The sequence below is a fragment of the Physella acuta genome, unplaced genomic scaffold (assembly GCF_028476545.2).
Source record: "Physella acuta isolate Inbredline_101_S28 unplaced genomic scaffold, ASM2847654v3 ptg000290l, whole genome shotgun sequence".
NCBI lineage: Eukaryota > Metazoa > Mollusca > Gastropoda > Physidae > Physella > Physella acuta.
In genome coordinates, this window is record NW_026731809.1 from 155,923 (window position 1) to 300,101 (window position 144,179).

At 38.2% G+C, this 144,179-nt stretch overlaps 4 protein-coding genes and 1 long non-coding RNA gene across 5 annotated transcripts; 2 read left to right on the forward strand and 3 right to left on the reverse strand.

The window, feature by feature from the left end:
- Window positions 1-11,377: 11,377 nt before the first annotated feature.
- On the reverse strand, window positions 11,378-12,854 carry LOC131939704 (uncharacterized). Its single transcript, XR_009386460.1, has 3 exons — window positions 12,777-12,854; window positions 11,730-11,788; window positions 11,378-11,432 (listed from the first exon to the last, which is right to left on the reverse strand). It is a non-coding gene; the product is annotated as an uncharacterized LOC131939704 (long non-coding RNA).
- A 335-nt stretch (window positions 12,855-13,189) lies between these two features.
- LOC131939695 (neprilysin-4-like) lies at window positions 13,190-27,198 on the reverse strand. Its single transcript, XM_059298156.1, has 13 exons — window positions 27,063-27,198; window positions 26,492-26,524; window positions 23,902-24,063; window positions 23,406-23,489; window positions 23,090-23,295; window positions 22,297-22,476; window positions 21,115-21,201; window positions 17,115-17,260; window positions 16,487-16,580; window positions 15,319-15,447; window positions 14,811-14,909; window positions 14,465-14,542; window positions 13,190-13,249 (listed from the first exon to the last, which is right to left on the reverse strand). Exons 1-13 carry the CDS (start codon window positions 27,196-27,198, stop codon window positions 13,190-13,192), a joined length of 1,494 nt encoding a protein of 497 aa, XP_059154139.1.
- A 4,704-nt stretch (window positions 27,199-31,902) lies between these two features.
- Window positions 31,903-42,724, forward strand: LOC131939696 (membrane metallo-endopeptidase-like 1). Its single transcript, XM_059298157.1, has 10 exons — window positions 31,903-32,447; window positions 34,195-34,448; window positions 36,510-36,542; window positions 37,783-37,944; window positions 38,162-38,245; window positions 38,991-39,196; window positions 39,756-39,938; window positions 40,584-40,670; window positions 42,301-42,446; window positions 42,721-42,724. Exons 1-10 carry the CDS (start codon window positions 31,903-31,905, stop codon window positions 42,722-42,724), a joined length of 1,704 nt encoding a protein of 567 aa, XP_059154140.1.
- A 1,951-nt stretch (window positions 42,725-44,675) lies between these two features.
- Window positions 44,676-52,558, forward strand: LOC131939697 (neprilysin-1-like). The gene is made up of 12 exons (XM_059298158.1): window positions 44,676-44,681; window positions 45,749-45,847; window positions 46,325-46,402; window positions 47,387-47,490; window positions 48,275-48,333; window positions 48,458-48,509; window positions 48,967-49,034; window positions 49,191-49,327; window positions 50,159-50,224; window positions 50,419-50,517; window positions 51,714-51,790; window positions 52,459-52,558. Exons 1-12 carry the CDS (start codon window positions 44,676-44,678, stop codon window positions 52,556-52,558), a joined length of 945 nt encoding a protein of 314 aa, XP_059154141.1.
- Window positions 52,559-65,761: 13,203 nt separating this feature from the next.
- LOC131939698 (neprilysin-like) lies at window positions 65,762-115,795 on the reverse strand. Its single transcript, XM_059298159.1, has 24 exons — window positions 115,725-115,795; window positions 115,153-115,406; window positions 114,390-114,603; window positions 93,385-93,530; window positions 89,301-89,333; window positions 84,514-84,675; window positions 83,775-83,855; window positions 83,064-83,269; window positions 79,889-80,074; window positions 78,232-78,318; window positions 77,653-77,798; window positions 76,113-76,206; window positions 75,148-75,276; window positions 73,967-74,065; window positions 72,469-72,546; window positions 72,185-72,288; window positions 71,692-71,750; window positions 71,214-71,265; window positions 70,329-70,396; window positions 69,870-70,000; window positions 68,007-68,072; window positions 67,415-67,513; window positions 66,870-66,946; window positions 65,762-66,242 (listed from the first exon to the last, which is right to left on the reverse strand). The coding sequence occupies exons 1-24, from the start codon at window positions 115,793-115,795 to the stop codon at window positions 66,143-66,145; spliced, it is 2,742 nt and encodes a 913-aa protein (XP_059154142.1). The 3' UTR covers window positions 65,762-66,142.
- Window positions 115,796-144,179: the final 28,384 nt, after the last annotated feature.

The window sequence follows — 144,179 nt, forward strand, 5'->3', positions numbered from 1 at the left end:
GTCGATCATACTGTTGATACGGGAGGCTGGTGAGATAGAGGAAACTTTGTAGTCGATCATACTGTTGATACGGGAGGCTGGTGAGATAGAGGAAACTTTGTAGTCGATCATACTGTTGATACGGGAGGCTGGAGAGATAGAGGAAACTTTGTAGTCGATCATACTGTTGATACGGGAGGCTGGTGAGATAGAGGAAACTTTGTAGTCGATCATACTGTTGATACGGGAGGCTGGTGAGATAGAGGAAACTTTGTAGTCGATCATACTGTTGATACGGGAGGCTGGAGAGATAGAGGAAACTTTGTAGTCGATCATACTGTTGATACGGGAGGCTGGAGAGATAGAGGAAACTTTGTAGTCGATCATACTGTTGATACGGGAGGCTGGAGAGATAGAGGAAACTTTGTAGTCGATCATACTGTTGATACGGGAGGCTGGAGAGATAGAGGAAACTTTGTAGTCGATCATACTGTTGATACGGGAGGCTGGAGAGATAGACACAGGGCGAAACTTTGTAGTCGATCATACTGTTGATACGGGAGGCTGGAGAGATAGAGGAAACTTTGTAGTCGATCATACTGTTGATACGGGAGGCTGGAGAGATAGACACAGGGGGAAACTTTGTAGTCGATCATACTGTTGATACGGGAGGCTGGTGAGATAGAGGAAACTTTGTAGTCGATCATACTGTTGATACGGGAGGCTGGTGAGATAGAGGAAACTTTGTAGTCGATCATACTGTTGATACGGGAGGCTGGAGAGATAGAGGAAACTTTGTAGTCGATCATACTGTTGATACGGGAGGCTGGAGAGATAGACACAGGGGGAAACTTTGTAGTCGATCATACTGTTGATACGGGAGGCTGGAGAGATAGAGGAAACTTTGTAGTCGATCATACTGTTGATACGGGAGGCTGGAGAGATAGACACAGGGGGAAACTTTGTAGTCGATCATACTGTTGATACGGGAGGCTGGAGAGATAGAGGAAACTTTGTAGTCGATCATACTGTTGATACGGGAGGCTGGAGAGATAGAGGAAACTTTGTAGTCGATCATACTGTTGATACGGGAGGCTGGAGAGATAGAGGAAACTTTGTAGTCGATCATACTGTTGATACGGGAGGCTGGAGAGATAGAGGAAACTTTGTAGTCGATCATACTGTTGATACGGGAGGCTGGAGAGATAGAGGAAACTTTGTAGTCGATCATACTGTTGATACGGGAGGCTGGAGAGATAGAGGAAACTTTGTAGTCGATCATACTGTTGATACGGGAGGCTGGAGAGATAGAGGAAACTTTGTAGTCGATCATACTGTTGATACGGGAGGCTGGAGAGATAGAGGAAACTTTGTAGTCGATCATACTGTTGATACGGGAGGCTGGAGAGATAGAGGAAACTTTGTAGTCGATCATACTGTTGATACGGGAGGCTGGAGAGATAGAGGAAACTTTGTAGTCGATCATACTGTTGATACGGGAGGCTGGAGAGATAGGGGAAACTTTGTAGTCGATCATACTGTTGATACGGGAGGCTGGAGAGATAGACACAGGGGGAAACTTTGTAGTCGATCATACTGTTGATACGAGAGGCTGGAGAGATAGAGGAAACTTTGTAGTCGATCATACTGTTGATACGGGAGGCTGGAGAGATAGAGGAAACTTTGTAGTCGATCATACTGTTGATACGGGAGGCTGGTGAGATAGAGGAAACTTTGTAGTCGATCATACTGTTGATACGGGAGGCTGGAGAGATAGAGGAAACTTTGTAGTCGATCATACTGTTGATACGGGAGGCTGGAGAGATAGACACAGGGGGAAACTTTGTAGTCGATCATACTGTTGATACGGGAGGCTGGAGAGATAGAGGAAACTTTGTAGTCGATCATACTGTTGATACGAGAGGCTGGAGAGATAGACACAATTCATTCAATCAGAAGTGTTACTTTCAGAATGGTTTCTTTCTTTCTCTCTCTCTCTCTCTATCTCTCTCTATCTCTCTCTCTCTCTATCTCTCTCTCTCTCTATCTCTCTCTCTAAAATTCACTCACGCATACACACACAACACACACACAACACTCACACAAAACAAAACAACACATACAACAACTCACAGAAACACAACACACACAAAACAAAACAACACACACAACTCACAAACACACAAGACACAAAACACACACAACACATAACACTCACACAACACACACATATACATATATTTATATATAAATGTATTGTATATATTTCAACTCACCTGCTTCTACGCAATCAGGCGTCAAACAGAACTCTGAAAAAATAAGTTACACAATCTTATTAATTTTGTTTTTTTTCCGCACCATAATAAATGTTATCGGCATGAAACAGTGCTGTCCCTTGAAATAAAAAGTAACCGGACTTGATCTGGTGTGAGTTACAAGCTGAATGTTTTGGCTCTTGGGTCTTGGCAGTCAAGCTTTAGTCATGCCTGCTATTCTGTCAATGGACCTTCTGTCAAACACCTTTTAAGCAATAATATCAAGTTCCCTTTTCGAGCCTGACGGTCCATAGGACAAGTGAAGCAGAGTTCAGCTGTTTTTGTGACGTCGGCATATGAAGGGATAATGTAGTCAACACTATGCCCAACCGCCTTTACTTTCCCCAACGTGATTTAGGTACCCATCAGAGCTGGGTCTGCTCAACCAATCGGCCTCCTTGAAAAAAAGATGACTACGTCAATCTACTTTCAGATAAAAACAATAGTCGTAGAAACGGCCTTCCAAGAAAAAGACAATCCTTCCAATCGGCTTTCCTTTGAACAATAAACCGGGAGTGATCTCCCCTAAACTTTCTCGAATATTCTTACATAAAATAACAGGGGATGGGAACTCGGGCTATAGACATGATTTTTAATCCATTTTAAATACTTAAAGTTTTAAAAATAGAATAAAATCTCGTAGTGAACGCCAAATAAAAAAGCGCATAATAGTGCGCAATATTATTAGTACTTTTAAAATTTACATTAGTTTTTTGAGAAATCGGAAGTAGCGTAAATTACTACTTCCAGTCAACGGAAATGACTCAAAATTTAACAGAAGGTAGAGAATTAGATCTTTTACTTACATGTGAAATTTCATTTATCTATCTGAAAAAGTACTCAAGTTATAGGCTTTTGAAAAATTCAAAGTAGGAAAAGTACCGCTTCCGGTTATTAGAAATCGCTCAAAAGTTGATACGGATCTACGATTTTGATAAAATACTTATATATGAAATTTCATCAACCTAGCTGTAACGGTACTCAAGTTATCGTGTTTACACACGGACAGACAGACAGACAGACACACACACAGACACACAGACATACGGACAAGATTGCAAAATTATGTTTTTCCGTATCAGTGAGGTGTAAAACGTCGAGATTTGTAAAAATCTCGATTTTTTTTTTTGCACGATTACAAGATTTTCTCTTATACTTCGTATATACGAGAAAGTAAAAAACAACATCTGAGACAAGCGTCCATCAGCAAAAATAGACAGTTCTTCAAAAGTCGTTAAGGACAATGACTGACACCCATATGCCAAAATGACCTTTTTGGCTTCTGGAGAATTGACAGCAGAAGGAAGGTTTAAGGCTTGATGGACTAATACTTTCCAGCCTAACGCTGTAGTACCATCAAGAGGATTCTACTACTTCTTTTTACGGTTGCCACATCTCGGGCTAAAATCATGTTCTTTGTTTTAAATTGGTTTTCCGGTTACAACCAAGTTTTTATTTCACACAATGACGATTTGGGTCTGCAAGTCTTATCTTTTGTGCACAGAAATTATAAATTTACCATTTGGTCACAGGGCAGGAAGAGATTTACTTTTTTAAAAAAAATCGACATTCATTTTACACGGAAGGTCATTAATTTTACCTAGACTGTCAATAATTTTCCTGTAATGCCATTAGTTTTACCTGGCATCTCATTAATTTTATATGGAATGTCTTATCATCTGAAATGTCATTAATTTTACCTGAAATTTATTTAGTTATACCGGAATGTTATTAAGTTTACCTGGAATATCATTAATTTTACATAGAAAGTCATTTATTTTACCTAGTATGACAATAATTTTACATGGAATGTCATTTATGTTACCCAGAATGACAGTAATCCTAATTTATAAAAGGCCATGTGCGCTCTTCTCTCTCTCTCTCTCTCTCTGTCTGTCCGCAAAATATTTTCGCCGGACATCACGTCAGAATCGGCAGCGATATATGGATACCTTTATACGGACTTTTGTTGAAAATAATATGTTAGATGTTTTAAATGTATAACCCCAAAATTATTTAAAGAAGAAAAATAAAAAATAAAGGCGTATTCGAACGTAGAGAAACAGTATTATTTATGCAACCGGAAAATTGTATAAACTTGAGACAAGAACGCAATTAACAATGACGTCGCTTATTGTTTACACTAAAAAAAAGAGCACGAAACTGATGACGTCATCTGCCGAGTTTAGAATATAAAGAAATGAACTATTTCATTCAAATATGATTTAGAGCTATGTACGCTATGAAATGTATACAATACGATTTTCTCGGCCTAAACTTAAAAAAGTTATTTTATCTATTTGGATTCTAGATCTAGATCTAGAGATTCTAGATCTAGAGATTCTAGATCTAGATATTCTAGATCTAGATCTAGATGATCTATAAAGCTAAGTTGTCGGGTGCCCGATAGGGCACTTCCAGGCGCCGCAGGCGCTTCAAATTTGGCAGGATCTTGCCTTGGGGCGACAGAACACGGGGGCCGGTTGGCCAAAAAGTCTACGATGAGGGGGTCAAAACTGACCTCGACTGACCGGCGCCTTATATGGGCGAATTAATTAAGCATTCAAATTCTCAATGTTTTCGAAAGCCTAAGCGAAGCTGGGCAGCATGCCTAGTTATACATGGAATGCCATTGATTTTACCTGGAATGGGATTAATTTTTATCTATAATGCCATTAATTTTACCTGGAATGTCATCTTCCAAACTACTGTCCTTAATTGACTGTGTATAGGCGTCGTCCTTAACATTGCCCAACCAGGCAGGTTTCCCCGTGGTGGTGAGGACAATCAGCGCGACAACAACAGCAACCAGAGCAGCAACCACCACCAGCAACAGCAGCAGTAGAACCTTCTCCAGCCGCGTCTCGATGCAGCATCGTGTGCGGGTGAAACTTCAGATGTTTAAAAAAAATCTATACGTTTTTTACAGACTTGATATGCATCTCATGTATGAACAGTGTGTGATAAAATATAACAAAATGGGATATTCCTCAATATTTTTTCTAAATTATTTGAGAAACTTTACCAATACGCTGTTCCTGAATGGCTTTAAGCGAATACAATAATGAAATTCATTATTCGACAATATTTACCACAAATGTGTCTACGTAGTGACCGTGTATTATACAGCTTGTTAAAAATTAAGTAAAACATTGTGTAATTTATTCGCTTCTATAATTATTGGTTAAAAATTAATTAATTTTAAAACAGCAGAAATTGTTTTATTTAATTAGCATCTTCCTTTCGACATATTGCATAATGGTTAGTAACAACGTGTTTATTATTTGCAGATAATGTAATAGTTACTATTAAGAGCTAGAACGTTTATTGTAATATATTACGTTATCTCCTCAATCAATTTGAGATCACTTGACTTTAGTTTCTGACTCGAAGGCCTGGCATCTGAGGTCTCCATCGTGTAAGTCCAAGATCTGTTGCTACATATGACGACCGCTAGATTTTTTGATGAAAATATGTTTTTTTTTTGCTGCCAGAAATATAAACAAATGTCAGTGTGTAAACACAACATTTTATAAATAAATAAATAGACTAGATTTTCTAATTTCAACAGAGCATTCGACTTTAAGTTAATTGGGATTACTGAAGCAAATTAGTTTTGAAATTAGCTTACCAGTGTTAAAAAACCGACAACTTTACTGTGTTAGTATCTGCCGTGAAATCGGTTTAGCGGTGTCAAAAAACCGACAGCTTTAATCTGTCATTTAATCCGTTTAGCAGTGTTAAAAAAAACAAGAAGTGCTCAGTGTTATAGGTTCCACCCGACTTGCTTCCCTTGATGTAACTTGGCAACCGGTGCCCATTGAAATGTTGGTTGTTAGAAATGTTAAGCAAATATTTGTAATCTCTACGGATACTACAATGTCTTCTTTGTTCCCAGAGATTCGACTACAATTAGAGACACGCATACATACACACACAGGCTTATATACACACACACGGACCAATAATTAAACACACACACACACGCTTATATACACACACACGCTTATATACACACATACGCACCAATACTTAAACACACACACACATACGACGCGCCTAGACAGACGACTAATTCATGTGAGAAATGTATGGGGATGATGTGACAAGTATTCGCACAAAGAGCCATTGACACATCCCAGCTGGGTGAAAGACGGGCTCTACAACTTACCTGTAACTACCTGCTGACTGGGACCACATCTTTATTCACCTGTCTGTATAGAACTCAATAATAAAAACACTCGGCAAATACGTAATGCCAATAGACTACTGCTTGCTCGTAATTGTGTTCGTGTTTTTTTTTTTTGTACAATGTGCGGTCTTTCTCTAGCATTCACCTTGACCTTCAGCGATTCTATGACAAATAACCTTGACATTTCTTATGTCCGGTAACCAATGGAAGGTATGACAAACGTTTATCGTTTTACGTCATTCGACAGTCCATAAGTGAATGCCATTTTTAGATTTAATGTTTTTAAAATTCGTTAGATCAGTTAAAATAATACATTATTCAACACATCTCTAATGTGATAGCTAAATTTAACAAAGGTAAAGTCAGAGTGCCCCTTGTGTTTTGTGCACAAACGGTAATAGGTGAAAGCCATAGTAATGGGTTGTAGATGAATGTTTATGTTATATGTACAATTTAATTTCGTTTTTCATAATAAAATTACTTTCCTTTAATAAAAAAAAAATTAAGAAAATAAAAATCGAAGTTTATTTTAAAGATTTGGGTTTATGTCTTGTTCTGGGTTCAAGATTTAAAAATTGGGCCGAAGCTTTAATAAATGGAGATGAAGTTTCTAGCTGACTTGTAAGGATTAAGTTTAGGGTTATAGTAAGGATTATAAATGTATGTTAAGGCTCATGTTAAATCTCATATCAAGTTTTGATGGTTCGTGTTTAGATTTGTGTTTAGGAGTTTACCTCAAAATAATACCCGTGTGATAATTTGTTAAGCAATATGAAAATTTGATTACGTCACTCAAGATGCTTTTACGTCATACAAACTCTTACTAGGTCACAGGTCACTTCCTATCCACTGATAGCCTATTCTATAAACTTTCATCCCCACCCCATCCCAGATGAGGGATTAAGTTATATAGCGTGTTGCATTAATTCGGTCCATGTATCGGGAAAAATATCAACCAAAACCTTTTTAACAATAATCGTAGGTTAATTTACATTGGGTCATTATACTGGCAAATACCATCCGAATCATGCCTCGTAATGGGAGGCCACTCTAACACATTCTCCCTTTATATTCTCAGTGCCTACACATTATTTTAGACGACAGCGTCACAATTATACCGACAAATTGCAATAAAAAATGATTAAATAGTCCATGGTATTTAGAAATACGAATACACTACTTCTCTTTAATATTAAAAAAAAATGTTAACCATATTTATTTTTTCTGCATGGAAAGTTCTTCCAAGAGGACAAATATTTTTTCCCCACTCCCAATATCAAAGGGAACTTTACTACGTCACAACGTATCAAACCTCCAACGACCTAAAAATAGACTTCAACAGTATTTGCTTTCTGGTTTTAATTCTAATATATTTTTATTAACAAAGAAAAATACTATAATAAATAGTCTTTCGAGAGTTATTAAAGCAGATACAAATATTGTTAGTTTGCTATTAATTTCTAATGTAAAACAATAAACATATCGCCAAACACATCACTATTTATTTCCTGATTCACTCGTTTACTGTCTAAACAGACGTACATTTAGACATAATTTTTAATATCAATAGAATAATAGCCCAATAAGAATATAACAAGTCATGCATTACACATAAATACAAAAGCTTATGTGAGAATAAAGAAATAAGGCGATATTACTGAAGCCAACTTGCACAATCAAACTACCAATTATTCTTTTACTGGTGTGACCCCCCCCCCCCCTACACTCATACGCGCTTTCACTCATACGCGACTAATGAGTAGCAGCATTGATAACAGTGTTTCTTCCAGACTTCTCAGACGAACCAGTTAATGAAAATAATCAACATCACACAGTAGTTTCCTCTGTTAATTTTGCAGTATGTGTCACCCCCCCCCCCCCACCCCTCAGGGGTGATAAAGCTTTAATCTATTCACACTTAATAGTAAAGATGTAAAGTCGGCTACAGCTTGATGTAACGTTGTTTTCTCTATACTTTAAGTTTAGGTCATGGTGTTACCCCATGGAGGGCCTGGTCACTTGGTACACCGTCTAATCTTATTGAGTGGACTGGACAACTCACACAATTTTATTTGGTTTTTTTGAGAAAAATGTAAAAGAAAAATCGATAATAGTTTTCAAATGGGGTAATGGCCACTGTGGGTGTAGTGACCTTTACCACATCACCACACACTACATCTGACCACAACCACATCACCACACACTACATCTGACCACAACCACATCACCACACACTACATCTGACCACAACCACATCACCACACACTACATCTGACCACTCCTTCTTCTCCACACGCTACGAGTATATCCACTACCACGTGTTCACACGCTACACGTGACCACAACCACATGACCACATCTGACTACTACCACATCACCACACACTACACTTGTCCACAGGATTCATGTAAGACCCAACTGGACAGTTGAACTCTTTAGAGAACTCGGGAAAATTTTGTGCTGGTCCGTTGGCCCTGGATAAAAAAATAATCACATACTTGTAATATAAAACTAGTCGAGTTTCAAATGGTATAAACTCCCATACACACACAGACCAGTGTTTCTTTCAGACTTTTTCTCCGGGGAAGGGGGCACTAAAAAATTTCCGGGGGAGGAGAGGACTAAACTTTTCTAGGGGGGGGGGCGGACACTGTTAAAAGTATATATTTTTATTATATATATTATATATTTATTATATATCATTTACATAAGTTTCATTTCGTTCGGGGGGGGGGGGGCAGTAGACAATCATCAGGGGGGTGGGGGCTCTGCCTCCCCGAAGAGATGCCTGGAAGAAACACTGGCACCAACAGGCACACAGAAACACAGAGATGACACATACACATGCACGATTACCAACTGACCTGAATATCGAGAGGCTGTGAACGTCGTAGTTCATTAGAAGAATTGTTTGGGCGTCTGTGTTGGTCTGGCACCAGGTCTGTCGGGGGGGGGGGGGGGGAGTGGGGAAGTCAAGAATGATATTATAATACATTTCTCACTGTTTTAATCTGGCTGCTAATCAATGTGACTACATTAAAATTAGTATCGCTGTAGATGTAGACGACTGGTCAATCCAAAGTTTAATATGATCCACCTAAAACATAAACACGGCCTGAACTTGTATTAATAAAAAACAGTTTTCTCCCATACCTGAGCCTGACTGATGAAGTACAGTTGGTTGTTGGTAAAGTTTAACCCCGGCAATCTTGGCTCTTCTCTCCCTTGTTTGCTCACCCAGTTCCTATAGGCCTGCAGGGGACATAATGTAACAGTAACACGTATTGCATAAACACACACACACACATACATATATATATATATATATATATATATATATATATATATATATATATATATATATATATATATATATATATATATATATATATATATATATATATATGGAAAGCTAAAAACTAAAATGCAGGAAAAGCGCCTACAATATTTAGTATAGAAAATTGGTTTATTTTAAATACAAATATGATTAAATAATTAAGAAAAAATGTACGCCTTCATTTATCTACTAGAGTCTAGTGAGCAGACGAGTTTCGTCCAGAAGACACAGACGTATTACCCTGTATGAATGTTTGATGCCGCCATTGTCTGCGATGTTCTCTCCCTGTGTCGTCACGCCATTGACCTGAGGGGGTGGGGGCGGGGAAATGAAGATTGTATTAAAAAAAATAATCGGGGGGGGGGGGGGGGGGGGAATGAAAATTGTGTTAAAAGAATAATCAAAATTTCTCTTTCCTCGCAGTATTATACAAAACACTTTTACTTAATCCCCGCCCACCCCCCCCCCCCCTTTTTTTTTATCAGTTAGATTGTTCGGACTCTACTGCATCATCTGTGATGCTTTTTAAAAAACGTTTCTATCGATTTGAAAATAAAAGTTTATTTAGAAGATATTGGCATTTTGTATAGATGGCAATAGTAAAAAACATTGATAAGTAGAACGCTGTAAGTAAGAAACGGCCTTTCAATATTTTTTTCACAGATTAATAACTGTAGACAAAACAAAATCTGCTCTAGCATTAGTCTAAATGTCTTTAAACAACAGACACTCGTCTATCTTTTAAAAAAAATTATTATATAATAAAATACAGTATTAGAAAAGAAATATGCAGTAGGCGACTATACGCATTGTACCAAATACGTTTTTTAAAAAATCTCTATATTAAAAATGGAACTGTATTTAATTTTGTTTCAATGTACTCACGTGATAAGTCTTGGCCAGTGCTTGTATAGTGTAGTTCCCATACTGATTGATAAGACATTCCTTTTTTCTGTTGAAAGCCTCGAGAGTTTCAGTCGACCACCAATTCTCTACGTCACCGTATTTGTTCATCTCCCTGCCTGTAAGACGGGGTAGTGATACACAGGATGACCATTTTAAATAACAAAATTACCAGTCATTCAGAATGTAAATAGATAACTTAAAAAAATTATAAATAAAAACTATAAATAATTAAAATAGATAATAAATACCAATTTGAAGTAAGCTTTAACGTTACTAGTTCTAAATCTTAAAGGCTATTTATTTGGAAGAATGAGAACCAAATATTTTAAATGTGAGTAGGATATACATCTTTGTGAGACAGTTAAATCTACCTTGATCATCAAATCCATGGGTTATTTCATGAGCAATGAACATGCCGATTACTCCATAATTCAAATACCTGGTTGTTTGATCATATAGAATAGTTATATTATAATCTCTCTCTCTGTATATATATATATATATATATATATATATATATATATGATGTAGAAGCAGAGCAAAATTTAGACATATAGAGTAATTTATGTACACATGTTTAATATCCATAACCTACGCACTAAATTGTTGCCAGTTTTAGGAGGATTTGTGATTGTAAACATTTGAACTTACATTGGATACGACTTTTTAAATAGAGGCGGCAACAAAATCCCAGTCATTATAGCTAGAACAAAATGAAATTAATTCAAATAGTTAATTTATTAAACCATTTTTGGTTTATAGGAATCTTTATATATATATATATATATATATATATATATATATATATATATATATATATATATATATATATATATATATATATATATATATATATATATATATGTTTATTTATATACATATAAGTACTCTAAAGCTATTCAAACAGACAAATTTCAGCTATGTATTATTACTGTATAATTACTATAAAACGTGTTTGAATGTTCAGATATGTGGCAATACTTGACCGAACCTCACTTACCAATGGTGTTTGAATCAGACAAATAACTTCCTTTAAGATCAATGGCACTGAAGGAGGAGCTTCAAATGCAAAGAAAACGTTACAAAGATCTTTTAAAATGATTTAAGTTTATTGCTTTTTATCTTACTGTTTATTTTTTAAATGTGAAAGCACATCAATAAATATTTTCACAATTTAGATGAGATTTTTTTATTCTCTCTCTAAAAGTTCTTCTTATTTTCAAAGAATTTTTTAAAAATATGAAGCAACATATATTTTTACTTTCTCGTATATACGAAGTATAGTGAAAGTATTGTTATCGTGCAAAAAAATCTCTTGAAATTTTAACAATTTTCACCGTATTACACCTCAGTCCTTCATCACATCCGAAGTATAGAGGACTTATTTTAATCGGGCAAAAATTATCAATCCAGATTTATCAAAATTAAGAGGTTTTATGCATAATCCATTCTGAAAAACTGAGCTTTGCAATCCTGTCCGTATGTCTGTGTGTCTGTCTGTGTGTGTGTAAACACGATTACTTGAGTACCGTTACAGCTAGGTTGATGAAATTTCATATATAAGTATTTTATCAAAATCGTAGATCCGTATCAACTTTTGAGTGATTTCCGATAACCGGAAGTGGTACTTTTTCTACTTTGAATTTTTCAAAAGCCTATAACTTGAGTACTATTTCAGATAGATAAATGAAATTTCACAAGTGAGTAAAAGATCTAATTTTCTACCTTCTGTTAAATTTTGAGTAATTTCCGTTGACCGGAAGTAGTAATTTACGCTACTTCCGATTTCTCAAAAAACTAATGTAAATTTTTAAAGTACTAATAATATTGCGCACTATTATGCACTTTTTTATTTGGTGTGCAATTCTTTTGTCTACGAGATTTTATTCTATTTTTAAAACTTTAAGTATTTAAAATGGATTAAAAATCATGTCTATAGCCCGAGTTCCCATCCCCTGTTGTTTTATATAAGAATATTCGAGAAAGTTTAGAGGAGATCACCCCCGGTTTATTTTTCAGTGAATTAAAGCGTAGATATCGAACTTACAGAACAGAGTTACCCCGCCATCTGAGCGTCCTCCAGTTGATGTAGGAATACTCAACCCTAGCGTCAGCGAGGTTCTCGAGGAAAGTCGAGTTCTTGTAGGTAAACTAGGACATTTTACAAAGTAGGTCAAGTTCTTGTAGGTAAACTAGGACATTGTACAGAGTAGGTCATGTTCTTGTAGGTAAACTAGGACATTGTACAGAGTAGGTCATGTTCTTGTAGGTAAACTAGGACATTTTACAAAGTAGGTCAAGTTCTTGTAGGTAAACTAGGACATTGTACAGAGTAGGTCATGTTCTTGTAGGTAAACTAGGACATTGTACAGAGTAGGTCATGTTCTTGTAGGTAAACTAGGACATTGTACAGAGTAGGTCATGTTCTTGTAGGTAAACTAGGACATTTTACAGAGTAGGTCATGTTCTTGTAGGTAAACTAGGACATTTTACAGAGTAGGTCGAGTTCTTGCAGGTAAACTAGGACATAAAATCAAATAAACTAGGTCGTTTTTTTATGTATACCCGAACGACAAATCTAAGTAGTTCGCGTTATTTAAATGGTCCTAGGACCTTTGACCACAGGTGCTTTGACCATAGGAGCTTTGACCATAGGGGGTTTGACCATAGGGGGTTTGACCATAGGGGGTTTGACCATAGGGGGTTGGACCATAGGGGGTTTGACCACAGCGGAGCTTTGACCATAGGGGGTTTGACCACAGGTGTTTTCTCAGCAGAGGGTCTTTGATCACAGGTGGTCTATCAACGGGTGTTTGATCAAAAGCGCTGTGTCCGGCTTTGATCATAGGTGTTTTGTCCACATAGGGTCTTTGATCTCTTTGACTCTCAGGAAACATGTATAAAATCGTGTTAATTGTATCACACCTATGATCATTGCCGGACACAGTGCTTGTGATCAAACACCCGTTGATAGACCACCTGTGATCAAAGACCCTCTGCTGAGAAAACACCTGTGGTCAAACCCCCTATGATCCAACCCCCTATGGTCAAAGCTCCGCTGTGGTCAAACCCCCTATGGTCAAACTCCCTATGGTCAAAGCACCTGTGGTCAAAGGTCCGCGCACCATTTAAATGTAGCCTAGGATAATTCTTTTACAAAATAGGTAATGTTTTGCTTTTAAACTAGGAAAACAACTTTCACAAAGTAGGTCAAGTTAGTGCAACAACACAACCAGTAGAAAAGATAACACGACTAATATTATTCTGAAACGGAATATTTTATTGAATCCTTACGGGACGCCCATAATTGAAGTCACACTGATGTGACGGAAGGGGAGTCCTTAATTTTGTGAAGGGGTATGATGAGAGGGAGGGGGAGGGCGGGGGGGGGAGTTAAGATAGTGTGACGTCACATATTTGCTTTATAAAAAAGTAATGTTAGAAAACAAATTTTAGCCGTTATTTCACGTTTTCGGTTACTGTTTTAATAAACTGTAATAAAGAATTGATTAAACTAATCTATGTAGACCGAGCTCAGACTAGGTTTTAATAAAAATTCAACTGCTGCGGTGTGATCTCATTTTAAGGGGGGGGGGGGGGTCTTGTTTTTTGTGACGGAGGGTAGAGGGGAGGTAAATTCGTTAAAAACAGAATGACTTCATTAATGGATGACCCCTTAATTCACGAACATAAACAAATATACTTGACCGGTAGTACAAACACTGTAAAACTTACGTTCATGTACTTCATTTCAATAAACGTGTCGTTCATTAACTCATCTGGGTAGCCAATGACAAACTTAATGAAGTCGTTCTAAAATACGTAAACAATTATTTTAGATAGTTTAAGACATTTTATGTTGTTTAACTAAAACTATACTCTAGCAATACAATATTTTTATCTCCAAAATACATCAACTGTTCCATTCTAAGGAAACACTTTAATATTACTCCACTATTTAACTACATGTGTTTTATTTCGATAAAATTGCTTCGAAAACAATAACAAAATAAAATATGCTACATGAGACAACAAATGGCATGATAATTTATCAGAAATTATTTAAAACGAATACACAAACTTTTTCTTTTGCACGTTGCCTAGTTTGTTCATCCATCCAATCAGCTTCATCGAGAACGTCTTGAAATGTGCTTTGAATATTTTTCCCCATGGTCAGAAGCTGTGAAATAAACACATACATTAGATGCAGAGGCGTAGCAATGGGGGGGGGGGGCAGGGGGGGACATATGTCCCCGGGCGCCGACCTTAGGGGGCGCCAAAATGGGTTGTAAAAACAAATTAAAATATCAATTTAGCTGCCATTTTTGCAGTTTGAGGGGGGATGGGTGCAAATCTAAAGTTTGAGGGGGGGGTGCCAAATTGAAAGTTTGTCCCCGGGCGCCGAGAAGGGTCGCTACGCCTCTGATTAGATGTAACCTTAAAAAGCAAACAATCAGAGCTAAGTGATGCTGATTACCTGTTATTCAACAGAGGGGCGGAACTTGTACTTTGTGATAATTTACTATTGTTAAAAATTGTGCGTAAATGTTTTTGTGTTTGTTTGTAGAGAAGTAACTTTTATTACCCACCATTTCCTTCATTTCATCATCAAAGTAATCCCTGACAAACATTTTGGCCAATGGCATGCCAATGAAGCTGTTGACCGTTGATACACAACCTTTGAAGACAGGTGGTCGAGTGGCTAGTCCTGTCATCACCTGCAATACATTGACAGTCCCTGCATCACCAATCAAAGATAATTAACGAGTTAGTAATACCTAAACAAGACGAGTCAACCAGTCACAAGATGTAAGGCAATTTCTACAAACACAGAAAAGCTTTTATTTAATTAACACTAGTTGTTTGTTTGTTTGCTATTCTGTTTGTGTGTTTGCGACAACTCTGGAAATTCAATTTTGACCCACTTCTGATTTTGCTACAACTTTCCAGAAACGTCCGTGTCAGAATATCTAATTTTTAATCTAATCATATATTAAATTATTCATTACAAATCAATTAAAAGACTTTTGAATTCTATAACACAAGCGTCGATAGCAAGACAAACAGCTCACTAAGGTCAACTAGTGCTTTATCATACACTGACAGGTTTTCAATGCCTACTTTACTTTTCACTTACGAAATACTCAGTAAAGATATATTCTTGTCAATTTATCACTTTTAACATCACAGATCCTCGAGCGAACCTATAGCATTCTGTAAAATTATTTCATGCCCGCTAATACATCAGCAACATTTTAATCCCAAATCTATATATATAATTCTCTTCTGGGAGACGTTAGAAAACAAAGTGTAAGCGCGCCGAACAGTCCCCTCTTTTCCTCTCTAGGCATATCGCAACCACCCCCACCCCCACATGGTCTGGTGAGCTGTGGTTCACGCTAAATGATTACATCGTAGAGCCGGGTTTAGTGACGGCTATTAGGGGCAGATAATTTAGTTTAAAACTATTTTATACTTAGGGGAGGAAACTAAGTGGAGGCTGCTTTCACGTGGGTGGGGGTGGGGGTGGGGGGTTGGGGGGTTGGGGGAAAGGAGGGTTTTAGTGTTTTAAAGCAAATATTTTCAGTGGCAGCATTGGTACTGTCGAATTCACAAATTATGAATTACTGAAAAGTAGAAAATAAAACAACTAAATAGCGGCGTATGATACGCCACGGGTCGGCTCGTTTAATATAAATGAATACGGTCGATAAATAATACCAAAGTTGCGAGGGCGGCATGATAAAATGAGCTTACTTTTTGGTAATCGTAGTATAGTGACAGGTACTTCTCTCCCATCAGCTTGTTTACAGAGAGCATGAATTTAAACAAAATGTAGTTTGCTATGGTCCTGAAAATATAGAGACACGTTTAAATGTTATGCAGACATGTTAGTTTTGGACAATATGCGTTGACTTTTCTCTTTTGCAGTCACCATTTTGGTGTCTGGTTTAGCTCAGATAGATTATTCACATTTTTGTATCTAGCTCAGATTATTCACTTTTTTGACGTCTGATTTTGTCGTTTACTCACCGTTTTGACGTCTGATTAAGTCGTGTACTCACCGTTTTGACGTCTGATTTTGTCGTTTACTCACCGTTTTGACGTCTGATTGAGTCGTGTACTCACAGTTTTGACGTCTGACTGAGTCGTGTACTCACCGTTTTGACGTCTGATTTTGTCGTTTACTCACCGTTTTGACGTCTGATTGAGTCGTGTACTCACCGTTTTGACGTCTGACTGAGTCGTGTACTCACCGTTTTGACGTCTGATTTTGTTGTTTACTCACCGTTTTGACGTCTTACTGAGTCGTGTACTCACCGTTTTGACGTCTTACTGAGTCGTGTACTCACCGTTTTGACGTCTGATTTTGTCGTGTACTCACCGTTTTGACGTCTGGTTTAGCACACCCACCAGCCTGTCAAAATATGCTGGCACATAGTTGTTGACCCTCTCACTCTCGTCAATGTCCGTGATACCAATGTGAGGGTCACTCAGCAAAGTTTGGAAGAAATGTGTCCAGTTCATTATCTAAATTATATAATGTGTCCAGTTCATTATCTAAATTATATAATGTGTCCAGTTCATTATCTAAAATATATAATGTGTCCAGTTCATTATCTAAAATATATAATGTGTCCAGTTCATTATCTAAAATATATAATGTGTCCAGTTCATTATCTAAAATATATGTGTCCAGTTCATTATCTAAAATATATGTGTCCAGTTCATTATCTAAAATATATAATGTGTCCAGTTCATTATCTAAAATATAAAATGTGTCCAGTTCATTATCTAAAATATATGTGTCCAGTTCATTATCTAAAATATATAATGTGTCCAGTTCATTATCTAAAATATATAATGTGTCCAGTTCATTATCTAAAATATATGTGTCCAGTTCATTATCTAAAATATATAATGTGTCCAGTTCATTATCTAAAATATATAATGTGTCCAGTTCATTATCTAAAATATATAATGTGTCCAGTTCATTATCTAAATTATATAATGTGTCCAGTTCATTATCTAAAATATATGTGTCCAGTTCATTATCTAAAATATATAATGTGTCCAGTTCATTATCTAAAATATAAAATGTGTCCAGTTCATTATCTAAAATATATGTGTCCAGTTCATTATCTAAAATATATAATGTGTCCAGTTCATTATCTAAAATATAAAATGTGTCCTGTTCATTATCTAAAATATATGTGTCCAGTTCATTATCTAAAATATATAATGTGTCCAGTTCATTATCTAAAATATATAATGTGTCCAGTTCATTATCTAAAATATATGTGTCCAGTTCATTATCTAAAATATATAATGTGTCCAGTTCATTATCTAAAATATATGTGTCCAGTTCATTATCTAAAATATATAATGTGTCCAGTTCATTATCTAAATTATATAATGTGTCCAGTTCATTATCTAAAATATATGTGTCCAGTTCATTATCTAAAATATATGTGTCCAGTTCATTATCTAAAATATAAAATGTGTCCAGTTCATTATCTAAAATATATACTGTGTCCAGTTCATTATCTAAAATATAATGTGTCCAGTTCATTATCTAAAATATATAATGTGTCCAGTTCATTATCTAAAATATAAAATGTGTCCAGTTCATTATCTAAAATATAAAATGTGTCAAGTTCATTATCTAAAATATATAATGTGTCCAGTTCATTATCTAAAATATAAAATGTGTCAAGTTCATTATCTAAAATATATAATGTGTCCAGTTCATTATGTAACATATAAAATATGTCCAGTTCATTAACTAAAATATAAAATGTGTCCAGTTCATTATCTAAAATATATAATGTGTCCAGTTCATTATCTAAATTATATAATGTGTCCAGTACATTATCTTAAATATATAATGTGTCCAGTTCATTATCTAAAATATATAATGTGTCCAGTTCATTATCTAAAATATATAATGTGTCCAGTTCATTATCTAAAATATATGTGTCCAGTTCATTATCTAAAATATATGTGTCCAGTTCATTATCTAAAATATATAATGTGTCCAGTTCATTATCTAAAATATAAAATGTGTCCAGTTCATTATCTAAAATATATGTGTCCAGTTCATTATCTAAAATATATAATGTGTCCAGTTCATTATCTAAAATATATAATGTGTCCAGTTCATTATCTAAAATATATGTGTCCAGTTCATTATCTAAAATATATAATGTGTCCAGTTCATTATCTAAAATATATAATGTGTCCAGTTCATTATCTAAAATATATAATGTGTCCAGTTCATTATCTAAATTATATAATGTGTCCAGTTCATTATCTAAAATATATGTGTCCAGTTCATTATCTAAAATATATAATGTGTCCAGTTCATTATCTAAAATATAAAATGTGTCCAGTTCATTATCTAAAATATATGTGTCCAGTTCATTATCTAAAATATATAATGTGTCCAGTTCATTATCTAAAATATAAAATGTGTCCAGTTCATTATCTAAAATATATGTGTCCAGTTCATTATCTAAAATATATAATGTGTCCAGTTCATTATCTAAAATATATAATGTGTCCAGTTCATTATCTAAAATATATGTGTCCAGTTCATTATCTAAAATATATAATGTGTCCAGTTCATTATCTAAAATATATGTGTCCAGTTCATTATCTAAAATATATAATGTGTCCAGTTCATTATCTAAATTATATAATGTGTCCAGTTCATTATCTAAAATATATGTGTCCAGTTCATTATCTAAAATATATAATGTGTCCAGTTCATTATCTAAAATATAAAATGTGTCCAGTTCATTATCTAAAATATATACTGTGTCCAGTTCATTATCTAAAATATAATGTGTCCAGTTCATTATCTAAAATATATAATGTGTCCAGTTCATTATCTAAAATATAAAATGTGTCCAGTTCATTATCTAAAATATAAAATGTGTCAAGTTCATTATCTAAAATATATAATGTGTCCAGTTCATTATCTAAAATATAAAATGTGTTCAGTTCATTATCTAAAATATATAATGTGTCCAGTTCATTATCTAAAATATATAATGTGTCCAGTTCATTATCTAAAATATAAAATGTGTCAAGTTCATTATCTAAAATATATAATGTGTCCAGTTCATTATGTAACATATAAAATATGTCCAGTTCATTAACTAAAATATAAAATGTGTCCAGTTCATTACCTAAAATATATAATGTGTCCAGTTCATTATCTAAAATATATAATGTGACCAGTTCATTATCTAAAATATATAATGTGTCCAGTTCATTATCTAAAATATAAAAATGTGTCCAGTTCATTATGTAACATATAAAATATGTCCAGTTCATTAACTAAAATATAAAATGTGTCCAGTTCATTATCTAAAATATATAATGTGTCCAGTTCATTATCTAAAATATATAATGTGACCAGTTCATTATCTAAGATATATAATGTGTCCAGTTCATTATCTAAGATATATAATGTGACCAGTTCATTATCTAAAATATAAAATGTGTCCAGTTCATTATCTAAAATATATAATGTGTCCAGTTCATTATCTAAAATATATAATGTGACCAGTTCATTATCTAAAATATATAATGTGTCCAGTTCATTATCTAAAATATAAAAATGTGTCCAGTTCATTATGTAACATATAAAATATGTCCAGTTCATTAACTAAAATATAAAATGTGTCCAGTTCATTATCTAAAATATATAATGTGTCCAGTTCATTATCTAAAATATATAATGTGACCAGTTCATTATCTAAAATATAAAATGTGTCCAGTTCATTATCTAAAATATAAAATGTGTCCAGTTCATTATCTAAGATATATAATGTGTCCAGTTCATTATCTAAAAAATATAATGTGTCCAGTTCATTATCTAATATATAAAATTGTCCAGTTCATTATCTAAAATATATAATGTGTCCAGTTCATTATCTAAAATATAAAATGTGTCCAGTTCATTATCTAAAATATAAAATGTGTCCAGTTCATTATCTAAAATATATAATGTGTCCAGTTCATTTTCTAAAATATATAATGTGTCCAGTTCATTATCTAAAATATATAATGTGTCCAGTTCATTATCTAAAATATAAAATGTGTCCAGTTCATTATCTAAAATATAAAATGTGTCCAGTTCATTATCTAAATACAGAAATGTGTCCAGTTTATAATCTAAAACACGATAAAGTGTTCAGTTTATTATCATATTTTTAAGTTCATTATCATGATCATATTTCCACTATCCTAAAATATAATGTTGGTGTCTAAGGACGTTCTGTATCAGCTGACTGAATCTCCTCCTCAGCCCCACAACACTACACATTATGGAAACAAATCATTATATTTGTGTACATTATATAACAGAAACTGACCTGTCCATATGTGGCTTGTATCTGGCCCAGAGTTGTAGGGTGGTAATACTGGTCAAAGTATCGAAGTTTGTCAGATGGAACCGATATCTGATCAAAAGGGAAACAAGTTAATAAAAAGTCTTGTGACAATTTAAGCGCAATTTCCTTATAATATTTATTTTAACGAGTAGTGCTACACGATGATCAGTTTTAAAAAAAAATCATCCTAGGCCTACACGATGCTCAGTTTAAAAAGTAGTAATTAATGTTTTGTGACCGAACGAAAGGATATTTTTGAAAACTTTCTTCGGCAATATTGTTCAAAATTATGGCAGGAATCGATTGGTAAATGTTTCAAGTCGCTAAGTGGTCTGATTGCCGAGATATGGACCAAAAACTGCATTTTTTCGAGGTTTTTTGGCTTTTCCGGGAAATCCAGGAAGGAACTCCGGGAATTTTTTTTTGCCCACAATCATCCTTGGAACTTGCTTAGCATATTTGCTTTTGGAACTAGTCCTCGATATTGCTTCGTTGAGGAGGAGATACGACTTAAAGCTGTGGACACACATCCATACATCCAGAAATGACGAGTTAATAATCGCAATTGTCCGTATGGAAATTGCGCTAAAAATATTCTAGGAGAAAAGTAAATACATTTTTTTATATTAGAAAATAACGTTTTCTATTAACGTGATATTACTTTTTAGAAAATATTTTATTGGTATTAAACGTGTTCGGTGGTTTTAACAGCTGTACTGTTTCACCAATTCCGTCTTACCTTGGCCAACTGAATCTTTACACACTTTGGCCAGATTCATCTTTACTCAAGGTTGCTAGATAAATCTTTACTCAAGTTGGCCAGATAAATCTTTACTCAAGTTGGCCAGATAAATCTTTACTCAAGTTGGCCAGATAAATCTTTACTCAAGTTGGTCAGATAAATCTTTACTCAAGTTGGCCAACTAAATCTTTACTCAAGTTGGCCAGATTCATCTTTACTCAAGTTGGTCAGATAAATCTTTACTCAAGTTGGCCAGATTCATCTTTACTCAAGTTGGCCAGATTCATCTTTACTCAAGTTGGTCAGATAAATCTTTACTCAAGTTGGCCAGATTCATCTTTACTCAAGTTGGCCAGATTCATCTTTACTCAAGTTGGCCAGATTCATCTTTACTCAAGTTGGCCAGATAAATCTCTGCTCACTTTGGCCAACTGAATCTCAAAGTCCACAACATCCGCCACATCCCTCCTGGCACTGGAGACGTCAGCAAACCCCAGCAGGGAGCCCATCCCGTACAGATAGTTCTCATAGGCCACGATGAATGGGCTGTTCCTCTCTCTCAGATAGTAGGACTTTGTCATTCCCAAACCGGCCTGGTCTATCTGCAGATTACACCACAAACTGGAATTAAGATAAATACAATAGGATCAAATGCTACAAATACTACAGTACACAACAAAATCTAGGGGAAAACAGTAGGGGCAATTCTTCCAGAAAAATTTCTCCAACAAACTCCAAGGAAGATAAATACAATTCGAGAAGTAACGTTACAAAAAAAAATAAGTTGTGCAAGAGGTGTCTTATCCTTAATGGCTAAGATATTTCACAAAGATCTCTGAGATAAATAGAGCTCAGCGTACTGAAATATAACCAGCTTCTTGTAAAAACATTCCCTTTTGGGTTTAAAAAAGAAACTGACCTATGGCAGCTGGTTATTAAGATTGTGTTATTATAAAAAAAATATTTAAATTTACCACAAATTTAAAATTTAGCTTTACATTACAGTTCTAGACACAAGACACATTTCCTCGCAGAGCCAACAAAAAAAAAACACTTCTCCAAATAGATCTACAGACAAAAGGCACAACTCCGTATAAAAGCACAGCTATTTTAGATACCAAGCCTCTTAATCCCCCTCAACACATTCCCTTCAAATACAACAAACAAACGGGCTACATCATAAACAAAAACCGTACAAAACAACAAACACAATACCATCAACATGTTGATAGCTGTGTTGTTATAATCTTCATCCACGTAGACGCTGAAAATGACGCTCAAATATCGTCTTTGCATCGCCAGTATCATGCGCTCAAAGTCGAAACTCTCTTCCACCCACGAAGCGTTAATGATGGGAAAACTGCCAAACTCTGTTTCTATGATTGCCCTCAGAGGCTGGTCAGATCTAGCAGTGTTTAAATCTGGTGAAGTTAATAGCTTAATTAAGAGTGTCCATCGGTTTACAAGAAAGATAACACTACATTGTGTTGTATTTTAAAATATGCAGGTGCCAAGGGGAAGGAACTCTCACCTGTATTCACGCAGGAAGCAAACAAATCTTTGGCTTTTTTCATGCTAGGCAATTCTGTAGGTCTATAAGGTTCTTCCAATAAATCTGTAGGAAGACGTCTTTTTATATAAATATTTACATTTAACAGCATTAAAGCTGTCAAACTAGCAGGGAACGATGCAAGTTGACAAATTTATACCTGCTTTGACGAATATCAACCGAATTAATATTTTCTTACTTGTACTTTACCTACGTGTAACATATACCACCTACATTTAACACAGGTATGGAAGAACTCATTAATCTAGCAACTATCATTAAGATTAAACGTTTAACACAGGTATGGAAGAACTCATTAATCTATCAACTATCATTAAGGTTAAACGTTTAATAAAGGTATGGAAGAACTCTTTACTCTATCAACTATCATTAAGGTTAAACGTTTAATACAGGTATGGAAGAACTCATTAATCTATCAACTACCATTAAGGCGAAACAGTATACAATCTGAGCATACTTTTCAGAATAACCTGTGTACGTTCAAGCAGGCTGTAAAATGTTCCAATTGAAGCCTGATCGCTGGGTATGATGGAATCTTTCAGCCACTTTCCACAGGCGAACTGGTAGAGATTGTCACAGGGGGAAACTTTGTAGTCGATCATACTGTTGATACGGGAGGCTGGAGAGATAGAGGAAACTTTGTAGTCGATCATACTGTTGATACGGGAGGCTGGAGAGATAGACACAGGGGGGAACTTTGTAGTCGATCATACTGTTGATACGGGAGGCTGGAGAGATAGACACAGGGGGAAACTTTGTAGTCGATCATACTGTTGATACGGGAGGCTGGTGAGATAGAGAAAACTTTGTAGTCGATCATACTGTTGATATGGGAGGCTGGAGAGATAGAGGAAACTTTGTAGTCGATCATACTGTTGATACGGGAGGCTGGAGAGATAGAGGAAACTTTGTAGTCGATCATACTGTTGATACGGGAGGCTGGAGAGATAGAGGAAACTTTGTAGTCGATCATACTGTTGATACGGGAGGCTGGAGAGATAGAGGAAACTTTGTAGTCGATCATACTGTTGATATGGGAGGCTGGAGAGATAGAGGAAACTTTGTAGTCGATCATACTGTTGATACGGGAGGCTGGAGAGATAGAGGAAACTTTGTAGTCGATCATACTGTTGATACGGGAGGCTGGAGAGATAGAGGAAACTTTGTAGTCGATCATACTGTTGATACGGGAGGCTGGAGAGATAGAGGAAACTTTGTAGTCGATCATACTGTTGATACGGGAGACTGGAGAGATAGAGGAAACTTTGTAGTCGATCATACTGTTGATACGGGAGGCTGGAGAGATAGAGGAAACTTTGTAGTCGATCATACTGTTGATACGGGAGGCTGGAGAGATAGAGGAAACTTTGTAGTCGATCATACTGTTGATACGGGAGGCTGGAGAGATAGAGGAAACTTTGTAGTCGATCATACTGTTGATACGGGAGGCTGGAGAGATAGAGGAAACTTTGTAGTCGATCATACTGTTGATACGGGAGGCTGGAGAGATAGAGGAAACTTTGTAGTCGATCATACTGTTGATACGGGAGGCTGGAGAGATAGAGGAAACTTTGTAGTCGATCATACTGTTGATACGGGAGGCTGGAGAGATAGAGGAAACTTTGTAGTCGATCATACTGTTGATACGGGAGGCTGGAGAGATAGAGGAAACTTTGTAGTCGATCATACTGTTGATACGGGAGGCTGGAGAGATAGAGGAAACTTTGTAGTCGATCATACTGTTGATACGGGAGGCTGGAGAGATAGAGGAAACTTTGTAGTCGATCATACTGTTGATACGGGAGGCTGGAGAGATAGAGGAAACTTTGTAGTCGATCATACTGTTGATACGGGAGGCTGGAGAGATAGACACAGGGGGAAACTTTGTAGTCGATCATACTGTTGATACGGGAGGCTGGAGAGATAGAGGAAACTTTGTAGTCGATCATACTGTTGATACGGGAGGCTGGAGAGATAGACACAGGGGGAAACTTTGTAGTCGATCATACTGTTGATACGGGAGGCTGGAGAGATAGACACAGGGGGAAACTTTGTAGTCGATCATACTGTTGATACGGGAGGCTGGAGAGATAGAGGAAACTTTGTAGTCGATCATACTGTTGATACGGGAGGCTGGAGAGATAGACACAGGGGGGAACTTTGTAGTCGATCATACTGTTGATACGGGAGGCTGGAGAGATAGACACAGGGGGAAACTTTGTAGTCGATCATACTGTTGATACGGGAGGCTGGAGAGATAGAGGAAACTTTGTAGTCGATCATACTGTTGATACGGGAGGCTGGAGAGATAGAGGAAACTTTGTAGTCGATCATACTGTTGATACGGGAGGCTGGAGAGATAGACACAGGGGGAAACTTTGTAGTCGATCATACTGTTGATACGGGAGGCTGGAGAGATAGAGGAAACTTTGTAGTCGATCATACTGTTGATACGGGAGGCTGGAGAGATAGAGGAAACTTTGTAGTCGATCATACTGTTGATACGGGAGGCTGGAGAGATAGAGGAAACTTTGTAGTCGATCATACTGTTGATACGGGAGGCTGGAACCGTTGAGATATTGATTATATCTTGGGAAATCATACATTTGTTAAATAAATACAAGATTATTAAAATATGAGGAGCGGAGGGTCTGGTCGAGTGGCAGGTCTTACGACTGTTAACCTCAAAGTCTCGAGTACGGCGGGCTCAAGTCTGTAACACGTCCCCGAGTCCACCCTAGCCTGATGAGTAGGTATCTAACTACCGTCAGGTCATCGTGCCGACCATACCATCCCCCCCCCCCCCCCCATATGCAGAGGTCATTAACACAGACGAGCCCTACTTCATCTGCCCATGTGTCTTGGGAACGAACATAAACAGTTTATGATACTAACGATACTGATGATAATGGTGAAAATATATGTAAATTTTAAACTTTTATGATATATTTAAATTATTTAATTACATTTTTTTTCAAATTTGCACAATTACATAATATACAATAAAAACATAATTTGACATAGGTTTTAACAGTTACATAACTCACCAGCCTCCACGCAGTCCGCTGACAAACAAAATTCTGGAAAGAAATAAAAACAAGTTTTAGATCTCCTATTTTTATTTTGTCTTCATTTGTATGGTCAGATCACCGCTATATTATTATTGAATAATGTGCTCCTATATTTCTACCAAAGGTTTTTATACATGATTCAACAAGCCATATCTGTTTTGGTTATGTAGTCTTAAACTCTGATTGGTTTATATTACAATACATGGCATTCAAAATCAAAATCGTGTGTAGATTGAGAGTTGGAAAAACATTATTATTTTATAAAATCAAAAAATGTTTGCTATGTAATAGTAAGGGGTAGAACATGTAGAATCGTCGTTTTAACCTTTTTTTTCAGCACAGTTGGGTTTTTTACATTTATTATGAAACACTAGAATAGTTGTTTTTTGTTAACTCAGGAGAGCAATTCAGATTAAACATTTATTGCCATCATCATCGTCAATTTTCTTTTGGATTCCTTGCGGTACATAGGGTTTTTGTCAAAGCTTTCCACATTCCACGGTCTCCTGCCACTTTTTTTCAGCTGTTCTCAATTCCTTCCTTTCACCCTCCTCCGGCAAGCCAAGACGCCAGATTGATTGTCCCATTGACTGCACAATTGACCTCATCTGCCCCATTGACCTCATCTGCCCCATTGACCTCATCTGCCCCATTGACCTCATCTTCCCCATTGACTGCCCCATTAACTACCCACTGACCTCATCTGCCCCATTGACTGCCCCATTAACTGCCCATTCAACTCATCTGTCCCATTGACTGCCCATTCAACTAATCTGCCCCATTGACTGCCCCATTAACTACCCATTCAACTCATCTGTCCCATTGACTGCCCATTCAACTAATCTGCCCCATTGACTGCCCCATTAACTGCCCATTCAACTCATCTGTCCCATTGACTGCCCATTCAACTCATCTGCCCCATTGACTGCCCCATTAAATGCCCATTCAACTCATCTGCCCCATTGACTGCCCCATTAACTGCCCATTCAACTCATCTGCCCCATTGACTTCCCTATTGACTGCCCATTCAACTCATCTGCCCCATTGACTGCCCCATTGACTGCCCATTCAACTCATCTGCCCATTGACTGCCCCATTAACTGCCCATTCAACTCATCTGCCCCATTGACTGCCCATTCAACTCATCTGCCCCATTGACTGCCCTATTGACTGCCCATTCAACTCATCTGCCCATTGACTGCCCCATTAACTGCCCATTCAACTCATCTGCCCCATTAACTGCCCATTCAACTCATCTGTCCCATTGACTGCCCATTCAACTCATCTGCCCCATTGACTGCCTTATTGACTGCCCATTCAACTCATCTGCCCCATTGACTGCCCCATTGACTGCCCATTCAACTCATCTGCCCATTGACTGCCCCATTAACTGCCCATTCAACTCATCTGCCCCATTGACTGCCCATACAACTCATCTGCCCCATTGACTGCCCCATTAACTGCCCATTCAACTCATCTGCCCCATTGACTGCCCCATTGACCTTATATGCCCCATTGAGATCATCTGCCCCATTGACTGCTCCATTGACCGCATCTGCCCCATTCAACTCATCTGCCCCATTGACTGCCCATTCAACTCATCTGCCCCATTGACTGCCCCATTAAATGCCCATTCAACTCATCTGCCCCATTGACTGCCCCATTAACTGCCCATTCAACTCATCTTCCCCATTGACTGCCCCATTAACTGCCCATTCAACTCATCTGCCCCATTGACTGCCCTATTGACTGCCCATTCAACTCATCTGCCCCATTGACTGCCCCATTGACTGCCCATTCAACTCATCTGCCCATTGACTGCCCCATTAACTGCCCATTCAACTCATCTGCCCCATTGACTGCCCATACAACTCATCTGCCCCATTGACTGCCCCATTAACTGCCCATTCAACTCATCTGCCCCATTGACTGCCCCATTGACCTTATATGCCCCATTGAGATCATCTGCCCCATTGACTGCTCCATTGACCGCATCTGCCCCATTCAACTCATCTGCCCCATTGACTGCCCCATTGACCTTATCTGCCCCATTGAGATCATCTGCCCCATTGACTGCTCCATTGACCGCATCTGCCCCATTCAACTCATCTGCCCCATTGACTGCCCCATTGACTGCCCCATTAACTGCCCATTCAACTCATCTGCCCCATTGCATCAACCACCCTAATGTATACCTGACGTGAGAAAGTTTTCATACCCTGTATTCCCTGTGTAGTCTCTTCTGTTTTGTCTGTCTGTAAAAATGCTGCGTCCTTGACATTTCCCAACCAGGCAGGTTTCCCCGTGGTGGTGAGGACAATCAGCGCGACAACAACAGCAACCAGAGCAGCAAACACCACCAGCAACAGCAGCAGTAGAACCTTCTCTCGCCGCGTCTCTATGCAGCATCGTGTGCGGTCGGAGCTTTTAATTTGAAACATTTTTTACAGCGTTACAAGAGAATTGTATGTCTGTTCCGTCATCTACTGGGTAATCAATGCGTATAAATAGATTTAATATGTTAAAGACTAACGAATGGATAACTTTTAATTAAACTATTAAAGACATATATCGAGTTTCACATCTAACATATGTAGATAAAGAAAATTAACAATCTCAAATTTAAGCTCTTTGTTTTGTTAGACATTTCTAATTACGACAAGAATGCCTGCCGTAAGTAAACAAAACATGGGAATTTTCCTACTTGAACTCATGTGTTTACACCGCGGGATAAAGCCTTTTAAAATAATTCAAATAAATAATGTTTAAGATAATAAGAAATAATTTACGTGGTTTCTTCAATGACATTTAAATTCTTTTCAGATGCTTCTATTGTGACACAAGATGGCGGCTGATCTGATTTCGCCATCTTGAGAGCAGTGTCTGAAGTGGTGGCTAATGTAGTTTTCTGTGATAAGAATAAGTTGGTTCAGTTTTCAATTACCTGATATATATATATATATATATATATATATATATATATATATATATATATATATATATATATATATATATATATATATATATATATATATATATATATATATATATATATACATAATTTTTTTAATGAAAAAAAGTCAAACATTAACTTACGTACTACAAGCCAAGTCACCAACTTGTCAAGAAATCTTGTCAAAAAATATTCTGCAATAAGCTGTGTTAGAAAATGTATTCAGCTACAAACCAACACTATAGTTAGTATTCAACCTGGTTGTAAACTTACGTTCCGCGTGATGATTTTAGAAGGAAAAAAAAAACCTATTCAGTTCTACGGCTGTTGGAAGCATGAGAATAGTCCCATACTTAACATGATGTAATATTCAAAGGCGGATTTACACCGACACAACACTTCTACAAATTTTAATTTTTTAACCAATTCCTTAACAGATTCCATTGACGCCTGTCTAGGCTTTTATACGCTTAGCAGTAGATTTACAAGTGAACTCTGGGACGAGACAAGTAACCACTGGCTAGGTCTAGCTCACCAATAAAGGCAGAAATTTGATCACTTAAACAATGTTTGTTTCCCAAAAATTAATCTTTAAAAAAAAATAAGGGCGTTATACATTAAAATAAAAACATAAGTTCTAATCGAATTCAAGACAGTTAATATAATGCATCTGATAAAGTATCAGTAAGCAAAAGTTAAATCGGCCTACGCCTATGTTTATCAAGTAACGGATATAAAAAAAATTAAAGTTTTTATCAATCATCAATAAAATACAAGAACTTCTCTGTTTTCTTTTATAAAAGAAACAGCGCTGTTAAGATAAGTGTACGAGTTGGCTCCCCTCAACGTAACCACAATTTGTTAAGCGCGCCAAAGGTTAGGGAGATAACACAAAGATTTCTTGAGTTTAGCATTGGCCTTATGATGGGAAGTTGTGTAACCTGGGAATAGATGAATGTCATTGAATGGGGACAGTGAATGGGGACAGTCACGGTTCACTTGTGTTTATCTTATGGTTAAAACTTATGTGAACACACACATACAGACATATACATACATACGCACTCAATCCCCTATTCACACATAAGCATACACATATACAAACGAGCAGTTTTTTTTTTCAAATTTCTCTCGTGGAAGTTGGGTCAATCTCTTAGGAGTGGGGGTTCCCGCTCCTACCCTCCAGACTTAATAGAAAACATTATTAAATTTATATTGAAAAACATATACTCGACATAGTCGCCCCGCTCCCCCTGAAATTTCGAATCATTCCCCCCCCCCCCCCCTCCCATTGGAGGAAATGTCTAAAAAAACATTCCAAGCAAGTAAATTCATACACACGCACATACATTCATAAATACATACATCTCTCTCTCTATATATATATATATATATATATATATATATATATATATATATATATATATTTATATATATATATATATATATATATATATATATATATATATATATATATATATATATATATATATATATATATATACATCCGAACGTGACGTCGACCATTAGGCTAAAAACACAAATGTGACATTGACGTCTGTGATTGTTGTTTGCTTGAAGCTGCCCCACGTCAAGAGACGTCCCAGCATATTTTCTCGTGTAAATCATCACATCATCACATCAATTATACAAAAACAAATCAGGGGACATGTAAACACGTCAAGAATATAAATATAACACCATAACACAACAAAAGCATCTGACATAAAAAACACCCTCAAATGACACACATCATTCGACACCAAGATGAGAACAACATGACACCAAGCATATGACACCATAGCACAACACCCTCAATATAACATCAAAACAATAACACCTTAACATGACACCCTCCATTCGACACTAAGAGGAGAACAACATGACACCAAGCAAATGACACCAAGATGATAACACCATAAAACAACACCCTCAATATGACACCAAATCAATAACACTTTAACATGACACCCTCTATATGACACCAAGACGATAACACCACAACACAACAACCAGCAGGCGACACCAATTACCCGCTGATTTTTTTCCGCCCTACAACCCCACCAGAGCCAAGACGAATTGTTCAAACGTTTTAACGCTGTTATTAAAACTTCAATCGCTCTCTTGTATACGGTTATAAACATTTCAATAGCTGTCTTGTATTCTGTTGTAAAAATCTCAATACATGCCTTGTATTCACACCCTCTCTCAGACCAGAACCTGAGCCAGTACAGCAACAAAGTATTCTAGTTCGACAAACCACGTGATAACCGTGTTCAAAAACATTTTACTGCAACCTTTAATAACAAGCAGTAGGTTTAATGATAAGTGAAATATACTCTCTAAACGCTAGCGTGTTTAATCTACAGTGCCACTAACGCCTACAGCTATTTATACATCATCTCATCTAAACTAATTCTCTGGACAACCAACCATGGAGATAGAGAGTGACCCTGAAGATACGGACGTACAAGAGACCACAAATTTTCCTTCTGACCTGGGTCTGACGATGGACCAGGAATACTTGACGATTCTACCAGACCCACCTTCTGAGAGGAACCACCACGACAATCCCCAGATGATTAACGATGACGTTTTTGTCGATGCTTATAAGTTGAACAACGCGGCCAAATCGGACGTAGACTCGTTGGACGATGACCGAAAAGTATACTCCGAAATATTGGCCAGTGACCACACCTTGGCCAATGACCACACCTTGGCCAATGACCACACCTTGGACCCTCAGAAGTTGGCCAGTGCCAGAAGTCTAGAACCGACGTACCGGTACAAAAAGTTCATGTACGAGACGGCCAACTTCCCCCACCCGCCATCTGTTGGAGAAAACACGAGCACAAAAGATGAGTACATGAAATACATGCTCGACAAAACAAACTTCCCCGTCTACCACACGGAGGGCAGGAGGAGTAGGAGAAACTTTTCCGGTGACGTCATAGAATCCGACATGTTTAACCAAATAAGGTAAATAATTAATTAGGAAAAAAGGTGTTAAAAGTTAATTATTTCTAATGAATAGCTTTATAAACATCGCATTCGAATATCTTCACATACGAATGCGCGCTGTGTTGTTTCTTAAAACATATTTGTTTACAAATTTGAATTGAAATTCAATGATGTTAAGGTTGGTAATCTGTTTCAATGTGGTATTTTTGGAAATGCTCAGCAATGCTAAGTGATTAAGATCATTTACAAGATTTGTTTTGATAATGAACAAGAAAAAACAAATCTCATAGAATATTTAAGAAACTTCTTAAACGAAAACAAATATGAGTAAATGTCTGAGTTTAAAATCAAGCAATCGATCAATAGTCCCTTAACTCCAGGGGTAGTTGGGGCACCTGCTACATGCCCTTGTCATCTTAAAAACGAAATTACAAAACTATTTTTAAATATTGTTGTAACCATGTCACCACATTACCATTTAATCATGGTATCATGCACCATGTAACCATGAAACTATGTACCCATGTAACCAAGTAACTATATAGTTATGTAACCATGTAACCATAAACCTATGGAACAATGTAACCATATACCCATGTAACCTTATACCTATGTAACAATATAACCATGTAACTATATAACCATGTAACTATATAACCATGTAACCATGTAACCATGTAACCAAGTAACCATGTAACCAAGTAACCATGTAACCATATACCCATGTAACCATATAACCATGTTACCATGTAACCATGTAACCATGTAACCATATACCCATGTACCCATATAACCAAATAACCATATAACCATTTAACCATATACCCATGTACCCATATAACCATATAACCATTTAACCATTTAACCATATACCTATGTACCCAAATAACCATATAACCATGTAACCATATAACCATGTAACCATATAACCATGTAACCATGTAACCATGTACCCATGTAACCATATAACTAAGTAACCATATAACCATTTAACCATATACCCATGTAACCATATAACCATATAACCATGTAACCATGTAACCATGTACCCATGTAACCATATAACTAAGTAACCATATAACCATATAACCATGTAACCATGTAACCATGTAACAATGTAACCATATAACCATGTAACCATATAACCATGTACCCATATAACCATAAAACCATGTACCCATATAACCATATAACCATATAACCATGTAACAATGTAACCATATAACCATGTAACCATATAACCATGTACCCAAATAACCATATAACCATGTAACCATATAACCATGTAACCATATAACCATGTAACCATGTAACCATGTACCCATGTAACCATATAACTAAGTAACCATATAACCATTTAACCATATACCCATGTAACCATATAACCATATAACCATGTAACCATGTAACCATGTACCCATGTAACCATATAACTAAGTAACCATATAACCATATAACCATGTAACCATGTAACCATGTAACAATGTAACCATATAACCATGTAACCATATAACCATGTACCCATATAACCATAAAACCATGTACCCATATAACCATATAACCATATAACCATGTAACCATATAACCATGTAACCATGTAACCATGTAACCATGTAACCATATAACCATGTACCCATATAACCATATAACCATGTAACCATATAACCATGTACCCATATAACCATAAAACCATGTACCCATATAACCATATAACCATATAACCATGTAACCATATAACCATGTAACCATGCCCCTATTCTTACAGCTTCACTAGAGAACGATGCTGTCTACAAACCCTGTGTGAAAAAATTCTCCTCTTCCTGTTGCTGTTGTCCCTAGCAGCGTTGGTTGCTGTTGTCGTGACGCTGATTGTTATGAAGACGTCTCAGTACAAGTACGGAAGTTTCATGGCTCAAGCCGGATGTGCCAATGGCGTTATGGATATGACAACCCCAAGTACTAGCACCCAAAATCCAACGGCACCCCAGCAAAATGCTGAAGCACCTATCACTAAACAAGGTTTTCAATTTTAAGCCACTTATTTCACATCTCAGAAAAAAAATTGTATAAAAGCCTAGCAAATATAATGGAAGATAAATAATACATCTAATACTACTAAAACTAAACTTTGTTTACATGTTTGAATATTCATTTGTTTGTCTGATTTCGTACTGTAGGGAAACTGCTCAATATGGGGGGCTGTAAAATAGTATGTAGGTAGAGAATAATTGTTGATTGCAGACAGACTGTTAATCACACATTTTTTTAAAGACATTAATTAATTTATTGATTTATTCTTAGGTAGATTAACCACATTTGTTTTAAAGTTTTAGAACAATGGCTTAACTTTGACTGAATAGTGATGTTTGATAACTCATTTTTTTGTTTGTTTGTTTTTCTGATTTGTTATTGGGGAGAATCTTCATTATGTGTAGAGGTGTGAAATGGTATTTTGAGTGGTAAATATTGTTCCTTCTTAAACACACTGTTAATTACAAACTAATTTAAAGCCGTTAATTAATTTATTGATATATTCATGGGTAGATTAACCACATTGTATATAAAAGTTTAGAACAATGACTGTAGTAATGGTAAAAATATATTTTCTTGTTACAACAATGTTTTCAATTATTTTTCCTAAGGCCTACATATGAATGATAAGGTTGACTATCAGGACCTCGCGGGGCACAGGGCAGGTGAAGTAGAGTTCACCTGTTTGTTTGTTCTAAGCATATGAAGGGATAGTGTGGTCAGAGACATGCTCGGCTGGAATCGTTTATTTAAACGATAAAAACATGTTGTCTGAGACTTGGCGGGACAGTGGGCAGGTGAAGTAGAGTTGAGTAGGTCACCTGTGACGTCAGTATATGAAGGGATAGTCCGAAATCGTTGTTTTCGGTGTTTTTAAAAGATAAAAAACATATTTTTGAATGTGGGGTCTGTTTCTTTGTGACGATAAGTGACACTGCAGTAGCGTAGCGAGGAGGGTGGGCGGGGGGGGGGGGGGACATGTCCCCTGGCGCCGACCTTAGGGGGCGCCAAAATGGGTTGGAAAAATAAATTGAAAGGTTGAGGGGGGTGCAAATCGAAATCATGAGATGGGGGTGGTGGTGGTGCACATCGAAAGTTTGAGGGAGGTGCATATCAAAATCTTGCCGGGGAGGGGGCGGGGGGGGGGGGAGTTCAAATCGAAAAGTTTGTCCCCGGGCGCAGAAAAGGGTCGCTACGCCTCTGAGTGACAGACGTGATGTTTTTTGAGGGATAACCCCCGAAACCCACAGTTATCCAACGGGTGACGGGTAGTCTAGTTTATTATATTTTTCTTTTGACGTTTTTATAATACTAAAAACTTCGGAATAAAACTTTAGTTAAAAAAACTCAAGTTTTTTTTTATAAAATTGTTTTGCAGTATCAAATATGTCTTTTTTTTCAAATCCTTTTGAGTTATGTTATGCTTGTGTAATATAAAATCAAGGGACACAACCTATCCAAAGCAGTGGGTCACAGTTCCTATGGCCCTATTAATTAGAGCATGATACAGCAGGAAATAGGGCTTGTAAGTCTCTTTCGATTAAAATTCGAAATCTTGTTAGCCAGGGAAAAATCTACATTTTCGAACTTAAATAATAGCTATTTGTTTTTAGGCCTCGCTTCAAGATTCAATAATACCAAAGTACCTAAAATGCAACAATTATACATTTTTAAGTAACAGTACGCCTACCGCTAGCACAGGCTGTCCCGTGACCTACTTACAAGCCCTATTGAGAGAAACGTAATGTATTTAAAGCACATAGTGTCACACAAGGCTATCTGTAGTCTTGTGATTATCTATCGCAATGTGGTTACCTGTCTGTGATTACCTGTCATGAAGTAACTACCTGTCAGTGATTCCCTGTTACTCCTCGGTGACCTAAAACCAGCTGTTTATAAACATATGAGTACTGACCCATTTAGCCCTTATTTGAACCCTTTAAACTAAAACATTTTGTCACAGAACCTAAGCGTCACCTAACGTTTGGTATCTGATAACTGTATCAAACAAATAAAAACACCAACTGATGATTTGCCTGTATTTCACAGATATTTGTTTGTCGACGGACTGCGTGGAGGCAGGTAAGAGATAGGTTTAGAAAATCTTTTGATCATTTTTAAGTTTTTAGATTCAACAGCTTAAATATTAGGCTAACTTGGGCAGGTTTTTTGTTAAAGCAACGAATGTATACTATTCTAACGAGGATTCAATGTAAAATATTATCAAATTTATAATCTTACCAAAAGTTAGCTGTTTTTTTTATCAAACTAACTTAATAAGGGGGATAATTTAAGGGAGACAATGCAATCTTTTATATACTGTCATAAGAATACAAAGCAGTCACGCTCTGCTGTTCACCATGAAGCGAAACTGTGTCTGTAATATGTAATCATAAACACATTATCGGTTTGTGTCTATTTAACCATACAAATATTTCATCGTATTTCATCGTTCTACTCCTAATGTAGTGAAATATCGTATTGTATCGTTGGATTAATTAGAACACAATAATAACTGTTGCTGTATGAAGCATCGATTCTTTCTATACATAAAATGCCAAGATTGAACAAAAAATGGCTTAAAACTACTGACTGTTTGAGAAGATATAAGTTCAAGAAACAAGCAGAAACAGAGTTTATGGGTTTAAAAAGTGGCTAAAAATGAAGCTGCCGCAGTTGCTCTAGAACAGTCACAGATTATGAAGATGTAATAGATAACATTGCTTAAGATATGGAACACGTGACATTTATGTTGCCGTAGATTAATTGTAAAAATTGTAGATTGTAAAAATTAACAGATAAAAAGAACTGTCAAAGGATAAACTAATTTGATGTTCTGCTTCTTCATTCTAAATGTCGGTGTTGTAATTAAGTATACGTGTCAACTGGTTATGCGCCATTGAGGCCATTGACTCCGATTTCAGCCTGCTGTTCTTTTTGGATTTGCAGCAGTTGTTTGATTTTGGAGTTGTCTCTCCCAGAATAGTGGCTGTTCCCAGTAAACGAGCCTCATCTGCCCGAGGATTTGAACTCGAGACTTTCGGTTTAGCAACCATGAGCTTTACCGACTCGACCACACCGACCGCTAAGTTGACGTTGATTATAATATACAAAAAATGGAAAAAAATTAAGAAGCACGGATAAAACGAATATTTAGGGAATATAAAAGAAGCGTGGATGATAGTTTAGTTTTTTGTTATTTTTTTTCAACCAATAGGAACGTTTGTTTTTAATTTAAAATTTGCTTTGCCGTGATCATAATCACGTGACACAATAACCACGTGACATACAATAACCACGTGATTCCTCCCTCATCGATCAGCTGCCCGAATCAATCAGGCCATCGATTACACCGTGGCACCGTGTGACGACTTCTACCAGTTCGCCTGTGGTCGCTGGCTCAAGACCAACGTCCTTCCTGACGACAAGTTCAGCTCAACAACCCTCGACCGCCTCGTGTCGGAGGTGGAGATTATCATCAAAAGTAAGCTCACATCTGGACTGTTTTAACAAAATTTCTTACATTTTATAAATGATTTTTTTTACATCATGTCGATAGAAAATCACAGACAAACAAAAAAGAAAAGAAATATAAAATAAACAAAAATTTCTAAAATATGATTTCATTGGTTAAAATTTCCCAACTAGTCTTCTTTACTTGTATCTATAAAGCACTGAACTTATTATTTCTCATGTATCAGATTTGCTTGAAGAGCCTTACAGACCAACGGACACCAGTAGCATGAAAAAGGCCAAAGATTTCTATGCTTCATGTATGAAGACAGGTACTGTAACATTAGGATTTACATGCTTCATGTATGAAGACAGATACTTGTTCTGTAACATTGAACAACGGCTGACGTTAAACTCTTTGTACTCCAAACATAAACAGTAACGTCTTATGGTCCAACAATGTCTCCCATTATCCCGTCTATGGGGCTGATGAAGTAGAGTTTTTCTGTTTCAATGACCTCCGCATATAAGGGATAGTGTGGTCAGCACTATTCCAGCCGCCTTTGTTACCCTAACGTGAGTCAGGTACTCATTAAAGCCGGGTAGACTCAGGAACGTCGTACGTACTCGAACACTGGATCCGAAACCGAGACTTTCGGGCTAGCAGCCGTAAGCTTTACCATCCGAACAATTCAATTAACCAAAAATATTTGTTTACAACAACTCTTTCAAAAACACAACGATATCTCACTTTTGACATCGGCCTTGTCATACACGTTTGTCTTGGCTCGGTGCTCTCTTGTCCTACAGACACACCACTTGTTACCACATACCATCTACCATATTATCAACACACGCTTTTTACCATATACATCCCCATATCCCATTACCCAGATGTACCCCTATATCCCATTAACCATATTTATCCCCATATCCCATTACCCAGATGTACCCCTATATCCCATTAACCATATATATCCCCATATCCCATTACCCAGATGTACCCCCATATCCCATTACCCAGATGTACCCCTATATCCCATTAACCATATTTATCCCCATATCCCATATTCCCAGATGTAATCACCGCCCGGGGTGTCAAACCTCTGCTAGCCCTAATGTCCAGCCTAATGGGAGGGTCACCTTTGACCAACGCCACCTGGAGTGAGACGACCTTTGACTTTGATGAGGCCCTGTATAATGTGAACCTGTACAGCAGCTTCCTGGTTGTGGCAGCCTACGCCAGCAATGGTCCGCTCAACATATCCCGTCAGATGATCATTGTAAGATTTTTAAATCTCGTCAGATGATCATTGTAAGATTTTTAAATCTCGTCAGATGATCATTGTAAGATTTTTAAATCTCGTCAGATGATCATTGTAAGATTTTAAAATCCCGTCAGATGATCATTGTAAGATTTTAAAATCCCGTCAGATGATCATTGTAAGATTTTTATATCCCGTCAGATGATCATTGTAAGATTTTAAAATCCCGTCAGATGATCATTGTAAGATTTTAAAATCCCGTCAGATGATCATTGTAAGATTTTAAAATCTTGCCAGATTATAATTGTAATATTTTAAAATCTCGTCAGATTATAATTGTAATATTTTAAAATCTTTTCAGATTATAATTGTAATATTTTAAAATCTTTTCAGATTATAATTGTAATATTAACTTGTGTTACGTTCGTGGCTAACCACTAGATAATAAATATAAGAATAGTGTTTAAAAATTGGTCCTTAAAAATTGAATGTTATAACTAATTAAAACACCATATCACTGATATTACATACTATTGCACGTCGCAATGTACTCACCCAATGTTCTCACTGTTCTAAGATCGACCAGCCTAGCCTGTCCCTGCCCTCTAGAGAGTACTACCTGCTGGGACGGACCAGCGCCCCCCTTGTTGCTCTAGAGAACATGTTCTACGGCTTCAGCAGACTGATGGGGTTGGCAGACGACAGCACGGCCCGAGCAGACATCGCTGATGTCGTCACATTTGAGGTCCAGCTGGCAAACGTAGGGAGGTTTTTTTGTGTGGCAGTCATAGAACTAGAGAGTTGTTGGAGCCATTTTATATGTGGCAGTCATAGAACTAGAGAGTTGTTAGAACCATTTTAAATATGGCAGTCATAGAACTAGAGAGTTGTTGGAACCATTTTAAATGTGGCAGTCATAGAACTAGTCATAGAACTAGAGAGTTCTTGGAACCATTTTAAATGTGACAGTCATAGAACTAGAGAGTTGTTGGAACCATTTTAAATGTGTGCTTAGGATTAGAAAAGCTTAAAACATTATATATATATATATATATATATATATATATATATATATATATATATATATATATATATATATATATATATATATATATATATATATATATATATATATATATATATATACTCATCGAATGATTTGTTGGAGTATGATTCACAAATTTGATTCAGACGTATCGGTCTTCCCTTATCTGTCCCCATCTCTCCCCATCTGTCCCCATCTCCCCCATCTTTCTCCATCTCTCTCCATCTGTCTCCAATTCTCTCCCCCATCTGTCTCCCTTTGTGCCCCATCTCTCCCCATCTCCCCCCTATCTCCCCATCTCTCCCCATCTCCCCCCTATCTCCCCATCTCCCCATCTCTCCCCATCCCCCTCTCCAACAGATCTCAATGACAGCCCTAGAGAGACGTGACGCCTACAACCTGATCAACCCGACAACCCTGGGAAAACTTCAGGAGAAATATGGCCAGGTACGTGCAGGTGTCCATGTACACATTTCATATCCTCCTGTACAAAGTAATCGTATCATAAGTGTTCATGTACACATTTTATCTCTTCCTGTAGAGAGTAACCGTATCATAAGTGTTCATGTACACATTTCATCTCCTCCTGTACAACGTAATCGTATCATAAGTGTTCATGTTCACATTTCATCTCCATCTGTACAAAGTAACTGTATCATAAGTGTTCATGTACACATTTCATCTCCTCCTGTACAAAGTAATCGTATCCTAAGTGTTCATGTTCACATTTCATCTCCATCTGTACAAAGTAACTGTATCATAAGTGTTCATGTACACATTTCATCTCCTCATGTACAAAGTAACCGTATCATAAGTGTTCATGTACACATTTCATCTCCTCCTGTACAAAGTAACCGTATCATAAGTGTTCATGTACACATTTCATCTCCTCATGTACAAAGTAACCGTATCATAAGTGTTCATGTACACATTTCATCTCCTGTACAAAGTAACCGTATCATAAGTGTTCATGTACACATTTCATCTCCTCATGTACAAAGTAACTGTATCATAAGTGTCATGTACACATTTCATCTCCTGTACAAAGTAACCCTGTCATAAGCGTCAATGTACATATTTCATCTCCTCATGTACAAAGTAACCGTATCATAAGTGTCAATGTACATATTTCGTATACACATCAATCATCGAACTGCATCAATTAAACAGCTAGGATGTTTGCATTTTACTTTTATCCTAAGCATTACACTATCCTAATTAATTGACATGTTTGTATTGTATTCTTGCGTAAGTTATGTTATTGATTCTAAAATTTACGATACACACATTTTTAAAAAAATGAAGTTGATGTAAATTATGACTGTACCAATGTTACCAAAGAAGCATCCTACCTGATGCAAACAAAAATAGTACTGCACGTGGACAATTGCAACATTCAGCGTTAAACGTTGTTCAATCTCATTGGTGTATGACTGCATGGCATGACATTTCACTTTGCTGACCAAATGAATTTGTATAGATCTTCATGTCAGCAAGGCATACCTTTGTCTAGGACTCTAGATCTTCAATGTTGCTGAATAACTAAAATATTGGTCGAGATCCTCAACTGGACGAGACCTAATTTTGTTGACCAATTAAAATATTTGTCCATATCCTCAACTGGACGTGACCTAATTTTGTTGACCAATTAAAATATTTGCCCAGATCCTCAACTGGACGAGACCTAATTTTGTTGACCAATCAAAATATTTGTCTAGATCCTCAACTGGACGAGACCTAATTTTGTTGACCAATTAAAATATTTGTCCATATCCTCAACTGGACGTGACCTAATTTTGTTGACAAATATTTGTCTAGATCCTCAACTGGACGAGACCTAATTTTGTTGACAAATATATGTCTAGATCCTCAACTGGACGTGACCTAATTTTGTTGACCAATTAAAATATTTGCCCAGATCCTCAACTGGACGAGACCTAATTTTGTTGACCAATCAAAATATTTGTCTAGATCCTCAACTGGACGAGACCTAATTTTGTTGACCAACTAAAATATTTGTCTAGATCCTCAACTGGACGAGACCTAATTTTGTTGACCAATCAAAATATTTGTTCAGATCCTAAACTGGACAAGATACTTCCAGAAGACGCTGAGTGACCCATGTATTGGCATCACGGATGTAGGAGCAGACGAAGAGGTCAACATCCGGGCCATCAAATATCTGGACAAGCTGGTTGTGTTGATGAACCAGACGTCAAGAAGGTTTGTTACCTGTCAGTTACGTCATCGACATCTGCATATTACCTCACATGGGTACCACTCGAGAGAAAAGTGGCCTTGCTTTTTTTTTCGTTTGTTTGAGTGGGGGGGGGGGGACTTTAATTTTGCACTAACTTCTTCAGTTTAAAAAGTGATGAAAATAATTTTAAGAGATAAAATACTACACTCTTTTGAAATGATTGCATAACAAAAGAAATAGTCCTCCCTTGATTAAATTTAATTTTATTTTAATTTTGACCCATCCCCACAATTTTAGTTAAAATCTGTGAATGTTATAGAATAAATACAACACGTCTCAAATGTTTATATCACCAGGACGTTGTCTAACTACTTGATGCTGAGAATGACCAAGTTGGTAGCACCTGCTTTAGGAGACCAGTTCCTGACAGTACTTCTGGACTTCCAAAAGGTCCGTTTCCTTCTCACGTGTGATTGGTGTTAAAACATGACATGCCTTGTTCAAGGTTGATATAATTGTCCTATTATTTTGATACATTTGATACTTTTTCCCCATTAATCTGTCCCATAGCCTGGTACCCAGGAGAACTTGGTGGACTCATGGACGTCAAACAGTCACTAGTCCGAGATCCGAACTCGAGACCTCTGGCAGTCAAATGCTCTACTATTTGATCACACTGTTCCATAAGTAGCTTACTATAGGATCCCATTTTTCATGGCTTTAATTATATATTTAAGTTCTCCTGTTGGAGTTGTAGATTCGCAAGCACAAAGAAATGTGCCTTGACAAAACAGAGCGTTAACCAGATATTTGTACAGCGTGCTGTGTTTTTATGTTTCCTATACTTTCTTCAATTGTGAGCGATCCTATGGTCTGAGCAAAAGTGGCGAGAAATTTATTTCGGTACCCTCTGTTCGAGGTTATGGCATCCATTGTTTTTTGTTAGCGCAATTTCCATTCTGGAGAATTGCGTTTATTAACTCGTCATTTCTGGGAATGGATGGATGAATGGATGGATGAATGTATGAATGTATGGATGAATGTGTGTCCGGGCTTTAAGTCGTATCTCCTCCTCAACGAAGCAATATCGATGACTAGTTCCAAAAGCAATTATGTTAAGCAAGTTACGAGAATGACCATAGGCCATAAAAATTACGGGTTTCTTTAATGGATTTCCCGGAAAAGCCAAAAAACCTTTTTAAAAAATGCAGTTTTTGGCCCATATCTCGGCAACCAGACCACTAAGCGACTTGAAACATGTACCAATCGATTCCTGCCATAATTTAGAACAATATTGCCGAAGAAAGTTTTCAAAAATATCCTTTCGTTTGGTCACAACATTTTTTTTGAATTAATTAAAATTTGGACCGAATTAGTAGGCATTTTTTCCAACCACACCACACGCGTCATCACGTTCAATAGCTGCGCCATCGCGTTCCATGGCTGCGCCATCACGTTCAGTAGGCGCGCAATGGTTTTTAGTCATGTAACTCTATTGTAAATAAAACATGTAAAATACTGAAAAAAATTAATAAAAAACGTTTTAATAACTAACCAATGGTTTTACTAACCCTGCTCTTGATTGACAGAGCTATTTTTAGATAACATAAGGAAATTGCGCTAAAATTGTCACTAGACTTTTTAATTACCTTGTTGATGTTTTATTGGGGAACGGCATGGCTTAGCGATAGAGCTTTAGACTGCTAAACCGAAAATCTCGAGTTCGAATCCAGGTTCAAATCAGTAGAACGTCTCTGAGTCAAAAATGTTCATTGATTTATTTCTTAAAATGTATGTCAATATATATATATATATATATATATATATATATATATATATATATATATATATATATATATATATATATATATATATTTATTTATATATTTATATATTTATATATATAAATGATATAAATGAAACTCGATATAAGTCAATTAAATACAAACTGAAACCCACGACCTCCCCTGGGTAAAAAGGTCGGTGACTGACCTAATGATGTGTTTCAGACACTGTTTGGTGTGGGAACCAAGATGGCCAACTACAGGATGTGTATCGCCAACGTTAACGGATATCTGGGCAAGGCTGTGGGGAACTTGTTCTTGAGAGATCATTTTGACAAGGATACACGGGAGAATGTAAGTAGGTCAATCCCAGGTATGGAGCAATGAAAGTAGGTCAATCATGAGACTAGAGCAATGTAAGTATGTCAATTATATGCGTTAAAGTAGGTCAACCACAGATATGGAGTAATGGAAGTAAGTCAATCACATACATGGATCGAGAGAAGTAGGTCAATAACGGGCACGGAATAAAGGAAGTAGGTCAATCATGATCCTAGAGCAATGTAAGTCGGTCAATCGCAGGCATGGATCAATAGAAGTAGGTCAATCACAGGCAAATAGCAACAGAAATAGATTAACCAGGCGCCTAGAACAATGTAAGTAGGTCATTCCCAAACACGAATAATAATACATAAATAAAAACGGATGTTATGTAAGCTTGTTTAAATTTTGATTTCAGAAATATTGATCGAAAGCCAACATTGGAATATTACTTTTTGAAAATACATGTGTAAATGATCTTTTTCGGAAGGTTCTTTATTTAATTGCAAAGATAACATTCTCCTAAGTTAAAACGGCTACAGGACATTACCCCCCTGGATATTTTCCCCCCCCGGACATTTCCCCCCCCCCGTATTTCCCCCCCCCCGGAGCAATTACCCCCCTGTCAATTACCCCCCCTGTCAATTACCCCCCCCCCCCCTCTCAAGTTAAAATCCTAACTCTAACTAGAATTGTATCCCTATATACTATTTTAATCCAAACCTTAAGAAAAAGACCAAAACCTAAGCATCCACCTTAGCCTAAAACTTCACACAAAACCAAAACCAAAGCTAGACACAACCCTAACCCTAAAACTAGCTCTAACCCTAACCCTAGCTCTAACCCTAGCCCTAACCCTAACCCTAACCCTAACCCTAACCCTAACCCTAACCCTAACCCTAACCCTAACCCTAACCCTAACCCTAACCCTAGCCCTAGCCCTAGCCCTAACCCTAACCCTAACCCTAACCCTAACTCAACCCTAACCCTAGCCCTAACCCTAACCCTAACTCTAACCCTAACCCTAGCCCTAACTCTAACCCTGTCCGGGGGGGGGGGGGGTAATGTCCTACTGGGCGGGGGGGGTAATTGACAGGGGGGTAATTGACAGGGGGGTAATTACTCTGGGGGGGGGTAATGTCGGGGGGGAAATATCCGGGGGGTAATTGACAGGGGGGAAATGCCCTGTTCCCGTTAAAACAATGTTTGTATTTTTTAAGGCCGAGGAATTAATTAAAAGTCTTCAAGCCTCGTTTAACCAATTGGTGGACGAAGTCACGTGGATGGATGACGTCACAAAGCAAGCTGCCAAGGAAAAGGTTAATTAGCTTATTTGTGTAGTGTTTTAGTATACTCAAGACAGTGTTTTATCAAAGTAATTCAACACGTGTAAAACAGCAATTTCATTATATATAGTTTTTTAAATAAATGATAACAATTTTTATGACATATGTACAAATGATATTTATGAAAAATGGTCGTCATTGTTGCTTGACAAGTACTTTGTTATAGTTTTGGTAGACACACCAATAAACACAGACACATACACAATATATATATATATATATATATATATATATATATATATATATATATATATGTATATATATATATATATATATATGTATATATATATATATATATATATATATATATATATATATATATATATATATATATATATATATATATATATATATATATATATATATATATATATATATATATATATATACATATATACTTGTAATAGAAGTTATCAGATTGACATGAATTTGTTTGTTTCTCTACCCCAGAATAATTTGATCAAGACAATCATTGGTCAACCTGACATTTTAAACAACCTCACCTTCATCGATGAGCTCTACGTCAATGTAGGTCACACACCTATGTTTTGTGTTAAGTTTTATCCTAATGTGTTGTAATTCATTCTATTCTAATCTAATTATTTTTTTTAAATGATTGCAAAATCAAAATTTAAAAATAACCCATTGTACAGATACGAGAATTATAAAACAATACAGGTTGTTCTTACAGTTATAGAAATTGATATTTCAAGTTCCTTAAAACATATTATCTGAATTAGTCTGTGGGTTTGTGGTCAGATAATGAGGCATAGTTCTGACCCTCATAAATATTTCCATTTAAGTTCATTTTCCATTATTTCCGATCTAATACGATTGTAATAGGGCTGGTAAGTAGGTCACCAACCAGTTCTATGGCTCATGCAGGTTTTATTGAGCCGTAGAACTGGTTGGTGACCTACTTACCAGCCCTATTACAATAAAAATTGAGATGAGTCAAATCAATCCTAACATGAAAGATTAGATTGTGATAGCTTGATCAGCCAAGTGAGCTGGAGTTTATGACAAATATATTCACTCAAGTTTAAACAAGACACTCTGTTAAGTGGGGGATACATTATTTGATGATTGGACCTCTGTAGCAGAGTTATTTTTAAAGCCACAAGTCAACATGTTGCCTAGCAAATTTATTTTTAGCCATGAGTGTTGTCGTCAAGTCAAGAACTGTTGGCTTGGAAAGAACACATTTTGAAATTTCAGAATAGATTTACTTCTATTTATTTATTAAATCGAAATCATAAAAAAAAATTAAAACAATACAAGTAAAAAATTATATTTTTAATCACAAAATGTCAAATGTAAGAAATATCAGAAATACTTCTACAGAATGTTGGCGCACTTGCATTGTGATAATTTATAAGATTTCCTTTGCTTATATCTACATAAAATTTAACTTTCTTATTTTTAGAATATTTTAAAACGAGTTATTTTAAAGATTTTAAAACTAATTTTGTTTTAAAACTTAAGGTCTCTTTTTTCGTTCTTCTATTTCAGTACACATACAGTCCCGATCTGTACTTTGAGAACATCGCAAACAGCTTGAAAATCTACACATTACGGGCATGGCAGTTGCTACGGCAACCGGTTCAAGAGTCTATGTAAACTTTTTTTTTTTTTTCAACAATTTAACTAGCATTAATTTTTTCATTTCAACATTAACTAGTTCTAGTTTAAAAGATAATGTTACTCAAATAAAACACAGATTGCCAAATATAAAATTATCATTATACCCAACAACAGAAAGTTATTATGATTTATACACATTATATTCAATAACTTAATGTTATTGATCTCATTACATCCAACAACATAATGTTATTGTTCGCATTTTTTTTAACAACTTAATTTTATTTTCCGCATTATATACAACAAAATAATATTGTTGTTCGCATTATATCTAAAAAAAGAATGTTATTGTTCGCATTATATTCAACAAAAGAATAACAGCAGAATGTTACTGCTCGCATTAAACCCAACAACATAATGTTATTATTCTCATTATATCCAACAACATAATGTTATTGTTCTCATTATACTCAACAAAATAATGTTGCTGTTCTCATTTACCGAACAACATAATGTTACTCTATGCATTATACCCAAAAACATATTGTTACTGTTCGCATTATACCCAACAACAAAATGGTACTGTTTGCATTTTTCCCAACAACTTAATGTTACCGTTCGCATTATACCCAACAACCTAATGTTACTGTTCGCATTATACACAACTACATAAAATTACTGTTCGCATTGTACCCAACAACCTTATGTTACTGTTCTCATTATACCCACCAGCATAATGTTACTGTTCGCATTATACCCAACAGCATAATGTTACAGTTCACACTATACCCAACAACATAATGTTACTGTTCTCAGGCCACCAGTCACAGCCAGCGATGTAAACGCGTATTACGACACCTTTGCTAATTCCATCAGTAAGGCTGAAATTGGTTTCTTACATTCATGTTTTCTATACATACCACATATTACCTATTTAAGTCTCTCATTAGGATCTGTTAAAACTACACTAGTGTCTCAATATTGATTTCTCTTCACTAGCTCTTTTGGGAGGGATACTAAGACCGCCAGTATTTAAAAAGACGTACCCCAAGTAAGTGTCTCTACAATGCAATGTTGTTATCAGATAAAAGAACAATAACAACATCAGAGTTTAATTTACTATATTATAAAAATACCCGTATCTAATATTGTTATGTTTTTTTAAATACCCGATAAATGTGTTTTTTTAAGAAGTATACTGATTAAATGTTGCTGTATTTTAAAAAGAATACTCTAATTAAATATTATTTATAAAAAAAAAGTCTGCGCAACTGTCGTATTTATTGTCTCGATTCTTATTGTCATCAGAATTTTAGGTGCAACAGTTGCTAAAACAGGTGTTGTTATTTTCGACGTTTTAGCGTCTAGTCCTCTAAATATAGCAAATATAGCAATAATTCGCTCTGTAGACGTTTACAAATAGAATGTGATATATATATATATATATATATATATATATATATATATATATATATATATATATATATATATATATATATACGTTACAGATACCTAAATTATGGATCAATAGGATCAATTATTGGACATGAATTAACTCATGGTTTTGATGACCAAGGTAAGGTGTACATGACATGGTAAATTCTGTATAATTAAATGGTGCTGTTAATTAGGTATCCGGCATCAGCATAGAACCAAACAAATTTGCGTACCTTTAACCTAACATGTAAATGTACCTGGACCCTCCCCCCCCCCCTCATCCCCCACCCCGCAGGTCGACAACGCAACAAATTTGGTCAGCTCGCCCAGTGGTGGAGCCAGACCTCCATAGAGAACTTCAACCAACAAAAAAAGTGCATCATCGAGCAGTACTCCAACTACACAGTCATGGGACCCAGTGGCCCAGTCCATGTGAGTTGAACATTGACTTCTCTGCTCATATCTTCTTTAACGTTCTTTTCAAATCTGCAAAGTTTTATCCGTGGTTTTCACGGTAGGATAGAAAATGAAAATAAACAGAAAGGCATTGTTGTAGCCAAACTGGCTAAGTGTATTTTACATAGCATTAAGGGTGATGGGAAATGGGGCTATGTGAGGTTTTTTTCTCTTGGTAGAGATTAAAAAAAAAACTGTTAAAACTGGGCTACTTTTGAAAAAATATGTAGCGGTTTCAATCTACATATTTGTAAAATTGATAACTTTAATGAAGTTGACTGTAGATTATTTATTTAACATTATTATAGGAAAATTGTAAAAATTTTCCAACAAAAATGGTCTACAAAATAAAACAAGTAATTAGTAACACAATTAGCGTATTACATCCACCAATAAATGTACCTGATTAACCCATCAACACCACCAATAAATGTACCTAATTAACCCACCACCAATAAATGTACCTAATTAACCCACCACCAATAAATGTACCTAATTAACTCACCAATAAATGAACCTACTTAACCCACCGCCAATAAATATACCTAATTAACCCACCACCAATAAATGTACCTGATTAACCCATCATCACTAATAAATGTACCTATTTAACTCATCAACACCACCAATAAATGTACCTGATTAACCCATGATCACCAATAAATGTACCTATTTAACTCATCAACACCACCAATAAATGTACCTATTTAACCCATCATCACCACCAATAAATGTACCTAATTAACCCACCACCAATAAATATACCTAATTAACTCACCACTACTAAACGACTAAACTTGTCCACAGCTGGTGGGAGGCATGTCACAAGGGGAGAACATCGCTGATAACGGGGGCCTCAAGGAATCGTTTAGGGTAGGTGGAATTGTTTGCTTCTGTATATTGGTATATGGCTTTGTAGGTCATCTATTTACTTCCTTACTTCAGAACAATTCTATTGAGCATTAAATCAAATAACCACACATTCTCAATCATACAGATATATATATATATATATATATATATATATATATATATATATATATATATATATATATATATATAAACAGGCCTACAGGAACTGGATAAAGGAACAAGGCAAAGAAGAGCCAACATTACCAGGACTTAACTTCACGGGAAACCAGTTATTCTTTGTTTCGTTTGCTCAGGTAAAATGTGTCTGTATCCTAATATATAAAAGTCCGTGTGCGCACTTCTCTCTCTCTGTCAGCAACATTTTTAAAGCGATGTGATCAGCATGTTCAGCGATATATGGGGAACTTAAAGATAAGGACTTTAGTTGAAAATAATATGATGGATGTTTTGCATGTAAAAACTAAATTTTAATTAAAGAAAAATAAAATTAAAATAAAGGCATATCCGAATGTAGAAAGATCCAACCGGAAAAGTGTTTTTGGTTGTGACAAGAACACAAAACTAATGGCGTAATCTTCTAATTTTAGAATATAAAGAAATGAACAATTTATTCAAATTTGATTTAGATCTACTTATCAAGTCGAACGCTATAAAATGTTTACGATTTTCTCGGCCTAAACTAATAGAAATTACTTTATAACAAGTTAATAAAAAGTCTAGTGACAATTTAAGCGCAATTTCCTTAATTAATTTTTTGTGACCGAACGAAAAGATATTTTTGAAAACTTTCTTCGGCAATACTGTTCTAAATTATGGCAGGAATCGATTGGTAAATGTTTCAAGTCGCTAAGTGGTCTGGTTGCCGAGATATGGGCCAAACACTGCATTTTTTCGAGGTTTTTTGGCTTTTCCGGGAAATCCAGGAAGGAATTCCGGGAATTTTTTTGGACCACAATCATCCTCGGAACTTGCTTAACATATTTGCTTTGGAACTAGTCCTCGATATTGCTTCGTTGAGGAGGAGATACGACTTAAGGCTGCGGACACACATCCATCCGGACACACATCCATCCGGACACACATCCATCCAGAAATGACGAGTTAATAATCGCAATTCCTGTACGGAAATTGCGCTAAAAAACAACATAACTACCATTGAACAGCCGGGTTTTTAACGAAATCATTTAAGTTTCTTATTCAGCGTATGCATTTAATTTGGTGTTGTGTTGACTAATAATGTAGGCCTATATAATTTGGTTTTTCTAATAGGCATTGCTAGCCTATGTTATTTTAAATGTGTGGGATTTTTAGCTATTTGCTTAATTGTTTGCTTTGTCACTAATATCGCTCAATGTGTAGTAAAGATGACTTTCACTAACGAGATGACTGTCACTAATGAGATGACTTTCACTAATGAGATGACTTTCACTAAAAAGATGACTTTCACTAATGAGATGATTTTCACTAATGAGATGACTTTCACCAACAGATCTGGTGCTCTAACAACAACCCCGCCTATTTAAACTACATGGCGACAGCAGAGGTCCACAGTCCTGGCCAGTACAGGTAGGTGCACTTTACACATTGGCAGGTACACACTTTACAGATTGGCAGGTACACACTTTACAGATTGGCAGGTAAACACTTTACACATTGGCAGGTACACACTTTACAGATTGGCAGGTACACACTTTACACATGAGCAGGTACACACTTTACACATTGGCAGGTACATACTTTACACATTGGCAGGTACACACTTTACACATTGGCAGGTACACACTTTACACAATGGCAGGTACACACTTTACACATTGGCAGGTACACACTTTACACATTGGCAGGTACACACTTTACACATTGGCAGGTACACACTTTACACATTGGCAGGTACACACTTTACACATTGGCAGGTACACTTTACACATTGGCAGGTACACTTTACACATTGGCAGGTACACACTTTACACATTGGCAGGTACACACTTTACACATTGGCAGGTACACTTTACACATTGGCAGGTACACACTTTACACATTGGCAGAGGTGTGTATCAGTACAGGTACACAAACTCATTACATGATCAGATACACACACTTTTTACATTAGCAGGTACACATACGTTCCTATGAAAAGAGTTGTAGCTATTAATTGAGCTAGACAAGTGGGCACGAACCTATAAACCCGTCAGAAAAATATCGTTAAAAATTTCTCTATTTCTTTAATCACACAGGGTTATTGGGTCTAATCAAAATTCTCTGGATTTTTCTCGTGAATTTAACTGCCCTGTCGGATCATACATGAACAGACGAGAGAAGTGTGTCATCTGGTAGCTGACATCTGGCGTTGTCATCTACAGGTCATCTAGTGTTGTTGCACCACATCGAAACTAAGCGCATCTTTTAATTTGTGTCCTAATAGTACTCTAAAGATTGTATGAAGATATATATATATATATATATATATATATATATATATATATATATATATATATATATATATATATATATATATATATATATATATATATATATAAAACCATAAAACATAGATGATGGTGTGTGTGTGTGCTGATGATATAGCAATTCTATGTATACCAAAGATACTATGTGTCTGTGCTTAACTTTGTGAGCGATATATTTTTGAAAAAAAAATGCCTTCAAACAAATTGCCAAAATGTCTAGAAACCAAATCAAATACCAAAGATATATTTTAGGGCATTGAGTTTTACCCTATTGTAAATATATATTCATTCCTTATAGAGTCGGAAATTGGCTATGATTTTTGTTTTATGAATAATGTTGAATTTAAATTCATCTATTTTACAAATTATTTATGTATTTATAATGCTATAAATATCAACTATAATCTAAACGAAAATGTCCTTGTTTAAAAATTAAAAAAAAAACATTACTTTTTGCTGTAATATTTTACCAATTTGAGAAATTGTTTTTTCTTTACGTGCATTTATAAACATGAATTTTATCAATAAAAACAGCTTTTCTAGATGATGTAATGCTTATAGAAAGATTTATTTTTATATAAAGCAACGTGTGGCTCTTTAATTTTGACATGACACTGCATATTGGACGGGACAAATGACGTGCTTGGTGTCAAGTTAATTAAACCACTTGATTTCTTTAAAGTTTGTGTGAATTGAAATGTTTTTTAACAAATAAAATATCACCTTGAAGCACACAGAACATTTTATTTTGGCAACTTCAATAAGCGAATTCTTTTTAGATTTAATTTTTCACTTGTTTATTTATATTGTATCAGAAGACACCCATGAACAGAATCAACATTGTTAAAACGTAACTATAAACCAAAAAAAAATATTTATACATATTTAACAAAAAAAATCATCATTTTTAACTTTACAATACCAATTTACATTGACAAAAATTCATGGTGCTATTAATTAATTAAAAACGTTTGGGCAATAATCAGAAGAAAAGTAACTGGCCACTCGGCCTAAGCTACAAGCGGTTAGTAAAGACAAGCATTCATGATATTGTCATTGAACAACATTATAAATAAAATCTGAAGCAGAATATTATTATGGGATATGAATTTCGTGTAGAATCTCAAGCAGAATATATGATTTCGAATTCCAAGTAAAATTTAAAGTAGATTATATGATTTGAATTCCAAATATAACCTAAAGCAGTACAATATGATATGAGATGCATTTCAAGTAGAATCTGAAGCAGAATATGGCATATGAATTACAGGTAAAATCTAAAGCAGAAAATGGAATATGAATTACAGGTAAAAGCTAACGCTGAAAATGGCATATGAATTACAGGTAAAATCTAAAGCAGAAAATGGCATATAAATTACAGGTAAAATCTAAAGCAGAAAATGGCATATGAATTACAGGTAGAACCCGAAGCAGTACTTATGATATGAGATTATATGAGATGAATTCCAAGTAAAATCTAAAGCAGCTTATGGCTTATGAATTACAGGTAGAATCTAAATCTTTATAAGCCTTTTATATATGATATGGTAGGAATACCAAGTAGAATATAAAGCAAGATATGGGGTATGAAGTAAAAGAAGAATCTACAACAGGATATGGGATTTAAAACTGAATAAAAACTAAAATGTATTAATCTACTCTAAATGGGAAAAAAGCGACAATTTACCAAACCAAAATTTAAGTTTTTGATATTCAGAAACTTAAAGCATTTAACAATCAACACAGCAATTAATTACAGAAACCTGTTATGTAAATATCAACCAACAATATAGTATAATTAAGGCACTTTAACTTAATTAAACATCACCGTCTTACTAATTACTTAGGTAAAATATCACACCATTAAAGTATCTTTTTTTTTATTTAAATAGACATTGACAGAAAACGAATGCACTAATACAATAACTGCTTGACAGCTACTAGTCAGCTTTCAAGATACGTTTTACTTCGACAACTAGAGATTTAATGACCAACTCCTAGCAGTAGTTACAGTGTCCAAGTGTTTAGATGCTAGTAGACGATTCCTTTCTTGTGTCACGAGGCATGAAGTCTACAATGTTTCTTTCGGGCATCTCTTGATGAACAAAATAGAATTTATGTAGAAAAAATTCTGAAAGAAACACTGGTTGCCTGTATTACAATTCATCCGAATAGACAACATGTGTAGTTCATCGTCTTTTCAAGTTTAATTACCTCGGCATGATGAGGATAGTGTGGTCAGCACTATGCCCAGCCGCCTTCATTTCCATAACTCAGGTACCCACAAGAGCTGGCTGGACTGAGGGTCGTCTTACAGATCTAGTCCGGGATCCGAACTCCAGACTTTCGGATTAGCAATCGTAAGCTCTACGACCCGACCACTCCGTCCAATAAAGCTGATGTAACTAGTAACATAAAAGAACACAGTATTATCGTCCTCACAAATTCAAGACGACTGCAGCTATACCGTACGTTTCGACTAAAGGCCTTCGCCAGCACCCTTCAGTCGATACGTCAAATTATACTTGTAAGTACCTACAATTTATGAGACTGATTTAATTACCACTAAGTGGTTACAGGAGAGGTCACTGGCGAGGTCAGTGGAGAGGTCACTGGAGAGGTCAGTGGAGTGACCCTTCCCTGACAGCCGCCCCTGACAGATGTGGTCTCCACAATGAGCACGACAACAACAGCCACCAACGCAGCACACACCATCACCAACAGGACGAGAAGAATCTTCTCCTTGGTAGTCAAGGCACAGCACCGTCTTCTGTTGATGGTCAAATGACAACACGTTTACAGTTGTTATGTCAAATGTCAAATGTCAACACGTTTACAGTTGTTATATCAAATGTCAAATGTCAACACGTTTACAGCTGTTATGTCAAATGTCAACACGTTTACAGCTGTTGTGTCAAATGTCAACACGTTTACAGTTGTTATGTCAAATGTCAAATGTCAAATGTCAAACTCGTCTACAGCTGTTATGTCAAATGTCAACACGTTTACAGTTGTTATGTCAAATGTCAAATGTCAACACGTTTACAGTTGTTATATCAAATGTCAAATGTCAACACGTTTACAGTTGTTATGTCAAATGTCAAATGTCAACACGTTTACAGTTGTTATATCAAATGTCAAATGTCAACACGTTTACAGTTGTTATGTCAAATGACAAATGTCAACACGTTTACAGTTGTTATGTCAAATGACAAATGTCAACACGTTTACAGTTGATATGTCAAATGACAAATGTCAACACGTTTACAGTTGATATGTCAAATGACAAATTTCAACACGTTTACAGTTGTTATGTCAAATGTCAAATGTCAAACTCGTTTACAGCTGTTATGTCAAATGTCAAATGTCAACACGTTTACAGCTGTTATGTCAAATGTCAACACATTTACAGCTGTTGTGTCAAATGTCAACACGTTTACAGTTGTTATGTCAAATGTCAAATGTCAAACTCGTTTACAGCTGTTATGTCAAATGTCAACACGTTTACAGCTGTTATGTCAAATGTCAAATGTCAACACGTTTACAGTTGTTATGTCAAATGACAAATGTCAACACGTTTACATTTGATATGTCAAATGACAAATGTCAACACGTTTACAGTTGATATGTCAAATGACAAATTTCAACACGTTTACAGTTGTTATGTCAAATGTCAAATGTCAAACTCGTTTACAGCTGTTATGTCAAATGTCAAATGTCAACACGTTTACAGCTGTTATGTCAAATGTCAACACGTTTACAGCTGTTGTGTCAAATGTCAACACGTTTACAGTTGTTATGTCAAATGTCAAATGTCAAATGTCAAACTCGTTTACAGCTGTTATGTCAAATGTCAAATGTCAACACGTTTACAGCTGTTTTGTCAAATGTCAAGTGTCATCACGTTTACAGCTGTTATGTCAAATGTCAACACGTTTACAGCTGTTATGTCAAATGTCAAATGTCAAACTCGTTTACAGCTGTTATGTCAAATGTCAACACGTTTACAGTTGATATGTCAAATGACAATGTCAACACGTTTACAGTTGATATGTCAAATGACAAATGTCAACACGTTTACAGTTGATATGTCAAATGACAAATGTCAACACGTTTACAGTTGATATGTCAAATGACAAATGTCAACACGTTTACAGTTGATATGTCAAATGACAAATTTCAACACGTTTACAGTTGTTATGTCAAATGTCAAATGTCAAACTCGTTTACAGCTGTTATGTCAAATGTCAAATGTCAACACGTTTACAGCTGTTATGTCAAATGTCAAATGTCAACACGTTTACAGCTGTTATGTCAAATGTCAACACGTTTACAGCTGTTATGTCAAATGTTTCTCATAAAATCAATACCATCATGCACCTTACCATCATTCATTTGAGAACCACTCTCCTATGTTTCTCATAAAACCTATACCATCATGCACCTTACCATCATTCATTGGAGAACCACTCTTCTATGTTTTTCATAAAACCTATACCATCATACACCTTACCTTCGATATAACCACTCTCCTATGTTTCTCATAAAACCTAAGCACCTTACCTTTGATCGTTTGAGAACCACTCTGCCATAGTTCGCATCTCTATATCCTTATAGTAGTCGCTGGGTTTCTTCACCAAGTCGCTGTTGAAGTACGCAGGGAGGTGGGTCTTCTCGTACAACGTTTGCCTCGGGGGTCGGGGGGAGTCGGGGCGTCTTCTCTCATCCTCTTTCTTCTCGTACATTTCAGTGATCTGGCCATCGTCAGGTTGGTTTTTTATTTGGCCATCGTCATGGTGGTTTTTTATTCGGCCACCAACAGGAGTATGTTCATCCTTAGATAAGTGTCCTGCAGCTTCCAAATGTTGGCCATCTTTAGAACTGGTTCCTTCAAGTATATCATGCTTATGGTCATCACCAGCTTGGTCGTATGTTTGCTCATCGTCAGGTTGGTTATATATGTACTTATCGTCAGGTTGGTTATATGTGTGTTTATCGTCAGGTTGGCTATATGTGTGTTTATGGCCAGGCTGTCCTGTTATATGGATGTCTACAGACTGTTTATATGTGTGACCAGCTTTAGAATTGCTTCCTTCAAATGTATCATCCATGTAGCAGCCTCCAGTCTTACTGTCATCAGACATTTCACACTCCTGTTGATAGTTTTGGTTGATGTTATCTAGGGCTAATTTAAACTTGTGTTGTTAAGGGCCAATCTAAACTACTATTGTAAAGGGCCATTTATATTTGACACAAATTTGAAAAGATGATGAGATGATTGTAAACGCACTTTGCATTATTTTAATTGTTCTTTAAGATGAATAAAAACCAAATCACAAAAGCATAACAAAGTGCTATAAAATAACATTAATCTTGAATCTTACAAATAATGTTGACACCACTAAGTGTTGACAGTATCAGAATTTTAACTGCTAGAAAACTTAGATTTGTTTGTAACGAAACAAATGTATGACTTACATCTAATGAACGTTAGTTTTCAACGAAAACAAATCAAATGTCACTAAGTAAAATACTTGAAGTATGTGAATTACCCTCACTAATAATGTGACGTGTGGAACTCGCTCTAACTAAAAATGTGTAGTACACTCTTAAATAACTTTTTGATCTACCTTCAACAGTTACACCACATTTTGTCATCAAGTTGACATGACCAGTACAACCAAACTGTCCAGTTGATTTCCTCTTGATCTCCTCAACAACTAATCCACTGGTTTGTCCACACAACCAACGTCATTGAACAGCTAGAACTCCATTTACTCAAGCCTCAGTGTGAAACCCAGATCCTTAAAATCACCCAACCAGTTGGTTTTAATCTCAAAGACAATAATTTCAACTGGGTTAGTGTTAGTTGAGGTTAGGAGATAAACACATCTTCTGTCTGCTGTAACACTAATCTAATCAAAGTGCTGTAAAGTTAGTTCCTTAAAGACGCGTCGCGTTAAATTTTTAACCACCACAAACCCAGCAGACACCTGAAACACTCAGTTCAGACCGTTGCAACATCTCCCAACACAGACACCAACAAGAGGGCCCATTCACACTTCAAACAAACCCGGTAATTATCGCCACTAGCTGTATAGACTCGCCTCCCTCCTTCACCCCACCCCCCTCTTTTCACACCTGGTCTCAGCCCATTAAACAACTACAGACCTTGTTTGGATCAAGCGTCACGGACTCGGAGTCAACATCTTAACACCCCCCCCCCTTTTTTTTTATAGGAAAGAACGATTGTATACATACGGTTACGGAACTCACTTTACATCTATGGTTAGAAGCAACAAAATAAACGATTACATTCACAGCTGGTCCTTGTGGCGTTAACTTGGGGTTTGGTGTAAACTATAGGCCAAAAAAATCACATACAGACCACGTAGTACCAGGGGCGTAGCGAGGGGGGGGGGGCGGGGGGTGCGGACCGCACCGGGTGACACCATTTAGGGGGGTGACACCAAGGCAAAAAATAGCAAAATATATAGAGAAAAACTCGAGGGGGGGTGCAAATCGAAAGTTTGAGGGGGGGGGGTGCAAATCGAAAACTCGAGGGGGGGGGGTGCAAATCAAAAGTTTGAGGGGGGGGGGTGCAAATCGAAAATTTGAAAGTTCGTCCCTGGGAAGGGTCTCTATGCCTAGGGGGGGTGACACCATTAAGTGCCGCACCGGGTGACACCCGACCTCGCTACGCCACTGCGTAGTACCGTGCGGGCTCAAACAACCACATACAGACGACGTGGTAATGTGTGATCCAAACAACCCCATACAGACGACGTGGTAATGCGTGATCCAAACAACCCCATACAGACGACGTGGTAATGTGTGATCCAAACAACCCCATACAGACGACGTGGTAATGTGTGATCCAAACAACCCCATACAGACGACGTGGTAATGTGTGATCCAAACAACCCCATACAGACGACGTGGTAATGTGTGATCCAAACAACCCCATACAGACGACGTGGTAATGTGTGATCCAAACAACCCCATACAGACGACGTGGTAATGTGTGATCCAAACAACCCCATACAGACGACGTGGTAATGTGTGATCCAAACAACCCCATACAGACGACGTGGTAATGTGTGATCTAAACAACCCCATACAGACGACGTGGTAATGTGTGATCCAAACAACCCCATACAGACGACGTGGTAATGTGTGATCCAAACAACCCCATACAGACGACGTAGTAGTGTATGATCCAAGACCACGGGACGATGACCTTCTTATGGCGGGTAGACAGGTCCCCTGTGAGATTACCTGACATACCTCACGTCAAACAACGACTGTTTTGTTTGTGATATTTGTACGGTGCCAACTGGTTTAATGTCACGGTGACCTAGGCCAGTCAGGTCAAGGCCACAGACCCCGTAGCTTGACAGATGAGGGTTACAATAGTGTTACATAAAATTTAAAAAAAACAACAACAAAGGAGCTACAGTGTCGACCAGATTTAACTAGGTCTAGAGTTTTGCTTGTCATCTTGTGATCAAATCTTATAACCAAATGTTTACATATTTCTAAAGAGTTTCTTCCAGGCATCTCTTGTGGGAGGGGGTGGGGGGCGAAGAAAGTCTACCGCCCCCCCCCCCCTCGAACCAGATGGAATTTATAGTAAACATATACTTTTACTAGTGTCCGCCCTCCCAGAAAAATGTAGACGCCCACCCCCCCCCTCCCCACCCCGAAAATATCAAGTGCCCCCCGGAGAAAAAAGTCTGGAAGAATCACTGGTAGTCGATGACAGCGTTTGTATAACATGCTTACAATCGAGGAATATTAGAGAGATTTTTTAAAGTCAACACAAACGAACTTACAGTCATAATCGTGTTGACTCAAGAACTAATAGCGTAGAAAAACAAATAAAGCCAATTTCTATCCCTACGTTCTTATAATATTAAAATCCTACAAAATAAATTTAAGAAGTATCGAATACTATTTGATACAAGCTTTCAAGACCATAAAAATTTAATAAAAATGTAAGTTCTCTATTGCTGTAATTGCAAAATCTGTAGTAGGTCTAGAGACTATCTAATCTACCTACCTAGTGACGAGCAGCGTTGTTGCTAATGTAGTTTTATCAATTCTTAACACACAAACAGTTATTTTTGTTTGACTGTCAATTATAGCTTGCTGTTTTAACTTCTTGTTTTCATATTTGTGTTGTGTCTCCATGTTTATGATACTTATCATGACATTTGAAGACGATTCTTATTTCTGAATTATAATAACTGTTTAAATTCACATCATTATTATTATCATTTTAAAGCAAATGTTCACCAATTAAGCTAATTAAATCTCGGACACTAAACAACAATAAGAGTACCAACTAATATTTTAGTTTGGACATAACCAAGGTCTGAACTGGCCAGAGATAGCTTCAAATCATTAATCTAACTTTTGATTGTAAGAGATACGATTCGTCTAAAATATTTCACGAATAAACCTCCTCGTTTCAATTAATTAAAATGTCGAATTGAACAAAGAGATAATCAAAAAACATCATGAAATAAGAGAGAAGTGCAACTACAAAAAAACAAGTGAATTATAAACACTATAACAAAACAAAAAGAGAAATATAAAACACAATAACGAAAAAAAGGAAAATATTAAACACAATAACAAAAAACAAAAAGATTATTATAAAACAATAACAAAAAATAAAAAAAAGAAATATAAAAAACAATAACAAAAAGTTAAATATTGAACACAATAGCACAAAACAAAAAGATATATATAAAACATAATAACAAAAACAACAAGAACAATAAAAAAACATTAACAAACAAAAGGAGTAATAAACAAAAACCCAATAAAAAATGAATATTAAAAAAAAATGAAATATAAAACACAATTTTTAAAAATTAAATATAAAAGACAATAACAAAAAAAAATAAAAATAAAAAACACAATTAAAAAAAAAGATTAATATAATACAAAATAACAACAAAAAAAACAAAAGAAAAATATAAAACACAATTTTAAAAAGTTAAATGTAAAACATGAGATTAATATAAAACACAAAAACAAATATAAAACAAAAAACAAAAATAAAAATAAAAAACACAATCACAAAAAAAACAGAAATAAAAAACACAATAACAATAAACAAAAAGTGAAATATATAACACAATAACAATAAGCAAAAAGAGATATAAAACACAGTTAGAAAAACAAAAAGAGAAATATCAAACACAATAACAAGAAAGGTTAAATATAAAACACAATAACAATAAACAAAAAGAGAAATGAAAACACAGTAACAAAATTCAAAACGAGACACAAATAACACCTATAACTAAAATCAGAGAACTAACGTGTCAAACTGAAATCTGAAATTTAATCGATAAATTGAAAATTTTGAAAACTTTATTTTTTTAAACAAACCAAATAAGATTTAGTACAATGTCCCAAATTCAAGACAATTACACATTTTTATTAATTATTTTTAAAATAGTTATGCCAAAACTGAAAAGAAAGTTACAAAAGAAAAAAAAACATATAATCGTATCAAATCGTCCATTCGATTTGAATAAGATTAATATGAGTTTTATCAATAAAAAAGCTACAGTTATACACTAGATGGTAAAAAATTAAAGAATAAACCTCAAATAAATCTTACATCATATTTCCAATTTCACTTTATAAAATTAAAAAAGAACCAAAACACTTAGTAAAATATGAAACAACCTTCGCGGAGCCGCAAACCTTCGCGGAGTTCAATAAACGAAAACGAGTATTAAAGAAAGTAAGGGATTGTGCACATATTCTACAACACACAAATAGGATATTTCCAACCCACTTACCAAATCAGTCTAATATACCACTACCGCATATTCCTGATGCAGAAACCACCGAGCACCCAGCAACAATGTCATAACAACGGATCATACATTGTTTGGAAAAAAATGTTCTAGATGATGCAATGTAAATAATGTTAAAAATTATCCTTTGTACAACGACAAGTCTCTGGGACATGCAGTTGTAAGAAATCAGAAAGAAAAAAATTGAATTAAAAAATCTTTGTATCCTACAGCATTCAGCCATTAACACTTCCTGCATTATCAACCCAATCTAGCCCCCCCCCCAATCTTGTGTTATTTCATATGTGCACAAACCCCTTAAAAATACTTATATATATATATATATATATATATATATATATATATATATAATTATGTATGTATATGTATATATATATATATATGTATATATATATATATATATATATATATATATATATAAATATATATATATATATATATATATAATTATGTATGTATATGTATATATATATATGTATATATATATATATATATATATATATATATATATATATATATATATATATATATAATTATGTATGTATATGTATATATATATATGTATATATATATATATATATATATATATATATATATATATATATATATATATATATATATATATATATATATATATATATATAAAATCAGGTATCAAAACATATTTTACATAAAATATTTAAACCTTTAGCGTATTTTATTGATCACACAATTATGTAGAGAATGTAGGATAGATGTGGTTTTTACAGAAGACTTTCATTGTATTGAAAGTACTGTAATATGTAATCATGAGTTGTAATGTTAGAATTTGTATTACTGGGAGAATGTATTGTAATGTTAGAATTTATATTAGTGTTAGTTTTTGTTGTAATGTTGGAATTTGTATTACTAGTAGAATGTATTGTAATGTTAGAATTTATATTAGTGTTAGTTTGTGTTGTAATGTTAGAATTTGTATTTCTGATAAATTGTATTGTAATGTTAGAATTTGTATATTTCTGTTAGAAATTGTATATCTAGTAGTTTGTGTTGTAATGTAATTTGTATTGACATTAAAATTAGCATTTGTAGTACAGTTTATATTTATGATAAGTTTGGTACTGAGGTAAGAAATAAATTCGTATTAATAATAGAAAATGTATTTGTAAAACTATAAATTGTGTTTTAGTGGTATGGCTTTTGTGGGTCAGTTCGTAAAAAAACAGTATCAAACACTGAATGTTCCACCAAAACCTGCAAACAGAGAAGTTTTTAACAGTCGGATGGTCACCAACACACACAATTTTTACAATAATATTGTACACAATATTCAGTAAATGGAAAGAAATGTGTAAAAGCATGATATAACAACGTAGTTGAAAATTATTTATAGTAACAAATAAGCAGCGTCATTGAACTGCTTGAATACAACCAAATTTGAGGTATACAGTACAAAAAAAAAATATTGTAATCATGTTTTTTTTTATTTGACGAATTTTTTATTTTTATAAAATGTAATTTTAATGTAGGTTACATGTGTAAGTGTCATGTCACTTATTTAGGAGACTGTGTATGTCTTGTGTGTGTGGCTGTGTATGTCACATGTCATATGTGTAGGTGACATTATGTCAGGTATGTAGGTGGCTGTATGTCATATTTGTAGGTGACTACGTATGTCATAAGTGTAGGTGACTGCGTTTGTCACATTTGTAGGTGACATTATGTAACGTAGCCTATGTAGATGACTGTGTATGTTATATGCGTAGGTGACTTCACATATGGAGGTGACATTATGTCACATAGCCTATGTAGGTGACTATAATGTATGTCATATGTGTAATAAAAATTAGCTGGGAATGAAAATAGTAATCATTCGTACATCGTGTAAATAATGTTTCGGGGGCACCAAAATTTTAATGTATGGACAAATACTTTTTTTTCAAAACGGTGCAATTATATAATAGCATAACAAATGTTGCGTTTAAAGTGGAAATAACTCTTTAAATTTTAAAGGCAGTTTTATAATTCTGAAACTCAAAAAGGTAAAATTAAAATTTCGGCCTAATTCGGGAGAAAATGAGATATTATTTTTTATCTCAATATTATTTTAACTGTTATTATTTTACTTGGAAAATTAACTGTACAAATAAAAAAATTAAAAATAAAAGTTCCTTTCTAATACTAAAAACTAAATCTATATACATAACTATTGTATACAAATACAATATTATATTTAAAAAGAAACATGTTGAAAAAATATGAGTTACATTAGAAATTTGCATGTTATGTATTGAAGGATTAAAAATGTGTATACATACAGCACGTTCATAAAAACGTGTAGCCTCGAACGATATTTTTAAAAAATACACAAAACCACAAAACCAACATGACCCCAATATGTTACAAAAACAATACAAAAATATGAAAAAGCGGAAACAATGTAGCAGGATACTGTAAACACATTAAAATTTCTCAATGAGAAATATCGTGTCCAGATTAAAGCAGTTACAAAAACAAACCCCAGCTATCAAATATTTACATTCTACACAGTTAAAATCAGTTCTAAATATTTTTGTTAAAAGTTAAAACAGGTTATTTCTAAAAATTAAGATATTTTAAAATATTGCTCTATTTTTAATGCATTTTGATCAACTATATTCCTAAAATACTCTAAATGTTAAAATGTATATTTTCAGTCATATTTAAACAAAATTAAAGCTTTACTTTTTAAAGCAAATGCTTAATTATATAATGAATCATGTATTTATTTCTAAAGTAAATTACAAAGCATCGAAAATCACTTCCATTTTAAAACCATTCACGCTGTGCGGCTTATATCAAACACTTTATCTGTCTATCTATTAATTTCTCAATAGATTATGTCATGTGTTAATTGCAATTCAAAATTATTGATGGTCATCTTGGTGTTTCTGATAATTAGTAACATTGAACTTTAATTAAAACAAATATCTTTTGATACGGACCTGTAGGTCATCTTGATGTTGGCTTGTGAAGGGAAACATAGGTTAATTCGGTCATTATTAATAGTGGATCAGTTGATTTTATTGTGTGCCAAAAATTTAATTAGCAGCAGTCAAGCCATGCTAAGTCAAGCTAGAGGCGGACAGACTTTGGGAAGTAGAGTACAACCACCAGCAGTCAAACTTTCAGAACGTCTGCCTAGCAGCCGTCAAACTTTCAGAACGTCTGCCTAGCAGCCGGCAAACTTTCAGAACGTCTGCCTTGCAGCCGTCAAACTTTCAGAACGTGCGACTAGCAGCCGGCAAACTTTCAGAACGTCTGCCTAGCAGCCGTCAAACTTTCAGAACGTCTGCCTAGCAGCCGTCAAACTTTCAGAACGTCTGCCTAGCAGCCGTCAAACGGATAGGTCGAACTACCAGCAGTCAATGTGTTTAACCCACGGCGATGAAGCGTTTGTATCAAGGAACCACATCAGACGACCAAATGCAACGTTAAGTCAAACACGTACCTTTAAGCTTAAACTGTTAATTCAATCTTCACTCATTAAGAACTACCAACAAACTAACGTAACACCCTCATTAAAACCCCCTACAAAAAACAAACACTGCCAAGATCTTCCAGAAAACTCCTGCCGGATGCCGGATGCCGGACTACCAGACTGCACACTTAGTCTCAGGGTTCATGTTGGAGTTGAGCGGACATTTAAAAGCCTCAGAGAATTCCCTCGAGTTCTGGGCACTGCCGATAACTCTACAAGAACAGAAATAAAGAGCAGTTAACTCTAGTTTACACTTTAGAAGAAATACTTTTAAACACACTATTTCATGAGTTCTGTATTTAGAAGCTTAACTTCGGTTGTTTTAGTGGATTTAAAATGTTGTTTACTTTATAATTCTTGCTAGAACGGATGCTCTTTACGTTATTTAAGTGTTTCTTCGCCTCTGTAAAGGCGCCAACCCAACAGTGGCTATTACTAAGGATTAACATCTGTTATAAATGTAAGTTGTCTACTCTTAGCTAATGTAAAGAAATAATCTCAATTTATAGCAGGAGCTAACATATAACAGGTAGGGCCTACATATTTGTCAACATATAGCTGGAACTAAAAGCGGAGTTACCTCCCCATACAACGCCAATCTTCTTCGTTCTGAGGTGCTTTATTGAAGGAGGTTATGAGCCATACATAGCCAGATGACTCTGACCTCAGCCTGTTTCTCTTTCCGTATGTGCTTCTGTAGCTTTTGTTCTATCAAGAACAATTTGTTTGATATTGACGTTTTGTTTCATAGATAGCCCTTAGCTAACCAACCTCATCTGCCAGGGGACCAAACTCGAGACATCAAGGGGTTAACAATCATGTATTAAAGTAAGAGTTACCTGAACTCCCCAGGGCTGTGTGAACCTGTTCTGATGCTGGCTAAAGCGTATTCCTTCGTCCTTAAAGTACACCACAGCTGTGGAGCATAGAGCACGGGTTAAACACAGTGGTAAAATATAAAACACGGGTTATATCTGAACCTTTTGACAGAGAGTATCAGCACACAATGATAAGGCCAAAAATTTGACTAGACTTTACTATACATGTTAATTTATACATGATAATTTCATGTCCATCGACCGTCTATTGGTGGCTTATTGACATTTTATTTTTCGAAAATAAAATGTATTCTTTTCAATAGGTAAAGAAACAAAAAAATGTAATATATATTGTATATTTCTTCCAAAAAAAAATTCTTGACTTTTGGTAGGTGGGCCTAGGTACATGCCTAGACCACACAAGCACTCTCTCATTATATATATATATATATATATATATATATATATATATATATATATATATATATATATATATATATATGCATACATAAATATAGATCTATATGTGTAGACAAAAATGTTCCCATTACGTAAACGAGAATTACCTGAGCAAAGTTAATGAAGAACAACTGATTGTGTGTGAAGTTTAGACCAGGTAGCAAGTCTTCTTCTTTACCTCTCATTTGTACCCAGTTCCTGTAGGCCTGTATGGTGGAGGTATACAATCACGATTTATGAAGTTTGAATGGTTGGGATAGAGTGGATGATGTATTGTATGATGGATTGTGTGATGTATTGTATGATGTATAGTATGATGGATTGTATTATGGATTTTATGATGGATTGTATGATGGATTGTATGATGGAGTGTATGATGGATTGTATGATGGATTGTATGATGGATTGTATGATGGATTGTATGATGGATTGTATGATGGATTGTATGATGGAGTGTATGATGGATTGTATGATGGATTGGATGATTTATTGTATAATATATTGGATGTTGGATTGGAAGTTGGATTGGATGGAATGGAGGCTTTATAAAACGGAAAGATAGATAGATTAGTATTTCTATAACATGTGTATCTTGAAATAGGTATATATGGATACCATTGTGTTCTTAACTAGCCTTGATGAAATGAGAATGTATTTGTTTTTCACTAAGTTGTGTTGTGTAACCTCGAGCAGACTGACCCTAAAGGCTTGCTTGAGGCCGCCATTGTCGGCGATATTTTCTCCCTGAGTCAAGATGCCATTCAGCTGGGGATAGATGAGAGAATAAACAGGTGTTACAGAAGGTACAGGTGTTACAGAGCTCACAGGTGTTACAGAACTTACAGGTGTTACTGAAGGTACAGGTGTTACAGAGCTCACAGGTGTTACAGAACTTACAGGTGTTACAGAAGGTACAGGTGTTACAGAACTTACAGGGGTTACAGAAAGTACAGATGTTACAAAACTTACAGGTGTTACAGAACTTACAGGTGTTTGAAAACTTACAGGTGTTACAGAACGTACAGGTGTTACAGACATTACAGGTGTTACAGAAGGTACAGATGTTACAAAACTTACAGGTGTTACAAAACTTACAGGTGTTACAGAACTTACAGGTGTTACAGAACTTACAGGTGTTACAAAACTTACAGGTGTTACAGAAGGTACAGATGTTACAAAACTTACAGGTGTTACAAAACTTACAGGTGTTACAGAACTTACAGGTGTTACAGAACTTACAGGTGTTACAGAACTTACAGGTGTTACAGAACTTACAGGTGTTACAGAACTTACAGGTGTTACAAAACTTACAGGTGTTACAAAACATACAGGTGTTACAGAACTTACAGGTGTTAAGAACTTACAGGTGTTACAAAACTTACAGGTGTTACAAAACTTACAGGTGTTACAGAACTTACAGGTGTTACAGAACTAACAGGTGTTACAGAACTAACAGGTGTTACAGAACTTACGGGTGTTACAGAACTTACAGGTGTTACAGAACTTACAGGTGTTACAAAACTTACAGGTGTTACAAAACTTACAGGTGTTACAAAACTTACAGGTGTTACAGAACTTACAGGTGTTACAGAACTTACAGGTGTTACAGAACTTACAGGTGTTACAGAACTTACAGGTGTTACAGAACTTACAGGTGTTACAGAACTTACAGGTGTTACAAAACTTACAGGTGTTACAGAACTTACAGGTGTTACAGAACTTACAGGTGTTACACAACTTACAGGTGTTACACAACTTTCAGGTGTTACAAAAGTTACAGGTGTTACAAAAGTTACAGGTGTTAAAAACTTACAGGTGTTACAGAACTTACAGGTGTTACTAAACTTACAGGTGTTACAGAAAGTATTAGTGTAGCTTAAAGGAGAAGAAAAATGGACTGACAGTTGATTGTTTTACAAAAACTAAACTTTTCCAATGAGTATTATTCTGGGTACCCACCTTTGTATTGATTTGTGTCAATGTAAAGTTCCCATATTGTTCTGAGTACCCACCTTTGTATCGATTTGTGTCAATGTAAAGTCCCCATATTGTTCTGAGTACCCACCTTTGTATTGATTTGTGTCAATGTAAAGTTCCCATATTGTTCTAGGTACCCACTTTGTGTCAATGTAAAGTTCCCATATTGTTCTAGGTACCCACCTTTGTATTGATCTGTGTCAATGTAAAGTTCCCATATTTTTCTAGGTACCCACCTTTGTATTGATCTGTGTCAATGTAAAGTTCCCATATTGTTCTGGGTACCCACCTTGTGTCAATGTAAAGTTCCCATATTGTACTGGGTACCCACCTTTGTATTGATCTGTGTCAATGTAAAGTTCCCGTATTATTCTGGGTACCCACCTTTGTATTGATCTGTGTCAATGTAAAGTTCCCATATTTTTCTAGGTACCCACCTTTGTATTGATCTGTGTCAATGTAAAGTTCCCATATTGTTCTGGGTACCTACTTTGTGTCAATGTAAAGTTCCCATATTGTACTGGGTACCCACCTTTGTATTGATCTGTGTCAATGTAAAGTTCCCGTATTATTCTGGGTACCCACCTTTGTATTGATCTGTGTCAATGTAAAGTTCCCATATTGTTCTACAATACACCGAGCTTTGTTCTTGAACTTCTCTATAGCTGACTGCGTCCACCATTCCGCTAAATTCCCATTTTTGTCCAATTGACGGCCTGTCGTGATTATAAAATCTATGATAAACCTTGGTCATATGTAATACATAAAGGATGGTCTAGTAAAACTTTGTGATATAGAAACCTTGGTCAAGTAACTACTGTCGCAATATATAAACCTTGGTCATATAACAATTGTCGTGCTATAGAAACCTTGGTCAAGTTTAACTTTTAGCGGTGCCTATATACATATGTATATATATATATATATATATATATATATATATATATATATATATATATATATATATATATATGTACATATACATATATATAAATATATATACATATAAATGAATATATCCCCTCCTAATGTCTAATGTCCCACCTTTGTCATCAAAGCCGTGAGTGATTTCGTGTCCTATAACCACACCAATACCTCCAAAGTTCATTGACCTGAAATAAGCGTTACTCTTGTGTGAGCTGGTTACCTTTATTGGTATGTGTGACATATGACCCTAGTTTAGTTTAAACAGCTACATATAAAAGACAAGGACTGTCAACTGAGATTAAATATAATGTTTTCTATTCACATTCAGAATCAATCAAACACATATAAAAACCTCGCTTGATTTTAAAAAGACGTTAAATATTAATAAACTTTGTGTTTTTGTTTTGTTTGACACATTTGGTAGTTAATCTGCTTATATTAAAATACTTACTAAGGAAATGTAATAAAGTTGCCTGTATTAAAATACTTTTTTGGAAATTTATAAAATTGCTTGTAATAAAATATCTGCATTGGAATATTGTAATAAAAATGATTGCAATTAAATACCTTGTTTAGAAACGCGGTTTAAAGTTGTATGTAATTAAATATTACAGGAGGGAAAAGTTGTAATAAAGTTGCCTGTATTAAAATACCTACTTGGGAAAAGTTGTAATAAAGTACCCTGTACTTAAATACGTACTTGAAAAAAAGTTGTAATAAAGTTGCCTGTACTTAAATACCTACTTGGGAAAAGTTGTAATAAAGTTGCCTGTACTAAAATACCTACTTGGGAAAAGTTGTAATAAAGTTGCCTGTACTTAAATACCTACTTGGGAAAAGTTGTAATAAAGTTGCCTGTACTTAAATACCTACTTGGAAAAAGTTGTAATAAAGTTGCGTGTACTAAAATACCTACTTGGAAAAAGTTGTAATAAAGTTGCGTGTACTAAAATACCTACTTGGGAAAAGTTGTAATAAAGTTGCCTGTACTTAAATACCTACTTGGGAAAAGTTTTGCTGAAAAAAGGTGGTTGGAAAATTGCTGCAGGAAACACTGAAAAAAAATCGAAAGCAGTGAATTATTACATGATTTTAAGCTGTATGCTACACAAGTAGTAAACGGCATTAAGCCGGACACAATGGAGTAACCGTTTAAAGATGTTATCATGAAAAAGGACGTGGCAGCCTTCAATGCTGTCACAAACTTAAGAACACATGATTACATTGAATGTCAATAGTAAGACATTCAATGTACAAAATGATATTTTAAAATAGTTGCCTTGATAATACGTTTCATAAATTATTGCACAAAACAACATGACTTATGACTGCACAAGAAAACATGACTTAGGACTCCACAAAGCAAAAAACATGATTTATGACTGCACAAAACAACATGACTTATGACTGCCCAAAACAACATGATTTATGACTGCACATAACAACATGACTTATGACTGCACAAAACAGTTTGACCTACTTATTTGATTAAGAGCGGCATTGTAGTGTGCGTTAATTATAGTAGGTGATTTGGCCCATCTGTCAATATATAAGATAATAAAATTTTATTTTTTCAGTTATTGCATAATATGCAAACAGATTTCTAAATGAGAATAAAAAGGTAGTTTAAATCATAAAATAGAAACTTATTCTAAATTTGAACAAAAAGGTAGCTTAGTTGATGCTATAAATGTATCATCTTAATGACGATCTGAATTTTTAAAAAGCATTTACGGTTTATATCGACATGACTTTGTACAAATCATTAGTGGTTTAATTAAATCGTTATTTTAGACTACACGTTCTTCTCTCCCAAATTACACAAGTGGTTGCTGATAACCCAAGAATTTATTTCAAGAGTAGACTCAACAACTTTATCAATTCTGAGGAAGGTCGATATGAATGTAAATAAAATCTCACTTTACCACCAAGTACTACTAGATACGACAAACAAACGAAAAGACAAAAGTTACTTTTCTTTGTCCACCTCCTTCCTCAAGTTTCTGAAAAGGTTGAAAAAATCTTCTTTTGTGTTGGTCAGTAAATTTTCAAACAGCTTATTCTTGTCATACGTTAGCTGGAGATTATAAAAAAACAATACTTTAAAATATTTTTATTTCTAAAACGTGAAACTGTTGAAACGCGTAAAATAACTTTTTTTACTGCAATTCATAACGACAATTAAACAAATATTTTATTTTACACCAGTAAAATACATAATAAAAGTTACAGTCTTCTAAATAAAAAAAAATCTTACATTCATATACATCTCCTCTATATAGGTGTCGTTGTAGAGCTCTTTTGGATACCCAATTTTGTATCCTATGTAAGCATTCTGTAGTGTACCGATAGAGACAGAATTGTTATTTATGTGAGGATGTATCGACACTTATTCAAATGTGAACTTAATGTGTTACTTTTCATCAGATAATTTCAGTAGGAATTCATAGTAGTTAATATTTAATTAAGAAGTAAATAATACTATTCGGCTGATGCTTAATTACGCTGTTAAAGCGATGGTTCTACATTTTATATAGACTTGCATTTGTTTTTCCTCAGGCTCGTCTTATTGTAGAGGAGATACACTAGTGCATATATTCTCTCAACTCCTGTAGAGGAAATAACTACTGCGCTTTCTGAGACGCATAAGGATATATTCTCAGCAGGATGTGAGATGATATAAGCACTTTGCAAATTCCCTTTACCCTTGGCCGAAATAAGCACTACCGTTTCTAAAACGGTTCCTTTTTTAAAAATGCGCTGTTAACAAAGCTGCTGTATAAAACAGCAAGATCTCCTAACCTTCTCTTGACATGAAGCCCCCTATAAAACCACACGATCTCCCCACCACATGACATAAAGCCCCCTATAAAACCACACGATTTCCCCACCACATGACATAAAGCCCCCTATAAAACCACACGATCTCCCCACCACATGACATAAAGCCCCCTATAAAACCACACGATCTCCCCACCACATGACATAAAGCCCCCTATAAAACCACACGATCTCCCCACCACATGACATAAAGCCCCCTATAAAACCACACGATCTCCCCACCACATGACATAAAGCCCCCTATAAAACCACACGATCTCCCCACCACATGACATAAAGCCCCCTATAAAACCACACGATCTCCCCACCACATGACATAAAGCCCCCTATAAAACCACACGATCTCCCCACCACATGACATAAAGCCCCATATAAAACCACACGATCTCCCCACCACATGACATAAAGCCCCCTATAAAACCACACGATCTCCCCACCACATGACATAAAGCCCCCTATAAAACCACATGATCTCCCCACATCACAAAACCACATAATCTCCCCGCCACATGACATAAAGCCCCCTATAAAACTACATAATCTCCCCACCACATGACATAAAGCCCCCTATAAAACCACATAATCTCCCCACCACATGACATAAAGCCCCCTATAAAACCACATAATCTCCCCACCACATGACATAAAGCCCCCTATAAAACTACATAATCTCCCCACCACATGACATAAAGCCCCCTATAAAACCACATAATCTCCCCACCACATGACATAAAGCCCCCTATAAAACCACATGATATCCCCACATCACAAAACCACATGACATAAACCCCACATCACAAAACCACATAATCTCCCCACCACATGACATGAAGCCCCCTATAAAACCACATAATCTCCCCACATCACAAAACCACATGATCTCCCCACATCACAAAACCACATAATCTCCCCACCTTCTCAGTAGCCACACGTTTGGTGCCCTCATCCATCCAGTCCACAAACTCCAGCAACTCGTCAAACGACACCTTGAGCTCTTTGATCATGTCCAGGGCCTGTACACATACAGGAGGGGGCGGGGGTTAGGGTCAAGGTCAAGTTACAAGGTACAAGGAGATTAAATTGTGAACTAAAAGGAAAATTATATTTATTTAAAAAAGGATTGAGCTTTGGTTTAGGGTAAAGGTAAAGAAATTATGCTGTGTGCTAAGGTCAGTGGAAGAAACCGTTATAAATATAAGAAAAGATTTAGATTCGGGGTTAGGATTAGAGTAAAGTTTTAGAGTTTATGTTTTTGACTGGGGTCAGGTTTAAATATTCTTTTGATATAAGAAAAGATTTAGTAACTAATATTCTAGGAATCATCTGTGTGAGTGTCTGACGATTGGGGTCTAGACGTGACGAATACATGCCATGGAACATGGCACAATAACATATGACACATGAGATTTATTTTAACTTCGTCTTATTTTTATTCCAAATTTTTCAAATGTTTTTCCTCTTATCAAGGGGAGATAATTAATGATAGTACAAATAATACAATTTTTTTATTCGCTTAACTCCCTTTGAAAACACATTTAAACATCTTTCTACTATTTAAGTTCATTATTATAAATATCGGAGTGCCCATGCGAGTAGCTACTAATTCCAAAGACACGTAAAAATCGTGATAAAGTAAATATCGACATCTTTTGTTACAGAGTAGCCCCCCCTTATTTGCCTAGTTGTGCTTGTTATCTACATGTTATCCTCGAAACACGTCACGCTTTTTTATGTTTAGCCCCCCCCCCCCCCCCCACCTATTCTGCACCGTCACACATCGTCACAAAAAGCCAGACACCACCCTATCCATAAAATGATGTCAAACCTCAGCCATAAACTCACTCAAGATTGCAGGTGATTTTCTTTTAACATAGATTTCTTTCTAGCTGAGTTTCTTCTGTATACAATTTTTTTTTACTTTACCCTACCCATCAGAGCTTTGTGGACACAGGGACGTCCCATGAACTAAAGCTAAGGATCCATACTCAAGACATAGCAGTCCTGCGCTCTACCACCCACCCACGCCGCCCTATAGTCAGGGTCACGACATTCATTCTACTCACCACATTCTCCGTCCTACAGACATTCTACTCACCACATTCTCCGCCTCCATGTCGAAGTTGTCCTGTACAAAGAGCCGACCCACGGGCAGACTCAACTTGTCTGTGACCAGCTTAATGCAGGTGGAGTACCTGGGCTCAGGGGCAGCAACTCCTAAAATAGCCTGCAAGAGTTCTCTGTCTTGGGGTTATAGTCATATCACTCCTGTACACTAAATATTGTCTAAACCTTCTCTTCCCCCCCCCCACCCTATTCGGGATACGTGAACCAAACTACTGATGAAGACCCCGCCTTTTATTACTTTTTTTTCACTACTATGTTTTTATACTTGACCTGCCCAAATCCTTACTACCATAAAACACGGTATTCTGACCCTTCACCGAGTACCCCATCAGTGCCCGCACCATTGTCCACCACCATTCCTCCCCCACCATTGCCCCCCTCCCAACAGTGTCTCCTACCAGTGCCCCACCAGTGACTCTACCACAAAAGTGACTATGTCCCACCAGTGACTCTGTCCCACCAGTGACTCTGCCCTACCAGTGATTCTGCCCCACCAGTGACTCTGTCCCACCAGTGACTCTGCCCTACCAGTGACTCTGCCCCACCAGTGACTCTGTCCCACCAATGACTCTGCCCTACCAGTGCCCCACCAGTGACTCTGCCCTACCAGTGCCCCACCAGTGACTCTGCCCTACCAGTGCCCCACCAGTGACTCTGCCCTACCAGTGCCCCACCAGTGACTCTATCCCACAAGTGACTCTGTCCCACCAATGACTCTGCCCCGTCAGTGACTCTGCCCTACCAGTGCCACACCAGTGACTCTGTCCCACCAGTGACTCTGTCCCACCAGTGACCCTGTCCCACCAGTGACTCTGCCCTACCAGTGCCCCACCAGTGACTCTGTCCTACCAGCCCCCAACCAATGCTCCAATATGCCACACCAGTGCCCCACTATGCCCCACCAGTGCCCCAATATGCCCCACTTATCCCACTTACCTTTTCATGGGCCATCCTGAGCGCCAGGTATTTTTCTCCCATATGTTTCGTGTACTCGTGGATCAGTCGCCACAACAGGAAGTTGGCCAAGGTCCTGTCCACGTACAAATATAGGACATTATATGCATATTGTAGGACATTGAGTACACACAGTACAGGACATTGAGTACCCAGTGTAAGACATTAGGTACACAGTACAGGACATTGAGTACCCAGTGTAAGACATTAGGTACACAGCATAGGACATTGAGTACACACAGTACAGGACATTGAGTACCCAGTGTAAGACATTAGGTACACAGTACAGGACATTGAGTACCCAGTGTAAGACATTAGGTACACAGCATAGGACATTCGGTACACAGTAAATGACATTCGGTACACAGTAAAGAAATTTTGGTACACACAGTAAAGGGCATTAGATACACAATACAGTACATTCAGTACACATAGTACAGGACATTCGGTACACACAGTACAGGACATTAGAAGCACACAGTGTAGAAAATTAGGTACTCAATGTAGGACATGATGTACACAGTGAAGGACATTATATGCTCAGTGTAGGACATTAGATACTCAGTGTAGGACATTAGATACTCAGTGTAGGACATTAAATACACAGTGTAGGACATTAGATACACAGTGTAGGACATTAGGTACACATGATGCAGGACTTAAGGTATACATCATATCACATCATCAACATTTAACTAACTCAAACATACACAAATTGCATCTATTGCTAGCATGAACTCAACTATTTCCATCGTGAATACCTGATTTTAAAAACCTCCTCCCACGGGGCATTAAAGTTATGGATTTCTAGTATTGATTTTCATCAACCCTGCAGGATTCAGTCCCGTCTATTTGGTAGATCAACGTTCTGCTTGCACTAGACTTACCGTACACCACTCAACCTATTTGGTAGATCAACGTTCTGCTTGCACTAGACTTACCGTACACCACTCAACCTATTTGGTAGATCAACGTTCAGCTTGCACTAGACTTACCGTACACCACTCAACCCACACAAATGAGCTAACTAAATAATAAATGATCGTCAAATAGACCCGTTTTTACAGTATGGTCAAGCTTTTGGTCAAGTATAAGCTTGGAGAGGGGGGGGGGGGGCAACTAGCAGGAAAAAATGAAGAAAAATCTGCTCATAATTCATAAAGTAAGTTGGATTGGAATTTTGACTGCCACCAACATCAACCCATCCATAGACGGCACTTAAGAATACCATCAAGCCATTCATAAATTAAGACTTAACCATAGACATCAACCCATCCACCGATATAAACTACATCTTAAGCTACCAACTCCCCATCCATTACTCTCTACTCGACTCTATACAACCATCTCCCCATCCATTACTTTAGACTTAACCCATCTCTGAAGTCAGCGAATTCATCTTGACCCGGCCATCATTTATCAAGTCGTCTTTCCTCACACAGCCCCTCCCCCCAGCCCCTCCCCCAGCCCCTCCCCAAACAAGCGATAATAAAATAGCACGGCTAATCAGCTGACCCCTGACCTTTTGGGTGTTGTGCGCAGCACTTCCGTCAGCCGCTGGAAATATGGCGGCGATCTGTTGATGATGGTCTCGCGACTTGTGACGTCCTTGATGCCGATCTCGGAATGTGAGAAAATGATGCTGGCGTACCGGGTCCAGTTGAAGGCCTGGGGTGGGAGAGAGAGGCGTCATTGGGGGAGGGGGGTTGGGGGAGGATTTTACATCAATGACTGACCAAAGAATCACTGGCTCACAATCTCCTCACAAAGTGAAAGGCCACACTTACTCATCACAAGATCGTTTCCCACAAAATCACTCAATACACAACCTGGTCTTTCCCCCACACAATCACTCCCCCACACAATCGCTTCACACACAATCAACACCCACACACAATCACTCCACACACAATCTTTCCCACACACAATCACTCCCCACACAATCAACGCCCGCCCACAATCACACTCTACACAATCTTTCCCCCACATAACTCCCGTGCTCAATCACTCTCCCACACAATCCTTCCCCCATACTCACTCCACCACACACTCAATCCCCTACACAATTGCCCCCCACACAATCACCAACACAATCCCTCACCGAGCTATAGTTTCCATCAATCTCCTCTAAAGTCATTGGGTTGTACAGGCTGTTCATGTCTCGCCTCATCTCACCCAACACGGAGATCTGCAGATGTACACAGAGATATACACATGTACACGTGTGCACAGAGATGCACACATGTACACGTGTACACAGAGATATACAGATGTACACATGTACACAGAAATATACTCATGTACACAGAGATATACAGATGTACACAATGATATACAGATGTACATGTGTACACAGAGATGTACACATGTACACAGAGATATACAGATGTACACATGTACACAAAGATTTACACATGTACACGTGTACACAGAAATATACACGTGTACCCAGAGATATACAGATGTACACATGTACACATGTACACAGAGATATACAGCTATAATATTTACACATTGACACAGATTTATCCAGATAAAATGCGCAAGCTACATATGTACACATGAAAAAATAATGCGAAATATGATTTTAAATATATTAAATAGGAATAAAATAATGTGAAATTAATAAGGTGATGTGCATTATAAACAAAATACTCTGAGAACTAAAACACATGGACTGTACACAGTCGGGTTGAATTTGTTTTTCTCTATATTGAGATCATCCATCATAGACAATCGAGTGCTAGATATTAGGTCAGGCTACCCAACAAGACTAAGTTTTTAAAATAGTTTACCTCCTTGCACGTAATACAAATAATATTGCGTGATTTAGCATATTTCCACCACACTGTTTTCAAATGTAGTCAAATCCCCTTAACAAGTAATATTTTCTTGCATTATTTTATAATACACTTTTCTGTATATCGAGAGTGTTACAGTAAAATAGCCATCACCGCTATGGTGACGTCTTTTGTCGACTTTGCACTTGTAATGTCATTAGTCCTCATGGTGCCTGTAATCCCATTTGATCTCTTGTTGAAGCCAAGGCCCAGCAAACTCCGTGACAATAGGATTTGTAGCGCTCACTTTTCCTTATAGACTATCCCAATTGGCTTAAGTGATGGGTATCTATTAGCTCGTATTGGATTGGCAGTTTTGCTGCGCGGCTAATGACCTTCGTTAATTATTCAGACGGTCCAGCCTTTTCACAGTCGTGTAATCTATAGCCTAGATCAGCAGTTACATAATTAACACAACTTGGAACAGATGAACAGTTTCAGGTGACGCTTTAAAATAAAGAGCACAAAATATGTTTCTTGACAAACCAGCCTTAGACTAAATAACCTAGATAAATATACCAGGACAAAATATCTCAAGAGATAAAATATCTCAATGACAAAATAACTCAAGGACAAAATATTTCATGACAAAATATCTCAGGACAAAATATCTCAGCACAAAATATCTCAGCACAAAATATCTCAGCACAAAATATCTCAGGACAGAATATCTCAGCACAAAATATCTCAGGACAAAATATCTCAGCACAAAATATCTCAGGACAAAGTATCGTCTTACAAAGTATCGTCTGACAAAGTATCGTCTGACAAAATATCATCTGACAAAGTATCGTCCCACAAAGTATCGTCTGACAAAATATCGTCTGACAAAGTATCGTCTGACAAACTATCGTCCCACAAACTATCGTCCCGCAAAGTATCGTCTTCAAAAGATCTGATGAAGCAAACAATACCCACATTGGCCAGGAGAATCTCGAAATCCACGAGCGCTTCAATGTCCTTCCTGGCAGTCCTGGGGTCAGCGAATCCCATCAAGTTGCCGACACCGTAGATGTAGTCCTCGTATGAAGCCAGGTTGGTGTCGTTCCGCTCCACCAGGTAGTACTTCACACCTGGCAGCCCGTACATCACCGGCTGGTCAATCTGGTAGGACAAAGTGGGGTTTTACTTTCTCCTGTATGCAGAGGCGTAGCGACCCTATCAAGCGCCCGGGGACAAACTTTTTGATTTGCACCCCCCCCCCCTCAAGATTTTGATTTGCACCCCCCTCAAACTTTCGATTTGCACCCCCCCCCCCATCAAGTGTTTACTTTGCACCCCCCTCAAACTTTCAATTTGCACCCCCCTCAACCTTTCAATTTATTTTTCCAACGCATTTTGGCGCCCCCTAAGGTCGGCGCCCGGGGACATATGACCCTCCCCCGCCCCCCCCCCCCCCCCCCCCTCGCTACGCTACTGCCTGTACGAGGTGTAGAGCGAGTATTGTAATCATGCAAAAATACGAGATTTTGATAGATCCCGACGCTGTACATTTCCCTAAGTAGGAAAAACTTAATTTTGCTATTTTATTTGTTTGTCTGTGTGTTTGTTTGTAAACACGATAACTTGAGTACCTTTCTGTTATATTTACGGAAATTGATATAATAGGTTTTATATTAAACGAGCTGACCCGCGCCGTAAGCATACGCCGCTATTTAGTTGTTTTATTTGCTACTTTTCAGTAATTCATAATTTGTGAAGTCGACACTACTCTCTCTTCCCTTCCTCCTGCCCCTTGTATGGTCCCCACGTAGAGAATTATATATATATATATATATATATATATATATATATATATATATATATATATATTTAGATTTATAGTTTTGTTTGAAATTTTGAATGATTTACGGTAACCGATTTCAGATATCGGACCGATGTCTTCAAAAAATTTCACGTCAATGACGATGCGTTGTGACATAAAATTAGACTGACTTTGATGTTTATTTAACTTTTAAAAAATCAATGTTTCTTTTATAATGCACTAATTTTCCGCTCTATTATACACACATTGTTTACGTTCATTTTGGTGTTCAGTTCTTTTTTTTTGTCTACACAATTTTTTTCTATTTAAAAATGTAATGTACTAGAAAGTATACGGAGGTTGTCTCCCGCTTACTTTACTCTCAACATAAAGTTGTTTTACCCTTAACAAAAACGTTTTTTCCACTTGAAGACAGTGCTTTGTTCTCTCAACGAAAAGTGCTTTTCTCTCTTAACAAAAAACAAACATTTTTTTTAACACTTAACAAAACCGATTTGTACTCAACTAAAATACATTTTACACTGAACAAAACCTGGCTTTTTTTAAAGCTTGAAACCAATTCTCACATTTACGACTCGCATTATTTACCGCCCTCTTCAAAGTGATGAGAGAAACTTGAGAAATGTTCAGACAAGTTTAGTACGCAAATGTTAGAGCCTGTGTAAATAACTAAATAACGTTTAACAAAACCGCTTCAATTTGCTAAGACTTTCATGTAACCAGTCGATTAAAATCAACGTATAGCTACGAATGTCCAGGAACTAAATCAAATAGCTATCTCTTTAACTTTTTTATTTTAAATGATACTTTTGTGCTCGTATTCTCAGTGTTACTGTAGTTGGAATGAAACGGGAAAGTACTAACTACCTAAGCTAGCGGTTATATTGAAGTAAGTGAAGTAAACTACCCTGGGGGATATTCAAGTAAGTGAAGGATACTCTACCCTGGGGGATACTCAAGTAAGTGAAGTATACTCTACCCTGGGGGATATTCAAGTAAGTGAAGTAAACTACCCTGGGGGATATTCAAGTAAGTGAAGTAAACTACCCTGGGGGATATTCAAGTAAGTGAAGTATACTCTACCCTGGGGGATATTCAAGTAAGTGAAGTATACTCTACCCTGGGGATATTCAGGTAAGTGAAGTATACTCTACCCTGGGGGATATTCAGGTAAGTGAAGTATACTCTACCCTGGGGATATTCAAGTAAGTGAAGTATACTCTACCCTGGGGGATATTCAGGTAAGTGAAGTATACTCTACCCTGGGGATATTCAAGTAAGTGAAGTATACTCTACCCTGGGGATATTCAAGTAAGTGAAGTATACTCTACCCTGGGGATATTCAAGTAAGTGAAGTATACTCTACCCTGGGGATATTCAAGTAAGTGAAGTATACTCTACCCTGGGGATATTCAAGTAAGTGAAGTATACTCTACCCTGGGGATATTCAAGTAAGTGAAGTATACTCTACCCTGGGGGATATTCAGGTAAGTGAAGTATACTCTACCCTGGGGATATTCAAGTAAGTGAAGTATACTCTACCCTGGGGATATTCAGGTAAGTGAAGTATACTCTACCCTGGGGGATATTCAAGTAAGTGAAGTATACTCTACCCTGGGGATATTCAGGTAAGTGAAGTATACTCTACCCTGGGGGATATTCAAGTAAGTGAAGTAAACTACCCTGGGGGATATTCAAGTAAGTGAAGTATACTCTACCCTGGGGGATATTCAAGTAAGTGAAGTATACTCTACCCTGGGGTGTTTAGTGCCTCAAAAACGTTTCGAACAAATCAAATAGAACGACATAATAAAATTTGATAAAAATGTCGTGTCAAATAAAAATGTTCCATTAATTGCTTTAAAACACCTTCTTCTCCCCCCTCCCCACCACCTCTACCACCACTATCTGTCACCAACAATCCTCTCGGTGCTCGCCCTTGTTCTCGTTACCTCCCTTGTTTCAATTTTCATCTTTTTTTTTTTTACAACATTCAGCTTATTGCCGCCATCGTATTAAAACAAAAAATTCAACAATTCACACATAACAACTAATTTTTCACTAAACACACTCAGTGTTTCTTCCAAACTTTTTTCTCAGGGGGGGGGGAGGAAGGCACTTGATATTTTCGGGAGGGGGGGGGGCGGTCAATGTTTTTTTTTTGGGGGGGAGGGGGCGGTAAAAAGATGTTTTTTATATACATTCCATTTCGTTCGGGGGAGGGGGGGTAGTCTTCTATCACCCCCCCCCCCCCCCCCACCCCCGAAGAGATGCCTGGAAGAAACTCTGCACTCAGAACAAACCCAACACAAGTCTCAGACTACGCACATTGAGTGAATATTTGGACGAGTTCTTGTAGTTGTAGGAAGAACCAAAGAGCAGAATCACAAAGAGACCGTTCATGTTGAGCTTCACCATAGTTGACTCCAAGTCAAAGTCACTTTCCTTCCAGTCAGCGTGAGTCAAGGGCCAGCCGCCAAAGCTTTTGATCAGCAGTTCCTTCAAAGGTTTATCACCGAGTGCATTAATTTGTTCTGAAAATAGAAAATTCCATTTAGCATTGGAGCTTTTTATCTGTATAAGCCCATGTACAATTTCAGTGTTAGAAGTTTCATCGAAAATTTCAAACAGTGAATTAATTTACTTTTTAAATATTACCAACATGCTTTAAGAAATGAACTATTTAATCGATTATGTTAATGCTCCGTTTACTTGATTGTTTTTATTCAATACTAATTTTCAGTCTATTTTCTCAGTTTTACTAAAGGTGGAGATGGAACCCTATTATTCTTGTATATTGGTATCTCTCTCTCTAACTCTCTCTCTCTCTCTTTATATATATATATATATATATATATATATATATATATATATATATATATATATATGTTGTGTGTATGCGTGCTTGCTTGAGTGTGTGTGGGTTTGGATGAATGTGGGTTTATGTGTATCTATGTACACATATTATTCATATATGTACACAATATGTCAAATGTAATTGTATCTAATTTTGAGCGACATGATGGATGAAGTACATACTCATGTCCATGCAAGAATAGAACAGATCCTTAGCCTTCTTGATACTTGGTATATCTTCAGGCACCTCTTCTTCTAACAAACCTGGAAAAAAATTGTTAGTCCCATTAGAGGTCTTGTTATCACTGCTGGGAAAACACTAGGCGATTTTTTCTTCGCTTTAAAAAGATTTTTGTATAACATTCATTTTTACGAGGCAGTCATACGTAGTCTTCTGTTAGATTCAACTGATTTTTTATCATTAGTTTATTAGCTTTTAATCCTAGCTAAGCTCAAATTGTTGATATGTAATGGTAATCATGTCATCTATGGTGTTAAGTGGTGATAACACATCCAGGGGCAGATAATCACTGATAAAGCATATACAATGGAAATAAATTGGTGTACATACTTCTATTGGAACATAATCGTTTACAACAATAAACATACATAATCGATTGATGTTTTATGTGTTATCAGTGAATATCTGCCCATTTATGTATGTTTATTGTTATACATAATCAATACTAAAACGTGTAGGCTACATACCTAAAAGGGCAGACAATCACTGATAGAGTATTAAACATCAACGGGCAGATAATCAATGCTAAAACTTGTAGGCTACATACTTGAAGGGGCAGACAATCACTGATAGAACATGTACAGACAACAATGGGCAGACAACCGGGGCACACATTTTTATCTACCAACAACAAACAGATGAGAGTAACGACTAGAAGAGAGAGGCTGACGACGATCTTACGTTTAACGATGATGTCGACCCGGTCCTCCAGGATCCCGAACATGTTGAGGTAGGACTTGTCCTCTGGTATCACGTGATCTTTCATCCAATCACCACAGGCGAACTGGTAGAAGTTGTCGCAAGGGTCCACATCGAAGTCTATGAAGCTCGCAACCCGCGCCGCTAAGGGGGAAATATGATTGGCATTTGTTTATGTTTACATCTTATAATGTGTACCAGAGTTAGTGATAAGTTTAATATTTGTATCAGTTTTTGTGATTTGTTTAAAATGTGTAGGCCTAACAGTTTTTGCGATTAGTTTAAAATGTGTACCAGTTTTTGTGATTAGTTAAAATGTGTACCCCAATTTGTAATTAGTTTAAGATATGATTGGCATTCGTTTATACTTTACATCTTGATAATCTTGCTGTAGATTATAATAAGTTTAAACTTGTTACTAAGTATAAAAGTGTAGATTGGAGATTGCTTTTGTAAGTATGACAACATGTGTTATTGTAAAGTCAAGTTGCAGTTTCGAGACATCAAGTTACTGTTTATGTAAGTCGAAGTCAATATTTTGACAAGTCAAATTGTGTTTTCGACAAGTCAAATTGTGTTTTTGACAAGTCAAATTGTGTTTTTGACAAATCTAACAGTAGTGTCCACAAGTTTCATTCTTAATTGTAATGTTGGACGTGATTTCCTCCAACACAAGTCCGTGTATTATGTGTCAACCTGCTATGCGCTAGACAGGTCGTTGGATTCTATTTTCAGCCTGCTTGTCTTATTGGATTTGCTTTCATAGCGTTTGTCCAGCTAAGAAAAAAGTGACAAGACAGCAGTTGTTTGATTTTGGAGTTGTCTCTCCTAGATGGGTTGCTGTCCTCTGCTATAAGCCCTCATAAGCCCGGGGTTACAAACTCGAGACTTTTCGGTTTTAAACCGATGAGCTTTACCTACCCGACCACGCCGACCTCCACACGCTTCAATGACTGCTCAATTGCTTTCACGAGAACTTTCAAAGTTTTCACAACGACCTTTGACAATGGTTAACACCATAGTCACTAACACCTTCAGAACACCGTAAACCATACACCTTAGCATATTCGATGTGCTTCAGACTTTATTAATCTATCAACGAGGCAGGTGAAGTAGTGTAAGTTACGGGTCAGTTGTAGGTTAGATTAGAATAGGTTAGAATAGTCTAGAACGTAGGGGGGGGGGGGGGGGAGGCGTGTATGAGTTCAGTTAACCCCGGGGTGTTAGGTCGTGTGCGGGTATAAAAGCTGAAGTGTACGATTGTGAGAGGCTTTTGTTAGTGGCGTATAGGGACGAGGGCTTGTGGTGTAATGGTGAAGAAAACCAAGTTAAATAAAGGTTTGAAGAGTGCCTTGAATCGTGTTTGGAGTTGAAATAAAGATCGATCGTAACAGTGTTGACCTGTTTCCGTAGCAAGTAAAGATATGTGTTCACTTAGTCGCATGCATTGTCCCTAGCGTCATGCGTTTTTTAGTAAGTTATATGACCTTTGAGAAAATCCCCTCTGTTTTGATTTAAGTAAAATACTTCTTTTATAAATCGAACACCTCTGATTTAGGTATGAAAGCTCAAACTATGATCAATTCCTTTTGAATGACGTCACGCACCTCTAACAGGTCTAGAGTGTGACCTAACCCACTCACCACACGCACCTCTAACAGGTCTAGAGTGTGACCTAACCCACTCACCACACGCACCTCTAACAGGTCTAGAGTGTGACCTAACCCACTCACCACACGCACCTCTAACAGGTCTATGGTGTGACCTAACTCACTCACCACACGCGCCTCTAACAGGCCTAGAGTGTGACCTAACTCACTCACCACACGCACCTCAAACAGGTCAAGAGTGTGACCTAACCCACTCACCACACGCACCTCTAACAGGTCTAGAGTGTGACCTAACTCACTCAACACACGCACCTCCAACAGGTCTAGAGTGTGACCTAACTCACTCAACACACGCACCTCCAACAGGTCTAGAGTGTGACCTAACTCACTCAACACACGCACCTCCAACAGGTCTAGAGTGTGACCTAACTCACTCACCACACGCACCTCTAACAGGTCTAGAGTGTGACCTAACCCACTCACCACACGCACTTCTAACAGGTCTAGAGTGTGACCTAACTCACTCACCACACGCACCTCTAACAGGTCTAGAGTGTGACCTAACCCACTCACCACACGCACCTCTATCAGGTCTAGAGTGTGACCTAACTCACTCACCACACGCACCTCTAACAGGTCTAGAGTGTGACCTAACTCACTCACCACACGCACCTCTAACAGGTCTAGAGTGTGACCTAACCCACTCACCACACGCACCTCTAACAGGTCTAGAGTGTGACCTAACTCACTCACCACACGCACCTCTAACAGGTCTAGAGTGTGACCTAACTCACTCACCACACGCACCTCTAACAGGTCTAGAGTGTGACCTAACCCACTCACCACACGCACCTCAAACAGGTCTAGAGTGTGACCTAACTCACCACACGCACCTCTAACAGGTCTAGAGTGTGACCTAACTCACTCAACACACGAGAAACAGCCGTATCAATATCCGCGATCATTTCACAATATCCCATCGATCGCCAGTGATCGATAAACCACTGGTTTTCTAAATTTATTTCCACAACAAAGTTTCTATAGAAAACCAAGCTACACACACAGATCGTCTAAAAAAAATTTCGCGTCGTTTCATTGGCTATAGAGCGACCTTCAAAGCTAATCCTTTTGTTTACACAAGAGAAGATTAAACATTTTTTAAAACAATATCGATGCAGGGTTTAATTGCGTTTAAATTGAAAGTGGCAAGTTTTCTTTGATTTTAAGGAGAGATTTTTATCTAAAAGAAAATTCGAAGCAACACAGTTGAAAAATCAATAGACTAAGGTCCATTGATTATAAGATGGTCTGAAAGCTAATGCAGAATAATATTAAAAAACGGTAATTAAAATAGATACTGTCGGTCATATTACATGCATTCGTCAGAATTAAAACTAAACATGTTACATGATTTTAATGAAGAATTTTAATTTAATTTGAGTTTTAATGAACGTTTAACTTAATTAAGATAATAGAATAGTTTAATCTGTTTTAGGTTATTTAATCAATCAATGTGTAAATAATTTGCAAATTAGAAGTACAAATAGTGTAAATTCGCCTTTAGCAGTTCTGGTTGTCACAGAAACCACGAAATAGTTGAAAATTAACGCCTTTATAAAGCTCTTTATATTTGTAGCGAGGAAATAAATTTCAAATCGGATTATAGATTTGGATTCCTCGTACCAATAGATACATTTATATATTTTGCAGAAACTAATGTATATGACACACATTAACACCCCCTCCTTCTTACACACACAACTTTAAACTGTGGGTAGCTAGTCATCATCTCTAGTTTTAACCAAACATATTAGACGCACATCATTTACACGAAGCTAAACAAAACATATTTTACACATATAATTTATCCGAACCTTCAAATTAAACTCTGAATGTCCCAAAACTTCGTAAAATTCTAAACAAAAAAAAAACCTTTGTAATTTCTTTTGTAAAAAATATAAATGCATGCATTTAAAATGTCTTCAAATCATGAATTTTTGTTATCGTATTTCCGATCATACAGACAAAAATCTTGTTATTGATTTATTCATGAATCGCTCCAAACTTGATACTCTTTAGTTTTAAATGGCTCATTATGCTCATTATGCTCATTATGCTTTAATTTCCTCATGTGATATGAATCTGATCATCGGATTATTGATTTTAATCAATGAAGTCTGTTCTTTTCCAGCGTTCGTTAGAAATATTGAGATCTCGGCAAAACTCGTAAAAGTTAGACCAATGTTGAGATGTCATACAAAGAGAAAAATGGTATAATCTTATCATTATAATCACATAGCTGGAACAAAGCAGTGACGTCAGGATTTTATCTGCCAGAATTGTTGACGTTTAAACTCAAAAGATTTCGGTTGTATTATTATGCATGTATAACTCAGACGGGTACCTAACTCACGTTAGGGAAAGTAAAGGCGGCTGGGCATAGTGCTGACCACACTATCTCTTCATATGCCGAGGTCACAGAAACAAGTGACCTCTACTTCACTTGCCCTATAGACAGTCAGGTTTGAAAGAGAACTTTACTACTTACTATTATACATGTATGGTCTTTATTAGTTTATACCTTTCTGATAGTTTAAAAAGTGAGAAGAAGCGTTTATTTAAAGACTTCTCAACTTGGTAGGACGTTTTGAGATCTAGGTAGAACTTCAAGAGCTGGAAAACTCGGAAGAACTTTAAGAGATCGATAACTCTATAGAATTTCAAAAGTTTGATAACTCTGTAGAGCTAAAGTTCGATAACTCGGTACAATTTCAAAAGTTCGATAACTCGGTAGAACTTCAAAAGTTCGATAACTCGGTAGAACTTCAAAAGTTCGATAACTCGGTAGAACTTCAAAAGTTCGATAACTCGGTAGAACTTTAAAAGTTCGATAACTCGGTAGAACTTCAAAAGTTCGATAACTCGGTAGAACTTTAAAAGTTCGATAACTCGGTAGAACTTCAAAAGTTCGATAACTCGGTAGAACTTCAAAAGTTCGATAGAAGTTCGACTAATTTTTTTTTTTTTTAAACTGTCTTAAAATAAAAAAAATTACTCTCATTTTGGACTCTTAGTAAAGCCCCAATACCTAACGTGCGTTTAATAAAAAACACTCTTTAAAATTATTCCTATTAACGCAGTTGTGCTGGAATAACTTACCTGTTTGAACACATTCCCGAGTGACACATATACCTGTGGAAGATAAGCAGACGTTAAATGGGAGGACGAAATTAAAGACGTTAAATGGGAGGACGAAATTAAAGACGTTAAATGGGAGGACGATATTAAAGACTATAATACAAACGGTTAGATGGGCAAGCGATATTACAATTTACAGAGGTTACATGGGCAGACTATAATACAGACTTTACATGGGCAGACAGTAATACAGAGGTTACATGGGCAGATAATATTACAGAGGTTAATAGAGACGCTTTACGAGCAGACGACAGACGTTAAATGGGCAGACAATGTTAGCGAGCACGGATTTCTCCAACAAGCAAATAACTTAGCGCGTTGCTATTTCAGGCAAAGTAATCGAGCGTCGTTATTTCAAGCAACGACAAAAAAACTAGGGCGTCGCTTTTCTACAAAACTTGAACGTTTCAACGTATCATAGGCGCCAGAGGATTAAACTTCAGGAGGATTAGATTGGGGGGGGGGGGGGGGCGGTCTGAGAGCGTTTTGATCAGAGGGAGTGAAGGCTAGAAGAGGGCGGTATTACAAACATATTTTAAAGAATAAAGAATTTTTACAATTATTTTTATTATTTTAAACGTTTTTATAAAAAAGAAAATAGTGAATCTGGGCGCCATCTTTAAAACGAGATGGGAAGATAACGCCGGCAAGACATCTGCGAGTTGTCTCCCTGTAATCATTTTAACTACACCGACAGAAGGGGGTCAAACAGTTAACAAACTGTTGTATAACAGACAAACTAAGTTTTACAGTTAAAACATTGTAGTATCATTGATAAAGTGGATTGTTGTACAACAGATTTAAAAAGTTAAACAACCAACAAACTGTGAGATAAACAAAGTTGACCTTCACGGCTGTGTTAAGTCAATTAATCAACGGGCAAAATCCCCAGATGTCTATACGTCTACACGTTCCCACTGGCTAAATCCCCACTGTGTTGTCTATACCTCCCCACTGGCTAAATCCCCACTGTGTTGTCTATACCTCCCCACTGGCTAAATCCCCACTGTGTTGTCTATACCTCCCCACTGGCTAAATCCCCACTGTGTTGTCTATACCTCCCCACTGGCTAAATCCCCACTGTGTTGTCTATACCTCCCCACTGGCTAAAGCCCCAGATGTCTATACCTCCCCACTGGCTAAATCCCCACTGTGTTGTCTATACCTCCCCACTGGCTAAATCCCCACTGTGTTGTCTATACCTCCCCACTGGCTAAATCCCCACTGTGTTGTCTATACCTCCCCACTGGCGAAATCCCCACTGTGATGTCTATACCTCCCCACTGGCTAAATCCCCACTGTGTTGTCTATACCTCCCTACTGGTAAATCCCCCCTGTGATGTCTATACCTCCCCACTGGCTAAATCCCCACTGTGTTGTCTATACCTCCCCACTGGCTAAATCCCCACTGTGTTGTCTATACCTCCCCACTGGCTAAATCCCCACTGTGTTGTCTATACCTCCCTACTGGCTAAATCCCCACTGTGTTGTCTATACCTCCCCACTGGCTAAATCCCCACTGTGTTGTCTATACCTCCCCACTGGCTAAATCCCCACTGTGTTGTCTATACCTCCCCACTGGCTAAATCCCCACTGTGTTGTCTATACCTCCCCACTGGCTAAATCCCCACTGTGATGTCTATACCTCCCCACTGGCTAAATCCCCACTGTGTTGTCTATACCTCCCCACTGGCTAAATCCCCACTGTGTTGTCTATACCTCCCTACTGGTAAATCCCCCCTGTGATGTCTATACCTCCCCACTGGCTAAATCCCCACTGTGTTGTCTATACCTCCCCACTGGCTAAATCCCCACTGTGATGTCTATACCTCCCCACTGGCTAAATCCCCACTGTGTTGTCTATACCTCCCCACTGGCTAAATCCCCACTGTGTTGTCTATACCTCCCTACTGGTAAATCCCCCCTGTGATGTCTATACCTCCCCACTGGCTAAATCCACAGATGTCTATACCTCCCTACTGGCTAAATCCCCACTGTGTTGTCTATACCTCCCCACTGGCTAAATCCCCACTGTGTTGTCTATACCTCCCCACTGGCTAAATCCCCACTGTGTTGTCTATACCTCCCTACTGGTAAATCCCCCCTGTGATGTCTATACCTCCCCACTGGCTAAATCCCCACTGTGTTGTCTATACCTTCCCACTGGCTAAATCCCCACTGTGTTGTCTATACCTCCCCACTGGCTAAATCCCCACTGTGTTGTCTATACCTCCCTACTGGCTAAATCCCCACTGTCTTGTCTATACCTCCCCACTGGCTAAATCCCCACTGTGTTGTCTATATCTCACCACTGGCTAAATCCCCACTGTGTTGTCTATACCTCCCCACTGGCTAAATCCCCACTGTGTTGTCTATACCTCCCCACTGGCTAAATCCCCACTGTGATGTCTATACCTCCCCACTGGCTAAATCCCCACTGTGTTGTCTATACCTCCCCACTGGCTAAATCCCCACTGTGTTGTCTATACCTCCCCACTGGCTAAATCCCCACTGTGTTGTCTATACCTCCCCACTGGCTAAATCCCCACTGTGTTGTCTATACCTCCCCACTGGTTAAATCCCCACTGTGTTGTCTATACCTCCCCACTGGCTAAATCCCCACTGTGTTGTCTATACCTCCCCACTGGCTAAATCCCCACTGTGATGTCTATACCTCCCCACTGGCTAAATCCCCACTGTGTTGTCTATACCTCCCCACTGGCTAAATCCCCACTGTGTTGTCTATACCTCCCCACTGGCTAAATCCCCACTGTGTTGTCTATACCTCCCCACTGGCTAAATCCCCAGATGTCTATACCTCCCCACTGGCTAAATCCCCACTGTGATGTCTATACCTCCCCACTGGCTAAATCCCCACTGTGTTGTCTATACCTCCCCACTGGCTAAATCCCCACTGTGTTGTCTGTACCTCCCCACTGGCTAAATCCCCACTGTGTTGTCTATACCTCCCCACTGGCTAAATCCACAGATGTCTATACCTCCCTACTGGCTAAATCCCCACTGTGTTGTCTATACCTCCCCACTGGCTAAATCTCCACTGTGTTGTCTATACCTCCCCACTGGCTAAATCCCCACTGTGTTGTCTATACCTCCCCACTGGCTAAATCCCCACTGTGTTGTCTATACCTCCCCACTGGCTAAATCCACAGATGTCTATACCTCCCTACTGGCTAAATCCCCACTGTGTTGTCTATACCTCCCCACTGGCTAAATCCCTACTGTGTTGTCTATACCTCCCCACTGGCTAAATCTCCACTGTGTTGTCTATACCTCCCCACTGGCTAAATCCCCACTGTGTTGTCTATACCTCCCCACTGGCTAAATCCACAGATGTCTATACCTCCCTACTGGCTAAATTCCCACTGTGTTGTCTATACCTCCCCACTGGCTAAATCCCCACTGTGTTGTCTATACCTCCCCACTGGCTAAATCCCCACTGTGTTGTCTATACCTCCCCACTGGCTAAATCCCCACTGTGTTGTCTATACCTCCCCACTGGCTAAATCCCCACTGTTTTGTCTATACCTCCCCACTGGCTAAATCCCCAGATGTCTATACCTCCCCACTGGCTAAATCCCCACTGTGTTGTCTATACCTCCCCACTGGCTAAATCCCCACTGTGTTGTCTATACCTCCCCACTGGCTAAATCCCCACAGGGACTGACCGAGATGTCGCCCCATAAAACTTTAATGGGACGGGGAACAAACAAGACTCGGCCAGGTCACGTGACTCGTGAACACCGGGCGGAAATCTCGTGACAAGCCAGGCGATAAAATGCGAGAGCTGGTTTTTGTTACATCATCAACATCACGATCTACAGGAAACCATACATCATAAACATCACGATTTAGGGAAATCATATCCTTAACATCACGATGTACAGAAAACTACACATCACAGACAACACAAACCACAGAATCTACTACCAACATCAACAAAACTATAGAATTTAACCCACGTTAAACTTGAGCTAATTGCTAGCCCTAAACTTGCCTGGCCTAAGTGTGAGTAGTGCACACGTACCTTGACCAACGGGCGTCGACTTGTTATGTTTTTCTATCAGCAGGGAGATAACTGTAATGACAAAGGCGACAAGGGCGGCAACCAGCAGCACGACAAGAATTTTCTCCAGCAAAGTTCTACTCGAGCAATGGCCTCCCCTGCTGAAACTGAAAACAAAAACATATATTTAGCTGCTATTTTAGTTTTTAGTTTTTATAATATATTTTTTTTTGTCTCTTGACACCCTAGGGCAGATTTTGGCGATTTGAGATGTTCTTGATTCTTGAAACAGTGGCTGCCTCTTTATGTAGCGACCTATGCTTTAGTTTTTTTTTTTATATTTGACGCGTGAACGGCTACAAGTTAGTGGCTATTACTTGAGTTAGTGGCTACTACTTGAGTTACTACTACTTGAGTTAGTGGCTACTACTTGAGTTACTACTACTTGAGTTAGTGGCTACAACTTGAGTTGGTGGCTACTACTTGAGTTACTACTACTTGAGTTAGTGGCTACTACTTGAGTTAGTGGCTACTACTTGAGTTAGTGGCTACTACTTGAGTTAGTGGCTACTACTGGAGTTAGTGGCTACTACTTGAGTTAGTGGCTACAACTTGAGTTGGTGGCTACTACTTGAGTTACTACTACTTGAGTTAGTGGCTACTACTTGAGTTAGTGGCTACTACTTGAGTTAGTGGCAACAACTTGAGTTGGTGGCTACTACTTGAGTTACTACTACTTGAGTTAGTGGCTACTACTTGAGTTAGTGGCTACTACTTGAGTTAGTGGCTACTACTTGAGTTAGTGGCTACTACTTGAGTTGGTGGCTACTACTTGAGTTAGTGGCTACTACTGGAGTTAGTGGCTACTACTGGAGTTAGTGGCTACTACTTGAGTTAGTGGCTACAACTTGAGTTGGTGGCTACTACTTGAGTTACTACTACTTGAGTTAGTGGCTACTACTTGAGTTAGTGGCTACTACTTGAGTTAGTGGCTACAACTTGAGTTGGTGGCTACTACTTGAGTTACTACTACTGGAGTTAGTGGCTACTACTTGAGTTAGTGGCTACTACTTGAGTTACTACTACTTGAGTTAGTGGCTACTACTTGAGTTTGTGGCTACTACTTGAGTTAGTGGCTACTACTTGAGTTAGTGGCTACTACTTGAGTTACTACTACTTGAGTTAGTGGCTACTACTTGAGTTAGTGGCTACTACTTGAGTTAGTGGCTACCTATCTAGTTTGAGCTTGGCCCCATGTCCAGTAGCACCCAGCGAATAACTAACGCTCCCTCGTGTATGATTCAATACATCAAATGCGATGAACTACAACGAACGCATGTCATCTCGTAAGACTGGGGGACCCTACCCCCCCCCCCCACTCTCTGTAACCGACGAAAAAGAAAAAAGTACTTCCCATACACAAAGCATATAAACCAAAACCCGTCCCCTCCCCAAAGTTTCAAGTGCTCCCGTCCTTGAGAAAAATGTCTGAAAGAAACGCTGTAACAATCACAGACGCTGCACATTTTATGTACAGTTCAAAGAGTTTCAAGCGACGATTGTTTTCCCATCCACCCCTTTTGTCTGACTTGTTAACTTCCACGCGATTTCACACGTCAAAACACGTCAAAACGTTTTATGATCAACCGCGTGTCCTTGGCAACCACATGTAAACAAAATACTCTCGTGGCGCCGACTCTGACCGTTCAATCTTTTGACAGCCACAGCTACTACTATTGGACTAAATGTTCCTTATTTTTGGTTACATTTAAATACACGTATTTTCAATTCAAAGATCTATGTGTATTTGTGTATATACTGGATTTTAATTCAAGTAGATTTAATACACGTACGTATTATACGTATCTTTAGTAGATTCTAAATCTGATTTCCATCAGACCTACTGTTATGTTCACTATAAGCAGACATTACAATTGGTTGATAGCTGAGCCAATGACTTACAAGAGAGTTTGTTGGAAACTTAGCAAAAATACTCATTTATTTAATTTTTTATATAGAGATAATTAGAGTAGACACATAAGTCTCTTTGTTCTTTGAACTTGAAATATAATGAGATCGTCACAGCTACGATGGGAGCGTCAGAAAATACGGTGGGGCGTCAGAAAATACGGTGGGGCGTCAGAAAATACGGTGGGGCGTCAGAAAATACGGTGGGGCGTCAGAAAATACAATGGGGGCCTCAGAAAATACGATGGGGGCGTCAGAAAATATGGTGGGGCGTCAGAAAATATGGTGGGGCGTCAGAAAATATGGTGGGGCGTCAGAAAATACGATGGGGGCGTCAGAAAATACGGTGGGGGCGTCAGAAAATACTATGGGGGCGTCAGAAAATATGGTGGGGCGTCAGAAAATATGGTGGGGCGTCAGAAAATATGGTGGGGCGTCAGAAAATACGATGGGGGCGTCAGAAAATACGGTGGGGGCGTCAGAAAATACTATGGGGGCGTCAGAAAATACTATGGGGGCGTCAGAAAATGCACCAATCAGGTTTTTAAAGAACCCTGACATTCGAAAGCTAGCCTACGCTGGAAATGTCTAGGCCTACTTAAAAACTTTGAACTTAACAGTTTTAACCTCACAGTGAAGCAACAACCCTAAAATTAGTTACATCCAGTCACCTTATACCATTAACACTTATAAGCTAAAAAAAACCGACTATATACTAGTTGAGTTTTGGCATTAGTAAAAGAATACAAAGAAGCATTAAGTTATATACAAATAGATCTAGAACTTATAATATACGCACAAGGTTATAATTAACTATCAGGTTGATACCATTTAAATTTTATCTACCTAAATTCTAACAAGGAGCAAGAGAAAGATTTCAATACATGCTTTACGATATATTCAAGTATCAGGTTAAATATATGGATAAGGATTTATACAATTATTGTCGAGATGCCGTTCAACTCTACGGTTGTATGCAAGTAGGCCTATAGAATTATCAAGTTTTATAAGAGTAAATAGCTGTAATCAAGTTTATATATTTAAGATAATGTACAAATAGAAAGTTCTACAAAAATGTTAAGGTTAAATATAAGTATTAGAAACAAGCAGACATACAATCTAGAGACAGACAAGCTAAAGAGAAGAAGATATCAACTATCTGACCTATCATGTTTCAAGATTTAAATAGTGTCCGGGTATTCCCGCTCACGATGTTCCTCGGCGACCAATTTATTTCAGGCTCAGACTGACACGAGGAGGGGGGGGGGCAATATATGTCAGACTCAGACAGACACAGGGGGAGGTACAAATCTATGTCAGGTTCAGACACTAAAGGGGGGGGGGGGGAGCGACCACTTTATTTCAGGCTCAGACTGATACGAGGGGGGGGGGGGGGGCAATATATGTCAGACTCATACAGACACAGGGGGGGGGGGGGGGCGACCAATCTATTTCAGGCTCAGACACTAAAGGGGGGGTGGGGTGGGGGTGACCAATCTATTTCAGGCTCAGACACTAAGGGGGGGGGGGGGGGAGCGACCAATCTATTTCAGGCTCAGACACTAAGGGGGGGGGGGGGGAGCGACCAATCTATTTCAGGCTCAGACACTAAAGGAGTGGGGGGGGGGGAGTGACCAATCTATTTTAGGCTCAGACACTAAAGGGAGTGGGGGGGGGGGACTGACCAATCTATTTCAGGCTCAGACACTAAAAGGGGGGGGGGGGGGTTGGAGCGACCAATCTATTTCAGGCTCAGACACTAAAGGGGGGGGGGGAGCGACCAATCTATTTCAGGCTCAGACACTAAAGGGAGTGGGGGGGGAGTGACCAATCTATTTTAGGCTCAGACACTAAAGGGAGTGGGGGGGGGACTGACCAATCTATTTCAGGCTCAGACACTAAAGGGGGGGGGGGGGGGGTTGGAGCGACCAATCTATTTCAGGCTCAGACACAAAAGGGGGGGGGGGAGCGACAAATCTATTTCAGGCTCAGACACTAAAGGGAGTGGGGGGGAGTGACCAATCTATTTCAGGCTCAGACACTAAAGGGAGTGGGGGGGACTGACCAATCTATTTCAGGCTCAGACACTAAAGGGGGGGGGTGGTTGGGGCGACCAATCTATTTCAGGCTCAGACACTAAAGGGGGGGGGGGAGTGACCAATCTATTTCAGGCTCAGACACAAAAGGGGGGGGGAGCGACCAATCTATTTCAGGCTCAGACACTAAAGGGAGTGGGGGGGGGGAGTGACCAATCTATTTCAGGCTCAGACACTAAAGGGAGTGGGGGGGGGGGGGGGGAGTGACCAATCTATTTCAGGCTCAGACACAAAAGGGGGGGGGGGAAGGGACAAATCTATTTCAGGCTCAGACACTAGGGGGGGGGGGGGGTGAGCGACCAATCTATTTCAGGCTCAGACACTAAAGGGGGGGGGGGGGGAGCGACCAATCTATTTCAGGCTCAGACACTGAGGGGGGGGGGGGGTGAGCGACCAATCTATTTCAGGCTCAGACACTAAAGGGGGGGGGAGCGACCAATCTATTTCAGGCTCAGACACTAAAGGGGGGGGGGGGGGAGCGACCAATCTATTTCAGGCTCAGACACTAAAGGGGGGGGGGAGCGATCAATCTATTTCAGGCTCAGACACTAAAGGGGGGGGGGGGTGAGCGACCAATTTATTTCAGGCTCAGACACTAAAGGGGGGGGGGGGAGCGACCAATCTATTTCAGGCTCAGACACTAAAGGGGGGGGAGCGACCAATCTATTTCAGGCTCAGACACTAAAGGGGGGGGGGGGGGAGCGACCAATCTATTTCAGGCTCAGACACTAAAGGGGGGGGGGGGAGCGACCAATCTATTTCAGGCTCAGACACTAAAGGGGGGGGGGGAGCGATCAATCTATTACAGGCTCAGACACTAGGGGGGGGAAGGGACAAATCTATTTCAGGCTCAGACACTAAAGGGGGGGGGGAGCGACCAATCCATTTCAGGCTCAGACACTAAAGGGGGGGGGGGGGGGTGAGCGGCCAATCTATTTCAGGCTCAGACACTAAAGGGGGGGGGGGAGCGGCCAATCTATTTCAGGCTCAGACACTAAAAGGGAGGGGGGGGGGGGGGGAAGCGACCAATCTATTTCAGGCTCAGACACTAAAGGGTGGGGGAAGACAGACACGGGGGGAAGATCTGACACAAATCTTTTCTTAAATTCCAAGTTTTAGGAATCTAAACGACATTGGCATTTTAAAACGTTCTTGATCCCCAAAACCACGACGTCAGTTACCACTAGCTAACCAGTTCAAGGCCGGACATAGTTCAAAGGTCACGCGCAACTCTGACAAGGATATTCTAAGATTTTAAATGCAGGACGATTTAGAATTCATCTCCGAGAATGCGCTTTTAGCTTGATCGATTTTCTAGTTGACCGGAGGAAAAAGGTTCATCTAAATTCAATGAAAGGCCCAATGAAAGAAAACAGAGGATTAATTTTGCCTGAGGAGCGGCGCTCTTTTATCACACACTTGAATAACTTATCACTCAATTTTTGGGGCGGTCTTTTATCACACACTTGAATAACTTATCACTCAATTTTTGGGGCGGTCTTTTATCACACACTTGAATAACTTATCACTCAATTTTTGGGGCGGTCTTTTATCACACTCTTGAATAACTTATCACTCAATTTTGGGGGCGGTCTTTTATCACACAGTTGAATAACTTACCACTCAATTTTTGGGGCGGTCTTTTATCACACACTTGAATAACTTATCACTCAATTTTTGGGGCGGTCTTTTATCACACATTTGAATAACTTATCACTCAATTTTTTGCAAAGCTGCAATGATGAGGCGATCTTTACATGGAAGTATGGGGTATGGACAATATTTACACGGAAGTGTGTGGTAGATATTTACACGGACATGTGTGGTGTGGTAGATATTTACACGACCGCGTATGGTAGATATTTACACGGACATGTGTGGTAGATATTTACACGGACGTGTATGGTAGATATTTACACGGACATGTGTGGTAGATATTTACACGGACGTGTATGGTAGATATTTACACGGACATGTGTGTTGTAGATATTTACAAGGACGTGCATAAAAAGGGAGTGCGTTGTTCGAAGAAATTCTAGAAGGACTAAAGTGGTATGGAAGATCTTTCTACATGGACGTGCCTGTTGCGGAAAATCTCTAACCAGACGTGTGCGGTATGGAAACCTCTAATAGGACGCGGTTAGTACGGACGATCTTAGCTCCGTGACGTACGATGTAGGAAAGATGTCCACAGATATGCGATGTTTGGAAGATGTCCACAGATATGCGATGTTTGGAAGATGTTTCAACACAGGCTATCTCATACAGCAGTCCCAACCATCACACCATCACACGGTGGATTAATCATTCATTCACCACGGACAAACAATCCAAACATTCGGTATGGTTTATTACAGCCCACAGCAGTAAAAAAAATTGGTTTTTTAAGGTCGGGGAATTCATGAAGAAAAAGCTAGTTGACGTGCAAGTTATAAAAGTGTCATTTTTGTTATTCATATATATGTTATTAACACGGCTTTATGTTAGATACGGCTGTTGGACACGGCTGTAGACACGGCTGTAGACACGGCTGTTGCACACGGCTGTAAACACGTCTTTATGTTAGATACGGCTGTTGGACACGGCTGTAGACACGGCTGTTGCACACGGCTGTAAACACGGCTTTATGTTAGATACGGCTGTTGGACACGGCTGTAGACACGGCTGTTGCACACGGCTGTAAACACGGCTTTATGTTAGATACGGCTGTTGGACACGGCTGTAGACACGGCTGTAAACACGGCTGTAGACACGGCTGTAAACACGGCTGTAAACACGGCTGTAAACACGGCTGTAGACACGGCTATAGACACGGTTGTAAACACGGCTGAAGACACGGCTGTAGACACGGCTGTAAACACGGCTGTAGACACGGCTGTTGAACACGGCTGTTGGACACGGCTGTAGACACGGCTGTAGACACGGTTGTTGCACACGGCTGTAGACACGGCTGTAGACACGGCTGTTGGACATGGCTGTTGGACACGGCTGTAGACACGGCTGTAGACACGGCTGTAGACACGGCTGTTGGACTCGTCTGTTGGACACGGCTGTAAACACGGCTGTAGACACGGCTGTAGACACGGCTGTAGACACGGCTGTTGGACAAGCAACTATAGAGACTGATGTAAAACACACGACTACAAGCTTGTAACACAGCTGTTTCTGTATCCATTAAATGGGACACAACCCCGGCTCTAAATGTATTCCACACACACAAAAACTGAACTCTCAAATCTTATATTTTTTAATACATTTCATCTGTTAACTCGTTGCTAGCTCCCATAAAAAAAATCACTTGTCGCCATTGAAAACATGCATCGATTCGAAACAAAACATCAAATCCTTTTTTTTAAAACCAAACAGTCTGCGAGCTTTAAATCTAACCAACAAAAAATTAAAATAACATATAGAAGAGAGAAAAAAATTCTAAAGCTGAAGAGTTCTAATTTCTAAAACGCATGTTTTAATGACGTCAAATCTGGATAAACATTTTTAGAGAACCACCGCGTGAAGTAACGTGGGGTAACATCGCTCTGTTTAGCTGGGACGTGTGTTTAGTTAATCTTCAAACATCGCCTAGTGATGATTGCGTTTGTAAACAATTCATTGGGGGAGGTTTTTTTTAAACAACTCGGTGAGAGCGATTATGTAGATCTCCAGACACACGTAGATTTTAAACAAATAGAAGTTTCCAAATTCTTTTTAAACATAATTTTTTACCCTTCTTTCAAAAAAAAACCCAACTATTTTGAACATTCTAAATTTTGTTGAACATGACCAATGAAACAAATTGACATATGTATTTTTATTTAACTCACGCTGACTAAAGCACGTATTGTGTTCACAGCTTTGACAATTATAAACAACTCCTACACACACAAACAGCTACAACAAACACAAACAGCTACAACAAACACAAACAGCTACAACAAACACAAACAGCTACAACAAACACAAACAGCTACAACAAACACAAACAGCTACAACAAACATAAACAGCTACAACAAACATAAACAGCTACAACAAACATAAACAGCTACAACAAACACAAACAGCTACAACAAACAGCTACAACAAACACAAACAGCTACAACAAACACAAACAGCTACAACAAACACAAACAGCTACAACAAACACAAACAGCTACAACAAACACAAACAGCTACAACAAACACAAACAGCTACAACAAACAGCTACGACAAACACAAACAGCTACAACAAACATAAACAGCTCCTACAAACACAAACAGCTACAACAAACACAAACAGCTACAACAAACATAAAAAGCTCCTACAAACACAAACAGCTGCAACAAACATAAACACCTACAACAAACACAAACAGCTACAACAAACACAAACAGCTACAACAAACACAAACAGCTACAACAAACATAAACAGCTACAACAAACAGCTACAACAAACAGCTACAACAAACATAAACAGCTACAACAAACACAAACAGCTACAACAAACACAAACAGCTACAACAAACACAAACAGCTACAACAAACATAAACAGCTACAACAAACACAAACAGCTACAACAAACACAAACAGCTACAACAAACACAAACAGCTACAACAAACAGCTACAACAAACAGCTACAACAAACATAAACAGCTACAACAAACACAAACAGCTACAACAAACACAAACAGCTACAACAAACACAAACAGCTACAACAAACACAAACAGCTACAACAAACACAAACAGCTACAACAAACACAAACAGCTACAACAAACACAAACAGCTACAACAAACACAAACAGCTGAGAGAAAAATAAATAACTCAATCTGAAAATAACGAGCGATATTTAATTTTTTTTTTAAATAATAGTCTGACGCATGTCCAATCATAAAATAAACGTACAATTCAAAGCCAAATTAAAATCAATTAATGAGTTTAATCCGATTATCTATTTATAATATTAGCTGTCTAAAATTATTAACAGTAGAAGAGAAATCTTAAAACCAGTTGACTCAACTCTCATCTACGCTATTCTAGACACAGGTTAAATGTAAATATTTTAAAATAGTAGCCCAGCGAGGGGGGGGGGGGGGGGGCGGGGGTGCGGACCGCACCGGGTGACACCATTTAGGGGGGTGACACCAAGGCAAAAAAAAAATATCAAACTATATAGAGATAAATGATAATTCCACTTAATTGATTAATTCGAGAGTTAAAATGTCTTCTAAGAGCAAATTTGACAAATCCCGACAAGGGTGGAGGGGGGGGGGGCGAGGGTGCAAATTGAAAATTGAAAGTTTTTCCCCGGGCGCCGGGAAGGGTCGCTAAGCCTCCGGATGGGTTTCACCATTAAGAACCGCACCGGGCGACACCCGACCTCGCTACGCCACTGCTTAAAATCCAGTTTTTCAAAGCTCTGATGTACCATGAACTACAGGATCACATGGATCGTGCACACATTAGATAACACAACACTGTGCGTGTTTGACCTAACCTAACCATATAACCAGTCATGTAGCGATACAGGACGCCTTGGGGAAAACTTTCAATCTATGTGTAGGTGTATCTGGGGTGGACTGGCCCGCTAGTCCACCGGGAAACCCGCAGGAAAGATCTATTAGTACCCTGATTTTTTTAAAAATAATCTGTCGCATCATTTCCCGTGATGCTGAGGATGATCATCAAGATTTGAATGTCAATTGCAGCAGGATAAAGATTTTAATGTGGGGTTGGGGTCAATTGCAGCAGGATAAAGATTTTAATGTGGGGTTGGGGTTAATTGCAGCAGGATAAAAATTTTAATGTGGGGTTGGGGTCGTTTTAATTTTTCATCTCTTGGACTCATCCAGCCGATCCCTGAAGTGTGTATGTGTTTGTGTGTGTGTGTATCTGTGTTTAAATTGCTTATGTGTATATTTTATGTAATTTATACGCGTAAACGAATATATTAAAGTATATTTCATGTATATAATTAGTCACACCTTAACACACAGATTACAGCGATAACATATTTTTAAATACAAAAACTCTACTCCCTCCCCCCACCCATACCATTACGGTAAAACACCGTTCAGCTGTTCGCGTACTTTTAACAATTCTTTTAATGGCATTATTTTTATCTTATACAAGCGACGTGCACAAAATAATCTACAACCTCGTTTATTTAGTCATTTTTTTTCATCTGTCTAGTCGTCCCCTCCCCTCACAAACAACTTCGTCCCACCCCTCTTCCCAACATAGCAACATCACTCAATATACCAACCGACATAAAGCAAACTAAAACCCCTCCTACACATCTTATTACAATATATCCCCAGTTAACTGTTAATGATTTCACGCATCGCTTGACATAAACAGGTGTATCATGACTCATGACGTGACATCTGGTGTTGAGTTGTTGAACAACTTGCTCAGCAGAATTCTGTAACTTAACAACAGCTGTAATTAGCCGGTAGCCCGCGTGTAATCAAATTTAGTTTCAAAGAATTAAACCGTCCAGTAATTTAAAAAGCCTTACTCAGTAGCTGAATACCGACGACTTACAGTGCTACAGTAAGTAGCAATGTTGGTGTACATTTCTACAAGTTTGTAGCTAACACGGCTTGTGATGATATATAACGCTACATTATTTTGTTAATGATAATAAAATAAAGTTAATTAGATTTACTTGTAATTCTTGGTGCTACATTTTTAATACTTGTTTGGTGGTATCTTGCGCTAATAACTGGTTCCAGAGGCGTAGCGACCCTTCCCGGCGCCCGGGGACAAACTTTCGATTTTGCCCCCCCCTCGAACTTTTCAATTGCACCACCCCCCCTCAAACTTTCAATTTGGCGCCCCCCCCCCCCCTAAGGTCGGCGCCCGGGGACATATGTCTCCCCCCGCCCCCCCTCCCCCCCCCCCCCTCGCTACGCCTCTGACTAGTTCAAATGTTTATAGAAAAATGAACGTCTCAGCTTTAGATCAACACTACACCCACCCCGAGAAATCTCTTAGCATAACACCAGCCAATAACAAACAGACGACTTTACCATTACACCATCATAACACCATCCAATAACAAACAGACGACTTTATCATTACACCATCCTTCTTCAATCAATCATTCAATCGTCCCTTACCCCCTGAGACTGTCGGGAAACCACACTTGATTTTCTCATAATTTTCTGCCATCTTCCTTCATCCTGCTGCTCTAAGTAATTCTACAACATCAGCCCAGTCCAATCTTTGATGTCGTCTTTCTTCTCATTCCTGGCACCTAGCCCTGCGCAGAGGCGTAGCGAGGGGGGGGGGCGGGGATGCGGACCGCAACGGGTGACACCATTTAGGGGGGTGACACCAAGGCAAAAAATAGCAAAATATATAGAGAAAAATGATAATTCCACTTAATTAAGTCATTAATTCGAGTGTTAAATAGTATGTTAAGAGGTGGGGGGGGGGGGGGTGAAAATCGAAAGTTTGAGGGTGGTGCGAATCGAAAGTTTGAAAGGGGGAGCAAACCGAAAGTTGACAGTTTGTCCCGGGAAGGGTCACTGCGCCTCTGGGGGGGGGGGGGGGGGTGGCACCATTAAGTGCCGCACCGGGTGACACCCGACCCCACTACGCCACTGGCCCTGCGTTATTGGTTTTGATAGGTCGTTGGCACGTGTACCACGCCCTTACCATCTCAGGTTCTTTTGCTTTGACTAAACTTACATGGTTCTCGAAGTAAACAATAACATTAGTGTTTTTTCACAGACCTCTTCATGTGTTATGTGATACATCAGATCACCATGAGTGTGTCAATAACATTAGTGTTCCTTCACAGACCTCTTCATTTGTTATGTGATCTCTGTATGAGATCCCATGAGTTTGTGTAGACATCTTATCTCCATTGTCTGGATTCTTTTCCGGAGTTCAACGTTGAGGATCCACTCCTCGCATCCATACAGAAAGACAGACATGACCATTGGCCTAAATGATTAACTTTTGTGCCTACAGAAATGATTTGTGTCAAGCCAAATACTGAGTGCTGCGGTCTTTTTGTGTAATTCTTGCACCTGGTTTTTGCTTCGTTCCCTCATCAGATAGGATGGCATCAAGGCAATGGGCGAACATCCTCCAATCTTAGGTCATCTACCCGTATGTCTGCCACTATACCATTTGTCGACAATATGCCCTTTTGACCATCACATATCATGACCAACGTTTACTCCATAAAGTTGTTAGAGTTAAACTGGTCACAAAGTGAGACACGCTGATGCCTGCGACTTGTCTCATGGTGATGTGGACATGGACGTTTTCTAGCATTGGAAACATTAAAGTTTTGGTTTTTATATCAACACAAATGTGGAGTTCTTCAAATAGAGCATACAATACACGTTATTCCAATAGAGCAGGGGTCTCCAAACTTTTCAGCCCGAGGGCCGCATCAACTATCGAATAACAGTTCGGAGGCCAGAGTTTCTTCAAGACATCTCTTCGGGGCGGTAGCGCCCCCCCCCCCCCCCACCCCCCCCGAAGAAACGTGTACCGCCCCCCCCCCCCTCTTAACGAAATATAATTTATATAGAAATATATACAAATTTTAAGTGTCTCCCCACCCCGGAGAAAAAGTCTGAAAGAAACACTGTCGGAAGCCAACAACACACTCGAGGTCCAAGTTTGCTCTCAAATTATTCTTCACTTATTTCAATCTTGAAAATATTTGTTCACACAGGTATCTCGTTCCAAAATTTGAAAGGTACTTTGATGCAAAAGTTTTAATATTAGGAAAAAATCTTCCTTTTGCAAAAACTTATAAAAACCTACCCGCCCTTCTTTGAACGTGTCTCTAATGACCTCCAGCTGCAGTTCATCTTTGCAACTGGCCACATTTGCTTCAAATTGGTTCTGAAACAGTCTCACTTTTTTCTGCCTTTGAGTCAAGTCAAAAAACCGCTACTGAAATTGCAGCTTAAAGTATATCAGCTTGTGGCTTGCTTTACTTTCAAGGAAGTCACCTATTTCCTTTCTTAACTTAAATACTCTGCTCAGAAAAATTTCTCGCAAATTAGCCATCTTACTGCTGTGAAATATGGTAAATCTTCTATCTGTTAACATGTCTGTGAACTTTCTATTTTCTCTCTCCAGTGCCATACATTCTATGTAGGGAAGCCAGCTCTTGTGTTATGTTCATGTCTTCATCCACACCTCTTATGAACATAAGCAGTTGAGGTGGAACAGTTGTCCAGCAACTGATCAATTACAATTAAAAATTGCGAAATTTGCCTGCATTTTTTCGCTATTTGAGTCACGATGTTTTCTGCAACACGGTGAGCAATGGTATTTGCACCCAAAGCTACATTTTCAAATTGTTTTGAATTATCTGTGCATAGTTTCTCAGCCATCTCTAACAAACATTTATTCCCTGGACAAAAAGATCGCCGCGGGTCGGATGAGAGGACCTCGCGGACCGTATCTGGCCCGCGGGCCGTAGTTTGGAGACCACAGCAATAGAGCATAAAATTCACCTTCTTCCAATAAAAAAAACAAAATTCGCGTTCTTTCGACAAACGTATGTTCTAACAATTATTTACAAGCATGCCGACGTTGTAAAAACAAAAAAAAAACGACCGCATTCCGTGTTTGGAATTGAAAGATAAACAACGCCGATAACCAATGAATCATTTCTCGTGCGCCGCCAACCTTGACCTTCATTTGTCGTCTGCTGGCCTGCTATTTTTTTTTCCACTTGTGTTTTTATTTTTTCTCTCTTCCTTATCTTCCCGGGGCCCCAAATCTCGCCATTAGCCCGTGGGTAGAGATATGCGCAAGTTATTACATAACGGCTGACCCCACAGTGAGCAAACCAACAGCGGCACCCAGAGAACGTGATAATAAATACATGCAACGCTGGTCCGTTGATTTGTTTGGATCAATACAAAATTGGTTTGTTAACTGATCAAAACGATTTTATCTTCATCAGTAATTCCTACTACCTTGTACTTCAACTCAAAAGCATATTTTTCACGGGAAAATATTTTAACAAAAGATAAAAGACATGCACTTGAACGACAGGTAGACGCGACATTGTTGTGGGGGGGGGGGGGGGGGGGGGGGGGAGGGGAGGGAACGAGGAGCTACATATCACAAAAATGATGGTTGTAAAGATACCAGTTGTAAAAGTGACCAGAAAATGTGACATTTGATCATCAAATGTCATAGCTGGGAAATGACAAATGTAACCAGCATACGCAGTTCAGCAGCCGTTAAATTCAAGCTACAAGTAAATATTCTATAATTTTTAAAGCGTTAAATCCTGTTTTGCTAATATTATGACACAACACTTACAAAATCAGCCAAAAATCTCTAATCACCCATCTTCATTATAAGCTAGCTTAAAACAGGTTCGACAACTGGTGTCGAACTTGAAATAGTAAAATTAGCTTTACGGGAGATTACTCCAGAACTTGAAAACGGAATAAACTTCAAATAAGACGTTACTGATGAACTCTTGAATAGTCTATATAACAAACGGGAGGTTACTATCGAACACTCAAAGGCTACGCATAACAAATGGGAGATAATTGCCAATATCATTAATTAATGTCGCGCCACAACCCACCCCCAGTTTGTGTGACCTTCCGATACAGTGACCTTTAAACCCGACGATCAATGCAAATATGCCTGCTGCTTTTCACCCATGCACGATCCGAACAATGCACTTCATCAGCAGTGATCTGTATTCCCATCGACCACGTGATGCGCTATACAAATTCCACACACACTCATACAAAAAATCGTCCCGTGTAAGAAAGGGGAGATAATTCACAAAACAATGTTAAAACACAACAACGCGAAAATGATTAGATTAGTGGCATTGCCAGCGGCTTGCCAATAGGGTAGAAAACGTGGGGGTCTTACATGACGTTAAAAGCGGCACCCGAATCATGCGGCACCTGAATCAATCGACACCCGAATTATACGGCACCCAAATTAATCGGCACCCGAATTATACGGCACCCGAATCAATCGGCACCCGAATTATACGGCCCCCGAATCAATCGACACCCGAAACATACGGCACCCGAATCAAACGGCACCAGAATTAATGGGCACCCGAATTAATCGGCACCCGAATTATACGGCACCCAAATAAATCGACACCCAAATTATACAGCATCCGAATCAATCGACACCCGAATTATACGGCACCCAAATTAATCGGCACCCGAATTATACGGCACCCGAATCAATCGGCACCAGAATTAATGGGCACCCGAATTAATCGGCACCCGAATTATACGGCACACGAATCATGCGGCACACGAATTGTGCAGCACCCAAATTATGCTGCACCTGAATCATGCAATACCCGAATCAATTGGCACGAATAATGCAGCACCCGAATTATGCGGTACCCCTATCATGTATCACGTGGTGTTGATTAGCATAGTAATGTTCTTCAGATCCACACTTTGCACATCTCAATATTTGAGGGTGGGGGGGGGATACATTGGGTTCTAGGCTAAATTCTTGGTACAAACTAGGGAACATTTTGTAAAAGACGGGATGGGGGTGGTGTAATCATAGACCTGGATACAGGACAGAGAAATAACCGTGAATAAGATTATATAAAGGGGAGGTTACCGATAGTAAAGCAGGGAGAATTGTGTTACACATGTTTTTGGACATGGAATAACTTTAAGAATTTTATTGTAGAACATTGCGATAACAAACATTACAGGATGAACGGAGTCAGAAATAATTGTTACAAGATTCTACAAGTACGGGAAGATAACTGTTACTTAATCGTTGTTGTCTGACAGGGAGATAATTGCTATGATTATTATAATACAGGGAGATAACCTTTTCAAGAAAATTGTACAACTGGGAGATAACCTCTATAACATGATTAATAGAAACAATTTTTAAAAGAGAATCATTCTCCACATAGTTTAATGAAATAAATCTAGATGTGAACGTTCATCTTGCGAGTATAAACAATAACTTCATTTTTTATCACTTAATTAGCTTCATTTAATCAGCTTATTCAGGTTAAAAAATATGGTGTTGTTCTTCACGTTATATTGGCTTTCATAAAATAATTAATGATAATTAATAGATTACATTTCTGTAATGGTAATAGCCTTGTTAACCGAGATCGATTTAAATCGGACACGTCGAATAACGTTGTTAGAGCAATAGCGGCTCCCTTAGCGATTCCCGTCGCTGCTGGCTTTATGACCTCTGAACTCCGAATTTCAAATGCCTTGTGAACCCAGAATTTCGAATGACCTGTGATCCCAAAATTTTGTTTGACCTCTGAACCCAGGATTTTGTTTGACCTCTGAACCCAGAATTTTGTTTGACCTCTGAACCCAGAAATTTTTACCCCTTTTGAGCATGACTTTTCCGAGACTTTTCAACAGTATTTGTTGACTTTCGGACAACCTCTTAAACCTGACTTTTGTATGACCTCTGAACCCTGACCTTTATGACATCCCCACAACCATGACATTCGGACGAACCGTCAACCCTGACTTGTTACAACACACACATGCATACATACAATATTGGAAAACTAAGTTTTTACGACTCGGGAAAGTGTAAAAGGTCTAGAGAAGTCAAAATATCGATTTCAATGTTTCGCACGAATAGTTCCCTCTATACTCAGCATACGAGAAATACAGACCACGATAGTCTTTCAAATGTCTGTAATCTTTTATTTGAGTTAGATACACTTTACGATATGACAAGCCCAACAAAAAGGGTTGGGATTGACACAAAAAAAAGAAAATTTGCTAATTTCAGTGGTGGGGGGTGACACCAAAAAGAGAAAAAAAATTGAGTTTAAAATAATTTATTTGGGTTGTTTTAGTAATTAGTCGTAAATAATTACATCATTCATCGAACGGTGTGTTGTGGGGGGGGGTGGTTGGGGGGCATTCATTATCTAAGTTATTGAGAAAACATCCATTTTACTCTTTTGCATTAGCAGCGGGTGAAATTAAGTGAACAGAACAACAGCTTCTACCAATGGTGGCAGGGTGGGTGGGGTGTTGGGGTGGGGACAAGACTACTACTTTTACATAGAAAATATTTGCTTTATTGACATGGATTTATACAGAGAAAACACCTTTTTATCCATATGGTTTCATACAGAAAAAAAAAGCTTTATCCAGATGGATTAATATAATAAAGTAATCATGCCGTCCGTTCAAAAGTAACCGGATTGGGGGAGGGGGAGGGTGCGACACCAACGGAAACTGCTGTAAATGTTACACAGCAAACTAGGTTATGTCTGACTGATCAAAGTAAAACACAGCCATTCGTCAAAGGGGACAGTGGAGAAATCACATTAAAAAGTCGTAAGCTGTAATTCGATTCTTGCCCGTGATAGCTAAGTAACGGATCAATGCTAAATTCATTATCGAGCACATACACGGGCTTTTCAATGTGGAAGTGTGGGGGAGGGGAGGGGGGATATGGTAATCAAAACTGTAAATTTGTTTAGTTCACAGGTTCCCAAACTGTGGGGGTGGGGGGTTTTCTGAGAGGGGGGGGCGCTAACTTGACCATAGGAATTGAAATGAGAAGCTAAAATAATGCCGTATAAAAAATGTCTCAGTCAAGACATTACGAACTCTCACAAACGTCACTTATAAACGAATCATTTTGAGTGCACTGAAAAATATTTTGGCTTCTATCATCGCCCTGAAAACCCGTTCTAATGTTCTTTTGTTTTACTTTGCACGATTCGGGTTATGATTAACGAGTTATTTTTCTTTAATCTATTTTGATTTTAATTAGTAAGTAGATTCCAATCAAGACATTGTGTATTTCCGTAATGCAGGGGGTGGATTTTCTTTTTTAACGTTACCTTATGTTTGTGTGTCTCTGTCTACAAATAAGGCATCAATGAGTGTCTAGGGCGATAGGTGATATGGGTACGTCATGGTTGGTAGTTTACATTGATAAATAATACAAAATATCTGCTAGAAGCTACCCTATTTATATAAATATATATATATATATATATATATATATATATATATATATATATATATATATATATATATATATATATATAAATATATATATATATATATATATATATATATATATATATATATATATATATATATATATACGAACCCACTTATCTCAACCAACCCTATAACATCGACGTTTTTGAAGTGCAACTCTATTTTCCTTCACATGTTCTTATCTTTTATGCCATCGGGAGCTGATATCTTGTAAACAATGGATGATAAAATTTGTCGCTAACGTGTTATCTTGATCTACACGTCAGACGGCATACAAAATTAATAAGTTTACCGTAACTTATTGTGGCTATAGCTACTGAATGAGACGTGAGACCTTCGCCATTGCCCATCGTGTTTCCATTCTATTCTACGCTATTCCCGCGAACTAAATCTAAAACAAGAACGAGAGCTATAAAAGTTCCCAGCTGTTTTTATTATTATTTTACTCTACGCTGAGATTGGGGTAAACTGTCGCATCGGTATTTTTGCGTTTAATTTCATTTTACGGAGAAGATAACGAAATAAATTCGGAGATAAATTTTTTTCGAGGTATGAATGGGACTGTTGTAGAGTTGGACTTTACACCCATTCGTATACAAAAAATAGAGGAAGTTATGTCGTCGGCCAAAACATGTAAATCGAGACTTTCACAAGGTCTACCAGAGCACAAAAATTTAGTTTGGCATTTTTGGCAATGTGTCGGGCAGTCTGTGTGTGTGAGCTCTGAATTTGAGTGTATGTTGGTATGTATGTGTGTGTTATGTTGGTGTGTATGTGTGTGTATGTATGTATGTGTGTATGTGTGTGTAAGAGTAAGTGTATGTATGTGCGTCTGTCTGTCTGTGTGCGTACGTGCGTGCGTGTGCATGTGTGTGTATGTATATATTTGTGTGTGCGTATGTATGTGTGCGTATGTATGTGTGTAACCAGAGTAACGATTTAATGCGGTGGACGAAATGTCGTCCGTTAAACATTAAATTCTTGACGTAGGTTTCTTTCCCCTCTTCGGTGATTTCCGGTAACCCGAAGTGAGACCATTCAAATTCCGATTTCTCAAAAAAACTCCAGAATTCGATAATTTAACAAAGCAAAGCACAAGAACTTACCGCCATTATGTGGCTTCACAAAAAAAAAAACGAGCGGTTTCGTGAAACACGTCCATTTTTTTTAAATACGCTGGAAGTGTCATCCCCACCCTCACAAAATCTTTGCTTATTCTTTTTGTTACTGACAATATATTACAGCGAGCCAATCGCTTCATCAAATCAGCCGCTGCAACGCTATTGCGTAATAAAAAATACCTTCATAACATACTTATGCAAGCCACAGTATTTTTTAATTAACATACGTCATGTATATAAAGAAACCTCAAATACATATCTACCTATTGCGCAATATTGGTGTACCGTTGTCTCAATGTATATATATATATATATATATATATATATATATATATATATATATATATATATATATATATCTGTATTTATTTATTTACATCAATATCATTTGTGAGTGACAGACAGTTGCCTTATTTGTCGAAACCCGACTAACGACATTGGTGGATGTTGAGTGCTATAGAAGCCATACTATGGTACTATTCTGTGCTTGCCACTAATATCGATGTACATGGTACAGAATCCAGTGCAGGGTTTTTGTTTGTGTAAATAACATATGCTAATGTGTGTGAATGACGAGTGCTAATGTGTGTGATCACTCAGCTTGTGTAAACTTGTTGAAGGTTTGTGTGAATGACGTATGCTAATGTGTGTGATCACTCAGCTTGTGTGAGTTTGTTGAAGGTTTGTGTGAATGACGTATGCTAATGTGTGTGATCACTCAGCTTGTGTGAGTTTGTTGAAGGTTTGTGTGAATGACGTATGCTAATGTGTGTGATCACTCAGCTTGTGTGAGTTTGTTGAAGGTTTGTGTGAATGACGTATGCTAATGTGTGTGATCTCTCAGCTTGTGTGAGTTTGTTGAAGGTTTGTGTGAATGACGTATGCTAATGTGTGTGATCACTCAGCTTGTGTGAGTTTGTTGAAGGTTTGTGTGAATGACGTATGCTAATGTGTGTGATCACTCAGCTTGTGTGAGTTTGTTGAAGGTTTGTGTGAATGACGTATGCTAATGTGTGTGATCTCTCAGCTTGTGTGAGTTTGTTGAAGGTTTGTGTGAATGACGTATGCTAATGTGTGTGATCACTCAGCTGCTGTGTGTTGAAGGTTTGTGTGAATGACGTGTGCTAATGTGTGTGATCACTCAGCTTGTGTGAGTTTGTCTGAGGTCCACAACTATAATATCCTCACCACTTCTTGAGCGTTTATTCAATATTCATTTTTTAAATTAATTTCTGGAATGTATACAGCCACTGTGTGCAAGATGATTATTATGATTTAGTTACGTGTGTTTGATGTATGTTTATGTTTTATTGATTAGATTCATAGTTGATTTATTCTAATTGATGTTACGAATAATACTTTACACCAAGTGTAAAAGGAACGGTAAAATTTATCCGGAACAAAAAGTACTAGACTCAAGACTCTCTCTTTTAATATTTAATGTACAGATATGTATGGGTAGCTGTATGCCCAGCCAATATTAGGAGACTAGAGAACTTTAGGGCGGATGGTCCAGGAATAATCTACCCGCTGGAGCTATGGATCCGAACTCGAGAGTTTCAGGTTAGCTATTCATGGCACTAGAATTACCCATCCGGTAATTCAACATGTTTATAAAAGGTTCTAATTTTTATGTGTAACATCACACACGGGTGACAGCAGTGAAACAGTTCTGTAAATTTATTAACACAACCTGGGTACTAAGAGCAACACCACACAACATTAAACATTAAACAGGCTACAACAGTATAAATCTTCACCTTAACACGGCAAATTACCATAGAATCAAGTAATTTATTGACTTACAACATCTACCACACCATTAACGATACTATTAACTACAAGACTACCACACCACAGCATCATTCACACCAACAACCACATCATCAACCACATCATCAACCATACCATCAACCACATCATCAACCACACCATCAACAACATCATCAACCACATCATCAACCACAGTATCAACCATACCATCAACCACATCATCAACCACACCATCAACAACATCATCAACCACAGCATCAATCACAGCATCAATCACAGCATTAACCACACCTTAAACCACGCAATCAACAACAACATCAACCACACATACAACAACATCAACCACACCAACAACCACAAAATAAACCACACCATCAACCACAAAATAAACCACACCGTCAACAACATCAGACACACCATCAACCACACCATCAACCACACCATCAACCACACCATCAACAGCATCAACCACACCATCAAGAGCATCAACAACATCATCAACCACACCATCAACCACACCATCAACCACATCATCAACCACAGCATCAGACACACCATCAACCACACCATCAACCACACCATCAACCACACCATCAACCACACCATTAACAACATCAACCACACCATCAACAGCATCAACCACACCATCAACCACACCATCAACCACAGCATCAGACACACCATCAACCACACCATCAACCACACCATCAACAGCATCAACCACACCATCAACATCATCAACCACACCATCAGCCACACCATCAACCACACCATCAACCACAGCATCAGACACACCATCAACCACACCATCAACCACACCATCAACAGCATCAACCATACCATCAACCACACCATCAACCAGACCATCAACCACAGCATCAACCATACCATCAACCACACCATCAACCACACTATCAACCACACAATCAACCACAGCATCAACCACACAATCAACCAGACCATCAACCACAGCATCAGACACACCATCAACCACAGCATCAGACACACCATCAACCACGCCATCAACCATACCATCAACCATACCATCAACAACATCATCAACCACACCATTAACCACACCATCAACCACAGCACTAACCACACATCAGCCACACCATCAACCACACCATCAACCACACCATCAACAACATCAACCACACCATCAACCACACCATCAACGATACCATCAACCACAAATTAAACCACACCTTCAACCACACCATCAACCACAAATTAAACCACACCTTCAACCACACCATTAACCTCACCATCAACATCAACAACCACACCATCAACTACAAAATAAACCACACAATCAGCCATACCATCAACCACACCACCAACCACACCATCAACCACAAAATAAACCACACCATCAACTATACAATCAACCACCAAACTACCCAACTTACCGGGGCGCTAATTCATCCTTTGACTTCTCATTTAGCCACGTCTCTTTCTCCTCTGGATGTTTAGTTTCCATTGTTTCACCACACTTAATTCTAATTAATTTTCCGTTAATGAATTTTTCCTCACTGATCAGAACTCACACAAAAATGTATCCCAATAATATTCTACCACAACTGATACCTTCAATAAAACCTATATTTCTACTCAATTCTTTTTCGTTGTTTTTTTTTTTATTTTTTATTTCACCTTTAAGAAAGAAATAAACAAGGCATACAGATTGGAAATTGTTAGAAAAATATTAGCGTTTGCCAGTGAACACAAGTACACGAGCCGCAGGTACGAGCGAGGAAGATTTCAACAAGAAGAAAAAGAAAAACGCCATGTAAACAGACGGGGAGACGCACGTCTGCCGCGCGCAGACGACCGAGCAAATGAGTGCTCACGTTTGATGCGTGTACATTGGGTTGTCTCCCCGCTCATTGTTGGCACACTCGCGCCCTCTGGTGGCTGGTTAATTAAATACTCGCCGGCTTCAAGCATGCTCATCATCAGTCATTTAAGTCGCTTGACTGAGGCTAGGGTCAACGTAAGTCATGTCAGTCTCATGACTGATTCTACCACAAAGTTTTATTACAAAACAAAAAAAGCCATTTATTTGCTGTAGTAGACTATTGCATCGATTTTATCTTTCAAAGAAACACTTGAAAAGGCTGGATAGCGCTGATGGTACAGTCCTACACAACAGGATACCACTAGTAGCACCAACAGGATACCACAAATAGCACCAACAGGATACCACAAATAGCACCAACAGAATACCACTTGCAGGATACCACCACAGAACCACAACTGCTAAGTGTAGCGACCAACATCAAGAAATCAATATGATTTCTATTCACCACATTTCTATCACGCAAGCTTTAAGCTCTCATTAATTTCAAATGAACTTGTCTAGTTAAATGAAGAGCTTATCGTTTTAACTAGTTCCCTCGGTCACGTGCCACACAAGTTGCCGGTTGAAGGGCGGAGCTACAGACTTTTGACTCGTGTCATGTTCATGTCATGTTCATGTCATGTTCATGCCATGTTAATGTTCATGTTCATGTCATGTCATGCCATGCCATGTCATGTCATGTTCATGCCATGTTCATGCCATGTTCATGCCATGTTCATGTCATGTTCATGCCATGTTCAAGTAATGTTCATGTCATGTTCATGTCATGTTCATGTCATGCTCATGTTCATGTCATGTTCATGCCATGTTCATGCCATGTTCATGCCATGTTCATGTCATGTTCATGCCATGTTCAAGTAATGTTCATGTCATGTTTATGTTATGTTCATGCCATGTTCATGCCATGTTCATGTAATGTTCATGTCATGTTCATGTCAACCTCAGACCTACCCAGTCAACATCAGACCTACCCAGTCAACATCAGACCTACCCAGTCAACATCAGACCTACCCAGTCAACATCAGACCTACCAACTACTGTTAACATTTGACCTACCCAGTCAACATCAGACCTACCAACTACTGTTAACATCAGACCTACCCAGTCAACATCAGACCTACCCATTTAACATCAGACCTACCCACTACTGTCAACATCAGACCTACCCACTACTGTCAACATCAGACCTACCCACTACTGTCAACATCAGACCTACCCAGTCAACATCAGACCTACCCAGTCAACATCAGACCTACCCACTACTGTCAACATCAGACCTACCCAGTCAACATCAGACCTACCCAGTCAACATCAGACCTACCTAGTCAACATCAGACCTACCCACTACTGTCAACACCAGACCTACCCAGTCAACATCAGACCTACCCAGTCAACATCAGACCTACCCAGTCAACATCAGACCTACCCAGTCAATATCAGACCTACCCACTACTGTCAACATCAGACCTACCCAGTCAACATCAGACCTACCCAGTCAATATCAGACCTACCCACTACTGTCAACATCAGACCTACCCAGTCAACATCAGACCTACCCAGTCAACATCAGACCTACCCAGTCAACATCAGACCTACCCAGTCAACATCAGACCTACCCAGTCAATATCAGACCTACCCACTACTGTCAACACCAGACCTACCCACTACTGTCAACATCAGACCTACCCAGTCAACATCAGACCTACCCATTTAACATCAGACCTACCCAGTCAACATCAGACCTACCCACTACTGTCAACACCAGACCTACCCACTGCTGTCAACATCAGACCTACCCATTTAACATCAGACCTACCCAGTCAACATCAGACCTACCCAGTACTGTCAACATCAGACCTACCCAGTCAACATCAGACCTACCCAGTCAACATCAGACCTACCCAGTCTACATCAGACCTACCCAGTCAACATCAGACCTACCCAGTCAACATCAGACCTACCCAGTCAACATCAGACCTACCCAGTATTACATTAAAGCCTTACTTAACGTTTACTCAGCCCCTAAGGCGCTTGTCTATCGGTTTGAATAGCCTCCCATCTCACAAATCAAAGTACAGTATAATGCTTGCCATTTAATGGGTTTCTGCTAGGTCGGACCTAGAGGCTAACCAGTTAACAGAGGTTATGCTTCCGTCTGGTACATGAAATCTAAAAAAAAAAGTTTTCCTATTTCACCAAGTTTCAACTAGAATACAGCGCCGTCGACATTCAATACATAGACAGTCATCACTAGTAATTAAATCTCACGATCGGGTGTTGTCTTCTGCCAGTTTCAATTGTCAGCCCTTCACCTTCCCACCACCCGCACCCTACCCCCCCCATACACACACATACCCCTCGTCAAGAAATAAAAAGATATATAATTTATATTAGATATACACACTTTAACCAATGCCCCTCTCAAGAAATTAAGTGCCCCCGCCCTCGAGAGTTTCAACTACCCCCCTGAGGAAAAATCTCAGAAAGAAACACTGGCACAATGTAAGCCTAACCCGGTGAGTTACGGGTCAGCTGCTAGTGTTTATCTTTCCAACGTCCTGGTTTGAGACGAAAATAAATTTAACTTTTGCCTCACCCCCCCCCCCCCCTCTCCCGACCTAACCTATCACAACAACGTCGTGGTGGTCACTTAGCCGCTGTCCTGTTGACCTAGGTATATATTGACCGCTCTGTTACAGTTGTCTGTTTTAAAATGGTGCAATATCTACGGTACAAGTTCTCAAAAAACAAACTCAGTTTGTTTTAAATATAGATCTAGATCGATCTATCATTTTGCTTGAGATGAAACACAAAAATTAACCGAAATACATTTGAAACGACGAAATCAAGAAAAATACACAATTTTAAAACTGATAAAATCCTAAAACTGACCAGATTCTAAAAACTGATAAATTCCTAAAACTGATCAGATTCTAAAACTGATCAAATCCTGAAACTGATCAAATCCTGAAACGGATCAAATTTCTGTCCGGCCACATGTTACAGTCAACACAGAATTTCATCTCAACTCAAATTGTTTCGTGACTGAGTACACTGTGATATTGATTCGAATTTTTTTACCCCACCCCTCCCCTATCCCCTACTAAAACAATTTGCCGTAGTATTCCCCCAGGAAATTTCAACACCGACTTCCGTCAGACTAGAAATATTTTTTTCAACTCGGTCCAAATGCTTCCAGCTAGTTCAACCAAGTCTCCAGCTTTCAAATTTCTGGTGTTTAAAAATGTAGGAGCCCCAGACTAGCAGGAAGCAATTGTTTTAGAAGAGTTCAAACAGTGGGTACTTGGGACCTCTTCAGAAAGTCCTTCTTTTAAACATCTGGCTTTTTCAGGCTCGAGAAATGGGTCAGGTGGGGTTGAGGGGTTAACGGCGGTGAGATCAGTACAGAAGTGAACCGTGAGACAGGTGAACTGTGAGACAGGTGAACTGTGAGACAAGTGAACTGTGAGACAGGTGAACTGTGAGACAGGTGAACTGTGAGACAGGTGAATTGTGAGACAGGTAAACTGTGAGACAAAGGTAACTGTGAGACCAGTACATAGGTGAACTGTGAGACAGGTGAACTGTGAGACAGGTGAACTGTGAGACAGGTGAACTGTGAGACAAGTGAACTGTGAGACAGGTGAACTGTGAGACAGGTGAACTGTGAGACCAACACATAGGTGAACTATGAGACAGATGAACTGTGAGACAGGTGAACTGTGAGACAGGTGAACTGTGAGACAGGTAAACTGTGAGACAGGTGAACTGTGAGACAGGTGAACTGTGAGACAGGTGAACTGTGAGACAGGTTAACTGTGAGACAGGTGAACTATGAGACAGGTGAATTGTGAGACAGGTGAACTGTGAGACAGGGGAACTGTGAGACAGGTGAACTGTGAGACAGGTGAACTGTGAGACAGGTGAACTGTGAGACAGGTGAACTGTGAGACAGGTGAACTGTGAGACAGGTGAACTATGAGACAGATCAACTGTGAGACAGGTGAACTGTGAGACAGGTGAACTGTGAGACGGGTGAACTGTGAGACAGGTGAACTGTGAGACAGGTGAACTATGAGACAGATCAACTGTGAGACAGGTGAACTGTGAGACAGGTAAACTGTGAGACAGGTGAACAGTGAGACAGGTGAACTGTGAGACAGGTGAACTGTGAGACAGGTGAACTATGAGACAGATCAACTGTGAGACAGGTGAACTGTGAGACAGGTGAACTGTGAGACAGGTGAACTATGAGACAGATCAACTGTGAGACAGGTGAACTGTGAGACAGGTGAACTGTGAGACTGGTGAACAGTGAGACAGGTGAACTGTGAGACAGGTGAACTATGAGACAGGTCAACTGTGAGACAGGTGAACTGAGAGACAGGTAAACTGTGAGACAAAGGTAACTGTGAGACAGGTGCTTTGTGAGAAAGGTGAACTATGAGACAGATCAACTGTGAGACAGGTGAATTGTGAGACAGGTGAACTGTGAGACAGGTGAACTGTGAGACAAAGGTAACTGTGAGACCAGTACACAGGTGAACTGTGAGACAGGCTAACTGTGAGACAGGTGAACTGTGAGACAGGTGAACTGTGAGACAGGTGAACTGTGAGACAGGTGAACTGTGAGACAGGTGAACTAGGAGACAGGTCAACTGTGAGACAGGTCAACTGAGAGACAGGTGAATTGTGAGACATGTGAGCTGTGAGACAGGTGAGCTGTGAGACAGGTGAACTGTGAGACAGGCTAACTGTGAGACAAGTGAACTGTGAGACAGGTGAACTGTGAGACAGGTGAACTGTGAGACTGGTGAACTTTGAGACAGGTGAGCTGTGAGACAGGTGAGCTGTGAGACAGGTGAACTGTGAGATCAATTGAACTGTGAGACAGGTGAACTGTGAGACAGGTGAGCTGTGACACAGGTGAACTGTGAGACTGGTGAACTGTGAGACAGGTGAGCTGTGAGACAGGTGAGCTGTGAGACAGGTGAACTGTGAGACAGGTGAATTGTGAGACACGTGAGCTGTGAGACAGGTGAACTGTGAGATAAATTGAACTGTGAGACAGGTGAACTGTGAGACAGGTGAACTGTGAGACAGGTGAATTGTGAGACATGTGAGCTGTGAGACAGGTGAACTGTGAGATAAATTGAACTGTGAGACAGGTGAACTGTGAGACAGGTGAACTGTCAGACAGTTGAACTGAGAGACTAGTACATAGGTGAACTGTGAGACAGATGAACTGTGAGACAGGTGAATTGTGAGACAGGTGAACTGTGAGACAGGTGAACTGTGAGAAAGGTGAACTGTGAGACAATTGAACTGTGAGACAGGTGAACTGTGAGACAGGTGAACTGTGAGAAAGGTGAACTGTGAGACAGGTGAACTGTGAGACCAGTACATAGGTGAACTGTGAGACAGGTGAACTGTGAGACAGGTGAATTGTGAGACAGGTGAACTGTGAAACAGATGAATTGTGAGACAGGTGAACTGTGAGAAAGGTGAACTGTGAGACAGGTGAACTGTGAGACCAGTACATAGGTGAACTGTGAGACAGGTGAACTGTGAGACAGATGAACTGTGAGACAGGTGAACTGTGAAACAGGTGAACTGTGAAACTGGTACGGAGGTGAACTGTGAGACAGGTGAACTGTGAGACAGGTGAACTATGAGACAGGTGAATTGTGAGACATGTGAGCTGTGAGACAGGTGAACTGTGAGATAAATTGAACTGTGAGACAGGTGAACTGTGAGACAGGTGAACTGTGAGACAGTTGAACTGAGAGACTAGTACATAGGTGAACTGTGAGACAGATGAACTGTGAGACAGGTGAATTGTGAGACAGGTGAACTGTGAGACAGGTGAACTGTGAGAAAGGTGAACTGTGAGACAATTGAACTGTGAGACAGGTGAACTGTGAGACAGGTGAACTGTGAGACAGGTGAATTGTGAGACAGGTGAACTGTGAAACAGATGAATTGTGAGACAGGTGAACTGTGAGAAAGGTGAACTGTGAGACAGGTGAACTGTGAGACCAGTACATAGGTGAACTGTGAGACAGGTGAACTGTGAGACAGATGAACTGTGAGACAGGTGAACTGTGAGACAGGTGAATTGTGAGACAGGTGAACTGTGAAACAGATGAATTGTGAGACAGGTGAACTGTGAGAAAGGTGAACTGTGAGACAGGTGAACTGTGAGACCAGTACATAGGTGAACTGTGAGACAGGTGAACTGTGAGACAGATGAATTGTGAGACAGGTGAACTGTGAGACTAGTACAGAGGTGAACTGTGAGACAGGTGAACTGTGAGACAGTTGAAATATGAGACAGGTGAACTGTGAGACAGGTGAACTGTGAGACAGGTGAACTGTGAGACAGGTGAGCTGTGAGACAGGTGAACTGTGAGACAGGTGAACTGTGAGACATGTGAGCTGTGAGACAGGTGAACTGTGAGACAGGTGAATGTAAGACAGGTGAACTGTGAGACAGGGGAACTGTGAGACAGGTGAACTGTGAGACAGGTGAACTGTGAGACAGGTGAACTGTGAGACAGGTGAACTGTGAGACAGGTGAACTGTGAAACAGGTGAACTGTGAAACTGGTACGGAGGTGAACTGTGAGACAGGTGAACTGTGAGACAGGTGAATGTAAGACAGGTGAACTGTGAGACAGGGGAACTGTGAGACAGGTGAACTATGAGACAGGTGAACTGTGAGACAGGTGAACTGTGAGACAGGTGAACTGTGAGACAGGTGAGCTGTGAGACAGGTGAACTGTGAGACAGGTGAACTGTGAGACATGTGAGCTGTGAGACAGGTGAACTGTGAGACAGGTGAGCTGTGAGACAGGTGAACTGTGAGACAGGTGAACTGTGAGACATGTGAGCTGTGAGACAGGTGAACTGTGAGACAGGTGAATGTAAGACAGGTGAACTGTGAGACAGGTGAACTATGAGACAGGTGAACTGTGAGACAGGTGAACTGTGAGACAGGTGAAATATGAGACAGGTGAACTGTGAGACAGGTGAACTGTGAGACAGGTGAACTGTGAGACAGGTGAACTGTGAAACAGGTAAACCGTAAGACCAGGTCTATGGTAGAACACCTTTCTATGAAATACCTAATCTGATCCTAATCTGGGAGATTTGGACAACGATTAATTGTATAGATCATAAAACATTTTTGCCATTTCAATCATATTACGAGTTTCACCAAAACATTCGAAAATTCTTGTCTGCAAACTATAAAAAAGTCTGTGTTTTACTTATAAAGTAAAAAAAAAAAAAGTATTTACCCTCCAAATCAATTGCGAACATATCAAATACATCTCTAAATCCTACAAACTAACTTTTAAGAAGTAATCGAACATAATCCCTCACAATTTACACACGACAATACGTTTTATAAGCTCAACAACTTTAAATACAAATCGAAAAATTCCAAAATATAAAAATCTCAAATGAGCTGTACGGTCCTCACGACATACACTCGAACAGTCCTGTCCAAACCTTAAACACCAATTACTGTAAGCCTATGTCCAAATGTAATATGTATTCAACACCTTACAGTATGTAATCACCGTCGTGTAACTCCAGTCAATTAATTCACCACACACCTTAAACCTACGGTAAACCCTCTAAATGACAGACATGACGGCACGAAGAGTGAATCGCTCGATTGTCCTCTAACACACAACACATTTCACCCATAATCGGATTATGCTAATTCTCCTTAAACCTTAATGTTATGACCGACCTGGGAAATACGGGATAATCCTAAATCCTGAAACCAAAATCCATCAACACTCAGACTTTTAAAAAAAATTGTTTCCGAAATACCTTAGCAAGATTTAAATAATAAAGCAGGATTTAAAAATTACCTTGACAGTATTTAAGACAGAAAGTATATTTATGTATTTAAAACAACAATTTGTAGTCTTGTCTTTTAGGGAGAGTTCAGCTGAAGACATGGATTGTATATATTGCCTCGGTATTATACAGAATCTCGGGTTTCATACATTGCAGGTAATATAATAATATGTATATGTGTTTATATATATATATATATATATATATATATATATATATATATATATATATATATATATATATATATATATATACTATCTAAATAAATATAAAGAAAAGCGCGGTTCTCTTTCTGAATAGAAGTAATTGATATCCAATAGATATTATAGTGACCCAAGCTTTTCTTTATAGTTATAGTGTATTCCTTAAACGCTTGAACTTATGACTAAATAAATATACACAAACTACACTCTTTGTCACCACTTACACACACACACACACATATATATATATATAAATATATATATATATATGTTATATATATATATATATATATATATATATATATATATATATATATATATATATATATATATATATATGTTATATATATATATATATATATATATATATATATATATATATATATATATATATATGTTATATATATATATATATTTATATATATATATATATATATATATATATATATATATATATATATATATATATATATATATATATATATATATATGTTATATATATATATATTTATATATATATATATATATATATATATATATATATATATATATATGTTATATATATATATATATATATATATGTTATATATGTTATATATATATATATATATATATATATATATATATATATATATATATATATAACATATATATATATATATCTTTCGGGTATGTGTTGTTGTTCTTCACTTTTTCTGCTAATAAACAATGAGAGTCACTCGACGTTAACCTTAGTGAGGTCACCCATGCGTTAAGAGACACTTGAGTGACTATGGCAAGCTGCTGTCCTTAGCCAAATGTTCAATCAATGTTCATACACTTCGACCAATGAGAAATCACAACACAAAGCATTTGACCAATGAGAAATCAGCACACAAGGCATCTGACCTACGACAAGTCAGCACACAAAAAATTCGATCTATTCAAAATTAGCACACAGATATTTGGTCAATAACAGTTTAGTACACAAATATTTGGTCAATAACAGTTTAGTACACACATAGTTGGTCACTAACAGTTTAGCACACAAATATTTGGTCAATGACACTTTAGCACACAAATCTATGCACCTTTGCAAAGACTGAACACAAAATGTTTGTTAGAAGAAAACAGATATGAGAATGTATATGAGAAGCGATACCTTGCTGGCATACAGCAAGTTGCGTTACGTAATAACCTATTCATTTAGATTAGAATAAATGTCAGAATCAACTGTTACCTTGATAAAGATAGTCACGCGACACCTACATACGTCATAAGCTTATGATTATCTTTGTCCTGTAGGAATCACAAAAAAAATATCCTTTTATTAAGGATATATAGGAGATAAATCACGAGTAAGTTCCCAGGTCGTATTGTGAAGTCAGAGACTGCTGGAGGGTAAAGTTCAAGTGCTGACCACATGACGTGGGAAACTTTGATGACAAAACTCGCTGAGCCACTCAGCTTTATTTCTAGACGGGCTGCTCTGGGTTGCTTTTTCTGCTGGAATGGAGAGGTGTTCACAGCCCAATGGGTTTGGAGTAGGGGATCTTATGTAGTTTTAAAAATCTGTACCGGGGTTTAAAAAAAAACCACCCCGTTGAACCCATCCCCATCCCCCGAACCAAAAGAACAGCTGTCTCACACTACCCTACAGCACGGGGTTACAGTACGTCGTGTTGGTTCAGATCGCAACTTTCTCAATGTCGTAAATTCACAATTCAACGCTCTTTTCAGTTTTAACGTAACTCATCTGACAGGAACACACGAATATCTTTAAACACGCACGCACGCACACATACACACACACATACATACGCACGCAAGCACATACACGCACAATACTCTGAGTTAAACCAAGCTCAAAATTGTGTTGGTTTGAATTAATAGCTGAAACTTCAACGTGCCTAGTTCAACTAGAATAAAACCTATTTATTCTAAAACCTATTTATTCTAAAACCTATTTATTTCAAAACCTATTTTATCTAAAACCTATTTATTATAAAGCCTATTTATCATATTTAAAACAAAAAACCTCAGCAACTGTATTTAGACGGGTTGTACAATAGCATGTGTAGGGCACTTCTATTTATTGGCAGCCTCCTTTCTATTAGCCTGCTGAAGGCGCGGAGCTAGAACAATTGTTTATCCATGGAATGAATGAAGTTTTAAACAATTGTTACGGTTTATCCATGGGATGAATAAAGTTTTAAACAATTGTTACGGTTTTTCCTTGGAATAAATAAAGTTTGAAACAATTGTTACGGTTTTTCCTTGGAATAAATAAAGTTTGAAACAATTGTGTAAAGGGACGTCACTCCTTGAGTCACAGCAGGAACTACATTCATCAGGGCGATTGTAAAATGGGCGAGATGAACTGATCACCGGAGAATGTCAAGAGATCTATAAATTTAATTTTTTAATTTTTCTGTGGAGGTGGGGTGGGGGGAGGGGGAACTAATTGAATATTTGCAAACACCATAGAAAAACAATGCATCCATTCAATAAAATGCAGAACATTACTTTTTTTGAATACTTGAATCCCTGTGTATTGTCTATATGTTAGTTATAAATGTGTAGTCGGCTGTTGTATATATATATATATATATATATATATATATATATATATATATATTATATATATATATATATATATATATAAGATTTATATCACCAACTGGGATAGAGATGTGATAACCACATAATTTGTTTTGATTATAACTAGGTTTTCTTTTAGAAATTGTGTAATCAAAGTGGAGGGGTGGGGCTTCGTTTTGGTTGAGTGGGGACGGGACGCACTTTGGTCAAGTAAGATTTCTTACATGAATTGTTTGAATTGAATAATTTTGTACGAGCTGATCCGCTGCATAGTTATGGCAGAAATTGTTATTGCCTCCCCTTTTTAAATCTAAATTATCTTCCCCTACCCCTAACCCGGCTCTACGATTGTAAACATTTGGGGTGAACCACAGCTCACCTGACAGGTGAGGATGAGGGTGGTGGCTAAGCTGCGTGGTGTCTTCTATAGTCCCTATAAAGAGAATTATATATAGAGAAAATTATCTTCCCCTACCCCTAACCCGGCTCAACGATTGTAAACATTTGGGGTGAACCACAGCTCACAGATGGACGCCGGTTTACTGACCTTCTTTCATCAGACGTCAGGACCGTCCTACTGTTGACGTGGTTGTTGTCAGTGACCTCTGCGGCTGGTGACCTCACATCTAACCGGATGTCCGTGCTGTGGTTCATTCTGGTGAGAGACAATGACGTCACGTAAATCAAGGTGGCCTCCACAGTAAAGTCAATCCGCTAGTTATGTATATATTAAAGGAACTTCAATTACTTGAACGTCCGACAATAGACTCTTCCAGAATTAGGATGGTCTGATTGTCTGTGGTAGTGCTTATTTTGGAGAACAATAGAGGAAATACGCAACGTGCTTAGATCCTCTCTCATCCGGTTGAGGATATATATATATATATATATATATATATATATATATATATATATATATATATATATATATATATATATATATATATACATCTTATATATATATATATATATATATATATATATATATATATATATATATATATATATATATATATATCTTGCAGTTGAGAGAAAACTAGCAGTGTATATTTCATCAACAGGATTTGAGAGGAGATAAGCACTTGAGTATTTATTCAACAATATGACAAAATAATCTGAGCAAAATACAAAAACATTTCTCCATAAAATATAGATATAAACATTCTAAACGTTTAAAGATACTTATTTCATTAATTCAGTTAAAATCCTCAGTATTTATTCTGAAAATTTTTATTAATACTATTTTTAGACCATCTTAAGTAAAATAAAATGTGTTTAAAAAATGACGCCATTTGCACTAATATTAAAAAAAACAGTTCTGGGGGGTTTCGAACTCGAAACCTTTACTGTCACGATTATTATAACATGTAACGCTTGGAACATTGTGTAAAAGTTAGCGTTAAATTTAAAATAAAAGCAAGCAGAGCTTCTTCCATGCATCTAGAGCCCCCACCCCCCCCCCCCAAGAAAGTCTACCCCGCCCCCCAGAAAATTTATACCCCCTCCCCGAAAATATTAATTGCCCCCCCCCCCCCCCTCGAGAAAAAAGTCAGGAAGAAACACTGAAAGCAAGTCTCTCATTAAACTTCTAAAAATATATACTTCCGTTAAAAAATTATAACAATATTTATGCCACCTATAAATAAAAGCTAAATATAGCAACCGGATGTGTGAGGATCTAAGCATGTTGTGTATTTCCTATATCGTTGGCGGATATAAGCACTTCCTTTGTTGAATATTGTTCTACGAATGGTAGTGTCTTTGTTGGCATTAAAGGGCTGGGCTAAACAAGTGAAATTAGTTTGCAACCAGCAACCTAACACCCCGTTTTTAAAGAAGTATTCATTAGCGTGGAATTATTGGACACGTATAAAATATAAACCCTTACATTTAATCAGTGTTTCTTCCAGACTTTTTTCTCCGGGGGGGGGGGCACTTGAAATTTTCGGGGGGGGGGGGGCGGTAGACTTTCTTCGGGGGGGGGGGGCGGACACTGTTAAAAGTATATATTTTATATATAAATTATATAAATTTCATTTCGTTCGGGGGTGGGCGGTAAAAAAATTTCGGGGGGGGGGGGGCTAAGCCCCCCCCCCCCCCCATCCCCAAGAGATGCCTGGAAGAAACTCTGCATGTAATTGTTAATTATACGCATGTACAAGAAAAAAAATATTTTTTTATAAAATTGATAGATCACAACATGACAATAATATCTCTTTAACCTTCTTACATTCGCAGAAGTGTGTTCAACTTTTTAAATAGTTATCGCTCGCTAATATCGTTTGCTTCAAAAGTGATACTCATAAGAAAACGATCAAATGCTTTTAATCGTCTAAGATTTCAAAAACGCTTTATTTATAGCTCTATAGTTTATATATTTCTATTTAACAAACATTCGCTAGAAAGCCTTATGTCCATGTTTCTATGTAATTGACAAACAGCGTGGTCTAAAATATAAATCTAGCAGCTCTCTGAATATTTTCTTCTTTTCATATTTACCTTTCATTTAAATTATATCTCTAAGAGCACGTTTCCCATAAAATATGTATAAAAGCACACAAAAAACAAATCTTACCTCTAATTACACGCACGAAAGCTCAACTCCCGCAGAAAGTTTGAAAAAAAAAATCCTGTTGTAAAAATGACCTTTTATCAAGCCAAGCATCAAACTTCCATTCACAAACCGCAATGAAGTCCCCCCCCCCCCCCACCACCACTAACCTTGTAGCAACATAACAGCCGCACTGTCCCACATCCACACACTCACACACTTATCGCTGACCCCCCCCCCCCCCCATTCAATGTGACATTTGGGCACGGTCTAACTAGCGCAATAAAACAAATACCACCACACGTAAATACCACCCGGTGGAAAGGACGCTTTTTACTTCCTTTCATTAACGTTAATGACGTCACATCTTTTAGAACCTAGTTGGCAAATAGACCTAGTTACAAGACAAATTTCCATGCAAACTTCCCAGAGGTTAGACATATACACGTCGTAATTACGTGCAAACCGTTTTTGTATGACGACTTAAACTTTGTTCCAAAACTCTAGACTTCATGTATACTGTTACACCAGGTCTTGAAGCAAAAGTAAAACATATAAGGCATATAAGTATAAAAGGCATATAAGTATTTAAAAACAAAGCACCAAGTTTTCAATCAGATGCAAGACATTGTTCTCAAGCAAAAGTATTCAAATATAATGTAAAACACCATTTCTTCAAATTAAATGTAAAACACCATTTCTTCAAATTAAATGTAAAATACCATTCAAATTAAATATAAGACACCGTGTATTCAAATAAAATGTAAAACACCATGTATTCAAATAAACAAGTAAAACACCATGCATTCAAACAAAACATAAAACACCACGTATTCAAATAAAATGTTAGACACAGTGTCTTTAATGTAATGTAAAAACTCGTGTCAAAACGTCTTCAACCTAATGTAGACACTAATGACTTATCACCAAACTAATACTGTCTTTAACCAGTGCTTATAAATTACTTGTTTTAAAAAAAAATAGCGTCCCTAGTCAGACAAATAAACCAGAAATTTCTAAAAATCCTCAGCTGTATTTTACAGACTCCCCAAACAAAACCTCTGCTTAGTCTACAGCTGTATTTTACAGACACCCCAAACATAACCTCTGCTTAGTCTACAGCTGTATTTTACAGACTCCCCAAACATAACCTCTGCTTAGTCTACAGCTGTATTTTACAGACACCCCAAACATAACCTCTACTTAGTCTACAGCTGTATTTTACAGACTCCCCAAACATAACCTCTGCTTAGTCTACAGCTGTGTTTTACAGACACCCCAAACATAACCTCTACTTAGTCTACAGCTGTATTTTACAGACTCCCCAAACATAACCTCTGCTTAGTCTACAGCTGTGTTTTACAGACTCCCCAAACATAACCTCTTCTTAGTCTACAGCTGTATTTTACAGACTCCCCAAACATAACCTCTGCTTAGTCTACAGCTGTATTTTACAGACTCCCCATACATAACCTCTGCTTAGTCTACAGCTGTATTTTACAGACTCCCCATACATAACCTCTACTTAGTCTACAGCTGTATTTTACAGACTCCCCAAACATAACCTCTGCTTAGTCTATTTTAGTTGAACAAAACGTGAACCCAGAGAAGGCCGAGTCCAATTTACGCGAGCAAATCTGTCACCGACAATTTTAAATTCCCGTCCCAGGAGCTTTCAGCGACGTCAAAGTTCTCTGTCACAACCCACAAGAGAGGGCCCGTCTAACGGATTTGTCTCTTACTGTCATGCGTCGCCCCGACTTCTTTATACCGACTTTACGACGTTAGAAAGAACGAAATGTTCACCAACATGGCTGCCACTTGGGAGGTAAAGCCAGCACTGTAAACCCATTGAAGTCCGGTCTATTCTTAGCACTGGGACTAAGCGCGTATTTGTTGGTATTGTCAGTAAACAAAGGATACAGTAACACAACTAATCCTGTTGTTGTTTGTATTGTGTTACACGTCACTCATGAGTAAGTCAAAGGTCAGTGACAAATGAGGAATGGGTGAGTGACAGTTGGATCATGATGAGGAATATCTAAGTCGTGGTTGAGTTACAGATAGTTATATGACGTTTGACGAGTTTGAAAGCTAATTAGAAGAGTATTTCAACAATGGCAGTCATAATGTAGGGAACTGAAAAAGTCAAAGAAAATTTAAAATGCTGGGGGCTGAATGTAAATATCTGAGTATTATTAAAATATTTCGAAAACAAGCTATCATTTGTTTCCAACTTTATTCTTCGCTCGTTTTTATTAACATCAAACCTACAGTGGTTTTATGTATTTAACGAAGGGTATTACAGTATCACACCTTATTAAATTTATATATATATATATATATATATATATATATATATATATATATATATATATATATATATATATATATATATATATATATATATATATATATATATATTTACTTATTTATGTATTTATTTATATTTATATAAAAATAAAATTCCGAAATTAATTTATGGAAGTACTTGGAATTTTATGATATTCACAATTTAGAACAAGGAGGGGAGCCTATTTAGGGGCTATGACACCCTGCCACCCTTGCCTATACCACTGCCGGGCTGCCTGCTCCCTTGACCCCTTTCTAACCCTAACTAGATCCCTCTGCTGTAACAAACCCTTTACTCCAACCCGAGTCCATTAAACAAGTTACAAGCAGCTCCCCCCCCCCCCCCCCCAGCTACTGCAGTAGATCTGACTCAACCAACCCGGGGCCTTGCCTGTACCGCGCCAACTAAAATATTCACTTAAATAACCGTCACTTGTTTCACTCACAGCAGATCGGCGTTGAGTTGACTAGAGTCTAAAAATAGCCTGCCTCGGGACAGGGCCGACAACTGAAAAAGTTCCGCACCTCGGAAATGATGGTCTCCACAAACATCTCACTATCTAATTCGATTTCATCACCGGGCTAAAAATAGATCTCAGGCAGACGTAGAAGGATTAGGTCATCTATTGTTTCTTGTCTTTATTTTCCTATAAAGCCTTGGACTAATACACTGGGACTAGAGCCCTTAATTTCATTAACTCCGATGGACCACTCAGGTTTGATATCTATGTACTTTTAATTTTTGTTCATATACATAATATTGATTGAGTTTCAGACAAAGTTTAAAAAAAAACTGATTACAAAACCTCTTCTAGATTTCTCACTTTATTTTGCATGGTTTAAGAACAAAAATTATCCCTTTCAGTTGTTTTTTTTTAAACAATTAATGGGTAATGTGTTGTTGTTTTTTGTGATTTTTTTTTCTTTCTTTTTTTTGTGCTTTGTTCTCTGATGTGTTTCTGAATAATATAACAGTTCAATTTTTTTCATGTGAAAGTATTTTAAAATTCCAGAACAAAATATTATTTATAAATCATGTATTTATAAAACGAGATCGAATTATTTTATTTTGTTGTGAATAACCCAAACATTCACTCACTCACCTTTTGTATTGAGTTATATACAAAGATTATACAAACATGCAACGGCATTGCACTTCTGCCTTATCTTGTTAAGTTGTTGTTTTACACATGTTGTATGATGTTGTTATAACTAACCCAACTGTTCATTTGTATGCAAGATCACATTTCAACAAACACAAAATGAGTTTTTTTTTTAATGAAATGTGACATTCCAACCAATTTAAGGGAGATAATACAGTAAAATCTACAGGTGTGGAATGTCGCGTTATCTCCTTTAATTCGGTATATTTTTATTAAAGCTCTGGTTGTTTAAAGTAATGATTAAACCTCTCGTTTTCAAGACCAAACATGTTTTTAGATCGATATTGTTCTGACACTTTGGCTCTACAAAGCATATAAATATTTTAAGCTATCGCGAGAATTGAAAATCTCTTCGGTAAAACGCTCAGGGGTGTTAGGCTAAACTTTGCCGCGTAATGTGGACAGCGTTATTCAAACTTGGTGTCTGTGTAGGGCTCCCCTTCATAGTCTTTGTGTAGGGCTCCCCTTCATAGTGTCTGTGTAGGGCTCCCCTTCATAGTCTTTGTGTAGGGCTCCCCTTCATAGTGTCTGTGTAGGGCTCCCCTTCATAGTGTCTGTGTAGGGCTCCCCTTCATAGTGTCTGTGTAGGGCTCCCCTTCATAGTGTCTGTGTAGGGCTCCCCTTCATAGTGTCTGTGTAGGGCTCCCCTTCATAGTGTCTGTATAGGGCTCCCCTTCATAGTGTCTGTATAGGGCTCCCCTTCATAGTGTCTGTATAGGGCTCCCATCATAGTGTCTGTGTAGGGCTCCCCTTCATAGTGTCTGTGTAGGGCTCCCCTTCATAGTATCTGTTTAGGGCTCCCCTTCATAAAGTCTGTGTAGGGCTCCCCTTCATAGTGTCTGTGTAGGGCTCCCCTTCATAGTTTCTGTGTAGGGCTCCCCTTCATAGTTTCTGTGTAGGGCTCCCCTTCATAGTGTCTGTGTAGGGCTCCCCTTCATAAAGTCTGTGTAGGGCTCCCCTTCATAGTGTCTGTGTAGGGCTCCCCTTCATAGTGTCTGTGTAGGGCTCCCCTTCATAGTGTCTGTGTAGGGCTCCCCTTCATAGTGTCTGTGTAGGGCTCCCCTTCATCCCTCCTCACCCCCCTCTATTCTCTTTTTTCCTCCCCACCCTCACACCTCCTCTGCAATCTTTTTTCTATCCCCACCCCCACCCCACTCCCATACCCTGTCTACAATAGTTCGATTCTTACACCCCTACCCCCACACCCTGTCTACAATAGTTCGTTTCTCACACCCCTACCCCCACACCCTGTCTACAATAGTTCGTTTCTCACACCCCTACCCCCACACCCTGTCTACAATAGTTCGATTATTCTACCTCTACCCCCCACACCCTGTCTACAATAGTTCGTTTCTCACACCCCTACCCCCACACCCTGTCTACAATAGTTCGTTTCTCACACCCCTACCCCCACACCCTGTCTACAATAGTTCGTTTCTCACACCCCTACCCCCACACCCTGTCTACAATAGTTCGTTTCTCACACCCCTACCCCCACACCCTGTCTACAATAGTTCGTTTCTCACACCCCTACCCTCACACCCTGTCTACAATAGTTCGTTTCTCACACCCCTACCCCCACACCCTGTCTACAATAGTTCGTTTCTCACACCCCTACCCACACACCCTGTCTACAATAGTTCGTTTCTCACACCCCTACCCACACACCCTGTCTACAATAGTTCGTTTCTCACACCCCTACCCCCACACCCTGTCTACAATAGTTCGTTTCTCACACCCCTACCCCTACACCCTGTCTACAATAGTTCGTTTCTCACACCCCTACCCCCACACCCTGTCTACAATAGTTCGTTTCATTATCAACTTTTTCTGTTATCTGACATATGTCATTTAGTCTTCATTTATGACACCTGACATCATTTGTGATGTTATAATCATCTGTAATGTTACACAAGATGTCTCATACAATATCTGTGTATGAAGTTGTAGATCGAGATGTTGGTGTTGTATTGGTCACGGCTGGTGTCAAAATCTGGACATCATGTCGTCACAGCGACCACTACATTAGTGAGACGTTTCGGTACGACCTGAACTTGGTCGTGATCAGTTTCAGCAAGTTGAATTTGTCATGGTCTCTACATTAGCAACGTGTTGTGGTCTTGTGGGTAAAACATCTTCCTAACCATGTTTTACGCGGAGAAATGCATTTCCCTTCAAATCTATCCAGTGTTGCAGACACCAAATCTAATTTGTAGACAAATTTAAACCTGTGTTGTGTTGTCGGCTGATGTATTTCCCACCAAACGTAACTTATGTAGATATGTTTGACCAATATACGCTGGGGGACGGAATGGTCTAGCGGTAGAGAGCTTGACTGCTAACCCGTAAGTCGAATCCAGGTTCGAGTCAGTAGACCGTCCCTGCGTCCAGCCAACTCTGATGGGTACCTGACTCACGTTAGGGAAAGTAAAGGCGGCTGGGCATAGTGCTGACCACACTATCTCTTCATATGCCGAGGTCACAGAAACAAGTGAACTCTACTTCACTTACCCTATAGACCATCAGGTTTGAAAAGGGAATTTTACTTTAAATATACTCTGCTTGAACAAGCCAATCATTAATGACAACTAGTGTACTTCCCAGACTTTAACTGCGGAATAGATGAAGATATTCTCCCCCACCTTTTCGCTGAAGGTAGCTACACATTTTCCTCCTTTTTGGATGAAGATCTCCACTAATTTTCCTTATTTGGATGAAGATAACTTCATTTTCTTCCCTCCTTGGCCACTAATCTCTGTATTTATTAATTGAAAAAAATACTAATTAACACGGAAATCGCTCTACTCATGAACTGGCCGGCCAATTCTCAAACTTGCCGGTCTTCGAGCTCTGAACGTCAGACGTACATGACGTCACATCAGGACTCCACCGCCAGCACGTGAACCCCCCCCCCCACCCCCCAAACCACACGACCCTTGCTACTTTATGGCACATAAACTAGCTGTTTGCGTGTCTTCATGGTGTCTCTTTAACCTACATTCTATCCGCTTTTTGTCCGCGTTTTCAGCGTTTTAATCAAAGAAAATGCACGGGGTTTCAAAAGTTATGCGAGTTGGAAAAAATATTCAAATAAAATCTCATTAGCTAACGTACACCCGAACTTAACAAATAATCGCCTCTGTGTTCTGTTTACCTGTACGGCTCCAAGAAGACCAGACCAGGTAATTAGCTAACGATGCTTCTATTTGTGCATAAATTATCGCTGATTTTGGTACGACTTTTTAAAGTGTCAGATTTATCTACTATCATTATTTGAAGACTAACCTAAACTTTAAACCGCCAGTGTTCCTTTCATAGTTTTCTTCTTTAGGGGGAAGGGAGGGTGGTCGGAGTTATATGCTGGATATCTGCAAGATTTTGCAAGATATCTGTTGGATATCTGCTGGATATCGATTGGATACTGATTGGATATCTATTGGATATCTGTTGGATATCTGCTGGGTATCTGCTGGATATCTGATTCATATCTGATGATCTGTACATTCTTGATGGTGAATTAGTTAGTACAGAGTTCAACAGCTTGGAACAGCTTTGTCACGTAGCATGGAACAGCTTTGTCACGTTGCAATAAAATACTTTGTCACGTTGAAGTAACTACTTTATCACACTGCATAACAAAACATTTTTCCCCCTTATCTGTGGTGGTTGGGCCACCATGCATAGATAAAGCAGATTTTCCAACCGTTGAAACAGGAAATGGTTCGCCATTGGTTGCTTCGATCATCACGCTTTGTGCTATCGATGGCGGGGATAAAACTGATGGGTAGCGAGGAAAATAGGCGTGCTGTGACGGTGTGGGGGGGGGGGGGGCAACGCCTGGAGTCAGACGATTAAATGTTTAGCACGATTCTATGTCGAAATTTGATTTTAGGTCCTGTCAGTGGGGTAGGGAAGGAGGGGTGAAGGGGCCCGCGTGAGTAGTGGGAAGGGAAGGAGAGGTTGTAGAATTAGGATGGGGGGGGGGGGGGGTAAGTGAAATGGGGACGGGCTGGGACTGGGAGGGGAAGGAAGTGCTCAAAGCATACGACGCCACAACATTGAATTGTTCATCCTGTGTGATCTCTGTCCCTGACGTCATCTTGCTCGAACTATGTCAGTTCATCAACCGCCTCTGATTCTTCTCTTGACCCCACAAATGACCCCATGCCCTAGCCAACTCCGCCACACACACACACACACACACAAACACACACATACACACCACCACAACCCCACCCCCCTCCCCCACAAACACACACTAAACAGAACCATGACATTTGAACCCAACTGATAACTAATTTCTCTCCATTAGGATGCCAGATAACAATTCTCTGTTCCGCACAGTGCTGATGATTGTTCCCCGACCCTTGTTCCATGACCCTTGTTCCCGACCCTTGTTCCGCCATGCTAGAGATAAGAGATAATGTTCTCCGACCGTCTCCACCCCCCGGCAGGAGGTAACCCCGGGAGAAGAGGGGGGGGAGGGGGTGATTTGGCCTAGCCTAGGAATTTCACCTCCATCCACTGTATTCTAAAGACATTTCTTTAAGAAACTTGTATTTTCTGACACCAAACCTAGCACAGTATTTTGCTTTAATAGACTATAACCGTCAACTTTTCTTCAAGAAACTTTTCTTCTCCAACACCCAACCTAACAAAGTATTTTCTCTACTATATTGTAACGTCAGCTTTCCTTCAAGAAACTTATATTTTGTGAAACTAAACCCTACAGAGTAGTCTCCCTTGATCTACATTTCTTTATAAACTTTCTAAAAAGTATTTACCTTAAATTGTAAAGACCCCGCCTCAACCAATATACTGAGAGCAAATAAAACTCTGATGTCCTTTTATGGCAAGCTGATCTCCGTGCATTCAACGGGTTTTTAGTTGGACTTAAATAAATAAAGTATTGGAAAAACACATTTTTTTAAATAGGTTATTACAACAAACTAGAGTATTAAATTTCTTGCTGAAATTGCATATAAGAAATGTAAATAATGCGTACTAAATAATGCCGTGAGATTTCAAAAGATCAAAACACTTCATATCAGGAAAAATAAGTTGTTTTGTCTAGGGATCGGGTAAGTTGGTGTCTGTGCGGTTGTCGGGTAAGTTGGTGTCTGTACAAGTGTCGGGTAAATTGGTGTTTGTCTGTCGGGTAAGTTGGTGTCTGTGGTTGTCTGGTTGTCTGGTAAGTTGGTGTCTGTGGTTGTCTGGTTGTCTGGTAAGTTGGTGTTGCGTATACCCACAGTCACGTAGAAAAGGTCACATGAAATTCGGATATGCTTTCAAAGTCTCAAGTTCAAATGTTTATATTTTAAAAACTGGCTATTCATTTTATTGACGGTGATTCAATATTAAATTCAATTGAATGTAGATTTGTCTTTAAAAATTCATAGTGTTCGAAAGATGCGTTTAGAATATTTTCAAGCTAGGTATACGTAGGTCACAGCTATGTCACAGAAATGTCACAGAAATGTCTAGTCATTTCAAAATGTTGTTTGAACCATGTAGAAAACTAGGGAACAATATAAAACTATAAACAGACTCACTTAAAAACTAGGGAACATAATATAAAACTATAAACAGGCCCCATGCCTTTAACGGAATCACAAATTATAAAATATGTTCATGACAAATGATGTGACAGAACCTCTTAAAGGACCGTTGTAGTTGTTAATCCTCAATCAATCCTAACCTTTTGTAGACACACTCATTCTCACCTGTGATGTGTAGGTCACTAGCCGCTTAACGATGATGGATACACGCACCTTAATTACATTTAATTAACCACTAGAAACGTGAGAATACCTCCCATCCTCTGCTTCATACAACTCTAGTAGAATCTCTGAGAATACCTACAGCCCTCCCCCCCCCCCCCTCCCCCCCCCCCAATACAACTCTAATAGAATCTCTCAGAGAATACCTACACCCCCCCCCCCATTTAACTCTAATAGAATCTCTCTGATAATACCTCCATCCTCCTCAACCCTCCCTACAAATCTAAGAGTAAATGCTCTGCATAAATTATACCTCATTATCTCTAGACACATTCCTAGTATTCACTACCCCATAAGCCCGTTCAAATCATAAATCATAAATGTTATATGCTCAGATAAAACTCATAAAGTTTTACCCTATAAACACCACCTGGTACAAGGTGGTTCAGATGTTGATGGTGTTAATACACCGTGTTGAGAACACCCCATTAGTCGCGGACTTAATCAAATCTCTGCGCGTGATATCAGACCCACACGTTGCTGACAAACTTGACCGATTTCATCGTGTGTTTACCTATGTTGTTATGTTTCCCCTATGTTGTTCTATGTTGTTCTGTTTACCCTATGTTCTCTGTTTACCCTATGTTATTCTGTTTACCCTATGTTGTTCTGTTTACCCTATGTTGTTCTGTTTACCTTATGTTGTTCTGTTTACCCTATGTTCTCTGTTTACCCTATGTTGTTCTGTTTACCCTATGTTGTTCTGTTTACCTTATGTTGTTCTGTTTACCTTATGTTGTTCTGTTTACCTTATGTTGTTCTGTTTACCCTATGTTGTTCTGTTTACCTTATGTTGTTCTGTTCACCTTCTGTTGTTCTGTTTACCCTATGTTCTGTTCACCCTATGTTGTTCTGTTTACCTTATGTTGTTCTGTTTACCCTATGTTCTGTTCGCCTTATGTTGTTCTGTTTACCCTATGTTCTATTCACCCTATGTTGTTCTGTTTACCTTATGTTGTTCTGTTTACCCTATGTTCTGTTTACCCTATGTTGTTCTGTTTAACTTATGTTGTTCTGTTTACCCTATGTTCTGTTCACCTTATGTTGTTCTGTTTATCTTATGTTGTTCTGTTTACCCTATGTTCTGTTCACCTTATGTTGTTCTGTTTACTCTATGTTCTGTTTACCCTATGTTGTTCTGTTTACCCTGTATTGTTCTGTTTACTCTATGTTGTTCTGTTTACCCTATGGTTCTGTTTACCTTATGTTGTTCTGTTTACCCTGTATTGTTCTGTTTACCCTGTATTGTTCTGTTTACCCTGTATTGTTCTGTTTACCCTCTGTTGTTCTGTTTACCTTATGTTGTTCTGTTCACCTTATGTTGTTCTGTTTACCCTGTATTGTTCTGTTTACCCTATGTTGTTCTGTTTACCCTGTATTGTTCTGTTTACCCTATGTTGTTCTGTTTACCCTATGTTGTTCTGTTTACCTTATGCTGTTCTGTTTACCCTGTATTGTTCTGTTTACCCTATGTTGTTCTGTTTACCCTATGTTGTTCTGTTTACCTTAATTTTGTTCTGTTTACCTTATGCTGTTCTGTTTACCCTGTATTGTTCTGTTTACCTTATGCTGTTCTGTTTAATTAAGTAACAACCTTACTCGAATAACCAGAGAAAACGATAAGAGATTCAATGATAATTCCTCGCGTGGATTTAGTGAAAGAATACGTTAAGAGATTGAATGATAATTACTGGCGTGCATTAAGTGTTTGGTGTCTGAAATCTAGATCTACGCCCGCTACGCCGCTCACTCTTTAATAACGACAATTGCGTCGTAGTTTACCAAAAACAAAATGTACATTTAAAGCGCGTCTATTTTCGTCCGGTATTCTTGTGTAGCACGAGGAAGTGATTTAAAGGAACACTAATGTGTTTTATGTACCTTTTGTACAGGAATGATAGAAATAGAATTCAAATAGAAAACATATACTTTTACCAGTATCTGGCTCCCCCTGAAAAATTTAGTTTCCCCTCCGCCACCGAAAATTTAATTTTTTACAGTGCCCCCACCCCCTCCAAGAAACAATGCTAACGTCATACAGACATGTCATTGTCTAATAATGTTAGTGACAGATGGTGATTTTTCAATGTCATGTCATGTCATGTCATGTCATGTCATGTCACGTTAGTACAATCTGGTGTACGATTTAAATCTACTACTTGATAAAAGTTGTTCATTCAGTTATTTGACCGTTTGTTTCCAATTTTAAATTTAAAGTATTTTATAATTTGTCTTAATATCTCATGGTATCAAATTAACAATTATTTTATTTTATTACACGTTTTCATTTATTTTAGTCAAATTTTAAACAACTTGTTATATATATATATATATATATATATATATATATATATATATATATATATATATATATATATATATATATATATATATATATATATATATCACATAGATCCGCTCCTAGAGTAAACGTCAACCAATGAAATGTTTGTACTTGCAAACGAGATCTGTTGTGATAAAAACACACGAAAACAATATTCAAATTCTATACCAGGCCAAACAAACGAAACAAAGCCCTTCGTTCCTCGTCCCAAGCTCTATTACCACTCCTGTTTTGCTTCTTTACTTTTTAATTTCAAACAAACATCCCACCCTGTGTTGGTGGTTGGCCAATACATTGTTGTTGTTTTTTTAACGACAACCCTCATCCCCACCCCCACCCCCACCCCCTGAACAATACAACACAATTTTCAGCGCCTGACGACAGGTCCCCAAACAAACACATCGAGGTCAAAGGTCAGCGTTTCAATCAGAGGCTCTGTGACGCTGACATTTTCCCTGACGAAATGTCAGCCAAACTTGATGGAACTTGGTCGGGTAGAACAGAAGCTTTTGTCATTATGCTGCTCTACACGTTTGATATGGGAATGATACGGCGCTTTACCAGTTAGTATTATATGGGAATGTTGAGTTTTACACGTTTGATATGGGAATGATACGGCGATTTACACGCAGTGTTTTTTCCAGACTTTTTTCTCCGGGGGTGCACTTGAAATTTTCGGGGGAGTGGACTGAAATTTCAGTGGGGGGGGGGGGGCGGACACTGTTAAAAGTACATATTTTCTATATAAATTCCATTTCGTTCGGGGCGGTAGAGATGCCTGGAAGAAACTCTGTTTGATATGGGAATGTCACGGCTCTTCACAAGTTTGATTTGGGAATGGTGAAGAATTTACCTATTTTCAATGGTAATGATGGAGCACTTTTCCTGTTTAATGTGGAAACAGTAGAGTACTTTACGAGTTTGACATGATCGCCCAACTTCTTCGTGCCAGCCCACCCCTCTCTAAAGTGTGACGCTATGTGTAGACAAACTATTGCAGCTCATAAACTCAGAGAAGTTCTGAATGAGATGGTATCGTTGCACGCTATAGACCACAAAACACGCCAAAGAACGTTTAACTTCAAGTCAAAATATTGCCCCATTAAATTTGTGTTATATACACACCTAAAAGTACACGATGTAAATAAATATTAAATGAATGTACGATATAAAATGTTACGTGAAACTCCATCTAAGCAAATATCTAGGTTGTGAAGATGTTAGTTTAAACTTGTTTCAGTAGTTTGTACCCGCAACTTGTGCCCGAAGGTGGTATCAAGCAACTTGTATCAGTAACTTGTGCCCGAAGTTTGTCCTAGTATTTTTTACCAGAAGTTGTTCAAGTAACTTGTATCAGTAACTTGTGTAAACAGGCTACGTTAAAACAGACGGCTTGCCTTCCATTGTACTGTCGTCCCACATGTCACACTAAGTAAATTGATTAGTAAAAATGTTCAGGTCAGTAATTTGATTCCTACACGCCTGCTTTCAATATATCGGAACGATATATATATATATATATATATATATATATATATATATATATATATATATATATATATATATATATATATATATATATATATATATATATATATATCATACTTTGCGTGGGGCAGGGCGTTAAGTTTAGATGCCACAAGGATTATATAAGCTCATGTGGTGATCTGATACGAGATGACTTTTGTGCACTTAATTCCCAACTTGATTTACAAACTGGCACTAATGTTAATGGCACAATACTACATGAAAACGGTAGGCTTAGCTTAATCTGGAAAGGGTTTGTTATATATATATATACCATGGCATGCGTTTCACAAAGCTGGAACTGAAGTGTAAGCATACTAAAGCAGTTCTGAAAATACTATTTGTAAAAATACTGTTTTATTCAAACGAGTTCTAGATACCAATGTTGAAAATATGTTAAATAATGTTGATAAATGTTGAGCTAAAATATCAACAATCGATGTATAATGTTCTGTCCACGCCGTAAATAGACAAAGGTACAAAATAGCAGGGCATCATAATCACACGGAACTAAAGGGCTGGTGAACTCATTTAAATGTGGAGAAAACCATATCAGGTTCTTCTGTCTGTAACCTAATGCGGTCTGGCTAAACGGTTAACGCCTTACTTTCGCGACTTACTAAACCTGGAGATTAGGTTTCCACTCCAGTGGTGGGTAGATTACAGCATTTGTGCAGCTTTGGATAGGTTTTGTGAAGCCTGTGTGTCGCCTCAGACAGGCATTGTGCAGCCTCAGACAGCCAATGTGTAGCCTTAGACAGCCATTGTGCAGCCTCAGACAGCCATTGTGCAGCCTGTGTGCAGCCTCAGACAGCCATTGTGCAGCCTCAGACAGCCATTGTGTCGCCTGTGTGCAGCCTCAGACAGCCATTGTGCAGCCTGTGTGCAGCCTCAGACAGCCATTGTGAAGCCTGTGTGCAGCCTCAGACAGCCATTGTGCAGCCTCAGACAGCCATTGTGCAGCCTCAGACAGCCATTGTGCAGCCTCAGACAGCCATTGTGTCGCCTCAGACAGCCATTGTGCAGCCTCAGACAGCCATTGTGCAGCCTCAGACAGCCATTGTGTAGCCTCAAACAGCCATTGTGCAGCCTCAGACAGCCATTGTGTAGCCTCAGACAGCCATTGTGCAGCCTCAGACAGCCATTGTGTAGCCTCAGACAGCCATTGTGCAGCCTGTGTGCAGCCTCAGACAGCCATTGTGAAGCCTGTGTGCAGCCTCAGACAGCCATTGTGCAGCCTCAGACAGCCATTGTGCAGCCTCAGACAGCCATTGTGTCGCCTCAGACAGCCATTGTGCAGCCTCAGACAGCCATTGTGTCGCCTCAGACAGCCATTGTGCAGCCTCAGACAGCCATTGTGTAGCCTCAGACAGCCATTGTGCAGCCTCAGACAGCCATTGTGCAGCCTCAGACAGCCATTGTGTCGCCTCAGACAGCCATTGTGCAGCCTCAGACAGCCATTGTGTAGCCTCAGACAGCCATTGTGCAGCCTCAGACAGCCATTGTGCAGCCTCAGACAGCTATTGTGCAGCCTCAGACAGCCATTGTGCAGCCTCAGACAGCCATTGTGCAGCCTGTGTGTAGCCTCAGACAGCCATTGTGCAGCCTCAGACAGCCATTGTGCAGCCT

Coding starts and splice junctions, on each gene's coding strand:
- LOC131939698 (XM_059298159.1), bottom strand. CDS start 115,795: ATGGAAACTAAACATCCAGAGGAGAAAGAGACGTGGCTAAATGAGAAG. Junction 70,001..70,328: donor TCACGGCTTTGATGACAAAG/GTGGGACATTAG, acceptor TAATCACGACAG/GCCGTCAATTGGACAAAAAT. Junction 66,947..67,414: donor TCTTCATTAACTTTGCTCAG/GTAATTCTCGTT, acceptor TATGCTCCACAG/CTGTGGTGTACTTTAAGGAC.
- LOC131939696 (XM_059298157.1), top strand. CDS start 31,903: ATGGAGATAGAGAGTGACCCTGAAGATACGGACGTACAAGAGACCACA. Junction 32,448..34,194: donor GACATGTTTAACCAAATAAG/GTAAATAATTAA, acceptor CTATTCTTACAG/CTTCACTAGAGAACGATGCT. Junction 34,449..36,509: donor AGCACCTATCACTAAACAAG/GTTTTCAATTTT, acceptor TGTATTTCACAG/ATATTTGTTTGTCGACGGAC.
- LOC131939695 (XM_059298156.1), bottom strand. CDS start 27,198: ATGGGGCAGTCAATGGGGAAGATGAGGTCAATGGGGCAGATGAGGTCA. Junction 14,910..15,318: donor ATGATGAAATGAAGGAAATG/GTGGGTAATAAA, acceptor TTTATTTCACAG/CTTCTGACCATGGGGAAAAA. Junction 14,543..14,810: donor GGCAACGTGCAAAAGAAAAA/GTTTGTGTATTC, acceptor TACGTATTTTAG/AACGACTTCATTAAGTTTGT.
- LOC131939697 (XM_059298158.1), top strand. Junction 48,334..48,457: donor CACCTTTGCTAATTCCATCA/GTAAGGCTGAAA, acceptor TCTCTTCACTAG/CTCTTTTGGGAGGGATACTA. Junction 48,510..48,966: donor TTTAAAAAGACGTACCCCAA/GTAAGTGTCTCT, acceptor TATACGTTACAG/ATACCTAAATTATGGATCAA.